Consider the following 102,298-nt stretch of genomic DNA (forward strand, 5'->3'; position numbering starts at 1 on the left):
GAATACATACTGGAAAACTGAAATGGAGAGTAATGAAGATTTAATCCAAAAGAACTGTTAGAGAGGAATTTAATTTTAGATAAGACACACCAAAAATTCGCTGTTAAATATTTAATACATCCAAATGTTTCAAATTTACTACCCAAATCTTTGTGTTCAGACTTGAATTTATTTTAGAAAACAGATCCATCAGGAATTTTGCTGAAGAGTTTTTTATCAGAATCCTCTCTTCCAAGATCATATATCAAGTTGATCTACATGCTTGATGTATTTCTTATGAAATTAGGGAACACACCGCTGTGCTGTACTCCCAATCAGGAAATGATCACCGGCACCCCATACACCACCTTTACCAGGCTCAGCACCATCAGCGGGTAGATATCCAAACACCAGGTCTGTATCACCGGGGACCAACACCCTCAAATGAAACAATGCAACACAACTTTGTTTTAATTGCAAACCAAGTGCCACACAACAAACACAATGGAACCACATAAACAATTAACCAAAATCTATGCTCCACCGCATCAGGCAAGCCTTGAAATGCCATCCTTGATAATGTCCAAATTCACAACATTCACTGTCTCATTAGTAGGGTTCCGCCAGTAAATTTAAAAGGTAAAAGAAATCATTGAATAATTAAAATTGCATGCAAGTGCTGAGAAAGCTCCCCTGGTATAAACCCATGATTAATCAAAATATATTATATAGTTTCAATAGAAGAAACCATTGTTTCTGCCAAGCAGTTGACAATTCATTGCAGTGTGGTTGTACATATGTTTTTAAAGAGTTAAATTAATATATATGGTCAAGTTGCAGTTGGTATCAATATGATATCAGACCCTTTCCAACATGACTTCATAAAGATTCAGCATAACTTCAGCAAAAATTCAGCACAAAATTACACATCACTTGGAGCCAAGTCCTTAAAGAGATCTTAAAGGGTTCCTAAAGAGAGGGGTGATGTCACTTGCACGCAAGTGCTGAGCAAACATCCGTGGTGTGTCTCCACGCAGATATTTGAAGTTTCATGTCGTGCCTCTGTCTGTTAAATGCTTTATAGACTCTGTATGAATTGGTGCCCAAATGCGGAAAGCATGTACTCAGCAAGCCCACCAAGCTAGATATGTAGATAAACAAGCAGATGCGTACAGAAAAAAGTACTTTTCCAGGTCTGTAGGGGTCCATACCCACCGAGACTGGCCATGTTGTTTGGCAGGATACGTGAGACAGATCGGGTGAAACGGGTTCAAGCGTTGCAGGATTCTCAACGATACACCAGCCTTGAAAATTGACTTGGCCAGAGATGTTGGGATAAAACTTGAGATGTGTTTTGTCTGGCCAAATGGTTTGTTGGCCGCCCAGATCAACACCCAGCCACGTCTGCTAGTTGAGCAGGAGGGCTGCACACACCTTGCCTAGCAGCCAGCTGAAGACGCCCTGGATCAAGCTTGAGGAAAATTGATGGATGTGGAGGTCTAGGTGGTGATAGACCACGTTTTCCTGGCTGCATTTCTTTGTGCCTTCTTGGCAGCTGTGGATGAAGGTTGCAAGTGCTTTCTAGTGTGTGTATGAAGTTGGAGATTGTTGTCAGCTGCGGGTGGTGCTGGTAATTGGGCAATAGTGCAATGAATATCAGTAGGTCCAGGATGTGTAACTGGTTTCTGGACCAGGATATGCACGTACTTGGTAATTTTGAAGGGAGGAGTTTGTTCAGATGAAATATTCAAGCTTAGGGTCAATGGGTGTGACCCTGTGCAACCTGTGTAAGACTCAAAAGGTGTTGTGAGACCCTTTTGCTGAATGGCGAAAGGTATGGATGAGGTGCAAAACTCTGCCTTTCTGGATATCAGAAAACAAGACCACCAAGCTAAGCTTGGCAGTTTTATTCATGGATAAGGATATGTTTGGAGATGAAGAGTATAGTTGGATTTTATGGTGGAAAGTTCTAAGTGTCTAAGAAACAGATGAGATGTCTGAAATGGGCAGAAAATACTGATGACTTGGTTGGGGCTTGAACCCAGGTCCGTGAGCAGAGGGTATATAAAGTGAGAAAGAGAAGGTCAAGGTTTGAAAGCTATTCTTCCACCAGGATTGGAACCCAGTACCTTCAGAGGCTTGTGAAAGGTTTGTGAAATCAACTATGAGTGTGAATTGCAAGTAACTGTGATACGTATGTGTAATAAATAACTGTGACAGGTGAATAGATAGATGATGGGAGCCAGATGGCATGAGGGAAGGAAACAACCAGCAGGCAGAGGCCTCCTTATATAGTAAACAAAGAGGGGGTTACATGAGTGTCATATATATGCAATGTGAAAACAGCGGCCAACTTGTGGTTGAGTATAAGAAAAGGAAGAAAATAAAAGAAACAAAGTAATTCAATATGAAATCTTCAATATCCTATGCACAGTATCCTAGAGCTGAATTGTGTGTGAAACCGGGTGTGAACTCATATGTGAAATGTCCTGGACTGGTGTGTGAAAGGTGGTTATTTATGTATCTTCTGATCCAGTAGAGATATGAGGGTGGTTTCAGTGGGTGACTAACGGTTATTTTGGCCGTAGATTCCATTTCTGACGTCTGTTTGTCTGTATCTTGAGGCTTTTAGAGGGTACTCATAAAAGTTTGAATTTTTCACCTGCAAAACACAGGAATAACGACTACACCGGGTACATAAAGCTGGATATTGTTGACTGAACCAATGGGAAGATGGTTGGGACTAGCCCTACTTAGGCCAACGGTTATATAATCTTCCCAGAGGTTATGTTGAGCTTCAAGTTTGAGGCATTGTAAGGTAAGGTATTGTAAAGTTAATTGATTGCTAGGTTATATGCAGTTTTACATACATTGTAACATGCATTGCAACATGACAGCTTGTAAAAGTACAGGTTACAGGTCACCAGGGTGTGAATTACAAGTTGTGATTTACAACCTGTTAGTTTACATTGTGTGGTTGGTGCCACATACCCCCACTTTACAATGGGGGGGCATTGTAAAACATAGTTTGTAAAATTCACCCACCCTGTAAAAAATCCTACACATACAATTTTTGAAAAATTCAAAATCCTTCTTGATGGGGATGAAGACCCCCATCTTGGGCACACCCTGCCCAACCTTCTTATTGACTGGGTATTTGGGTGTATTTTATAGGATTTTTACAAAAAAAAAGGACCTCAGAAGCCCAACTGTGACACGCAAGCATGCGCGTTTTAGACACAAGCCTCTCCCGCACTTCGTGCGGTTGACAGAGAGGCTGTACCAAGCTTAACTAAGTCTCTCCGAGGAGGCGCAAAGCGCCTCCAAAGGAGAGGCTTACCTCTAAAGTCCCACCATTGGCCCTACAGACTCGAGAATTTATGGCAAAAAAACACCTATTTCCTTTTCAAAATGTTTTTAAAAATGTAGTTTTTAGTTTAAAAAAAATCTGATTAGACAGACTTGTAGTCTGCAATCTCAGCTTCCATTTCACCATTTTTACCCAACTGGCCCCCATGATTACTAGCCCACTCCTCCTGCCCTGGAGTGGTTCTGGAGTGGTGATCCAGCCGTTTTTGGGCTCAAAATATGAAATTCCCTGAGCCCGCGCGGTCTCGAAGGGGGGGATTGGTCACATAAATCTGCCATGTAAAAAAATTTACAGGACGTTTCTTGCCAGGGGGGATGGATATGGGGGAGTTTGAAGTGGGCAAAAATAAGCCAAGAAGCTTGCCATTCCAATGGTGCAAAGGGCGCGGGATGAATCAAGAGGAAACAGGGAGGTATTGGGGAAAATGGGGGAGCGTAGGGTCCTCCCTGCCATTTGTCTCGATCCTGTAGGGCGAGACATGCGACTTTAGAGGCAAGTCCCTCCTTCGGAGGTCGCTACGCTCCCCCGAGGAGGGGACGCTTGTGTTAAGTTCGAGGCTGTACACGCTCGGTGTTGATGGTGATCGTGGATGAGGGTGAACATTCACAGGGTAGGGCCAGGCCCTTGAAACCGGTTGAGGGAATCATCCAGCCTCATCCACCTCATCATTGTCTTGCCCGGAAAGTTGAGCGAATATTCCATGAGCACCGAGACAGAGCGTAACCGGCGTGAGCTTGTCCTTGAGTCACGAGTGCTGGACGGAGCCAGCATCCAAAAGATATTTAAAGAGCCGTTTGGAAGCCCACCATAGCTCACCATCCTCCCAGATTCCAATCAACTCATATCATCCGCATCCGCCCACAAACCCCAAAACTTTCTACAAACCCACCAAAAACATGCACTGCTTCTTCCTCGCCGCTTTCTTCCTTGCCCTCATCCAGAGCGCCCTTGCGATCCCCAGCCTTGCTACACGAGCCGAGGTCCAAACAACCCAGAACAAAGGCCAGTCGAAATCCGAGTGCTTCGGCTTGTACTCCATCGGGTGCGGGATGTCGCCCTTTTACAACCCTCTCTGGAATTACGGTCTTGGCTATGGTGCAAATATCTTTGGAAGTGGCTGGCTCAATGGCGGCTACGGTGTCGGATACCCAGGACTCCTGATGGGCGGCGGATTGGGAGGCGGATTGGGAGTTGGTGTGGGACTGGGAGCCGGGCTCTTCAAGAAGGATGTTTCAGATTCTATTAACACTCAGAACAACTCGGTTCGTTGAAGTGTCAACCCTTCCTGCACTCTCCATGAACACCAGAAAATAACAACTGACGCAAGTACTTCTTGTCATTCCTATCCAGGCATGAGAATTGCAAGGCAGTCGTAAATAGGCCAGCCCAATCAGATAAACACGTCGTAATATCCCCGGTCACCGAGCTCCTTGGCTTTTCCTTAATGTTCTTGTTCTATTTTATAATCTTGGTAATCTTTTGTCCAAGTCCAAACACCTTGGATTTTTCCTCACTCAAGAATTGAAACCAAACTGTAATATGTGTAGTATATTTTGTGATCAGTTTCATCTAATTCTCTTCTAGGGGCCGTCGATTTACCTATGCTTATATGCCACTTATGTTATGTATGAATCCTTGAGGAGTCGAAGTACATATTTACCTGTTGTTTGAGCGAAGATGCGACCGTTCTTGTGCCAGCTAGGTCTCGGCTTTTCTACATAGTGTTTAGAACCGAGAAAAGCTGTTGGAAGTGATCAAATGATTCGGTGGCTCTAGGATGTCCTCAGCGCTACTTTGGATGGGCACATCCAAGAATTAATGAAAGCAAATTGCCCCATCCAATCTATAATCGCTATTGTACTTAACATTAGGAGATAGGCGATCGATTCTGAAGATTGCCAGACAAGATAAGGAAGCCTTCATCTTTCACTTGCCTCAACAAGAACGCATGGCAAGTTCCTCCGAAGTACAGCGCTTTGCACATCTTGAGCCTGTTTCTTGTGTGCGCTCCACTCTCTCACGACATTGTCATGTTTGCTCGAAAGTTGCCTGTCGGCACATTGGCAGCCCTATGACTTGATCCTGATCCATCGATCATAGGTCTCCCTGCGTGTAAGTCATTGCTTTTTCGAGGGGGTATATATAAGGACACAGCAAGACTGACCCCATCGCCCACTTGGTTCTGCCTCTTCTTGACTTTTTTCAAGCGTCGGATCTACACCGAAATGAACCGGAGCACTCCAAAGAACGCCGGCCTCTTCCCTCTGTTTCTCGCCGCCCAGCTCGTTGCCGGTCACAATGGTCATTCCTCAGAGCCACCAACCCCACCGGGAAGTCTGCCGATAGTAAGCGGTTCGATCATTCGAGAAGCCACAACAGGGAAGCTAATTGGGGAACTTTCATTTTCAACAGAGGCCCCCAGCGCTAGTGGTCGTCCACATCTTTCTTCAGCTGCTCACATGGGGGTTTCTCCTGCCCATCGGCGTCATCCTCGGCCTTGCACGCTCCCGGCTCCATGCGCCCGTCCAGGCTATTGCAGGCCTGCTCCTCTCCCTCCCCGCAACGACGCTCCCTCATCTGGCCGCACGCCATCCTTACCCACCCACCCTACACGCCACCCTCGGTTCCGCCCTCTTCTTGCTCTTGCTCGCTCAGATCATTCAAGGCTTGTTCCTCAAATCTCATCGACTCGAACCTTCCACTTTCAGATCCACTATCCAACTCACTCATTCGATCATCGGTAAATCTTTCTTTCTTCTCTCTTGGATACAGATCTTACTCGGTGTTGTGGGCCTCCTTTTCCTTGTCACCATCCTCTCGCTCGTCCTCTCCAAAACAAATCCCAGACTCTGAGGCTTATTTTTATTTCCTAATCTTTTTGGGTATTGCGTTAGGTGGCTAGCTTAAGCTTTTGCTACGGCGATCATCTGGGACAATGTATAGCACATATGATTGTAAGTGTCTGGATCTTCTTGTCAAGTATGTCTTATGTTTTTGTTTGGAGACCGCTCATCTTTCTTGCGTGCATGAATATATTATTGGTAGATGGGATCAGCTTTTGTCGGCTATGGCGTCGTAATGCTCAGCATGTTGGAGTTTGGAAGACCCTGGTTACGGTTCCGTAAGATCAGTCAAGAGTATTTGGATTGCTGTGTGATTACGGCTTGGGGAGTCGTGAATACGTTCACGTAAGAGCAATCTTCATGCTATTGCGATTTTTGCGAAACAATTGTTTGCTAACTGACAAGGAAAGAAACAATCCATAGGGAACATGGTGTATTCTTTTCGGCGGGGCCACATTGGTCACACAAAGACCTGCAGCATACATTTCTGGGAGTGATTTGGGCAAGTGCGGGCGGGCTAGGGATCTATCTATCACGGGGCGGCCGACGCTCGGTGATCTCTGGGCTAGTGATCATCATCACCGGCTGGGCGTTCCAGTCGCACCAGCAATCGCTGGAGCTCTCCACCCGGGTCCATGGCGCCTTCGGGGTCACCCTAATGGCTGCCGGACTCGTTAAGATCATCACCGTCGTCCGGCACTCTTCATCCGTCCCCAATGCCCAGCCTGAGCCCGGACTAGACGCGCTTGATCATCTCACGCCGCTCCTCCTGACCATCAGCGGGTACGTCCACTCTGCGAAAAAAACATGGTCTTTTCAAAACATGATCAGTTGACGTTTGATTTGGCTTTTCAAGGGTCATGTTCATGTCAGCCACAGAGGAACAACTGATTTTGATCTCTCGGATTGGCGTCGACCATGCGACCTATGTTCTCGGCCAAGTGTCGATCGGTTGTCTACTTTATCTGTACATCAACCTGCTCATCCACTTCTACCGACGATTTACCAGCGCCAAGTCGTCCATCTTGGACCCAGCCCACGCCCAGCTCGTTGGTGGTCCGGTCAGTCATAAACAGGCTTCTCTCGACGGTCAGTATGAGCGTCTGTCAATGGAAAACTTGCTCTCTCGTCAGCTAGAACGCCCCCATCGGGAATCATCATCTTCTTCCTTCGACGATAATGATGATCACATGTAATATCACTGTTACTGTTAGTCAATCATATTTTCCACCCCATCATGCTCAACGCATCCTTGCCATAGACACTGCCATCCTTCTTGTCTTAGATTATTTGCTTTGTTGTCCTTTGATTATGCACTGCACACTTGTCTGCTTTGATTGCGGCAAGACTAGATATCTTCCTCATTTTTGTTTGTCCATCTTCCTGTTTTGGTTTTCAAAGGGGGCAGGTGGCTCTGAATAAAATATTACCAAGCCTTAGGATTCCTAAAAGTATTGTGGGAAAGCTTGTGAAAGACTTTCTCTTTACACCCTCACCTTGAATACATGAAAAAACCTGTCATCATCCATACCCCCCTTTGTTGAACCTCTTGTGCAGAAGATGCTTTGTATTTGAGAGTTACAGATATTTTTTCTTGAGTTATTATGTTAAAATTTGTGAAGAACCTCTCCATCTTTTTCACAACCATCTCAATGATCAAGATAAAAGAAGCCAACTTGATAATTATGGTGTTCAAAATTGCACATGTCACGGTTTACATAAAATCATAAAGCCAATTTTGGCTGGGAGATGTGAGCATGCATAAAACTTAAAGTGTCATCTCCCAGCCAAAATTGCAGTTTATGATTTTATGTAAAAAAATCTTATGCAATTTTGAACACCATAAATGACTTACAGTTGGGACACAAGCATAACGTAAGAAAAGAAAAATTAAAGTAAACATTGTCAAACTTCCCAGACAGGAGATAAGAGCTTGAAAGGGATGCTTTATATGCTGTAAGCTAAGAGGAAAAGGTGCTAATGCTTCCCTTCTATTTAATTAAGCACAGGGAGACAATTTGATTAAGGTATAATGAAGAAAAACAGGATTGATTACTGATACTAGAACCAGAACTAATGTGAACAAGAGTTAGATACTATTTGTAGATAACAAGGTTGATGATAAGAAAAGAAAAGAAAAGAAAAAGCATACCAAAATAAGATGAAGATTTGGGTGGAAAGAGAACAGACAAACTAAAGAGTATCAGATCAAATAAGGAGAAGTAGTAGACACTGTGAGCGGAGAAAAAAAATGTTGATAAACAGTATTGTCGAGGAAGTGATTGAAGTTGGTGACATTTGAGTTTGATTGCCCCCCCCATAAAATTGGGAAAACACAATTGATGTATTTAGTGAGAGGATGGGAGCAACAAACATGATTACATATGTGGTTGATGAAGTGGCAATCTGATGTTGCTGAGGAGTGATGCAAGGAAGAAAAAGAGAAGGGGGTGTCAAATGGATATCTTGAGGAAGGGAATGATTGAATATTTTTGAAGATAGAGATCAAGTGGAGCAAAGGCCAAGAAGCAGAGGCTAAAGGGTGTTATGGGCTGTGGTGTGGGCTCTGCAGCACAGGCTTCCATGTACATAGCTTACACGTACATATCACAGATGGCACTCTCAAGGTTCAAGAGCCTGGAGATCAAATGGGATGTCTGAAATCAAAGAATTCAGCTTGCTGAATGGCTATACATTCAAAGAGCATTGAGTACCTTTGAAAATTGCAAGTTAGAAGCCCTTTTTTGGTGACCTGCATTTGGGAATGATGCAGGGAAATGTTGGATTGTTGCAAGCTGCACTTGGATACATGGCCAAATGTGGAATAGTTGGTCAGGTTGTGCAATGGCATTTGCCTGTCTCCAGGGGCAAAGGTTGTGGCACCTCCAATGTAAAAGGGAGCCAATGTTGGGGTAATAATCCAGCAAGGCCGCTGGGAGGTATTGATTGGATATGCCATGATTTTTGTTCTCCCAGACCGTGTCCATTAAAAATCCTTGAATTCTGTTCATAACGGTTTTTTGCACAGCATTTCCATTCCCTACAGTGGGGAAATGCTGCGTGAAAAAAGTTTTTTTCAGCATAATTAAGGATCTTTAATTATGATACTTACGTAAATTGCAGTTGCCCGCCATCCAACTGCACCCATAGTGTAGTGAGTAGTAGTGCATGTTGTGGTATTTATTCCTGTGTTTCTATGCAGAAAAATGTAAGAAAAATCTTTTTCTTATTTTCACATGAAAGATATTTCAAAATTAACCCCAGAAATGGAATTTCCACACAAAATCACCTGTAGTCACCCACTGGAATGACCCCTCTATCTCCACCGGTTTAGGAGTTACATGGATTTCAACCTGTCACTGGGAATTTTTCTCTTGCTTATTGTTCTTCAAGCTGAATTTGAATTACATATGCATAATGAATATGCATACTTTTGCTTTTATTTATAATACTCTGCATGGACCCATGGTTGTACCCTTTCTGTTGTAGGTAGCACCCTGTTTCTTTAGGGTAGGTCCCTTTGAGGCTGTGCTCCTGTCAAACTATATATTGTAGGGATGTGCCCCATTAGCTATTTAGCCCACCAAATCCTGTTCCCCTGGAGCTCAAATCCCTCACCCATGGGTACAAAAGGAAGCCTCTCTCCAGGCATTTGTTCTCCATACTGGCAATTTCACCCACATCACACCATATCACTCAACATCACACCAAACTATATAATACCTACAATTTTATATTATTACCCTCACAAGTGCAATACAAATTCTAACACATTTTTCTTGTCATCAATATAACAAGTGACTAGTGCCAGTACCCTGTCCTTGGTTCCAATACTGGCTGAAGCATAGTGCTCCCACACCCTTCACACCTCACCTGACGGGTTCCATCCCCACTCTTTTCATTGATAACAATACCTCACCCAACCTCAGTTCAATTCCCCCTCTTCACATCTTCATCACCAACACTGATTAATCCTCTATACATCACACATATTGATTGGACAACTTCATCCTGAACCAACCAATCCTATCACGTGATTGAAACTTGCCAAGCTTACCTTGGTGGGTCTTGTTAACTGGTAGTTAGAAAGGCAGAGCTTGCAACTCCACCATCCCCTTCTCCATTCAGCAAAAGGGTTTCACAACCACTTTTGAGTCTTACAACATGGTAATTATTGGTAGTGCATAAATATTCTAGGTATTCACAGAGTTTCATGAGGTTACAACTTATTAGATTGGTTTGAACACAAACCACAAGAATCTACAAGAAAAATCTGTTAGCACTATTTCCCTCTTCACCTGCCTTCACCCAGTTGTTCCACAAACACTTAACAAATTTTCCGTAATGGCGCTGATTTCACAGTCTCTTCTTTAGTGCTATCAAATGTTCCATATGTGGGACATATTCAAATTTCAACTTTTCTTCCCTGGAAAAAAATGATACTGATGGAATATGTATCTAAATCTGGGTTCAGCTGAAAAAGAATTGATTTCTGCAGGCATCCAAAACCCATATTTCCCTAGATTTACATATGGAGTCTTAGTTGGGGATCTCCAGGGTCCCAACCTCTTCAACTACAAGACATCCACTTTGACCCGGAGGGATTCCACTCTGTTGAGAATTCTGCAACTTTTCAAACAAATTAAGTAGATTTCAATTGAAACATTTGAGACTGGCCAGACCAAAATGAGCAGCGGTGAGGATAAAACCCTTCAAGTGCAGTGTATAGCTGCCTTGAAATCTAGTAGTCATAAATTCAGCACATAACCACCAAGCTCAAGAATATGAATTCGTTCCACAGTGATAGTGGAAAAAACTGATGGATTCTAAACTGTTTTCAATGTGTGCATGATTTCATTGTACTCTGTAACCACAATAACATGACTATATCCTTGCAAGTCTTGGCATTGCTCAGAGTCCCTCCTGCTGGGAGCTTGCTTCACTAGTTCACAGAGTAGATCTTGGGCAATTTAGCCTCCAATAGGGTTTTCCCTGCTGCTTCATCACATTTATCTCAGTTGCAACGGAAATGACATCATCAGCTCTTGCGATGGTACAATAGGATCTCCAACACCTGGGATAAATGTCCCAGACAATACATGTTGCAAGGATATAAATGGACAGTCAGGGTTAGGTATTCACACACAAATTAGTTAGTGAGATGAGAAACTCCATTCGTGTTTGGCTGGGCTTGCGCGTCGATGTTCAAGGGAAAAAACCAAGCAGGGCCTCTTGGGGGATAAATTTCACATATACTTGATGTCAACCTAAATAGACCTTTAAATAACTACAGCCCAATCACTGGGAATTTCGCCGGTTTGTCGCCCTAAGATTTCACGTTGAATAACATTCGCAAAGAGCCCCAACCCGGCAGGTCCAACTGGAACGTGTATATCTTTCCCCTTGTAACTATCCATAGGCCAAGTCACAAAAATCATGAAAAGCATTAATTTATTATGTGTGAGTGCACAATAAATCCCTAAAAACTACGCACCCGATTCGTTCAACGGATGAAACTATAGCAGCAGTCCCTGTGCCAAAAACTTCTTTGAGACGGCCCGATTGCGATCTTTCAAGCATCTCGATCATGGTGATAGGTCGCTCAGATAGTTTGAACTTCGTTGGTAGACCATCTAGACGCTGGGAACCGTCCAAGTGATTTCTGAGTAGTTCCAACACTGAACAGCGGGTCACTCCTGGCAGAATTTTATCGTCCAACGGTGGGGTTACTAGCTCTGTCACTGTGGATTACAAATATTTATGAAGCATATCAGACGACATTGATTCAAATGAGTATGTCAGCTTCATGGCGATTGGATGTAAAACCCTCTCCTGCCGCCTGCCTTTTTGTTTTATCAGTGGTAGGTCAAAGTAAAACTCAAACGGGTACTAACTTCCAGATTGATCTTCAAGAGCAACAAATAAGTTCATCGTTCCTACTTCAGTGAGGTGATCATGGTCTCCGAAAAGCCAAAGGATTTGCTCAAAGCCATCGCTGTTAGCCTCCATTTGAGGCAAAAATCCAGTTGGATAATTAGCCCCCAACTTGAAAGCACCAGAACCACCAGGCCACGCCCGACAGTACTTGGAGCTAGCGAGCAAGGAAATTGGTTTGAATCCAGTACGGTAGTATGGCCCGACGGGCGAGCAAATCACGAATAAAGTTAGTTCTGTCGGCGGCCCCACTCCTAAGCCCGCGCCTGTTCCGATTATTGTTGGGCGGATATATAATGAATGACCGGCTTCGGTCGGAACCCAATCCCCATCCAATTTGACTAATTTTTTGATCAATTCTAGCAGATGTTCTCCTTCAAAACTCTAAAAATCGAAAACAAAAAAATAACCCGACTGATTAGTGAATGGAGACCTAGGCGAATGTGAGGCAACTGGTACAGAAACTTTATATGGTGATCAAAAAAAGTTGTCCTGCAGAAAAAAGTTACAAAACTGGAAATGCCAAACGTCGAGCACTCTGATTCATTCGCTTCATGTTCATTTCAGGGCGGAAGAGACGAATCCTCCCATCACTGGACTTGTAAGCCTTCATGCCCTCGAACAAACAGGTAGCATATTGAAGTACCGATGCGGAAGGATCGATCTCTAAATTTCCATATGGCTTGATTTCGGGTGCTTTCCATCCATTCTGTCGTGTCCACTTGACTATCAACATGTGATCGGTGAACGTTTGCCCAAACTTTAGTTCTGATGCCGGTACTTTCGCTCTTGGTGTGTCAGTAGTCCTGATAGCCAGTTTAGAAACCTGATTTTTACGATAAGGGAACAAAAATAGAAATTAGCGGAGCGTATTGGAAAATGGGAATCTCGAAGAAGCAGCTCGCCTCGATATCAGTTGCACTGGCTGCTTGGGATAATTTCCGATGACAACTTGAGAGGGCATTGTTGAGCGTTGCAATGAAGATGCTGGTATCCAATGACGCACGTGAATTCCCCCTGAATAGTGATCGACTGAGACGACATATCGGCCTGGATGCTGATGAGAACATGTTGATGGTATCGAGACAAATGTTGGGACAAGAAACTCCAGTCGGGCCGAGCAGGCTTTGACCCTGCATCGGTAGCCCCCCACCCGCCCTGAAGTAGAAGTACAATATGCTTGTAAGCGGTGTGCTTCCCACCTCCAGGCTCCGGGAGCACTCGACAACACCACCACTATCATCCACAGCCAGCCCAGTACATCGATCAAGCTCAGCCTGAAACCTATCATCACAGAAACTGACTGCCACTGTCACCGTTAGAATTCAGGATGGCCCGGAGAGATATCAGGGTAGTTGTTTGTGGAGACGATGGGGTTGGAAAGAGGTGCGCTAATTGGATCTGACGCGCTTGCTTGATGTTCATGTTTTGACCCTTTGAACCCTGTTTGATTATGTAGTACGATTATTACCTCATTGATTAAAGAACGATTTTACGACTTGCCTCCGGGACTGGTCTTGCCGGAAGTCTCGATTCCACCCGAGGTGACTCCGGATATTACAACCCATCTAATCGATACATCCTGTAAATAATTCTACTTCAAAAAGATATTCCCTTATCTGAAAGCACAATTCCAACAACGAGTTTTTTCTTCCAACGCCCTCCGAACCGTTACAGCCCGGCCAGAAGACCGTTACCATTTAGAATCTGAGATCAGGAAGGCACATGTCGTGGTCATCATCTACTCCGTCGAGGCGCCTGTATCGTTTGACAGGATCACGACTTACTGGCTTCCAACTATACGATCGTTGGGTGTGAATGTGTAGGTACATGGCCAATTTCAATTCTTACGCTCCTTCACAGAGAGATTCGATTTTCTGAGGAGGCTCTTCCTGATCAACCAAACACCACCTTTTCTATATGTTTTTGGCATCGGAATTCTAGACCCGTCATACTCGTTGGTAATAAACTGGACTTGAGAGGCGGCAATGATGTCTCAAATGAGGCTTTCCAATCCGGTCAGTGCGCCCTTAACTCCCCAACAGATGGTCTCTAGCGAGCTCAACTTCGTGCTTTTCCAGAGCTGGCCCCACTGATGAGGGAATTCAAAGAAGTCGAAACATGTATAGAATGCAGTGCGCTGGCCTCAGTTGTAAGTTATTAGTTTCTGCGCATCTTTTTTTTATCTCCTTCAAATGCACTAAACAGATCATAACTCCTACTTCAAACTAGAACATCAGCGAAACCTTCTATCTTGCTCAGAATGCCGTCCTTCATCCCACCGCACCCCTTTACGACTCTCGAGAACATGTACTCGCCTCTTTCAAACTCTTCGACTTCTGGAATCCACAGTTTCCGCTGACATTTAGTTGCCTGTTTCTCCATTGAACGACTTTTCAAGATCATGAAACCTGCCTGTGTCGATGCTCTCACTCGGATATTCAAGCTGAGCGACATAAACAAAGATCAAGTATTGGACGATGAAGAATTACATGAGTTTCAGGTAAGCAGTTGGCCCAACGATCATCTAGCTCCAATTCTTGCGACTGCGATATCTGATTTACCTTTCCTTGAACAAATCATGCCCACGTGAAACAAATCAAAACCACGTGAATTACGATTTCAGAGGAAATGTTTTGGAGTGCCGCTTCAATCAAAAGAACTTACCACTATCAAAACTGATGTGCTCAAGAGAAACCCTCTATTTGTAACAGGTGAAGGTCATATCACTGAGGAAGGCTTTTTATTCCTGCATACATGTTTCATTCAAAGAGGGAGAATGGAAACCGTATGGGGCGTACTCAGAGCGTTCGGCTATGGTGATGATTTGAGTCTTCGTGAAGCATTTCTCTCTCCCAGGTTTGTATGCTGAAATACACCATCTTCTATCGAGCTCCCTTTTTGATTACTGACTCCATCGGCTTGAATTCAGATTTGATGTGCCGGCAGACTGCTCAGCCGAACTCAGCCCATCTGGCTACACTTTTTTCACAGATTTATTCGAAGCATTTGACAAGGTTGGCCGAGGTTACTTTCTCTGTTCATGTAGATTGTTTCCTATGGATTCGTACCCTTACCCCTATATTTATCATGGCAGGACTTGGATGGGGCACTCAACCTTGAAGAATTGACAAATCTTTTCAGTACATCCCCTGGTAATCCGTGGCTCAATCATGGTTTTCCCGATACCACAGTGACCAACGACGCAGGTGCTGTCACCCTGCAGGGATGGCTGGCCCAATGGAGGTAAAAGACTTTAGTTTCTCGACCATATTTTTTCTATTGATCTGAAACTTCGACACCTCAGCATGACCACTTTACTAGATCCGCGGGTGACCCTTGCTTACCTAGCCTACTTGGGGTACCCATCACCAACCACAACTGCATTGACCGTCACCAAGCCCCGCAAGGCTGAGCGGAAAAAGAAAAATAAGGTCAATCGTACGACCTATCTCATTTACGTCTTTGGAGCTGTAGGTTCCGGGAAAAGCTCTATTTGTCGCAATCTAGCAGGAAAACGTTACATGGAGGAAACTACCCATTCCGGTAGTCTTACCGTCGTCAACAGTGTTGAATACAAAGGAGCAGAAAAATATCTGGTTGTAAGTTGAGTATCATGTCTGATTGGATTCAATCACCTCGGTAAAGTAACGCTGACTGAATATCATCGTCTTACTTGGGTTGGGTTTGGAATAGGTTCAAGAATTCGCAGCCTGGGAATCTAGTCAAATTCTGAGGAATTCTAAGAAACTGGGGATGGCAGACGTTCTGGTGTTTGTCTATGACAGCTCAGATACCAATTCATTTTCCTATATCAGTAACTTAAGAGTCAGTTCAATTTTATCGAGTTGTGATGAAATGTTGATTCAAGTCCAAACCAATCAGTACCGTTGATGTGCTGTGTGTGTCAAGAAACTGATTTTTGCGTATCTCACTTTTACATAGCAACAATTCAAAGTCGACCATGTGCCCACTCTTTTTGTGGCAAGCAAGGCTGACCTGGACCTTGCCCAACAAGTTGAGTGTGATCTGGATCACCCAACAATCCACTTTCGACTCATCGTTCAGTATTGCGCTGTTTTTCTTTTAGAGACATGAAGTCCAGCCAGACGTTTATTGTCGGAAGTTGAGTTTGCGCGTCCCAGTCGCTGTCAGCATGAAGACCGATCAAAATGCCGATCTGTGGCCCATCATATGCGACATCGCGACGAACCCGTTGGTCATTTTTTGTTTCTCACTCCATCGAAAACCGCCTATGGGGCATAGGGTTGCATATTATCCAGATTTTCTCTAACTTTGAATCTACCCTATATTCAGGAACTCGTCGATACCCGGAGGGGCCGAGAAGCCGACCGATCGATTAACGCTCTATCTGTCCATCGGTGGTCTGATCGGCGCCGGCTCCGCATTGGTCTATGTGGCGTACAAACAATGGCAGAAACCTTCGGGCGGTTGGCTCTCTTGGCTGACTATTACCACCGCTACCGTCGCCGACTTACCCCGAAGAGACTTGTAAATAACTAAATAAATACAAATGCAAAGTAATTTTGCTCATTCTGCCATTTTCTTTCATTCTTTGTTTTCCCCTGCTGTATTTATTTTGAGATGCTTTTGGGAAAACAGCCGAGCACAAATTTCTCAATCTCTTTTCTCTCCGAGTTCGTGGCATGATTCCCAGTGTTCTCAGCTACACAACTTGAAATTTCGCTCGGAACATCATCGCCTGCCTTAATAGCTCAGTGGTAGAGCGTTCCACTCGTACATCTGTTGCACGTCGTCAGTACTGTTGATCATGGAAAGGTCTGGTGTTCAATCCACCATTGAGGCATCACTTTTTGGTGTGGCCGCGTCGAGCATGGCGCAGCCTGTATGCAGCAATTTTGTCTTCGGCTGTTTGTGAAGTGAGGACTTGGCTGATAACCAAAAGAACGAAGTGAGGCGTCGTACGCATGCTGTCATCAAACCCTTTTTTGTGTTCATGGAATGACGGGCATACTTTGGGAGAAAGACGAATACTTCAAATTCTCATGATTACCTATCTGGAAATTGAACTGCACGCACTTATACCACCCGTCTGCCATTGATTTTTTCCTGATTGGGAAATCCTGAGTCTCCAATTGATACTGATCAGCCGTTTTGGGGGCCCTCTGATTCTCTCTGGCTTTGCATCAACTTTAAAGATCAGCAGTGTATGTTTCTATGGATCAGTGTTCTATTGATTGCTGTTGAGGAAGGGGCCCGCCGCCCAGCTCATGTAGTGAATTGGTGTGTGCGAGCTCCAAGGGATTAAGTGGATAGGCAAACATGGGAACACAAAATGTATCTTGGATTCACAGAGAAAATGAAAAGAAAATGTTCCCAGTGACATGCTAAATAGGGATGCGTAGCAGAAGAAAAGACGACAAAAGGACAGCAGTTCAAGTTGCCGATTAATCACTTGAAGGGGTGGTGAGCTGCAACCAGGATTGTTTGTCGACAGCAAAGCCCGAAAGAAATTCGATCTCGACCGGATTCAAGTTTTTCCTCGAAGGACCGTCTCCCAGGATGATTAATGAATGCAAGGGTCCTCCGAATTGTTCGGGCTCCAACTTCGCGAGTTCCGACATAGTACCGACCAAGAATTTTTCTGTTTTGGAGGTGACTCTGCATGCTGCTATACATAAGATCTGGTCAGGATCGGTCAATCTGTTTATGTATTTCTCTTCTGTCTGCTCCTCTTCCTCTTCTCCGGTCAGGCTTTCATCTGCTTGCTTCAACTCTTCCATGATCGATAATATTTGTTCGATTGCCGTGGTGATGGTCATGTACCGGGGTTTTTCATAAATCTTGCGACCCCTGGGATTTTGATAATGAAGAGAAAGCAAGAATCAGTTTTAGAGCTCTAACTCAGAATTATTTGAAGAAGCTTTGGTTGAAAAGATGAGTTGTTGGTCGAGAAAAATAAGTCACTAACCTAGCCAAATTTTCATCGGATTGCTCTTTGACCTTGATATCGAGAAGACACAATGTATGTAGACCTATGCTGAAGTTTTGGTTGATTTTCTTGAACCAGCTTTGAGGTCTCCAATTCGCATTAAAGAAGGGGATCGAAACCGTTTGGCCGAAGTGGTATAGGTTGATTCCGATCGATCCGATCGCATTCAGAATAGATACGTTATGTATGACTCGGTATTTGATTCCCTTTTTCGTGCATCTCAATAGTAAATCTGCATGCGTGGTTGCTCTTTTTTTGCGTGGAACGAGTATATTTCGTGCAACGAGTATAGTTGGAAAACAAAGCAGCTGGATGTTAACTCTGTCGGCTGATCGCAAGCCGTCCCCGGTCGAGGCCATGCATTTTTCGGTTTTGAAGGAATGTTTGAAAAGCGATGGCCTGTAATTCGGCGAAGAAACCCTCACCCGAATGGATCACCCACAACCAAGAGAGAAACATCTTCCGCGGCGGCCTCGTCCAAAATTTCGTCTGATCGAGTTTCGATGAAGTCCCGATCGGCTAAGATGATATCCGTACCATAAAGGGCTTGCTACACCGAAGATGAAAAATTTAACCCCCCGCCCGATCCACATAAACAAGAGCGGAAGAAGAAGAAAAATATATGCAAATCAAAAGAAGGAGTGTACAGAAGACTAGCTCACCAAATCTTCTACTTGTGAATCAATCAATACGCTGGTATAACCTTCCAAGTAAACCTTCTTACTATCTTTGATCGTTTTTAGTCCGCTGAGAGTGATATCCTCAGGTGAGGACATCCCGATGCCAATGAGATAGAACATTTTTTTTTCTCTGTAGGGATATCGGAATGTGGGTGTTGCAAACGTAAAACACTATACCCATGGGCCATGACCCCTTTTGTGGTTACATCTGATTCCTCGAACTACACAGGTTCCCTCTTCCGGGTCTGCCTGTCTCCGCCAGGACCAGGGCGCCTATGTAAATACAATTCAGAATTGTCCTTTGGCAGCACATTTCTAATATCACCATCGCTTCTGCCAGTGACTGGTCTTCCGATAGCTTCCGATCTGCCTGCTTGACGAATATCCAATTTATTTGGTCCCTAACCATCAGACTTCAACCAATCACCATTCACCATTCACACCACCAGAATCTCTCTGACCTGATATCCAGTAAACAAAGGGAGTATCGATTGAGTTGATATCGTCGGAGGCCGCCAGTTGATCAAAGAAGGAGGGGATCATGTTGATCTGATTCTGACTCTGGGGTACTTAAAGACCCGGGCCATCGACCAGTCCCTTCATTCCAACCTGTCTTGATCATCCATCATGGATGACACTGATACTCACCCCAGCTCGGCTGGTGTCGGTGCTGATGACAACGAATCGCTAAAGATACCGAGGCTTTACCAAGCAGAGCTGTTAGAGGAAGCCAAGAAGCGGAACATCATCATCCGCGCCGATACCGGTACCGGGAAGACGCTTGTGGCCCTCAATCTCATTGTGTGGACGGCCGCCCAGACAAAGCTGAGCCTTGACGAACATCGGATCCAGGCCTTCCTCGTCCCTACTCGTCGGCTCGTCCAGCAGCAGGCAGAGTACATCCAGAGACAATCCACCCTCCGCGTCCAAACCTATAATGGCGTCTCGTCAGACCTTCGGAACGTTGATAAATGGCGCTCGGCACTGAACGAGGTCGACGTGATCGTTTCAACTGCTCAGGTATGTAGCCATCACCCACCATCCGACCCAGATCCATCCATCGTACAAGCTTCTGACCTAACTTACCTCGTCATGATATCTAGAGCTTCTATGACTTGATTTCAAAGGGATGTTGGAAATTCGAGGATGTGTGTTTTTCTCATCATTTTAATTCAATACCTTCCGTGGATAAAATCGCGCCTGGAGTACTAACGAGAACTGTTGTAAATAGATATCCTTGCTGGTTTTCGATGAGGCTCATCATTGTCGTAAAAATCACCTGTACAATCAAATAATGTAAGTCTTTGGGATGCATCATATGCTGGATGATGCTGACGCGAACTCAACCTTTCCGCTCGAACCCATCAGGCAGAGTTATTACCATCGTCTGGCCAAAGATTCCACACAGCGCCTACCCAAGATTTTGGGATTGACAGCATCGCCAATCTGGAACTATACGAACTTGGAAAAGGCGGAAAAAGATATAAAGTTTGTGTCCTCTTGCTTTTGTGACTGTCATTCAGCTTTGTGTTTTGAACTGAAATCCTCTCGCTTAAAATCGAACAGGACCCTTCAGAGCTCTCTTGCAGCCCAAATTTATGAGGTCAAGAGGCACATCGAAGATGTTTCACAGCATACCTTTAAGCCCAACGAAATGGCCGCATATTTCGAGCCTTCTCCTGCTTTTCAAAATCTTTCTCATCCTCCCTGGAAGCAGATTAACGAGCTGCTTGTGGTGCATGCCAGTCCCAAGCTAATTGCCGCCTTTGAATCTTTGTACTTGGTACCGTCTTTTCTTTTCTATCTCTTCCGCATCTAACTCTTCCAGGCGTCAAGACGCGTCAGCTCATCACGCGCCTACCACACCTTCTTTGTCGACAGGAGTTAGGCATTTACGCGTACTCGTCATCCATCCTTGACTGGCTTAAATCCCTCTCGGCCATCGGCGGCTCAAACCAACTGATATCCGAGGGCATGCTGGATCCAAGTCTCCAACAAAAGGTCCAAGAAGTTATTGAGCAACTCGAGGAGATGCTGAACATTGATGATATTCCTGAAGATCAACTCTCATCCAAGGTCATCGCTTTGAGCAAAATCCTGGTCGAATACAAGGAAAAGGACGATCACAAAGACTTTCTATGCATTGTATTTGTCGAACGTCGGCAACACGTCCAACTGCTCTTCACTCTGTTGGAGCGTAATGCCCAGCTGAAAGATTTTATCCGCCCCGGGGCCTTGACAGGCCTCAGCGGTGGTAACGAGACCGACTCGCTTGGCATCAAGATGGACGCAAAAACGGTTGGTAGTTCTCCTATCCTCTGGTTCCCCCCAGAGTAACCAACTTTTCCACATCTTCACTCACCCAATCTCCATAAATTCCAATCCCATAGCAAAACAAGAATGTTGCAAAGTTCAGGACGGGTGAACACAATTTGACGATCGCAACGAATGTGGCCGAGTAAGTATCAGCTTCAAGAAACACTATGTTGGCCTAACCCACTTGCTCTAGAGCTGATGTAACTTGATATATAATCCATAGGGAGGGTCTGGACTTCCCCTCATGTAGGGTAGTCATTCGATTTGATGAGATTACAACATCGAAAGGGTATGTATCTTGAATATTGCGTTCTGCCTACTGGCCTGGCAAAGGTACATATTCGTCATGACCACGCGATGCTCACGTGAAGTTGTCCCTCATATCTTTCTTGGAAGTTACATTCAATCTCGTGGTCGAGCTCGAGCGCCCAATTCTGACTTCATTGTCATGCTTCCGACTGGTTCCGCGCCTAAATATTTGGCGTACAGTGGGAAAGAGTAACAGCTTCAAATTTTATCAAACCTGAGGCTTTAATCATAAACAGTTTCTTATGAGCTATCACTCTTGATCTGCATTTTCTTTATAGAGAGGAGCTCAAAGCCACACTCTACGACCGTCCAAATGATGAGCTCATAGAAGACGGCGCAGTCGAAGCGACACCTCGATTGACTTGCCGACTTACCAATGGAAATGATTCGATCTTAACCTACAGTGCTTCTCCAGCTCTTTTGAATGGCGTTTGTCAACTGATCCCGAAAGATGAATTTCTTCCAGTCCTTGTGCCGGAATATGAGGTCACGTGTTTGGGGGCTAGTTTCAAATCTCGAGTCACGCTTCCCCCTATGGCTGCTCTCCGACCTTCTCAGCGCACATTTACAGGAATCAAGATGCCGACGAAAAAAGAAGCCAAGCGTTCGGCCGCCTTTGAAGCCTGCAAAGTCTTACGAGAGATGGGTGTATTGAACGAACATTTCCTACCCCATAGAGAAGATAACACCGGTCAGGCTCGAGACGCGGACGGTAGAGAAATCGAAACTACTGCACTATCAGACCATGTCGAAGCCATCGTCCCGAACGTATTCGGCGATTTCCGCACCTCACCAGAAGTCTGGCTCCACAAACTATCTTTCCCGGACGATAGCCCCGCGGGATTCTCGACAATAGGTTTCCTTTGTGCTGAACGCATATGTATCCCGGAGGGTTTGCACTTGTATGATCATTACCAGGCTAGCAGAGCTCTGTCGGTCAAAGTTGAACAGAGTCACAGGATGACATGGAGCAGGGAAAATTTACCTATCAACCTGCAAAGATTGGAGACCTTCACTCGATTGGTGATACAAGTCGCCGTAAATCGCAAGGCATACGAAGGAAGACTGTTCTTCCTGGTCGCACCTCTCCTAAAGGATGCATGCAAGATAGATTGGGATCTGGTGGACACTCCACTGATTCCACTCTCCAGTTGGAAGGACAGCTTACGTTACCAAAGTATCATAGTCCCCATGCCGCATCTCCATTCCAGAATATTCGACACCTGCGAAGCGTCTGACGACCTATCTCATGCCTCCGAGCCTCATCTCATTCCTGCTAGCCACGACATGCAGGACTTTCGTAAGAAACTCTCGAAGTTTCGCAACCTCGGTCACTTTTACGCAGTTGTTTACGATCAGAAGCAAGAACAATTTAAAGGCAAACTGGTCTATCTCCAAAGTACCTTCCAGGTCTTGGATAATCTGTCAAAGTTCGAATCAACATCGGCACTGTCTTACCGGCTCTTGTTGCCGTTGAAACTTTGTAAAGGAACGCCTATCCCTCGGTCGCTTTGGAAAGTGTTGAGCTACCTGCCCTCCTTGACGCGTCTTTTGCATGATGCACTTCAGGCGACAGCTCTATTCAAGCGATTGGATTTTCCTGCAGTCTCGCTTCCACTTGGAATCAAAGCACTTACACCGCCTGGTGTCGGGGTTCCTTGGGACTACCAAACCCTTGAGACGTTTGGAGATGCGTTCCTTAAGCTGGCCACCACGGTTCACGTATATCTTAAACACCTCAAGAAAGACGAAGGTGACATGAGTCATGTGCGCGCCAATTCTATCGGCAACGCCTACTTACGCCGGAAAGCTATTCAGGCCGGTTTGCCCGGCTCTATCCTCAGTCAACGCTTCCGCACAGATAAATTCAGAGATGCTCAAACAGAAGAAGGCAAAGAGCTCGCCAACGGGAGTTTCTCCAGGAAGATCCCTAAACGGGTCTTGTCCGATGTCGTTGAGGCACTCCTGGGTGCTGGGTTCCTTGCTGGCGGGGTTGAACTTGGGCTGAAAATCGGAACAGCCTTCGACCTTTGCTTCGGGGGCACTTCCCCTTGGAGCCAGCGAGCGTGTGATAATAGTTTTGAAGAGGGTGCCCACGAGAAGCTCCATCCATCCCTCCTCCTCCACTTCGAACGACTCGAGCGGAAGATCAACTACGTCTTCAAAGAAAAATTATTGCTAGTTCAAGCCTTGACTCACCGTAGCGCGAACTCATTCTTGACAAACTGCTACGAGAGGGAGGAGTGGCTTGGAGATGCGGTAATCGATATGTGGATAGTCGAGCATGCCTACAAGCGTTTCGATAACGCCACCGCGGACGAATTGAGTCAAGCCCGAGCCAAGTTGTGTTGTAATGGTAGCCTGGGTTTCTTGGCAATAAAAAAGCTAGGTCTACACGAGTTCATCATGCACAAGTCCGATAGTTTCCGTGACGCGTGCGCGGAGGCCATCAAAGCCGTTGAGCCATTCACGAAGATCTCGGAGTTCTTTTCAGATATCAACAACCTTTTCGTGGTCTTTGAACCGCCTAAGATCTTGAATGACGCATTGGAAGCTGTCGTTGGCGCGGTGTTCATCGATAGCGGCTTTAACCTCCAAACGGCCTATCGAACCCTGACTGTTATATTTGAAGATGTCACCCCAGGATTGTCTCGACTCGATGCTAGAGATCCCGTATCCAGGCTGGTGAGACTGCGTGACCAGTATCAATGCACTGAACTCCACAAAACAACGTAAGTATCTTTGGTGGATATCATTTGCGAGCAGTTGATGAACGATTTCGAACTGATGGTGTTTTACATGGGTTTATATGTCTTGTCTTTGTTCCCAAAGAACTGAAATAAGCGAGCCTAATCCCAAAGGAGAGGGCAAAGACCCGGTTTCAGTCAAAGTCTGCCGGATCCGCTTCCATGGCCGAGATATTGCAAGTGGCCGACACCAGTTTTCGACAAGTTTGGCCGAGCAGAGAGCTTCACTTGAAGCAATCAAAGTCTTAGAGCAAGGTCTTCAATCGTCTGATGGCGCAACTCCAGATCATCTTTGGTCCAAATGTCAATGCATGGCGCTAGTCACTGCCTCAGCAGCAAATACAACCAGCTCGAATAAAGAAAAGGTGGGGACCTTACCACCTTCAGCGTTGTAGAGATCTGTATGGTGGTTCATGAACTGAGTTACTGACAATCCTAGTAATAATTACAATTTCACACTTCGTCAGAAAAAAACCAACGAGAAAGAGAGTACAGTTTTTGAGGCCCAAAATGACAAGCAAAATCGTTTGTCTGACTACGAGACAGAAGAGGAACCGATGGAAATGGAATGTGGGACCGGAGGCTGTCAAGAACCCATCTTAAGGCCTTTGTGCAAAAGGAGAAAAATGCACCTATGACCAGAAGACCAGTGTCGAGAGAATACACATTTTTGCGCTCAAAGTTGAAAGAGAAGACCAGCTCATGCGCCAGTATCACTCAAGTCACTCCTCTTCACATCCCCCTGCTTTTCACCAGGTCTCTCACCTCACATCTTCCCGCACGGAAATTGCTTCCTTCCTTCAGCCTCAGTTTGTATTGCTAGCCAAATGTATGTTGAAATTTCAATCATCTGTCAACCCTTGTATTCCCCTTTCGTCTCTCAGCCTTGTGTATTTTACCTGTACCACATACCAGCCCCTAGTTTATAAGAAGCGCGTAAAATAGTTTGCTTGCAGAGAAAAACAGACATTTGTTCTTCCATGTCCAATCCCTGAAAGACTATCCACCAGGAAAAAACAATCATCACTTGTCTGCAAGTGACATAGCAAAGTACAAAGGGGCCTTTTTACTTTCTCATGTCACTTGTAGGCAAGTGATCATTGTTTTTTCCTGGTGATCCACCCACCTTTTAGTGAGAGTGCTTTTCCACCTCACAGGCTAGCATGCATTAATTTTCTGTATTTGTCAAAAATCTTGGGCCTCTTTTGCCTCAACTTGGTTTTGACATAAGGCATATGGTTATTCTTTTTTGCTGGCTTTTAGGGGCAGGCTAAATCCACTCCAAAAAGGTACTAAATCCACTACAAAAATGGAGTGAAGAATAGCCCACTCCAACTTTCATTGGAGTGAACCATAGTCCACTACGTTGTGGTCTGGGGTATAGTGGCTACAGTGACCCCGCCATGTAAGCATACACGTTGTAAGCATAATTTGCTGTAAGCATAGGATTTCCATCCACCATTTTTGGTTACCACAAATTTGATGCTTTTTATGCATAATGCATAATGCATAAAAAATTGGGGGGAGAAAACAAAAAAATGCTTATATAGGACTGGGAAAAGAGGCCAAGGGGCCATAGATACTGCTGTTCTCCATCTCTGAAACCATGAGAATCTCCAAACTACAGCTCTTCAACCTCAAAAATGTTCTTTCTTGAAATGTCTGTGTGCAAGATAGTAATGGAAATACATACATATGAATATAAGCATACATGCGTGAATTGGCTATGGCAACCCACTCCTGGTGGTTGCCAATGTAAGCATAAACTGCCCTGGAAATTCACAATGCTTATATAGGCCAGTCCTATATAAGCATACATTGATTTATGCTTACTTGGCTAAGAAGCATACCTCTATGTAAGCATAGGATTTGTGTCCACCATCCTTATGCTTACATGGCGGGGTCACTGTAGTCTATTTGATTGGTGACATCGTGTCCTACCTCGGGGGAAAAGAACTCCTCCTCAACCGTTGTAACAGATTTTTTGCCTACATTGGGGGCTTTGGAATTGGTGGGCTTTGACATCCCTGGGAGCAAGGATCCTGCCACCAACACATTGTCTCTATGCGCGGTTGTCTTGGTCCTCTTAGCAGACACTGCTCGAGTCAAATTACGCTCCTTTCAAACATTTCACTATCACAAGATACATGAGCAAAATGTTCTGACCGATGGAGGTCTGCTTGATGTCTAAAGTCTGACACGACATGTGACATGGAGTGCGTGTTTTGAATTTATCTTTGGGTCTTAGGACTGAAGCACCTGACTGGGAGCGTTATAGCGCTTAAAGTTCAATGCAGCTTTCTGAGGGTTGTACGGTCTGTCTATTGGCAAAGTGGTAAGGTGGAAGTGAAAGTTTTATGTATACATGTACTGCCAATTTTATAGAAGCTCCGGTTGATGCATTTAAGGAGAGGGGGCAAGTCTTGGGATGGTTGAACAATTATTGGCTATTGGCCTATGAAGTGATTCCTGCAAGCCTCATTAATAACAACCTATAACTTCTTCAAAGGATGTTCAAATCTTAGTGACCAAAACGCAAGAGTAGCGCAATCAAACCTTGTCTAATAACTCTTATGTTTCCTGTCTTTGGGTCAAACAGCCTAGGGACTTTCCGACACAATTTCTTTGGAGTGAACCATAGTCCACTCCAGATTTTTTTTGAGTGAAAGAAGTTATACCCATGATGCACTCCAACAGTTTTGGAGTAAACCCAATTTCACTCCAAAAATGTGCTTTCCAGATAAAAAAAAATCACTATTTGAAGTTGACAGATTTTCACTTCAGATTTATTGGAGTGGATTAAGGTTTTTCAATTTTGGAAAAATGTGATTTTAAATCTGTGCAATTGAAACTTGTAACTTATAAAAACCGTATAGACCAAGTTCTTGGGGCAGAACACCAAAGTTTTAAGGGAGTAGCAGGAAGATGACAAGAAGCAACTGAATCAAATCCCCCTGAAATTTGTTCTGGTGCAGGCTTTAGTCATTGGAGACATACATACTTCTCTTTATGACCAGTTTGTTCTGGTCATCAATGGAGTACGCACTCCTCCCAATTACAACCTGTCATCAAGGGAAGTGATTACTCCTCATGTGGTTATCAAGATGAGTAATCACTTCCCTGGATGACCTTTTCGTTCCAGCCATCTAGAGGAGTACATTACTCCTCTCAATGACCAAAAGGAGGGACCATCAAGGGGAGCTTGTGATGACCAAACGGACCTGCCATCAAGGGGAATACATTGGGGACCATAGTGTGGGCTGTACTCATCCTTCCTTATAGTCAATATGTGTTCACAGATTTGCCAAAATATTACTTTCATTGCCTTTATACTATATGTCAAAGTATCAAAATAGGGGGTATCAAATATGAGAAATCCACAATTAGAAACCAGTCAATTATCTAAAAATGAAATTGTTCACCAGTGGATCCAAAAATGGGGTAGAAGGACCGGCATGTTTTAAAAATGGTGGGTTTTTTCAAACCAGTCAATTCCATAATGGTGGATTTGGACATATTTAATACCCCCTAATGATCTGTTTATGTGCCATATATATGTAATTTTACTTCTTCCTGGTTAGGTTTCTCAAATTTGGGTGACATGAGATCCTGGAATATCTACTCTTTGAATAATTGTCAAAGATTTGATAAGGAGTTTTGCGTAATTTAGGCCCCGTTTGGAGCCGATATAATTGTGTGATATAATCTGGAATTTTGTGACATCTGATCAAGTTTTGGCGGACCTGATCAGATGTCACATAGGATGTCATGCAAAAAAACTCATATATCACCCGGATTATATTGGCTCCAAACGGGGCCTTAACCTACTATCATCCCTCTACCCCTGCAAATTGGTCCATATTGGTTTTTCAACAGTGAAAATGCACTCATAAGGCTCAACACTTGTTTTTCATCTTGAAGGACCCTGAGTGCTGACTGTATTCCCATTGATGCCAGAATCAGTTGAGGATCAGATGATTCTCCAAAACTTGTTGTTTGTGGCCAACTTAGTGTCTCTAGCCTGGTTGATACCCTTTACAGGTTAGCTCAGTCAAGAAAGTTTCCACTTATAAACCACAATGGTTGTTGTTGGGATCATCCATCTTTGACTTTCCTCTCCTCAGTCGCTGGTTCAATCCTGGCTCAAAGGGCCAAATGGGGGACTCCTTCCATGCTAGGCAGATGCAGTTTGATAAGGGGATTATTTGCTGTTGAGGCTGTCATTGGTTGTGGTCTGGACGTTGAGCTCAAAAAGGATAAAAAAATAGCTGTTGGGAAGAGATTTTGAGAAGTGCCAAGTTTGGATACTCAACAAAAATTTGGTTTTGTTGGTTGAGTATGTGCGTGAAGATTTTGAATTGGAACATACTTGGAGCAGACTCAGAATATCAATGATCAAATAAAATCAGACATTTCCCTAAATCAGAAACATGTTGACCCATCTTCCAAGTTTGGACTCAAAGTTTGACTCCTGGAACAACATATCACAGGGGAATCCTCACGCATGAAATGCACGCAGACCAACAGGCAAAAACAACAGAAAAACAACAGAAAGAAATCAACAAACAAAAGAAAGAGAAACAAGCCGGTGGATAGCTCAGAGGGGTGTTGAACCTTGAAGAGTCCACTACTTGTAGATCTTGATCAGGACTGGCGCATGTGTTGAATCTTTAGGAAGAACCTTGAATATAATGGTCCACCTTCCTAAGACCATCTGCAACCGGCGCTAAGTTAGCCGGCACTTAGTTCGACCCCGCACCCGCATTGTCTTGGATCAAACGGGGATCAACTTAGCCCGGAGCTCCGTTTGGAGCTAGTGGGGTCTAAATGTAGACCCCACTAATCCTGGGACTAATCTCAAAATGAATATGCATCATGCTTGTTAGCATGAACTTTATGTGTTTAGGTGCCAAACACATAACATATAGGCACCTAAACACATAACCTCCAACAGCCTTGGACCCGCTAATCCCCACCCATGCGGATGGCCGATCGGATTATCCTATTCCAATTGTAATCCGAGCTAGTTAGGCCCCAATTATAAACAATATTTGAAACTTTATTCAAATATATTTACAATTGTTTTGAAGCCCAGTTATAACTCATTCATAGCTAAATACAGGGTTTCAAAAGTGACTCAAAACCTGGCCAATTATAAACCCAGGCGCACAAACAGCCAATTTTGGCATTGGTGAGCAAGAATGCTGGCCAACTGGACTGTTCTACTTCACTAGGGGTCGACCAGTTGGCATGGGAACTCTCCTGGGGCTCGCAACCCAGTCGGCGGGCTTGTGTCGAACGGAGCCTATCTCAATCTGCAGACCTTGCCCGGTGGCTTTGGCCCAGGCCCCTTCAGCAACCCCAAGCCTCTCGAACGGAGGGGCCGAGGGACCCCGTCCGGAGGGCTTTCCGTACACCCGGGGACTCCTTTGACGAGGATCCCAAGGAATCCTCACAGGATTCCGCGTAGTGCCCCTGCGTGAAGTCAGGCCAGCAGCTGTTGGTCCACACGTTCTCATGGGGAGGGGATGGAACAAGTGGGTTTGGGGGTTGGGTGGTGGATACTGGCATCCCAATTCAGCCAGCCAGATGTGTACATGGTTGATTGAAAGACACATCAACCTCAAGATTTATGGTACAGGAGCTCATACGGTGTATTGAGACCTGTAATCATGTACATTAGCAAATTTTGGCAAATTTCAATTTCAAAAGTCCTCGATGAGGACTTTTGAGCTCAAAAACACTTTGAAACCCTGTATTTAACTATGAACGAGTGATAACTGACCTTCAAAACAAACGGAAATATATTTGAATAAAGTTTCAAATATCGTTTATAATTGGGGCCTTAGCCCAGGCTAATCTAGCCACGGATGCGGATGCTCTAACATCATGATGAACTTAATACAGCAAAAGCGAAAAAGCTTGCGGTCCGGCAGGCCCAATTTTGGAATCTCAGCCACTGCCCTTCAAGCCTGTATAGGTCCTGTATTTCAAGCTGCATACAGGAATATCATTGGAAGAAAAATGCTATTTCCTTCATTATTGACATTGGGGTATTGAGGGTTGCACCATTGGAATCCTGGTGCAATTTTACCCCCACCGGCGCCTTTGCCAGGCCCAAGCACCACACCCAACAGTCGGCCCAACACGCAACTCAAGCTCAACCAGTCGCCCGGAGGCAATGTGACATCCTGTACAGTGGAGCTGTACAGTGCCCAGAAGAAAGTTTTCATTAAATTTCTTTTGACAAGAACACATACAAACCATGCCTGTTAATTTATTATTTATTAGGAGGATGGACAGAAAGGTTCCAAAAGAATGAATATAAGTAATGTTTTTGGAAAAAATAAGTGCATGCTAGCTGAAAATATTTTTTTCATTAAATGATAATTTTGGAAAATCTTTAATACTATTCCAAAAAAATTGTGAATAAGCAGAATCAATAGACTGACATGTGACATGAATGATAATAAATGAAAAAAATGAATCCCAAAATCCATCCTAAATTTTAGTTGGCAGTGAAAACACCTCAGACACTGTTTTTTTGTTACCTGCAGTGCAAATTTGCAATTTTTGAGGTACTTTCCCTGCCCACAAAAATTTAGGATGGATTTTGGGATTCATTTTTTTCATTTATTATCATTCATGTCACATGTCAGTCTATTGATTCTGCTTATTCACAATTTTTTTGGAATAGTATTAAAGATTTTCCAAAATTATCATTTAATGAAAAAAATATTTTCAGCTAGCATGCACTTATTTTTTCCAAAAACATTACTTATATTCATTATTTTGGAACCTTTCTGTCCATCCTCCTAATAAATAATAAATTAACAGGCATGGTTTGTATGTGTTCTTGTCAAAAGAAATTTAATGAAAACTTTCTTCCGGGCACTGTACAGGTGTGTGGCTGAAATGCAGCAGGCAATTTTCAACCTCCCGCACCCGCAAGCTTTTTCGCTTTTGCTGTATTCTTGATCCTGAATTGTGCACCAGTGTAAGCATCACACCACGCAACAAGGTCAAAGTCCCCCTGGCACCCACCGAAAGTAGGTGGTGCCAGGTGTTTGTTTTTGGTCAAAAACAGACAGGTCAGGGTATAGTGCTTGCGCCTAAACGAAGCGGCTACAAGGAGGAGAAAGTTGAAATGGGTGGTTTTCAAACCAAATCGAAAAACTCATCACGCAGGACTTTCAACATAACACATGGGCCTCCATTAGCGTGGACAGCTCCGCTGCTCGCTGCTCCCCGGCCGTGCAGGCCTAGTTAAACTCGGGGTCTTGAGGGCGCCGATTAGCTCGCACTTTCTCAGAAGTTCAACCCTACTTCAAGTTCTCAAGGACATGATTTCACGGCATTGTTGTAACAGGATTTGGCCGGATCAGCTGTGAGGGCTTATGTGCTCGCATTCATGTCTCACTCCAAAACAAAGCGCAATCAAACCGGTGGAGCGTGTTTTTTCGGAATGCATTGCATAAGGAAACATCCGAAATAGCTCGAAGGGTTTCACAACCATAGATTGAGGAAGAGGACTTTCATAAGGAATGACCGAGAGTTGCAGTTTTTCTCACCAACCAAACTCAGACCAAGTGGACAAAAATGAGCATGCATTAATCGTCCGAGGTTACTGAGAGGGTACAATTGAGAGGTGAGGAGAGGGATTGGGTAGACAATCAAGGGGCTTGGAGGGTGGACAGGAATTTCTCGCCTGCGGGGACCATCTTCTTGGTGCCCTTCTTGGATTCGGCGGCAGCCTTGACCTTCAAGTTCTTGGCCTGCTTGAGAGTCTCGTTTCGGATCAGCACCTTGGCGTATGGGTTGAGTCGGAAGAGGAGGGCTCGGTTCTTCAATGGGTTCTTCTTCTGGGTGAATGGTCGTTTGACTCGAGAAGGGCCGGCGGGTCTGAGGACCGATTGGATTTCATCCTGGTAGAAGATAAAATTATATTCAGTTGAGGGGCAGAAGAGAGTATAGCATGTGGGAGTAGAATCGTTGGCTTACGCTGTTGATTACTCGGCTGATATCGGCGTTGCTGACCTTGGAGATGGGCAACCTGGAGGAAGACAGCTGCAGGTGAGTATCAACTTACTCATGAGTTGCTTTGGAGGAGACTTACGAGAAGTCTTTCTTCAAAGTGGCGGGCTTGTCGTAAGTGCCGTAAAGCTCGTCCAACTGGGAAAAGGCACCTTGAGTCCAGATGCAGAATCGACCAATGTGACCTCCAGGGGCAAGTTGAAGGAGGTTCATTCGGTGGACACAGACGAGTTCGACACCGGGGATGTTTCGGAAAGCACGGACGATACCCTTGTCCTCGTTGTAAATGACGAGGGGACCACGACGCTGACGGTAGCGGCGGCCACGCATCTTTCCTTTACCGGCACGGGCCTTGCGAGAGTTGGAGACCTTCATGACATCGGCATGGGCATTGAGCGACTTCAAGACGGCGACGGCCTCCTTGGTTTTGGAGATCGACTCGACCTCGTCAGCGATGACGAGAGGGACCTCGGCGATCTTCTCAATTCGGTGACCGCGGGCAAGGACCAATGAAGGAACTGCGGTGGCGGCGATCGCCGAAACAATAGCGTAACGGCGCTGCTTCAAGTTGGTCTTGACGTGCCACTTTCTCCAGATCTTTGTTGGGGCGAACATGCGACCACCTCGACACATGTTACCGAAAGCAGCCTGGGAAAGGACGGGACTGGATTAATGTTGGGTTGTGGGGGGCTGGAATCTTGTCTACATGACCTACTTGACCAGAACGGTGAGTACCGCCACCTCCGACACGAGGAATACGGGCAACTGCACGACCAGTTCCCCACGATTCGGCAGAGGTTTGTTCACCGGCCTTGGACGAAACGGCGTATGCTTGACGCTTGTTCTTGGCTAAGTTCTTGTGGATGTCCTGGACGACATCGTTTCTGATCGGGGCAGTGAAGACTGCGGGGAGGGGGATGGTGCTCGAGGATTGACCGGATGTTGAGCGGACGTTGACGACCTGCAAGTTATTGCCAGTCTGGTCAGATATGCATTTCCTCAGGTCATGGGCCTGGCTACTTACTGGGCGTGCCATTGCTTCGGATCTTGAGGAAATCGGTCGTTCGGTGGTGACGGTGGGTGGTTTGTCTTCCGGCTGCCGGTGACTTCCTCTGCTGCGCCCCACCGGTACACCAGCTGAGGCTGCGCGGTGCCCGCAGCCAGCTGCAAACTCACCAGTTGAAACCTAGAGACCCGGACCGACACCCGGGTGTAATCACCCGTGAGAGCACCCGGGGTACGGGGTTCAGTTAACTTACAGCTTTACCAAACTATCTGGCCAGTTCCGAAATCCAGACCCAGCACCTTGCCGAGCTTGTCGGGCAAAGGGCTACTGCTCGGACTGCACGTTTCTGCAGCGTTGGGGAGACCCTGGAATTGAGCTTAAACATCTCTGGAGGAGAGCCTAGAGCATTCACATTCGTCGCGTTAGCTTGACGATGCTGAGGAACTTAACCCGGCCGGCAATCGCATTGGTCCGGGCTAACCCCGGGTCAACATACCTCAGGCTTGTTTTCAGATTTGGGCTCGCTAAATTTAGCTAGCCTAAACCTGAAATTTAGCCTCAGTCCAAGGCATATCTGATGTCAGTTAGCCTGAAGCTGACCCAACACATGGGTCTGCATGAATGGCTTTGGTCAGCTAATGCAATGTATTGTATCTGTTGCACCATTGTCTGTGTATCATTGGTTTGCTACTACTGCATAAGTGCATAATAAGCACTGGAAATATGCATAATCCATACCCTGAAGGCCACGATGTGACTCCCCTGGGTGTATTCCAAACCTTGGGGGATTCAGCTTTTTTTGTTACTGGGCTTACCAGCTTGTAGTTGATGAAATTTTGAAATCAGACCTCACAAACCCAAAGCAAGAGAAGAGCCAAGAGGATGAATAAAGGGGACAGGGAGGGTGCTGTGAGAGGTTCACCGGATGTTGCTCAAAGGTGATGTGAATTAGAAATCAAGGAGAACCAATGTTTTGATTCTCATGTAACTAGTATGGTTTGTTAAGAATCAAACTGAAGGTTTTTTTATTAATCAAAAAGAAACAAAAACAAAATGAACAAAAGAAAAAGAAATACCTGAAGGCAAGCACAACAAAGGAAAAGCACGACAAAGAGGATGACAAAAGAGGAAGAAAAAGAAGAGCAGACTAAAGAAACAAATGTCAATTCGGGCACAAGCAAAAAAGAAGAAAGAGAGAAAATGCCAGGACATACGACCGAGAGGTTTCGAAGAAATCGGAGTTGTTCAGCTTTGAGTGTTTGGGTTTTGAAGACGAGAAAGATGGTCTTCAGGAGGAACAGATAATCAGGAGTTTATCAGAAGAGATTGAGATTATCGCGAAATGAGTCAGAAGAGTTCCCCAAGGAAAGAGTCGAAGATGGCTGAGGGACAGGTTTATATGTGCCGAAGATTTCGAGTTTTGCCGATGAGAAAGCGATGATTGAAATGAGAAGCGTTTTGAGGAGTTGGAGGTGTGGATGAGCAAAGGAGCCGAATGCGGATGAATAGAGGAGCCGAATGCGGAGATGAGCTTTGACAAGGGTGAGCAAGGAGAGTTTAAGACTAGAGGAAGAGAGTTTGAGATGGAGCTGATGGACGTGTGACATCCATGGAACATGGGAGGAAGTCAGAGGTGAGGGGCTTAGGAGGAGACGAGGGCTTGAGTCGTAACATGGTTTAAATAGATTAGGGGGGTTCAAATCATGTTGGCCAAAATTGACTGCTTAAGCAGTCTGCTCATGCACCTTTCAGTAAGATTGATGCAATGTAAATCACTTCCAAAGGGCAGCATATCCCACCAAAACCTTGCTGCTTTCTCAGGATAAGCAAAAGGTGCAGGTGATGGTTTTGGAAAAAATATTTGCATGAGCAGTACGTGAACCCCCCTATTATGTAAAATTCAGTAGACAATTGTATACACCACACCATTTTTGAACCGGGGTTACAGAACCTCTTTGACCGGAAGGAAGGCCTTCCCAGTCCTTCCGGTTGTCATGGCAGCCGCCACCTGCCCAAACAAGAGCGGGTACCCACTTGATTTCTCCTAGAAATCCAGCATCCGCACCTGAACACGCACACGCTGGCGGGTACCCGCAACAGGTTTGTTGGTGCCATCTCTAGAGTGAGTCATTCATCAGCACACCTGACATTCTGGCACTGTAGTGTAATGTACCCATTTTGACTGCAGATTGTCCACCCGTCAAGCTAAAACTTTTTTGGGTCACATTTTTTTCATTTATTATCATTATTTTCATGTTCAATAGCCTGGTTCATTTTGAGCTTTGACTAGCAAGATTTTAATTACAATCACATGCGTTTAATGTCAGCCTTTGCTGAAAGTTGGACTCCCACAGCCATTTTTAAGCTTCTTAAGCTTACTTTTTTATTGATCAGCAACACTAATTTTAGTCAAAGGCATAAAATTCCAAATGTGAACTAGGCTGATTCTTTAATCTTTCTGTCTATTTACCTTTCTCTGAATTTTTTTTTTTGCATTTTTTGAATTTTTTGAAAAAAGTTAGAGCTTTGTTTTTATTTTTATTTTCTCATATTCACCTTTGGAAGCCTATTTTAAACTGTCTCATCAACAAGAATGACTTGAAGTTGGTGGGTTTAGATTCTATAGTCCAAAATAGTGTGGCATATACAATTGTCTGTTAGAATATTAGCCTGTCTTTCTGTTTGCTCACGTCCTGTCACCTGTCTCCTGTCACCTGTCCCCTATTTTTCTGTCCTATCTCCTATCTCCTGTCCTTTCCCCTGTTCTGTCACATGTCCCCTGTCCCCTGTTCCCTGTTCCCTGTCCCCAGTAACTGTTCCCTGTTTGTTCCATGTCACCTGTCCCCAGTTCCCTGTTACTGTCACAGTTTTATGTAGTTCTGCTTTCTTTTCATTTGTGTAGAGGCCCCCTTTGGATCTTGTTGACCTAGTTGACACACATTAGTCTGCTCCTCCTGATTTTGTAATCAATCATCAAGTCAGAGCTTAACAAAACTAGACCCATCAGTGCCCCCAATCCAAGTCCAGCTCCTTGGTCAATCCTAGGGCTGGATCCCGCGGGGTACCCGGCCACTTTGAGCTAGCCCGGTTCCCGTCCCGCGGGTATACCCGTCACTTGGGTACCAAAATTGAGCAGCCCAAGCCTTACCCGCGGGTATCGGGAACGGGAAAAGGGTACCCACGGGGCGGCCGGGCTACGGGTATACCCGCCAGCCCGCGGGAAACGGTGGGTAGTTACGGCACGGTTATCGGTAACGTACCAATATTGTAACGGTTTTTCTCTTGTTACCGTTACCGTTAACCGTAACGGAAGTGGGTTACCATATCGCACACCCAGGATGTTTGGCATTTAAGAGCTGTTACAATATCTGCCCGCACGGAGGGGCAGATATTGGACTGCATATGATCCAGAGGGGGCCATTTGCCCCTCTTTATCTTGTTAACCGGTGGTTAACGCGTTACGCTACTAGTAATGCAAGTAACGCATCAAAAAAATTAGGCCTGTTACAATACGGGCCCGGGGTTACAACTAGTTGTTACTAGTAGCGATAACAAACAAGCGCAGTAACAGCAAGTGTTACGTTATGCAGATAACGGCGGTTATTGTAGTGTATTGTAACTACCCACCGCTGCCGCGGGTATACCCGCAACCCTTTCCCGATTCCTGCGGGTAAGGCCCGTAAGTGCCCAGAGCTACTGCACCCACTTTGCGCCCATGAGCCATGAGGGCCCCAGTCCGGGCTGAAGCAACAATGGGAAGTTACGTTATCCGTAACAAAAAGTAACGGATAACGTAAACGAATTGGTGCCGTTATTGTTGCGCTAACGGCAGTGTTGTTTTAGTTACATTATTTTTTGATTTTTTTTCTGTTTTATTAGACCCGTTACGTTATCCCCTGCAATCTGAGGAGGATAACATGCGGATAATGCGGGTTTTTTGCCAATTTTATGGCGCTTTTACGCCAGATAACGCGGTTAGCGCGTTATTGGCGTTATTTTTTGCGGCATCAAGGCCGAAAGTCCCCTCCCTTACGTTATCCAAACTAGCACAGGAACATTTCACCAGATAACAATAACGCGTTATCTGGTAACGGTGGGAAGTTACTTTACAAAAATCCCGCTGGATAACGTAACATAAGTAACTTCCCATTGTTGGCTGAAAGACCTTTGCACTTTTGATATGTGCATTTTTTTTGCTCACTTCCTCCACGCGGGTGCAGATTGGTAGCCTCAGCACACCTGAACATGACCTTCCTCATACCCAATATACCCGCGGGTATTTCTGAGGCTGCCCATGGACTGTACCCGCCGGGTAGGCCGGGTACGGTCCAGGAAAAGAGGCATCCCGGAGACCTATACCCGCAGGGCAGACCACGGGTATACTCGGAGAGGCAGGGAACGGGGGCCAGCCCTAGTCAATCCCCACTCCTCACACCAGGAAAATAAATAGTCAGTTGATGACAAGTGACATCACAGCAGCTCCAGCCAGCTACCCACCATCTATCCAATATCTATCCACTATCTACCCCAATCTCCCAACAATCTCCTCACCTTCCAAAATCTACCAAGGAGGTCCTGTTCAGTTTTTGATGAGCTCAAATGATCCTCAGTTCTATCCAGCTGATACTCAGCTTTGGTACCCAGCTCATATTCAGCTTTTTTGCCCACCTCATACTCAGCGTTTTTCCCAGCTCATACTCAGCTTTTTTTCCCAGCTCATACTCAGCTTTTTCACGCAGATCTCTCTCAGAATTGGAATAAAGCCTTTTGCCCAGTCCTTGCCCAGGTGATGCTCAGCTTTGTACTAGTAATTGCGCAGCTGATGCTCAGCTTTGTACTAGTAATTGCGCAGCTGATGCTCAGCTTTTTACCAGTCCTTGCTCAGCCTTTTCCTAGTCCTGTCCCAGCTGATGCTCAGCTTTGACCATTCCTGGGCCAGCTGGCCAGCTGATGCCCAGCTTGCTGAGTATCAGCTGAGAAAGACCAGGGAAAAAGACGGGAACCGGCTTGGACAGGACCAGAGCTGAAAATCAGCTAGGCTAGGGCCAAAGCTGAGCATCAGCTGAGCCATGGCCAAGGCTGACCATCAGCTGTGCCAGGGCCAAAGATGAGCATCAGGTGGCTGGTGCCAAAGCTAAGCATCAGCTGGGCCAGGGAAAAAACTGAGCATCAGCTGGGCCAGGGAAAAAACTGAGCATCAGCTGGGCCAGGGCAAAAACTGAGCATCAGCTGAGCCAGGGTAAAATCTGAGCATCAGCTAGGCCAGGGCCAAAGCTGAGCATCATCTGGTTTTGTCACATTGAGTGCTTTGATCCTGACACCTGTCATGTGAGCCCTAGATGTGCTGGTGGAGAGGAGCAGCATTGGAGTAGTGTTGGAGCCGAAAACAAAGCTGTGTCATGTCACTTGCCATCAAGTGACTACTTTTTTTTCCTGGTGTCAACTCTCAGCCTTTCCATAGTGAAATTGTGCAAAATTCTCACTAATGAGGATGAGAGAGAAAAGAGGATGGGATTTTTTGAATGGACTCAATGATCACTATGGAGGGACTCAAGGTGGTCAAGACTCAGTATGGAGGAGAACCAATGACTTTATTTCTTGTATGGATAAAGTCTTATACACATGTTTTTGATAATCATGGTGTTCAAAGTTGGTTTGCATGTTTTATGCATGCATAAATCATAAAATCATAAAAATGTTTTGGTGCGGAAATTTTGTATTACATAATCAGACAGTCATATCCCCTGCAAAAAAGATTTTATGATTTTATGAGTTGTGCATGCATAAAATTATGCAAACCAACTTTGAACAGCATAAATGAATAAAGTTTAAAGTTGATAATGAATAAAGATAACTTAGAGACATAAGTTGAATAAGATTATAATACAGGAGGCTATTCCTCAGAGCTCTGATGACATAAAAGGCTGCCATAGTGATTTAATCAGATCAAAAATAAGCTACTTGTTATGGTAAGACATTAACAAAGGATAACATTCAGTGGAATTTGGTATACATAAAAGAAGAGGTAGTCAGAATTTCAACAGAAATCCTAATATTAGGATGGTTCACAGAGGTATTTTTTAACCCTGCTGATGTTATCAATTAGCCAGCCTTCCCAGCCAAATTGGCTGTGACTGTGGGATAAACTTTATTTTGGTCTTGCTGATTTTGGCCGTACGTGAACCGTCCTATTTTCCACCCACTATACATGAGGTCAAAATGTGGTTTGAGATAAAACTGAATATTCAAGATGAGAAAGAACCAACAAGTGATATAACACAAAAAAAGACAGGACATGCTAGAGAGTTGATAAGTCAGAGATGTCAGGGTTCTTTTGACTACAAGACACATGATCAGACATCCACAACTAGACATGTACAAGCTATGATGCTGAGACAAACTCAGCGGTGTCAAAATAGAAGTGTGTTGCCTGATAAGATAAGGCACTCCACCTCTTTTCTAGATAACTCTGGGTTTGAATGGTTACTGGCACTGGGCTTCCGCAACATATGTATCTCTTCAGCTCTCCGCACTGAACCTGATATGATCCACCTAGTCTACGTAAGGTCCAAGCGCTCCAATTTACCACAGTAAACTCTGCAAGCAAGTAAGGATTTGAGTTGTAAAAACTTTCCCCAATGTAGTAATGTAAAATAGTTGAGTAAGAATAGGAGTAAACAGTAACTACAGTTATACTTTAAAGTGAGTAGTATGTAGAATGATAGAATAATACAAGATAAGTGAGAGAAAAGCCGCCTCAAAGTCCCTTTTCCTCTACTCCCTCCACCTGCATAACTCTGCTCCCAGCCAATGTTGCCTGTGTCCTTCCTTTCCTGCACTCTCCATAGCTCCGCATGCATTGCTTCCCAGCCTAGTATCTCTCCAACACCTGTTCTCTGCACCCTCTGACTAGCCTCCAACCCCAGTCTCTACCTGGTGATTTCACCCCAACTTCATCTGTGTGATGCCGTCCACTTCCGCTGCCCCAGTTCACCTGTTTGGGGTCCGCAATATTCAGTCCGTCCAGATTTCCTGCCGTAGTCGTACTCCAACCAATCCGCTAAGTCCGTAGGTTGGGGGCATGGCTCAAACCCCGGTTCCCTTGCACCTGTGTCAAGTCCCCTGTCCCGCATCTTGCCCTGTTTGCCAACTTTCTGCATGCTTTGAGTCATGCATTTAGGGATGGCCTTGGGTACCCAGTATCCGTTGGCGGGCACCCGCGGCTTGCGCAGGTACCCGCCAACGGATACCGGGTGCGGGTGTTTAGTTTTGCTAGAAAAAGGGCAGGTACCCGGGTACCCAGCGCAGCTACCTGCCTTTCTGACTGGTCTTGGGACCCAATCAACGGTTCTTCAGACCCAACTGATGGGTCTCAGGACCCTATCAATGGGTCCGAAGACCCATCAATTGGGCCCAAAGACCCATCAATCGGGTCCAAAGACCCAATTTGATTGGGTCCAAAGACCCAATTTGATTGGGTCCAAAGACCCAATTTGTCAGCCTTAGAGATATTACAGGTATCCAAAAGGCTGCAATAACTCTATAAATAATTGTAAATACTTAGGCCCCGTTTGGCTGCCACGTTATACGTCATAAATGGTCGAATTTATGACGCGCGACCCCCGGGGGTTTCAAAGTTTTGGTGGCACCGGGGGGCAAACTTTGGGTCGCGGCGTCATAAATTCAACAATTTATGACGTATAACGCGGCAGCCAAACGGGGCCTTAAATATTATTGCAGAAATGAATTCCCTGCCTTATTTTAAGGGGGGTCACCTACTCAAAGTGACCCTCTGTTCCTACTCCTTCATATACATATTGTATAATTAAGAATTGGCCATAAAATGTGCCCAAAAAAGGATTACATACAAAAATTAGTAAAATAAAGAAAGTACATAAAAATAAACTACAGTACATAAAAGAGTAATGTTACTTGTGTAAAATTACCTTGTGAAAACATTATGTAGTCTTCTACTGAAGCTCTTTCACATGACAATTGATTATAAACATGTCATGTGACAGAGTCAGGGAAATTAGACTATAGTAATACAAATAAATTGCCCACAGCCAATAATTAATCTTTCCTCTGTTACAGAGTGTTTAAACCCTTGTAGTGGCCATATTTGCCATGTAACAAGCTTGGTAATTTAAATTACCAGTGTTTACATCAGCACAGTTATAGTGCTAGGGCCCAAAACCCGTATTTTGACGGGTTTTTTGCCCTAAACTTCATAAACAGAGCTGTCACAATTCAATTGGGTCCAAAGACCCAATTCAATTGGGTCTGAAGACCCATTGATTGGGTCTAAAGTGAATGGGGTCTTCAGACCTAATCAATGGGTCTTCGGACCCAATCAAATTGGGTCTTTGGACCCAATCAGGTCTTGGGACCCAATTGTACCTGTGGGCCGCGGGTATTTGCCTCTTGCACCCGGGTATTTGCCTCTTGCACCCGGGTACCCGCCATTTGCACCCGGGTACCCGCTCCGCGGGTGTGGGTGTCTGATTTTAGTGAAATTCTGTCCAGGTACCTGCACCCGTGTGGGTACCCGGGTACAAAGTGCCATCCCTAGATGCATTCAAGGTTTCCCTCAGTCTACATATGGGACACATAAGCACAAATGCTTATCATCTGTTTGGATATGTAGACTGAGCATTTGCTTGGCCGCTGTGGTAGACACTTTTGTTCCGGATGGAAACATTCAAAAAATTCTAGCTTACATATGTAGTGTTACATTACACCCTCTTTTTGATACACACACTCCCTTCATTCTACATACACAGTTCTACACAACTGTATGCATATAGCTTACATACTACCCTTTTACATATATCTGTGTGTATATATGTGGCTGCTTAGCAACCAGCTAGCCTCAGATGCGGCTGTGTAGCAACCACAAACCACTTGTTACAGTAACATAGCAACCACAAGCCACATTAATAAAGCAGCATAGTAACCATGGGGCTGTGCAAGTCACTCAAGCAGACTACACAGCAATACAGACAGCTGTGCAGGTCACTTGAGAAGACTCCATAGCAACCAGAGGGTTGTGTAAGCTACACTTGTAACTAGATCACCTGCTAAATTTGCTCATGTCTACACTGCCACACTGTCATAGCTGTATTCTGCACAGCAGAACAGCCAAAATATCTCATTTGTAAAAGGCACACCAGCCAAAACCCCTCATGTACATAGACCACCAGCACAAATGCCTCACATTTTCCTATATAAGGAGGGGCTCTCTCTTCCTTTCTCCACCATGGAATGCAATCCAGGAGATTCCTTCCCCCCCCCCCCCCCAAGATTCAAATAAATTGTCACCCTCACACTCTCCGCCACTTAATAAAATACTAGCTTTATAGTTTGCAATACACAGTCCATTGTGAGCCACTTGTGAGAAAAGTATTCAACTACACTAGACCACTGTCTTCTTGCTTCCAGCCTAGCTGGGGGTGTTGTCAGTCTTTGTCTTTCAGAGAGGCAGGGCTTTCCCCACACATACTTCTCTAAATTCAGCTATAAGAGGTGCAAACTGCTTTTGGAGTCTCACACCGCCCCACTGCATTTCCGCCTGTGCTGCAGTGAGCCGAAATTCTATGCCGCTTGCCTATATAAATCACCACAGCAGTGAAGAAAATAATGGATCAGGGAGTTTGGGCTAAGTAAGAGAAAAAAGGATCAAAGTTCAACAGTAGTTGATCTCTTTTGGTTCTACATCCTACTTCTTTAGACAATAAAAATGTACATTTACATGAGCAGGGTCATGTTAAGCAACAGTGGTCCATTACAGTTACATGTAAGTGTAACATATCATAAAGTATCAAAGAATAAGTTATGACAACACAAATTTAACTATAACCTTTAAGGGTCCAAAAATACCCTTGATAACAGCCGATACAGGCTGTTTTTTGTTGATACAGCCTAAAAAATATGGTAAAGTATTTTAAAGGATGATAATAATGCCACATTTTTCTCAAAGATAATAGCCGATGTGTTACACGTTTGGGCCCAAATGAAACACATCGGCCCACCGTTGTATTAAGCTAACCATTTGAGCAGTCAAAGTTACATAAAAGGTATTTTGCGGGTGTGGCCCTGGTCAGAGGGTTGACTTGAGCCTTGAGGCACTGCAAATTAGATATTTGTTTCCCGCAATGCATATCATTTCTTTTTTTTGAGAAACCAAACTCTGGAGTCATAAACTACATCAACCAAACCGAATACCAGAATTTGGACCGATTCGCAAGCCATTTATACCGCGTGGTCAAGCCGGCGCGCTAGAATGAAGAGAGCCCTGGACGGTGTCAGCGAAAGCCGAAACAAGAAGGAGTGGGTGCACTGATAAATTGAAGTGTTAAGTACTCACCGATCAAAATACTCTCAATTCACTTCATTGATGAGATAAATTCATCTCTTCGGACCCATGGGCGCGGGTTGGACCATCCAGTTGTCTGACCCGAGGAGGCGACATCTCTCCTTGGACTCCGGGGCATTGGTTGGCTCGTTCGTGTTTCGGTGTGAAGATCACGAGGAGCTTTGTGGACCAAGCTTCGGGCGGTCTTGACCCATGGCCGTGGGGCGGATGCGTGGGGGCGGATCGAGTGGAATCTTCTTCCTAATCCTTTGATGGGCCCGTCTGTGACGAAAAATCAAAACATGCGCGAAAGAAAAATGGATGAGCATTTGAATCTTTTAACGCTCCGTTCCGATCCACTCGTTGCAGGCTGTCAAGTCCAGAATGTAAATAAAGCTACAGACCCACCTTGGAGCAGAGCACTCTGGATAGGGTATCCACCCACGGTCAAGGCCAGAACCAAAGTCACAGAAAACAGAGTTCGGATGAAGTGGAGCATATCGCTTGAGGTATTTTTATGTAGTGAGACGAATCAGGGAGGATTGACACAAGAAAGTCTATCTGGGCAAAGGAGAATCGGGGACCTGAGGAGCTGTTGATGGTGATTTCTGTTGGACAGATAATGATATGCTGCGATTGCGAATCAAGTGATCAACAAGCTGACAAGAGCTCAGCCTGGAATGCCACTCAGAAAATTGCTTCTCGAGGTAAATATGTAAATAAGTATTTAAATTGCGTTGCAATCTACGTTCGTGGAATTGGCGAGGCAGATCGTCAAGCTTGAATTTCTCCCTCCAAAATCTTGTTGAGATAGGTTGCAGAGATGAAGTAATGCAGCAGCGCAAAAAAGCAAACTGAGCACAGTGTGGTGAAGAAAGCTGAAGAAGCCGGCCCCAGCTGACGGATGAACAGACAGCTTTGTACAGGCAGTATTCAAGCTCCTAATCCTGAAGCTCCTGCTGAGTGCTCTCCTCTCCCCAACCCAACCCTTCGGATCTGGAGTGATACACGCATACTCAAACATCGATTCACATACACAGGGGATCCCAACGCCCTTATGTGTGTTATCTGCAATGAGCACCACGGGCGTGATCTGCGAATTTGCATTGATATACGCTTCGGCTAAGGTCTGCCCGACCAAGATGATCCTATCCTTCCCAAAGATTGCAATTTATATGATCAAAGGTATCTAAGTGGGATTAGTGGAGAACCAGATTTTCGTCCAAAATAGCTAACCAGAATGTGAAGTTTATGCATATACAATAGAAGAGAGAGCAACAAATAACGACTACCAAAGTAAAGGAGAGGACTGAAATCAGAAGAGGGGAAGAGGGAAAAGGATCAAAGGTCAATCTCAACAGTCTCGCCTACATCGACGACGCCGAAGCCGAAGGGATGGTCGAAGGGAGGGACATTGTAGAGGTCTTTAGCCCGGTCGAGTTCGACCAAGGCCTCGAGGGACTCGAGGTCGTTGCCGATGAAGCACGAATGGTGGATGCCGATCGAGTGCTTCGAGCGCACATCTTGGTGGATCCGCACCGCATCCTCCGGACTCGCATGGTGAACCACCAGGAAATTCGGATCCGATATCTGGCATGCAAGAGCGCTTCAGTTTGGTTGCTACAGCACTGTGAATCGGCAAGTGGTTTACCCGTAGGCCGGCCCATGAAACAAACGACAATGTGCCCCCTCTCCAAATCGGAATCATCGAGAAATCGATCGGGCCGAACCGTTCGCCGATTTCTACCAGTCCAGTCCGGAAAAGGCAAGTGAGCTCCAGATGCTCCCTTTTTCCGATGGATGCATAAGATGAGAAGTTGAGCAACCTTTGAAAGCGGGACAGGTCAGTTCTCGGTCATGTTGGCTTCGGTAGCCGGTGTCTCTATTCGATGTCCATGGGCCAGAAAGCGTTTTCTTGTCAGCAGATGAAAACACGCATCACTAGTGATAGCAAGGAAAGCAGACCCGTACCCGGCGAAATACACACAGCATTTCCGGCGATCACGGTGATCGCCGAAAGCCTGTTGGTTCGAGGATGTTGATGTTGTTGATGTGGTGTTGGTGTTGGTGGTGTTGGTGGTGGTGGTGACGGACAAGGGCGGCCGGGGGCCCTGCGTGGGCGAGGAAGAAGGGGGCGGATCCGAGGGTGGGGGAGGGGAGTCGGGGCCGATCTGCTCGACGATCCATCCGCACCACAGCGAGGTATTCTGATCCAACAGAGAGCGGCCTAATAATACATGTGTAGACGTGAGTGAGCTGGGAGCAGGAGATGGATGTGGGGGAGGCATGACGGACCGCTGGAGTGTTGGGCAGGGACACAGGTGAGGCGGATCGAGGCGCTCGCGTCGTCCGTCGAGCTGCCCGCGCTCGCCCGGTCGACCGGGGTGGCTTGTTGTGAGCTCCGCACCGCCGGGTCCCAGTCTCGTGACTGCCACCAATCCAGCTCGACGACTTGATCCGATGGCACCGACACACAATCAAACCACGCTTTCAGACCTGAAAATGTGAACATAGTCAGAGACTGGGTCTTTCTTTCTCTCTCTCTCTCTTGGTGCCTGGTTATGCCTGCTTCACCTAGTGGGACGAAGTACTTCAGGTGTGGTTGTCGTTGGGAGAGTTCTTGGATGGTGTCGTAATCCAAGTGGTCGTAACTTGATGATGATCAAAGCGCATGTCAGTCAGGGAAGTCTTGTAGAGCGGAGAGAAGAAAGACCGACTGTGAATGGGAGATGAAGCAGATATCGACGGTGGGGATTTGCTTGATGTGGCAGGGACTCGGCTTTAGTCTCTTGGGCCCGGTCCATTGGGTAGGTCCTGCCCGGACGGAGAACATCGGGTCAAAGAGGATCCTGAACGGCCGGGGTTTCTGCTGGCTGGACGCGGCTCTGGAGAGCATTGGAAACTGGACGAGATAGCCCTGTGTTTGATTAAGGAGCAGGATGGGCATGAGCACGGGCAAAAAATGGGGAGGGTTGGGGGGGGGGACACTGACTGCATGGCCGAGCCAGGTGGAGACTAGCGTGTTGGAGGGCGGGGCTGGGTGGGCATGGCTGGCGTAGAGCTTGAGGTCGGCGGGCAGGGTGCGGACAGGTTTGAGGTCGGTTGAGGGTTTCTTGGCGAGCTGGAGGGGGATGCCGTTGTTGATGAGGTGGGCGAGGTGGCTGGCCTGGCTGGAGGAGGCGGATGGCCACGGGTTCCTGAAGCCGCTGCCGCCCGGCAGATGGTGGGTGGGCGGGCTGGCGCCGGGGGAGAGGGAGGCTGGGGCGGAGTCGGCTGAGGATGCGGCGGAGGGGCAGCGGGGCGTGGGGGTGGCTGGCTCGTGGTGGGGATTAGTGGGGCTGCTGGTGGAGATAGTCGCTCTGAGTTTGCGGAGTGAGCTCACCGGAGAATTCATCGTGGGCCTACAGCGCCAGAGGAATGAGAACACCCCTTTATACGGCCACAACCATCTGGACACAGTCTGTAACCTCAGCTTGTGCATGTCACAGAGCAAGCCTCGCTGAATCGGATCAGGGAGAGCCCAAAGGGCAGTCGTCGTGTCCGCAGCCACATTCTCTACTGGATTCCATGAAAAGATACATTTCTAAAGATCAGAAGGTAAAGGGAAAACTCAAGTGAAGACCAGCTTCAGGGAGAAGAGAAGAGCTAGGAGTAGGATGAAAACTACAAGCATGGATAGCAATGCTTCTATCACAACACACAGGGTGGTGCCTTGGTGACACTGAAACCGTTACATTAGTTCTGTCCCAACAAGAAACAAAAGCTTTGGAGCAGAGAAGCCTCGTGAGCTGGTCTTCTCTCACAGTTTTTCCTTCTACTTAGGACTAGGAAATCAGAAAAATTCTTCCTTCCCATTGGCTTCAATAAGCTTTCATCTCTTGGCTCTTGTCAAGCGTAATCTGAATGGCGAGTGAGAGTGGGGAATATGTTATAAGTATTCAAAAAAATAGCAAAGAAAAATTGAGGCTGAATGATATCTTCATGAATGGAAGTATGATATGTATCCTGAAGGGCTTTGGGATTCAGCCACAAGTCATTGTAAGTACGCGGTTTATTAGACTATGAGGGAAACTCCGAGTACTCTAATGATATTCCGAGTGAGATTATGCGCTTGGTTTTGATGCCTGATACGTCTGAGATGATCTTTTTCAGAACAATATTTTCATGAACTTGAATAATTCCCCTGAACGGACAGATTCGTAAATCTTGGAAACATCCACTGAGACTGAGTCTGGACAATAACCAAAAAAACATCAGTTAACATAATCTGTAGCGAAGAGTAATGATGTAACGTCCGGACCAACCTTCGTGTCTTCCCAAGCGGACATCTCCCCTTCTGGGGCCAATACCAAGTTCCCTCCTCACAAATCGGTAGAGGTGTTTATTCTTTTTACCCAACCATTCCTCGGCGAGCAAACCTTCGGTATGTTCAAAATACTGATCACGGGTGCGTTTGTACAGTAGAGTCGACTGCGACGCGGCGAAGGAAGGCCAACTCCGAGCTTCCTCCAAATCGACCGGAAAGTCAAGAAGGATGTGCGAAGTTTGCTTGAAAGCATTCAAGAACCGAGCGTCAGAGTCAAGAGAAGCAGTAGCTTCCAGTCTCGGAGTCAAGGCACCGATCAACGAATCGGAGGCTTGTGTTGGTTTAGATTTGAAGTGAGAGTCGAGCAAGGCTGGGAGAAGACCCTCGAGTTCCTTCTTGAACATTTGATCAATGACCCGGAGGTCGATGGCCATACACACCACATAGAGATGTGCACTAAAAATCGGTTACATCAGTCTCCAAGTTCACCGCGCAGGCAACTACTTGAACAAAATAGCTGCTTACCTCAACAACATTGACAAGACCTCTACGGCTTGGATAGTGTAGCGAGCCGAAACAAGTGCCAAAGAGTTAACCTGGAACATAGCTGGTGATCAGACTCACTGCTAAGAGCCTGCACCATAAATACCTGGAAAAGGTTGGACGAACCGATTGGTTGTGCTGCTCAGCGCTCTGAACATGCGTGGAAACAGGCGAGGCTAGGAATCCAAGCTCAGCCGTGTACGCGGCCATATTGATGTCCAATCCTTTGGTGCTAAAATAATCAATACATAGATAGATTAGCCGGGACTCAACGAACACATCCCGACGAGCCTCTGAAATCTTACTGGTAATTAGTTGAAGGTTCATCGCCCGCTAGACATGAGGGGAGGCCCTTGCTCATGGTACAGTTCATCAGCTCGATTGCTTGAGCAAAACTCAACTTCCCAACGGATTCTAAAGAGGATCTTGTCCTCTCCATCGAATTTGTGACGGACATTGCTTGGAAATTGCCACCGTTGAGGATTTTCTTGTTTTTTATATCAATCAAAGGGTTGTCTAATAAAATCATAGTCAAAATAATCTTAATAAAGACTGGAGAACACATCACATGTACAGAACATTGTTGGAACTCACCAGTGGTAGCATTGATTTCACAGCACAGTGTTCTATTGACAGACAGCAATTCTTCAAGTTGAGGACCTAGCCACTTTTCATACGCGAAGATTTGTCTTGTAAAATTCAGTCGATTGAACTTGGTACTAATTTCGATGCAAAGAAAACAGTTGACAAACCTGTGGGGCGGTGCGTAACGCATATCTGTCCTGACGCAAAATGCCTTGGTCTCTTTCTTGGTTGACACTTCTTTCCTCATCCATATGAATAACCAAACGGCTTCCCTCAAACTAGTTCAATTCCATGCGGGTCTTTGCGAATCAGTAAATTGTTCAGAGATATTCATTTAGTGCTCCACATACCATAGATCTTATGTTTTCGGCCACCTCTACTTGCCCAGGATGTGGTCGGCAAGTCTCGTGGATAAACCTATGCACGAGAACGTTTCTTTAAAATTGCGGGGTAATACAATCAAGAGCATAACGCAACTTACGGGTCATAACTTTGAGCTTGGCCCATCATGGCCTCCACAGTCATTGAAGTCAACCCTTGAGCAAGCATTAGCAGCATATGGGAATCGTGGGCTACTAGACAAGCTGCACTTGCACTGAAAGCAGTTCCATTGCTTATCGCCAAACTAAATCGCAAGCTGATGTTAGTCTAACCAGAAAATACGGCTCCTTCATCAAAACAATCAAAATACCCTTCTTTGGGACCGAGTACAATCGGTTTGATTCCGTGCTTGGCGAGAGCATCGGCAGCTGGGAGTATCTCTGCCTGGCCATCGGCAGAGGACCTATCAATAATCCTGATAGCAGGATGCCCACAGATCGCAGCAGCCACATAGCTGAGCTGTTGCCAAGTTGGGGTTTTTTTTTTTCAGCCAAAATAATATTAAAACGTCCCACCAAAGCTCACCGGCATCAAATCTCCGGAAGCGGAGATGGATCCGCGGAGGGGTACCATTGGAGTCAATTTTTTCTTCAACAGGGTCATCAATGTCTCCAAAACGCTATATCGAAGAGCAGAATGACCTCTTGAAAACGAAGAGGGTATCAGATTGAAATTTTCTCATTGATAGGTTTATAGCAAGGAAAATTACATACCTGACAAGTGAATTTATCCGTATGAGAATAGCACCACGAGTCATAGCCTCAGGCATGACATTGTTCATCGGGTCTGAAAGATAAAACCCAGCGGATGAAGGATTCGAGGAAAGGGGAAGGATACCTGATAATTGGTGCTCGAGAAAGGCCATTTGCAGATCTGCGGTTGAATCGCTACGGGTATCCGCTGACCCCTAAGAAAAAGCATCGCGTATTGGTTGGCCTTGATTACAGTGGTTCTGTTCTAACAATTCCAGAGAATCATATAGATCTTAAACACGCACTCCAAATCCGCTAAGGCACAATCGTTGAAGGCATGCACCACATGAATTCAAAACAAAAGTGAGTTGGACCCCAATTTCTGTAGTTGACTTGCCCAGAAAAAATACTTACGTGGTGACTCCATATATGGCGGTATCGAGCTTTGAAGCCAGGAACTCAACGCTTTCCTCTATTCCCCTCAGCAAAGCTGGATCATTACTGATCTTCGCTGGTATGTCGTACCTGGGAAGCATTTGTTTTAAGAAAAATCTGGATTTGGAGATTTCTAATGGATAAAGGCTTACCTGGATGCACCCACTACTCCGGTGGGAGAAAGGTTATAGCCATCAAGAACAATTTCCTTCTTGTTTGAAATGTGTTCCTCAAGTTCGCTGGAAATGGTGGAACACAAATGAGCATGGGCCATTTTCTCAAGCTTTGGGTTTTGGGAGTGAAATTGGAATCTGCACAGAGATGGAACAAAGATGAACTCTGAAAAGGAGCGCTGGAAGAAACCACAGAGGTCGCGGTTTATATGTGGCAACTAGGGCAATGATGAAAAAGGAAAATAACAAGGAGGAATCTCGGAACACTCATGACACTTGACATGCAAAAGTGCAATCTTTTGTATATTGCTTGCCAACTCGCAGCACTTGACTACATAAACGTTTTTCATGGCGAGTCAATAATGCTAAGCTCCTCATCATGAGGCACCTCACACTTCTTACAGCGGAAAATGCCTATAGATGGTTTCTTTCCCGAATGGGCCGCTCGAAACACTTGAACAAAAGGCGATGCAATAACCTCAATCTGGTAAGTAGAAGTGATGGTTTCTAAACCTGCGGAGCTCAGCAGCAGACCAAGCCGGCGGAGATGGACAAAATCATTTCATCGGCGCTCAGATGATCGTTGGATTCTCCTAGGGAGAGTTCGAATGTATTGACTCCCCTCAACCCCCTGCCTCTGATCCTGGTTTGGATTGAGGATCACCCGTCATCGCCGTCACACATAAAAGCGGCATCAGCCCGCAGACTGTATGGTATTTTAATGCTCTGCAGTGCTGTGGGCGAGAGTACATATGCTTTATAGCACCGGCGTAGCCGAATTTGATGCAAGTGGTTTTCACAAAGTCTGGTGACGAGTATGATCGCGCAGCAACTTGGTGTAAAAATAGCCCCGTTGAAGGCAATTCCCAGCTCAAAAATGGTAAACATTGACTCCTTCGCCACTCGTTTCACATTTCGAAGCATCTTCTCAAGAAAAAAAAGGATTCTCTTATGCAGCTGCTTCTGCAAAGCTCTTCAAGCTCAAAGGAGCGTTAAGGTACATCCGACAACTAGCATCATCTGGGCCAGGTGATCTGGACACACAAACCTTGACAATACTGGTTTCCTACCGAGCGCGCTGCCGGCACTCCAAATTTCAACTTCTTCATGTTGTAGGACTTAGCAGGGATTGTCCATTGATGAAATGATATTCTTCAGACAATCATCGAAGTGTTGGAATTTCCTCCTAACTTACGTAGATCCTGGACCTTGCTACCACCCGAGAATGGACGGTAGGCATGGGGTACTAGGGTTGACAATCGGGCGGGTTCGGGCCGCCCATGGGCTAGCCCCCCTCAGCCCGCAACTTAATTGGACAGACCGGGCCAGGCCAAAACATCAGATTTTGCTGTCCGACCTAAACCCGTGTCCGCAATGAGACGGACACGGGCTGTCCAGCGGCGCCTTGTCGGGCCAGATGGCCAGCGGGCCAAAGCGGGTGGCCCGCGGGCAGCCCCCTGGGGGCCCACAGGCCAGCAGCAAGCACTCTCAAAGAAAGGTATTTTCAGAGGAGCCTAGGAGGAGAAATGGTTTTTTGAAATTCTAACACCACAGATGTTTGCTCAGCACTTGCATGCAAGTGCCTTCACCCCTCTCTTTAGGAACCATTTAAGATCTCTTTCAGAACTTGACACCAATTTATGCGTAATTTTGGATAGAATTCATGCTCAAGTGTGTCTGAATTGATGCTGAATCTTGTATGAATTCATGTTGGACATGGTTTCATATCAAGCTGATATGCACCCCAACTGGACTATTTGAGTAACTGTATCTTTTCCAGAACCTGTGTTCAACTGCATTGCAAAGCAATCTCCATTTCTTGGCAGAAACCAGATTTTTCTTGATTTAATAATACATTGATCATGTGCTTATTATGCCGTCCACACCGCTCAAAATGTGTTTTCATAGCAGATATACCTTTGTGATGAAAGTGCACAAATTCAATGAATCTTCTTTCTGTTTTTATCACTCAAGACATTTATAGACTTGTGGAAAAAAATTAACATAGTGGATACTTATATCTTTTGTATTGATTGATGCTATAAGCATCACATACTTTGAGAAAAAAGGTGATTTCCTTCTGAACTGAGCTAGCTTCACTCACTGGCTATCCCCTTGATGTTTTATTTTTGCATCAAATGATGAAAAATTGCTTACTGATCAATCTCCATAACCACCTTGTGATCTTGCAGGTGGAAGATAGGCATCTGGGCTGCAAGCATTCTCACATATTTCTTTTTAGCAAATTTTATGATTTTTTTCACAAGAGAGTTGGAAGTCTGGGCTAGGTTCATGGGGGCCCCAGATTATCCAGGGTTTCTTAATCACTTCAGAAAATCCCAACAAAAGAATGTGTGTACATATAGGTGTAAATATATATAACTCTTTTAAATATTTCATCTAATATTCTGGTGTTGCGTGGGCACTCAGCTCAACATTGCTTGGCTGTGTGGTAATATAGGTGTCACAAAAACATACGGGCGTACAGTTGTGTGACAAATCCTTCAAGGTAGCCTCTCAGAAAATGCACACCAAATTCAAACCAGATTAAAATCATGATTTAAGAAAAACTGTCATATTTTTGGCAAGGATAAGATACCTTCTCCATATTATACCTTGGCCCAAGGGGACCAAGTTCAAGCAGCATTGATAATTACTCTGTCACCTCACACACCTCCTTTTGAATTCTGTGTGCACTGAAAATTATAAAAAGAATGTTCCAGAGCAACCTGTAGGATATGAGTTTACACAGAGGTTAAAAATCATCATGGTCAAAAAATTCTTATCTTTGGTCAAAAATATAGATTGAGTACAACTGATCATAAATTTGGGCTGGGTTTCAACATAGTTATGGTGTACATTATATGGTTACATTACACAAAAAATCTGGCATGATTCCAGGTAACATCAGTATAGATTGTGCATTACATGACCTGGTCTTTGAACCAAGATCAGACCAACTTCAAACCAACTTTGAACCAGTAACTAACAAGGATCAGACAAAACCTTGGCATGAATTGTGCAAAGGCACTTGTAAACAGGTGCTGAGCAAACATCCGTGGTGTAAGTACATGTATGCCACTAGTTCAACTACAAAAGAAAATTTACAGAAGACAATGGAAAATACAGCATGAAGAAAAGAACAGACTGCTTTTTCTTGTCTTGAGCGCATAAGAGTGCTTCTGTAGTTTCTTTGCTCAGGCGGCTTTGGCAGTCGTCCAAGACACGACCCCCAGTGGAAAAGGCTGATTACAATGCCACAGAGGTCACCGGGGTCATCAAGATTACCTTGGCAAGCTTTGAAAGGGTCCAAAAGCAGGAGGAATTGACCTTCAACCAGCTGAGGATATCAAAATGTTTGTTGCTGGTTATGCCAACATTCCTCTCCTTAAGGTAGAGCTCTAATTTGGCACCCAGTGCATTGGAATGGCTTCTGTCTGTGGTGTCATTCATGTCTTGGAGGAAAGAAGCCTCATTGGTTTTTGTTTTTGGGCTCAACAGCGCCTGGACTTGTGGTTTGGATGTGGCAGAGACCGGAGATTACATTGCAGATAAATTGAGGATAGCCTCCTTGAAGAAATGTGAGATTTTCTCAGAGTTCCTGTGACCAATTCTTGTACATATTCCGGGATGGCACACTTATTTTGAGCTTCTGTCCAGACCAGATGAGCAAGGCAAAGCCCACAGGCTGCCCGACGGGCAGCCCGCGCCAACCCACGCCGCTTAGCAACTTTAACAGGCCAGGCCAAAGCTCAATATTTTCACAAAATCACTTTCCGCGCCCGGCCCAAACCCGGCCGGGTTTGGGCAGCCTGTTGGAAGCCCAGCCCAATTGTGAACCTTATGGGGTACAAAGAATCTTGTACTGACAGCATTTGATGTCCCGTGGCTTAACAAAAACAATTGAACAGAGATTCCGCAGGCAAGGGTGAAAGAAAAGGTGACTGGATGCCAAAGATGAGGCGAGAGAAGGGCTGAAGAAGACAAGAGCACAAGATGCTCAGGGACTCAGAACAAAAGATCAGAAGTCTCCAAAGGAGCAGGTCTGTCTGATATGGGCCTGGAACTGAGTGAGTGTGTATTTCGTGAGGGAACAGAAGAAATACACTGTGACAAGGGGCCTAGAGAGGGGGCCTAGTTGGCTATGGAACACTCTGGAAACAAAAAGAACAACAACAGAAATAAGCCCTCTTCTGGGCATGGGGCAGAATTCTAACAAAGGGTACACCATATGTGCAATAAAATATTTTGAAAACCAACTATATGGGTTTTGAATTTTCAGGGTCTTGAAAAATTGACTCTCAAAAATTACTTCCTGAGTACCAAAATTTGATGTCCACCCTGGGTCCACAGGACCCAATATTGGCCCAGGATTTTTTTTTTTTTTTTTTTTTTTCGGAGTCAGAATACAAATTCTGACATATTGTTTGGGAGTTGGAATTTTGATTTTATGAAAAACCACAAAAGTAAAGAGAAATTCATAACTTCTCACCTGGTGGCCCAAAGTGTACCAAAAATTTGCAGCAGGAAGAAAAGACTCTGAAGTGCACATATTGAACTGCATGACATTAGTTCCAGGGGTGTGCTACTGTGGGTCAAATTTGTCAGATTTCCTACTAAGGTAGTGCCTCCAGCGCTAACAGGACCTTAAAATTGGTGAAGGCCCTATTAACAGTGCTGGTTTGGTGTGCTGTGCCTTTTTCAATTCCAAAAGTGGAAACAACAAGCTATTGTGATTGGGCAGTTACATATATACATGTGGAATACAACATTTACATACATACACCCTTTGGTCACCACAACAGATTGGACAGAATTATACACAAAGGACATGCAGGGAGATAGGAGGAGGAAGGAAGAAGGATCAGAGATAGGCTTTGACCGCAGAATACAGGACAGAAGGAAGATTCTAGCAAGGTGCAGAGTACAAGCAATATTATGTGAGGTGGCTTGGCTAACACATGAAATCAGGCAGTGCAATATATACAGGCAGATAAGGTGTAAAATTAGTGCTCCTGAAGCATAAATCCCTCATATTGGCAGGCAGTGCAATACAGCTGGGTTCACAATATTTTTGGCACCCCATTTTGATCTTTTTGAAGGCAAAGGAGTACTCTTGGAGCTGTAATTTTTAATTGGAGGTACTCAGGGGGCTGATGTAGAAGAGTAAGTAACAATTCTCATCCAAGTATATTAAAGCATGGCAATCATAAAACAAATCAGGTTTTTCACCTGCTTTCTTCTGATCCTTCTCCTCTGAGTCCTTTCCAAACAACCACCACCAACAGGAAGCTAACCCCCATTGTCTCTCAACAAATCCCTCCCACTTCTGCTAAAAATTTTAATCCCCCAGATCTCATTTCTTGGACCACTGCAAAGGCAGCGCTAAGGCACATTTTCCCTTCCAGTAACTGCTGAAGGCCCAGCACCCGTTGGAGTTCCACAACAACCAGCCCCATTCATCAACCTGTCACACTCCTCAAGTTGCCTTTCCAGGCATACACATACCCAGCACCAGCCAAGCACATATTCATTTCCATCCCCCTTATCTACCCAGCACCAGAAAAGCACATGTTCCTTTCTATCCCCCTTATCTCCACTGTATATGCATGGGACCAACCCCATTTCTCCTGTATTTGACATTTCATCCCTTCATTTATACACCCCTTGCAGCTGTATGCAGTCTTCTGACCCCATTTCAGCACTCCTTGCACTAGTATGACATCATCTTTCATTTCTCACCAAAATATCTTCCTGTATTTAGCATCTTCTGAAACCACTTGTACACAGTCCACCAGCTGAAATCACTCATCCAGGGGCCCTCAGGGGCTGAAATCATTCACATTTTTCTACATAAGGAGCCATCTCTCCCCCCCCCCCCCCATCTGTCCTATCACCTTATTAAATCTTGCCAAGCTTAGCTTGGTGGGTCTTGTTAGCTGATAGCCAGAAGGGAAGAGTTTTGCACCTCCATCATTCCTTTCACCATTCAGCAAAAGGGTATCACAGTCCCTTTTGATTCTTAAAATGGAACAGTTTTTGGAGTTTTTTGCTAATGGAATTGGTCACCAAGCCAGATTCCAACCCATTTTGTTCCAAAAACCACAATGAAACCAAAAAGGTTTTCCAAACCACCTTGAAAACCTAGTGCACCTGTGGTGTAAGTTTAAAAAAGCCTGCAGCACCACCAAGCTGTAGGTTTGGGAGAGATTGCAGTCCTATAGAGTGTACATATGTCACATTTTTACAGTCCAAGGTGCCCCCGCCGTAGCAGGGTGACTTTGGAAAGTTTGGTTGTGGGATGCGTGCGGTCCCCTGGCACTGCAGGGAGGGGACTTTTGTTGAGTTGGTGATGTCCCTAGCTGAATTCAATTCATCAACTAAGAGTCCATTCTATATGGTATTGGTGTCTGCTGCTCCCATTCTATCTCATCATCAACAATCCATTAATATCTTCAGGCTCAATGCAATTGGTCATGAGGCATGAAAATTAGACAGTTGATCCAGTTTTTGATTTCCAAAAACTTGGAAGTATAAGAAGACTAACATTTATAACCAATCTTTGAAGCCAATTTGATGAGAGATGATGAGATAATGCCGCTGTGACGGTTCATAATACAAATAGATATAATTGGAAAACCAAAACTAAAAGATGTGGTCGTGCAGATCACGGAAGACCTGTTTTTTGAGTTGATTTTCATAAATTTATTAGAAATAAATCATACATACAACCTTATAAGATAACGATAAGATGGTGATTCGTGCTTTGATAATTTTAAAGATTGAAGGAGGATCTTCTGACAAATGCGTACGCCTTAACGTTTACGAATGCGCTGAGGGTTAACACAAGCACAAGGGACATTCGATAACTTCAGTTAGTTTTACTTTGAAGATAATGAATTTAATGCGTTACTTTACTCCACTGAACTGATTGCTTCGTTGAGCAAAGCTAAGAGTCGATTTGTTTATTTAAAAAATCTGAACAAATAACAAAGATCGTCTCGATGAGATTCCCATCCATCTTTTTTATTTGAATGATGGTTTTTTACTCACCGCTTGATAATAATGGTGGGTATGATTGGTCCATTACACTAAATACCGGCATGTTCGTTTTTGAAGAGCTAAACAATTGCAGATAAAGAAAAACATTATTTTTTCTGTTTACTACTGTATTGATTCAGAATGATCGATACTTACGAAGAATTCGACATCACGTAATCAGCAGTGGGTTGGCTGTGGGGAGAATGAAGTCCTGCGTTAGCGAACTTCATCACCAGATGATCCGGATAAGAAAAACTCACGGTGGTCTCAAGGATCCTCGATCACTATGAGTTGGATCAATGATGTGATTGACGCCATCATCTGTTTCGCAATTGTGTGTAGGTCTAGTCATGTTTGTGAATTAGTTTAACGCGGAAATAATTTGAATGCAAAAGAGGTGAAGAATTTCTCTTACTCGGTGATACTTTGAGGGTGAACAAAGACATTTTGAGGGTCATAAAGCCCTTTGATTTGAGTGAGGCGTTTGTAGCTAAATTTTTGATGGAGTGTTGCAAGGTCATGACTGAGTTAGAGTGTTCAGCAAACAGGTGACTAAGAAGGACAATTCACTGGTTTTTGTAATACAGAGATTTCCACTGCACAGGCGAAAGGCGATCATCGACGTAGTTTGCGTATGCACTGATTATCATATTGTAGATTAAATGGTCAGTAAGTAAACCTCGAATCACAAGTTTTAACCGTCACCCCTTGACTCACCCATAGCTCCATCCTAAAGGATTGTTGTTTACAATGCTATCTACCATATTATCCAGCAAAGCAAAACCTGCAGCCGGATAGGGCGGTGCGAAGTTATAGGATGAAGCATAAAACTTGGAATGATTACGTATTACGAATCCAAAATCAGTGACAATCGACGGTGACGGATAACGCGTTTTTCGGACATGGGAAATCAGCGACTTACTTGGATGGTAAACAAGATGGCACGCTGGGCAAAGGCGGTTCCATCGGCTGGAACGGTAGTTACAGCGGAATTTTTCCCGCCATAAAGTTCCAATTGCACAAACCAAACCTGAGCGGAAGTATCAGTCTCATCTGATTGGAAGGTGCTACGCGCATCAGTGGAATTCCTTACGGTGTTGGACTGGATTCCCTGAGTGGCCAGGTACTTCGAAAATGCACGGATTGACGAGTTGGACATTGGTGCCGATTGAGGGGTGGTTATGCTTTTAGCATAAAACGTGTCGTGCTCTCGCGTGAGGTCCACACCTGAGCCGTGAGCAACGATGATCAAGACCATTTGTGAGATCATAATCGAAAAATTTCAAAGCGAATAAAATATCATTCAAGGCTTGCCTGATGTAGATAGAGCTCGGTCACCGGCCAAGCCTTGCAAGCTGGTAATCCAATCTGTTGTTTTGACCGAGTTTCCAGCAGGAGTAGGCTAGAAAGAGACGTTTAGTGATCACCTTGAATCAAGTATGCGGACGTTTTATTAACCAAGCGCTCGGCTCACCATCTGGGATAAAAACGGTTGCACGACACTGCTGAAAGCATTTTGCGCTCCATACCAAGCTCCGGTGAACGAAAACGTCACCTTGCCGCTTTGAGTGCTCTTTCGGAGATTGGCTGTGAGACCCAATTGGGCGGGCAAGTTTGACATGCAGTAGGTTTGTAGCTTGATCAAAGCACCGGCTACTTCTGCTTCACTTAGGTGCCAATCGTAAGCAAAGTTTGTGGCCTGGGTGGGGGCAGTTTGCGTTCGAAACCGCATCGAAGTCATGATCCCATAAGACGACCCTGCCCCCCTTAGAGCCTAGCGGATGAAGACTATAAATATTAGCCATATTTTTCACCAGTGGCAGAGTTGAACATGGGGTGTCACTGTGAACTTGCCCAAAATAAATCGCTATTGACTGTTTTCGAAGTGGTGATGACGGAGCCATTGCCCAACACGACCTCGTGGCCGAGGAGTTGGTCTATCGTCAAACCCCATTGTCGGCTGGTGAGGCCGTAGCTGGGGATGATATAACATTTTCTGGTTAGCAAATAGCTACAATCGCCGTTCCTTCTTCAACTTAGAATAGCTACTACTCACCCTCCGAATTAGGAGGCATGGCCGCCCAGACCGATGTAGGGACACAATCCATGCGGCAAGGCTCGTCCACCTTCCCTATTCAAACTGAGAGCGATATCTCCAAGCCTGCTTCCGGTTCCAATTGTAGCTTCCCCACCACTATCGACGGAAATCTGATTAATTCTTTGGAGATCAATAATCAGGGCACCATTTGTTCCGCCTAGGCCATGCGCGGCGTATGAATGCCCTCCAGCACGAGGAGAGACTAAGACAAAGCGACATCGGATTCTCAGCTGATCAACATATATTGGAAAAAGAAGAGTTCAAATTTATGTAATTACTAGGGAATTTTTCTGCCACCCCGACTTTGACGCAGCTGGCTACTGCGTTCGTGTTGCTCGGGAATACTATGGCTGCCGGCATGTACGAAAGTCTCTTGTTAAAAGGGGTCGAGAATTTTTCATAATTCAGGTCTCCAGGGAAGACAGCATCAATTTTCAAAGCAGTGAATTTTTGACGCAAGGATGCTGTATCGGCGAGAACAAGATGACCGCTAAGGCAAGCAAAAATGAACAGAGTCATACTATTGACCATCATCATCCTTTTGGTCTGGTCTTGAGTACGAAGATTTTTATGCCTTCAAGTTAACCAGTCCTGACACTGTTTGGGAGACCGATGGGTAGTGGTGGGGCTCGAGATTTTGTGGGTTAGATGGGGATCAAAAGCGCGGGAAGTACATCAACAGGCCACCGGCTTTAAATACATCCGGACAAGATTGACGACATGGCTGCCCGGGGGATGAGGACATGAGCACGGCACACCCGTATACGACCAACAGCCCCGCAATATTACTGCAGAATCATGAGTCGGTTTCACGCCCGATCGCTGACCTCCCGCCCGTAATGTGATCGCATCTGGTAACGGGTCGGCTCAGCTGACGCCGTATGTTCCCCAATCGCGATCTCATAACTCTAAACGTGCCAACCGACCACATAAATACGGTCAGCAGTTGATCGGGGGGACCAAGCGGTCATTTAACCGATGGGCCTCGGTGTCGGATAACTCACAAGAAATTCCTTATGAATTCACAGAGGTGTTGGGCTCACGCTTCCGGATTGGCTTTACTGCTTAGCAGGGACTCATCAGCACGCGATTCTCTTCACACTTTAAAGATATATTTTTCTTTTGAAAAACAATTGAATATTTATTAACAATTGAATGGAAGGCTACGTGTCAACTAGATTGTTCTTTCACATGATCATCAAGTAACAAACAAGCAAGGTGCTTGTGAAATAGGCAACGACGCATGTGACATCAGTGCCCCAAATGATCAAGAGCGATGATCATCCAACTTTGATCAAAACTTACCGGACTGCTTGCATTTCAAGGGACCGGTGTGTTTGCTTGGTGACCTGAGGAGTCATGATTTTGCGAACTTAACACAAGTCCCTCCCGCCAGGGAGGCGGAGACGCTTTGCGCCTCCTGGGAGAGGCTTAGTTAAGCTCGACTATTTTCCAGTCAAATGGTCATGGTTGTCCGTGATTGAGCCGAGTTTCGGACTTGTACGACCGTCCGACAAAATTGATGTTCGCAAATCACTCTCGTGGTGTGAAATTGTAGAAGGAATCGAACATCATTGGAAGACGCTACTCTAGAACACTCTTTGGCAAGGAACAGCTTGAACGCGAATGGCCCTCAGGGGTATCATGGTCAAACTGATTTCCTTCCAAGTCAAGATGAGAAAAGAAGGATATCGCGGTTGATTTGCGCGATTTGTATTTAAGAGCAATAGCTTCGGTAGCTTAACTCTGTGTCGAGTTCCCCATCTGCAAGCTGAAGCATCCGCAAGCTGAGCGAAGATACGCCCCCCGTCATGTGTCTTTTGATATATGCTCGCTCGCGGATTGAGAAACAGCTTCGCCGCACGCTCAGCTCTACCACAATAGAATAGCGTATTGAACGTTCGCAGCTTATCCAGCTGGGCATCATTGCCGTGATCAACACCGCAACCGCTGCGCTGCCACAGCGGGAAAAGTAGCGAAAGCGCAGCGGTTTTGGACCCGCTTCGCTAAAGCTTTTGGCAGCGGGTGAACCGCTGCGCTTTTCGCTAATTGATACGGGAGGAAAAAAAAACAGATTTCAGCGCGCTTTTTCAGCGGCGCGCAGCGGGTCTTCCGCTGCGCCAACCGCTGAAAAAGCGCAAAATCGCTGCGCTATGCGCTGAAAAGCGGCAAACTCGCTGGAAAGCGCGCTGAGCGCTGAAAAGCGGTGAATTTACCTGAAATTCTGATAATCCTGCCCACAAACCAGTTGAGGTTTGTTTTTGTGCATCTTTTTTCTCCGCTCTCACCGCTATTTGCAGCAAAAAGCGGCTCAGCGGGCAAAAGCGCCGCAGCGCTCTGTGCTAGAACCGCTTTCTGCAGCGAAAAGCTGCTAAAAGCAAAGAAAAGCGCTCCCAGCCGCTGTGCCGCTTTCGCTGCGCTATTTTGCAGCGAAAGCGGAATAAAATCGCTGCGCTATTTAACAATGAAAATCCGTGCAGCGGGATTTTCGTTTCGCTGACGCTGAAAACAGCGTCTAGCCGCTGACGCTTTCGCTTTTTGGCGCCAGGAAAAGCGGATGGCCGCTGCGCTTCGCTATTTTGGCGCTTTTATCAGCGAAGCGCAGCGGTTGCGGTGTTGCCGTGACACAATCATTTGCGATTGTGCCAACAAGAAAAGACAAGGCTGGATGGCCAAGAGATGGTCAAACTAAAAAGCCCACTCTGAAGCTGGAAACATCAACGGTTCATTTCGAAAAAGTGACCGCGAATCGGCCTGATACCGCGGCCGAGCACGAGCTTAGCGTGTCCGCAGCTCCCGGGGAGCTAGTGTCGACCTTCGTTTCTTTTTTTCTTTCTTCTCTTGTCTGCTCTGATTTTCTCATGTTGACGCAATGATGCCAATCCCTGCAGGATCTCAAACACTCATTCTATATGACGTCTGCTGCTCCCGGTCTATCTCATCATCAAGAATTTGTTGATTTTTTTTCAGTCTCAATGCAACTGGTTGTGAGGCATAAAAATTAAACCATAGATCGTGCTTTGAATTGCCAAAAACTTGGAAGCATCAGAAGACTAAAATTTACCATTCCTTGTAGCCAAGTTGATAAAGAGCTAAGAGATAACTATAATGCGATGCTTAAAGATATGTCAAAATATAAAAAAATAGAATATGCAAGCTAACAAGCCTAGAAGTTGTCACGCTTGAGTCGTTTTGATTGGGTCGGTCTGTTATTGGTTAAATGAAATTAATTGATGAATCAATTACACGCAACAGTGATTGGATTAGAACCAGGCGAAAGATTCTCTTACTCTGTGATACTTTGAGGGTAAACGAAAACGTTTTGAGGGTCATAAGCCCCTTTTACTTGAGTGAGGCGTTGGTAACTAATTTTTTTCCAAGGTCAAGTGTTGCGAGGTTAGCACTGAGTAGAAGTCCAGTTGAAACATGACCAAGAAGGTTACGTCACTGGTTTTTGTAATACAGGGATTTCCATTGCGAAGGAGAAAGACGATCATCGACGTAATTCGCATATGCACTGATCATTGAAAGGTAAATTAAACAGCCAGCGCCGAAAATATTCAATCGCAGGTGAAGTTACCACTAACCCATAGTTCCATCCTGAAGGGTTGTTGTTTACGATGCTATCTACCATATTATCCAACAAAGTAAAACCTGCAGTCGGATAGGGCGGTGCAAAATTACTGGATGAAGCATAAAACTTGGCAAATTACGTATGATGATTCGCAAATCAATGACAATCGACTATGGCGATATAAGGCGTTTCTCAGAGATGGGAAATCTACTTACTTGAATGGTAAACAAGATGGCACGCTGGGCAAAGGCAGTTTCGTCGGCTGAAACGGCAGTGACGGCGGAATTTTTCCCGCCATAAAGTTCCAATTGCACAAACCAAACCTGAGGGCAAGTATCAGATTCTCAGTCACGATGATCTCCGCTGATTTAAACATGCTATGCGGATCGACGGAATTTCTTACAGTGTTGGACTGGACACCCTGATTGGCGAGGTATTTAGAAAATGCACGGATAGACGAGTTAGACATTGGTGCCGATTGAGGAGTGGTTATGCTTTTGGCATAAAAAGTGTCGTGCTCCTGCGTGAGGTCCACACCTGAGCCGTTCGCAGAGATTATCCGAACCAGTTATGAGGGCAAAATCAGATAAATTCAGAGCATATAAAATACCAGACAATGCTTGCCTGATGTAGAGAGAGCTTGGTTACCGGCCAAGCCCTGCAAGCTGGTAATCCAATCTGATGTTTTGACAGATTTCCCAGCAGGAGTGGGCTAGAGCAGGAAAATTCTAATCATTAAAAAATGCGGGTGTTTCACTTAGCGCACGTTCGGCTCACCATCTGAGATAAAAACGGTTGGACAACGCCGCTGAAAGCATTTTGCGCTCCATACCAAGCTCCGGTAAACGAGAACCTCAGCTTGCCGCTTTGAGTGCTCTTTCTGAGGTTTGCAGTCATACCCAATTGGGCGGGCAAGTTGGACATGCAATAGGTTTGTAGTTTGATGAGTGCAGTGGTCAATTCTGCTTCACTCAGGTCCCAGTCGTAGACGTAGTTCGTGGCCTGGGCGGGGGCAGTTTGCGTTCGAAACCGCATCGCAGTCATGATCCCATAGGACGACCCCGCCCCCCTTAGAGCCTGTCGAATGAAGACCATAGACATCAGCCATATTTCTCACCAGTGGCAGAGTGGAACATAGTGTGTGAATATGAACTTGCCCAAAATAAATCGCTATTGACTGTTTTCGAAGTGGTGATGACGGAGCCATTGCCCAACACGACCTCGTGGCCAAGTAGTTGGTCTATCGTCAAGCCCCATTGTCGGCTGGTGAAGCCGTAGCTGCGGATGATAGAATGATCTATCGTGAGTAAATTTGTACAATCAACTGAGGATTCCTTCATGTACTGACCCTCCGAACGAGGCATGGCCGCCCAGACCGACGTAGGGACACACTCCATGTGGCAAAGCTCGACCCCCCTGTCTATTCAAACTGAGAGCGATATCTCCAAGCCTGCTTCCGGTTCCAATCGTAGCTTCCCCACCACTATCGATGGAAATCTGATTGATTCGTTGGAGATCAATAACCAGAGCACCATTGGTTCCCCCAAGGCCGTACGCGGCGTATGAGTGCCCACCAGCACGAGGAGAGACTGTGAGAAAGCGACACCAAATTCTCAGCTGATCAACATTACCCGCGTTATATAATGTTGGCAAAAGAGGAGATGAAATTTATGTACCGGGTAACTTTTCCCCCACCCCAACTTTGACGCAGTTGGCTACAGCATTCGTGTTGTTAGGGAAAACTATGGCTGCTGGCATGTACGAAAGCCTTTTGTTGAAAGGGGTGGCAAATTTTACATAATTCGGGTCTCCAGGGAAAACAGCATCAATTTTCAAAGCAGTGAATTTTTGACGCAAGGAAGCTGTATCGGCGAGAACAAGGTAGCCACTGAGGCAAGCAGAAAGGAATATAGTAATACTGTTGACCATCATCATCCTTTTGGTCTGGTCTCGAGTACGAAGATGTTGCGTCTTCGACCAGTCTTGTCTAGGAGACCGCTGAGACTCCTAATTATTTAAACGTTTCGGGGTGATACTAGTGGGGCTCGAGTTTGTGTGTTAGTTGGGGCTGATAGAAGTGTGGGACGTCTCAGCAGGCCAATACATGCCCGCTTAAGAACAATTGCAGAAATGAGCATCGGAACACTTTAGAACACTCTTTGGCAAGGCACAGCTTCAGCGCGAATGGCCCTCTGAGGCAGTACAATGGTCAAACGGATTTCCATGTGTAAGATGAGAAAAGAAGGACGAGATGGCGTTCGCTTTGCGCGATATTCAAGAGCCATCTTCACGCTGAGGCTACGGGCGGAAACGATTTCATGCCCCTCTTCTGCGGGTCCTGACATCTGTTCGCTCACGGATTGAGAAACGCTTTCGCCTCAGCTCTCCCACAAGAATGGTATGTGCATATATCGAACATTCACAGCTCACCTGGCGGCTGGGCATCGCTGCCCTGGTTCAATCGACGGAATTGTGTCCACAAGCAAAAAAACAAGCCTGGATGACCAAGAGACCATTATTTTGGAGCCGGAAACCCAAACCGAATATGCACAGCAGCCATGAAGCCTGTCACTCGGAGGAAGGTTTAGCACACGCATACACCCAAGAATCGGTGCCCGGCTCGGGCTCGCCCCCTGAGCGGTGGAGATGCTTGGTCAATGCTTCTTGTTTTTCTCGCGGCTGTGGGGGACATGGCTCGTGAAGAGGATGAGCCATATGAAGAACACCTGACCGGTGATCAGTGGACGGGTGGAATTCCATTGGTTTTCCAGGGTCATTGGTCGCGGTCTTACATCTTCATCCTTGGAGTCAAGGCGTTCTCATCCGTCACTTAAGCCGTCCAGGGAGTCGGCTAATTGACGGCCGTACCACCCTATCACCAGTTCTGCTCAAACCAGGACCGAGCGCTTCATGTTTTCTGTGAGAAACTCAATTGATTTATTTCGGAAGCAAGTGCAACATGAGTAGGTCGCTCGCTGTACATGTAAACGTGCACCGAGCAAGAAATCTGCATGTCAGATTGCATTAATTATATGCTTGCAAAAACACACTTGCGTAGTTCAAGTTTGCTTCGGGGTCACAGCAACCATTGGAAGAGGGGTTCCAATTTTGGAAATCTGGATTACAAATTCTAGGTGCGACAAAGTGCCAGTGATTTAGACCAGGGTTTTATTTCACCGCGTGCAAAAATATGCCATGCCTAAGTTACAGGTTACACAGTCCTGTCACAAGTCATGACAGACCTGCGCGTGCCATGACCTGTCAGAAATGCATGACTTCAAGTTAGCTGTCATAGGAATGACAGCTCTGTGAAACCCAGTGCACAGTCAATGTGCATGTGACAGGTCAGGCAGCTTTTGTACAGGTGCCCAGTCTGTTTGCACAGGTGCTGGATGTCATCTAACACCTGCAGGACAGGGTAACCTGATCCACATTCATGTCACACTTTTGCACCTGGTGATTGCCATCCTAAATTCTAATCCACATATAGCATAAACCCATTGGTTTGAAATGGTGTGCTGCACATTAGGGGGGGGGGGGGGGGTCCAGAATAGAATTTGAATTTTGAAGAAAACTGGAGAGCCCATTTTCAGGCCTTTATGAGTAACTTCATAAAAAGTAAGCTTTCCACACTTGGGTTTTCCTTGGCAATCAGAAAAACTCCTATATTTTTCAAATGGTTCTTCATAAAGGCCTTAGAATTGGCTCTAATTTTTTAAAAAATTCTATTGTGAACCACCCTTAAGTTATAGGTCTGTGAGAGTTAAGCTACTTGCCATTTTCTTACCAACATGTGTCAATTGAATGACTCCAGCTGGGTTCATGATTATGATTTGCAAGGAAGAAAACAAGGTCACTCAGTATGCTTGGGCACTGCTGTGGAGCATTTGTAGTCAAAATCATTTGGAGGAATTGAAGCCTTGGGCTCTGAATCTGGGTGGTATTTATGTACTCCAAGAAAAGCTTAGGATCCTCATGGGCTACAATGGGGACCTCTTTTGGGTTTTCACAAAGTGGTACTTTTGGCAGGTACCACAGGGTCAGGTACCCACTGCTCTATTTTATTTATTGTCTTTTTCAAAAACCTTGGACACTTTTTTTTGTTTCATTGTATGGGTTTATTTTCAGATTCAAGATTAACTTTTGGCTCAATTATCCCATATCTCTCTTGTCCTTGCAGCTGGTGTAACAATCCCAGGCTCTGTTGGCCCCTCCATTCAGGCTGGGTATTCTTTTGGCTCTGGTTCCAAATATGAACTCGCTTTTTACTGAAGTCAACTCCTTGACTTTCTTCTGGAGGATGAAGGCTCTGGGGTGATATTTAGCCTTGGGCCACATCTGACACCTGTCAAGAAGTATATAAGAAAAATATGGGATCTGCAAGGATCTACCAAAACAAAAAAAATTGAAATGGTCCAAGCTTCTTGAAAAAGACAATATTTATTTTTCTCTGTAAACATCAATCACACATGCCCTTACTATACATATGTACCTACCAGCCAGGGAGAATTTTTCCTTGGTAAGTGGATACAGACTGGACCCACTTGGTAAGGAGCATTCTTCCTTGCTGGGTGGGAATTTTCACCAACTTGCCCAAGTGAATCTGCACGCACAGTCTGCACCCACTCACCTGGTAAGAATCCTCTTCAGAAATCAGGTATATCCACATGTTGAGGTGTCCTTTCCGGCCAGTCAATATACGGAGACTGCTCCATGCAGGGTATCTTGGAAACTCTGTTCAATTTCCGTAGTTGGTACCTCTGGGAGGTACCTGGGTACTGCACTGCTGTAATCTTGGCAAAATCTTTTACCTTGCACTGCAGGTGAGTTCCCAGTGGGTCCAAGCAGTACCTGAAAGGCAGTGCTGGGTAATATCCAACAGATACCAATTGCCATTCTCTATTCCATATCTATATTGGCTAGGCAAGTCTTCATTTTCTTTCCTACTTCTCTTCTCATTTCTCGTCATCCTATTCCAGTTACCAAGAACAGAGATCCTGTAATTCAGCTATATATTGCCTAGATTTTTGCCCATGCAAAGCAATCCAACCTGTGAACTGGAATTGCCCCAGAAGGTATCCCCCCTTTCCCTTTTGTGTCCCCTCTAGAACAAACAGTGAAGGACTCAATGACTGCTAGAATGAATAAAGAGCTCTTCAACAATCTATTTCGTCCTGGAACAAATGTAATGCAGACCTCAGAAATTAAAACAATTTATTTATGGTATATTTAATTTTCAATGGATTCTGATCTTATGCTGATTTTATTTTTGGAGTATCATTCCAAATCCTCACTCTCTCAGTCACAAGACAGTTTGGTATTCTCAGTCCTGCAACTCCTGTTTCCCTCAATACAGTGACCCCGCCATGTAAGCATTCACAATGTAAGCATAATCACAATGTAAGCATAGCATAAATGTAGATTTCCCGCGACCATTCTCTTGGTTTTGCTGGGATTTTACCTTGATAAGAAGCATACCACGATGTAAGCATAGGATTTTTGTCCACCATCCTTATGCTTACATGGCGGGGTCACTGTAGTTGCAACTTGCTGGTGGCTAATTTAACTAGTTTGGCCATCAAACTCAACTGCACCAGGATGAGATAAGCCTCAGCTAAATTAGCAAGAAGCTATCATTTCAGCTAACCCTTGCTGCAACTAGAAACAGTTAGCTCACAAGCTAGCTATCTACCTGCACATATCACACAGCTGACACACTGATACATTCAAATCACTACTTGCTAATTTACTAAGTGATAGCTGTTATTTGAACCTTGCAACAACTTAGCTTAGCCTTGAATAGTAAATATTCTCCAAGTATAGGAGAGCTACTGGACTAAATCCTTGACAACCATTGGTATTCAGTCCTATCCGCCACTACCCTATCCCTCACCTCTTCCAGTAATTTAATCCGTTCCAAGCGCTTCTGGGCGCCTCCTCTGTTGAACTAAATTTTTCAACAACTGTAGGACTTGAATTCCTTCTTGTTGTCTAGAGAGACCCGGGAGAATTTTCTCCCCAAGTCTCTCAACACCAGGAAAATAAAATAGTCAGTTGATGGCAACTGACATCACACCAGCTCCAGCCAGCTACCCACCATCTATCCAATATCTATCCACTATCTACCCCAATCTCCCAACCATCTCCTCAACTTCCAAAATTTACCAAGGAGGTCCTGTTCAGTTTTTGATGAGCCCAACTGATCCTCAGTTCTGTCCAGCTGATACTCAGCTTTCGTACCCAGCTCATACTCAGCTTTTTTGCCCAGCTCATACTCAGCTTTTTCACGCAGCTCACTCTCAGAATTGGAATAAAGCCTTTTGACCAGTCATTGCCCAGGTGATGCTCAGCTTTGTACTAGTCCTGGCGCAGCTGATGCTCAGCTTTGTACCAGTCTTTGCTCAGCCTTTTCCTAGTCCTGTCCCAGCTGACGCTCAGCTTTGACCCAGTCCTGGGCCAGCTGGCCAGCTGATGCTCAGCTTGCTGAGTATCAGCTCAGCTAGGCCAGGGAAAAAGATGGGAATCAGCTTGGACAGGATCAGAGCTGAAAATAAGCTAGGCTAGGGCCAAAGATGAGCATCAGCTAAGCCACAGCCAAGGCTGAGCATCAGCTGTGCCAGGGCCAAAGATGATCATCAGGTGGCCGTTTCCAAAGCTGAGCATTGGCTGGGCCAGGGGAAAAACTGAGCATCAGCTGAGCCAGGGTAAAAGCTGAGCATCAGCTGTGCCAGGGCCAAAGCTGAGCATCATCTGGTTTTTTCACATTGAGTGCTTTGATCCTGACACCTATCATGTGAGCCCTAGATGTGCTGGTGGAGAGGAGCAGCATTGAAGCAGTGTTGGAGCTGGAAACAAAGCTGTTTCATGTCACTTGCCATCAAGTGACTAATTTTTTTTCCTGGTGCAAGTATGGGTTAAGGCAGAAGAGGCCTTTCTTATTTCCTCTGACCCTTTTCAGGAAAACCCTGGGAGTTAGGGGTGTGTGGCCTCTTCAATGGAGGCCACTCCTCTTCCAAAGCTCCCCACAGAATAGCCCCCAGGTCTGAGCCCAAAAAAAAATCCATTTGAGCTTTCTGGCGGCGTGTGACCTATTGGGGATGGTTCAGCTAGGCGGAACCTTGATGTTGTTGGCATTGGATTTCCCTCAGGTACCGGTTGGGAACTCCAAACTAGGCTTCCACCCTAGCGCAGCTTCCTGCCGGGGCGCTCTTGGAGGTTGGCCCGTGTCCGCGACTTCTTGGACATGGTCACATCCTGCTGCGCTCCCTGTAACGGGGTATTCCACCCAACCACCTTGGCTGCCACAAAAATCCCTAGCCTACACAGCCTGAGAACATGTGAAATGCTAATGTGGCATGCTTCCAAATCTAACATCTCTCACTGCAAGAAAATCTCCCCAGTTAACATTTAGCAATAAAAAGACATGCCTCAACTGAAACAATGGTCAATCCTTATCCATCCCAAAGCATTATCACCCTAGAGTAATTTGGGAAAAAGGGGTGAACCAATCAAACATTGGATGAAGATTCTTTTTCAAATCAAGTTCTGAGCAGAACATAAACAAGCATTAAGTTCTTGCACACCAAAATTTGACAATTTCTTGATTATTCCTTGTACTTTCTGCAGTCACTGCACATAGTGTAATGTGTTTGTTTGTAGAAGCCAAACTCCAGTATGTATCTTAGCATTTCTGATTTTAAGAGTTGAAAATTTATCAGAAATAGTACCAGTTTGTAGACAAGGAAACTTCTTTGAAGTTGGTGAGGATTGAAGGGTTGACAGGATTGTACCAGGGAACCCCCAATTCTTCTAGGAAATCTTACATAGCACCAGTGGTAGACAGATATGTTATCCATTTGGATAAATCTGCTTCTAACATGACTTTTTCAGTTACATTAATGCCCATTTACTGATAAATGTTCACTGGGTTACAGTATAAATTAATAAATCAATAACACAGTTTCAGTCACAATCATGTTCAACATAACCAGGCAAGTGACCTGTTATTGGAGGGGTCCCTACGCATGGGTTGATTTGGTACTGGACAGCTCTTAGGGTTGCATGTTCAATTCACACTGGCAGAAAGCCCCATGGAACCGAAATTGATGGTCTGGATGCCACTGAAAGTTCATCCAGGAGTATTTTTTCAGTTACAAATACTATGTATAACCCCTCAACTTGAAATTAAATGCTTGTAAATTAGGACACATTTAAATTCACATCACAAGTAAAATGATAGAAAATAATTGCACCAATTTACAGTTTGGTACTGTGAAAAAAGTATACATTATCCCAGGGCCTGCATATGGATAACTAGAAAAAGTTACAATATCCAAAATTGCCCCCGTAATGTATCTGCTCACCACTGATAGAACTGCAGTGTGCACATGAAACCACCAGGCAGGTGTGTGGTGGGTGAAGGAGGTGCCTAACAGGTAAGCAAAGGCCAGCTTTATTCATTAAAATGGCTGCTAAATTGAATAAATGTAGTGGGAGCATGTTCAATGCCCTAGAAACAGAATACCCAGATATTCTCTTAAACCAATTTCTGGAGACAGGTGAGTTTGGGAAATAAAACAAGCTAGATATATAAACTAGTTAGCTACTAGGGTACCTCAGGACTTTTGAAAAAATTGGTTAAACAAGAATACCAAGGCTCATTAACTCTTCCAATAACCGGCATCAGCTAATTAATTGGAAACTATTGGGAAAAACTGCAGACTGGTGGGACAGGCACAAAGATATAATATGGTTATGGATTCACTCAGGAAGAGTTTGGGGATCAAGGCTCTGATAGACTAAATACATGGCCAAAGATTGAATATACTATAGAAGCATATTGAAGTATACATATAAGCATATATGTAATCTAACAGTAAAGATGCTCTTATGGTGTTCAAAGCTGAAATTTATGCATATATAAATGCACAGATCATCAATTCATAAGCCTGGTAAGATCCCCTGCAAACAGAGTTTTATGAATTTATGATTTACACATTTATGTATGCATAAATTTTGACTTGGAACACCATAACTGTTTCAATACATGGGGTACATAGCACACTACTAACTAGCTCACAGCTCAACAGTAAGCCTCAGTTGATCAGACCTGTCTGCTTGGTGAAATCTAGGGAGGTTGTTGTTGGCCTGTGTAGAGCACCACAGGGCCAAGTCTACACAGACATGAAAGTACAGTTGAGCCCAATGGGTCACAGCACCTACAGATATGCTCAAGTGAAGAGTGAAATGGCACAGAAAACCTTCACATCATCAATCCTCATCAATCCCATCCAAATTACAGCACATACATAGTTAGACTCAATCTATCATTCTGATTGCGTGGACGCGTAAAATTGGTTGATCCTGATCCACAGAAAAGAAAGGACAATTTGAACAAGTTTGGACAAAACTTATTTTGATTAACATTACATTGGAGAGAGAGCTAAGATATAGGGAAGTAATGTATATGAAGATTCACACAATGTTTTTTGTATTTTTCATCTCATAGTATTCTTTTTGTTTTTAGTAAATCACAACATGAATGAAAAGGAACATGAGTCATTTGTTTTACACTCGTGTACACATACCTCAACCCCATCAGTCATGGAACGAAGGCACAAAGACAAGGGTGAGAAAGAGGAAAAAAATATTTGCAGATGGCCAAGCGGATCCGAAGAGGACAGCGCAAGTGGGAGGATAGGCCAGGTGATTGGTGTAGCTTGGTCTTTTGTGAAGGGATGGGTGTGGGAGAGGGGAGTGGATATCATTTTGGGCTTGATTGGACAGGCGGGGCTGACGATGGTAAGGGTTTTCAGTCGACTCGGATTTCATCGACTTTGACCAACTCTTGTCCCGAGAAACCATCACCCTGACCGGCTGCTTCATACGCATCGCGCCTCCAAGCCGGTAAGAAGATGTCCTGAACCCACAACCAAGTCGATACAAGAGAGGTAAATTTATGTGAAAAAAATGGCTCTCTTATAATGAATGGGGAGATGCTTCGTTGTTACTAAACGGGGTAGTGGTGACGCAGATGCTTTTCCTGAAAAGGTAGAGAGAGAGCGGAGGGAAGGGAAGAAGACAAGACATGGTGTGGAGTGAGGGTGAATACAACGAAACAACAGACCTGATCAAAGCACCATCCGTTATCCGTCTTGAGTACGATCACATCGCAGTGGTGGTTATCGAAGAGGGATTGGTCCTGCCGTCTGGGCGAGATCCGATGGTAGCTCGACTCTGAGTCATCCTCTTCATCCTCGTCATGCTCATCGTCATCGTCCTCATCGATGTCTTCCCTCAAGCAATGATAGAACATGAACTGTTGAGACGTAAGGGGTTGGGGATATGTCAGCCAAAAGACGCACGCAATGCTGGGGGCATGGGGTGTAGTCGATTTGATCGTCAATATGTTGTAAAGGGTGAAAGCGATTCGGGGGATGAAGACAGGATCAAAGGCGATATGAAGGAGGGAGGGGAGGGACAAGCTGTGCACTTCTTGGGAAGGGATTGGATGGGGATCGAGTGGAGAAGAATGAAACGATCGATCGAGACCGGATCAAGACAGTTCGACACATGAGTCATTTCTCCGCTTACCTCGATGTGATTATTGCTGATGGTGTGGCGACGCCGACGACCACAGGCAAGTGGTCTACTGGCTGACTGGTTGTTTGAGTGGATATGGGCAGTGGGTGCGACGGTGGTGTTAGTGGTGGCAGGGTCTTTGAGATCGTTGCTCCGATTCTTATCATTATTCGATTTCTCGGTGGACGTTGTTGATGGTTTTTCGATGGCAGCTGTTGAGCTGGAGGCTGTCTTTGAGGGCATGGCGTGAGGTTGAGGTTGATGTGGGTGATGGGGATGGTGATGGGGATGGTTGTCGGCTGGAGTGGGGGATGGGTTCGGAGGGAACAGAAGAGGGCGGAAGAAGGGAGTTGGAGTGGTTTACGTAAGCAGGCAGGCTGGGTTGAGAGGGTGACCAACAAAAAACGCAGAGAATGCCAAGAATACATAGCAAACTCAGAGCTGCCACTCTCAGCTCCATCTCCATTGCCTTCATGATTGCAGATAATCATCCATATGGATGGCTCATCTGGTAGAGAAAAGTCACTTCCGAATCCCAGCCTCTTGTCAATGCTTAAAAGGATCACGAAATTAAGCAGAAGGGGATAGATTCATGGGTGAACCACCACATGGAAAATCGGATTCCTTATGGGGCGATACATAAATACGTAAAATTCTTGTGCTCAAATCGGTGGGCTGCCGCCAGAACCGGAGCACAAATCATGTTGATTCTTGAGGTTTACTTGTAGAGATGAAAGATATACTCAGCCATCTGAAAAACATAAATTTCTCCATCAATTGACAGCAAGCTCTCACAAGAAGTGCTGCTCATCAAAAATGGGTGCGCCATTTTCAATTTTTAAAAAAAATGTCTGATGTCATTAACCAAAATAAGAAGAAAAAAAAAACAGTACATATGCTAAAACACTTGATGAAATCCAAAGGTGATAATTGGAAAGCACAATCTATCCTAACAACAATATATCCACACAATCTGAGTGCCATTATTTTTTGTTCTTTTGCCTTTGGCCATGTTTATCTTTTATTTTCTTATCTTCTTTTGAAAAGACACCAAACTGTAGAAAATAGTATGTCCATATTGTGTTGTTTGTTTGGAATTGTCCTATAATTGTCGTGTTCATGCTCAAGAGCCCTAAGACCAGTTCAATTCATGTATCTGTTTCTTTGGAAAGTGATCATGATCTTTAGGTTGTGTGTAAGTAGAAGTCAAAAGAATCCCTTGGTCAGTACAAAGTAACACTTTTGAGGATTTAGATAACTGCCAAATTAGACGCACTCCGCTATTCTCAACGCCTGAAGTTCTGGCATTTCCGTTAGCGGTTCTACCAGAGTTGGACGGATGGCCGGTCGAATCGTTGACATCACAGGTGGAGAAGAAACATGTTCCGCTCTGAGACGGTGCAGATTCACCGGGCAAAGTTTCATGTATTAAGATCACGACTACTCCGCTTTCTATGTGAGACTCAAAGGCAAGCTTACACTTTCAGAGTGCGATGCGTATCCAGTTGCCGATGAGCCTGCAGCGCATTGATATTGAAGTCGTTCGGCCTGGTCGGCTAAGCGGTTCCATTGGTACTATATGATTATAAACCACCAATGAGAATTGGAACCATCATCAACAACAATATAAAAGACTTACCCTTACTGCCACGTTCTGGTGACCTGGGTTTTCACTAAGAGATTACGAGAGGAATATGATCATAAACAAGATCAGGTCAAATTCACCCGTGAGAATGGATTCAAACTGTAGCTGGGTTTGCCTTACAAAACAACGGCGCATGTCCTGTATGATACATAGAGCCAATTTTCTAAATATTTTTAAGCAAAGAGAGAATAATCAAATCATTGCTTTTTGGCGCGCAGTTTGTGAGGAACAGTGAAATGTTGAATTGTCTAGAGAAAAACGCATAGATAAACTTACGAGGCTCAATGGTAATGCTACGGTGTTTCATACTTCTCATCGTGTTAATAGCCTTTTGACAGTCGTGCTAATGTGGGATGAGGCAGCCAGAAATATTGAAGTAAGCATCAAAGAAGCTCTGGCTGGAAATGTTCGAAAATATCTTATAAAAATCACCTTGTTGGGAGAATTCAATGAAGCTTTTAAATCTACATTAGTATTCCATCTTAAACTTGGCGAGCCAACCAATCAAATGAACATACCATGGGTACATCGGACATGGCAGTTGTGTGGTGTCAAATTAGCCACCATTCGTGGCGTAGTAGCGTAAGCATTAGAGGACGAAGTTGAATGGACGCCTTGGCGGCCTTGAGCGAAGGACTGAAACTGGCAGTTGACTCCATCCTGGCTTAGTGGAAAGCTTCTGAGAACCACCGCAGGTTTATTCATGACAGAAGACTGAAAGGATCTTGAGGAGGTCGTCTTGGTTGAAGTGCTGGTCTCAGTCCGACTCGAAGCTCGTGTGAAATGAACTGGCTCTGAAGCGCATAGTTTGGTTAGCTGGTCGTTTGAAAGCACCACAGAATTATAATACGAATGATCAAAGTTACCTTGAGGAAGAAAACCAGCATTCACAAGTGGTCCTATGATGCTGATTATCAGAAGCGCATTGCACAAGAAATTAAACGATGACATGTTGGCTTTCACGCGTGGGAAGAGTTGAGCTAAAGCTAGTGTGCAAGGGACTGCAAACAAGTGAGGTGTGCGGTGCTGCTTAAGGCAAGCCTGATTGGACTCGACAAAAAGATCCCGAAGTGGGATATAAGTACGCCGGAGAATAATAGAGATATGTATCGGGCTAATAAATACTCGTTATATGATGATGATGATGAACGAGCGGGTAAATAATTAATCAAAAGGAGTGGCTGGACTTCAAAAGAGTGTGCTTTATGTCAAAGAGTGTGTACTGATTGGATTGAGAGTTGGAAGGTGGGATGAGTTCCGATATCACAAAGCAAAGGCGCTCAATTTATAGACTGGGAAGGCATTGTGAGACGCTCCTACATCTACCCTTGCCCGAGTCTCATCAGACCACAACACCCCATCTGTGTTCCCCGGCCGTCTCAGCGGGATCAATTGAGCATGGGTGCGTAACCAAGTTGATCATCCTAACTCGCGGCGAGGCCGTTCACGCAGTTTCAGAAATTCTCCTAGAACTTGGTGCGCTAACGACCAAGAGGTCTTTCTCTCGTTCCTGGCGCCTACTACCAGTCTCTGTCGTTTGGACATAGGACATGATGGCTGGAAAGGGGAGTTTGAGCGATGGACGCTGTAGCACGAAACCCAACTCCGTGTGCTGGAGTCTCCTTCGCAATCTGAAGCGCAACCTCGCCAGGTCACCCCAGCACCCGAGCCTCACTACCGGCGACCTTGCCAGCCCTTCGACCTATCGACCTCAATGTGGAGGTATACATCGGGCACATATGCCATGCTTTCTACTGTCATCATTTGTTTTCTCTGGTCTGTGCAAGGCAAGCAACCCAATAGCAGTACAATAAATTGAGCAAAACGAAAAAGTGTAGAGAGAAGAAGATGATGTGGCCAGGGTAAATATAATAGCAGATAAGTAGCAGCTGACGGTTAACAAGGATTGGCTGATAAGCTACTCAACCACTTAGTGCTCCGGCTCCTGCTGACGTGGTTGTTCATATTCACCTCCCCCAACGCAATCAAGACCGTTGAGGAAATGCTCCATAGCCCGGTACCATAGATTCTTCAGAGTAAGAAGCCAAGTCTTGAAATGAGGCTCGGATGAACACCATTGTGATTGGTGGGGTAGAGGGGTAAGATGAGCCGCTAGGATGAGTGAAGTAGATTCCAGAGACTTCGAGATTCCGTTAAGAGAAGTTCGAATACCGTCTTTATTATTAATCGGTTCATTCCTCTTATGAATCATCCATAATGTGCGCACAAACTGATCCAGACGCTCGGCGATTGACACCGGGTCTTGATGCAAAAGGTTCAGGGTTTCCGAATTCAGCTCGGTATCCAGCTTGAACGGATATTCTTCGGTCGTCCTCTTCGCTAACTTGTTCAAGAATATCCTCGCTAACTTGACAAGCGGTATGGTCAGTCCGGCCACGCCAACAATCTCTGCCCCCTGGCCGTTCGTCCTATGATCAGCTGGGCCAGCAATTCCTTCCTTCTTTGAATCAATCGTGCAATTGCTTAGCATGATCAGAAATTCCAGAACGCTGTCGAGCGATTCCGCTGCTGCCAGCCACTCTTCTTGAATAATTTCAAGGTCGGATTTGCGAAATAAGGCGATTATGGCATCGATTGAATGATCAGAATGCGCCGTAATCCTGAGCACTTCCGTCTCCTTTTGGAATATCTTGGTTCGATGTTCCAAGCTCTCTGGATGACTATCAGAAAGCTCCCAGACTCGGATGAATTGGATAAAGTTTCTGAATAGTTCACAGAGATGGCCTTCTACAACAGCTTTGATTCTCCATAGAAGACGAGAGCAGCGGAACTCTTTGCAGTGCTTTAAGTGATAGTCATGGGTTTCGGCTGGCATAGGTGACTCGAGAGAAATGCGCTCAATTGAAGATATCGTTCTCTCCAAGGTCTGGTCAAGATTTGATAGAATTTCCAAAGTTAACTCGAAATCGGGCGTTGGAAGTATTTCGCAATCACGCAGGTCGAGCGAATGTAAAATAGAATTAATTTGCTGTTTGATTAAGGGTAAGAGGATCGATTCTAGCTCATCCAAGAGTTCGGTTTTCTCATCCATGTCATCGATCGTCAGATTTTTTACTTGCTCGCCGAAGATCTGGTTCAAAGAGAAATGATATTTGCGAACCAGACCATCCAATGCCTCGACGACCAAATCTGTGGAGACTCAAACACGTGAGGAATCAGTTGGCTTTTTGGTGGGCTTGTTTTGATGAGACTTGCCAGTTTTCGATCTTGAGCTGATCAACTGCGAAGCAACCATCGTGCGGGTCCTTCACTTTGTTCCCCAAGCTCATGCAGAGGCATTAGTTGTGGTCCCAATAATTGGCCATGGAATCAATATTACTGGAAGCGCCACCTGGCCCTGATGAAGAGAGTAGAGGTTCATAAAAGCACAGATCCATTCCCATTGGCATCGCGGCCATCGATGGGAAACCTGCCAAGCTTCACCAATTCATAAGTTTAGCGCCGGAATAGGCCGGAATCCCATGCGCAAACAGGTCAGCTCAACGTCTCAACCTCTCCCAGCTTAACTAAGCCTCTCCGAGGGGGCGCGAAAAAACCAATCAACAGTTCATACTCTAGTATTTGAACAATAATTAGTGAAAGATGGATGCTGCCAGAAAAACAATCAGCAAAAAACAAGATAGCAATCAAACAATCATACCAGTTTTTTTTAAATATCAGGAAATAGAGGAAGACAACAAAGCGCACCGGCAATGAGATATGACTTAATGGAGGACTTCCCGTCGATCTGGAAGGCCTTCCAGAGTCAGATCTGGATCTCCAGATTCCAGAGTTCCAAATCTCGCCAGATCTCCTTTCCCGTCGCCCGCACCCCTCAGATTTATTCTACATCCCCATATATGTATGTATCCTGCCCGGGCCGCTGGTGCATCACCAGAGGCCAACCATATCACTTCGTCATAAGATCAACTCCGGCTTTTCGACTCCGGAGACAACTCAATCAACGTGTACTTGGATTTTTGATGGACAACTCCAAATCCGACCAAAACTCCCTCCTGATATATCATCAACAGAACCAACGATGTCTGATTTGGCGTCAATTCCAGCAGTTACGGGTTCGTGAAAACCGTGAAGCAGAGGAAGCCATTCTTTTCTTCATGGCCTTGGGGTGCGGGGGCGGTCTATGGAGGCTTGGAGCCGACTTGTCGGCCAACATCTTTTGATTTTCAGAATTTTAATTCTTGGTGTAAATTTTCGAGTCCCCCCACCTGAAACTGGAATCCAGCGGTCAAATATTGATTCCACTGCCAAACTGGCCAGATTTGACAGAGTCTGTAATGATTCCCCAGTCATACTGGCCGAATAATCTGCCTGGGTGCCAAAGAAGATTCCATGATAATCACATGGCTCATGTACATACATGCTGTAACCGAGGCATACCTTAACCAACCTTTTGATGACCGGAGCAGACCGGTCATTGAGAGAGTGCGTAAACCTCTCGATGACCGGCTTAAACTATGCCAATCAGCAAGGGGAGCTCTTGATGACCAGTTTATGCCGGGCATCGAGAGGTTTAAAAGCAAAATTCTCTCCATGACCGGCGGCAATGACAGGTCTTCCATGGTCATTGAGGGAGTACATCGTTTGTACCTCAATAGCAGAGCTTTTGATGACCAGACCACTCATCAAGAGCTCCCCGCAATGACTGGCATAACAGATCATGAGAGGGATATTTACATACTCCCTCGATGGCGGGCATGACCGGTAATCAAAGGGGTTATCTACTCATTCAATGACCGGTATACATAGACTGTTCATTGAGAGGTTCATCTCCTCCCCAGTTGACCGGTATAGACCGGAAATCAAGGGGATTTTGTACTCCCTCCGGTCTTTGAGAGGAGTACTCTCAATGACTGGTAAAATCAGTCTTTGAGTGGAGTACCTTTGATGACCGGCACAACACTTTAGAGCCTTCAATGACCAATCAGTGACACATTTCTACTTCATATTAGTTCCTCCTTCTATGGTGGCTTATACAGACAATTCGTGATGGAAGGAGGAACAAAGCAGAATATGGCTATAACGGCATCTCCATGCCTGGTTTGTTGGTTTAGTTGTTCTGTCTATTTTGACAGTGGGTTGCGCTCATCATGAATGGCCAGATATGCCTGGACAGCAGGCGCCATCCTGGCCGCTTTGGCAGGTGAGTTGGCCAGTTTGAGACGAATTCACCATGATTTCAGGAATTCTGTCCAGATTGTCGCTCCAGAGCCTCCCTAACTTAACACAAGTCCCACCTGGTGGGAGGCTCGCTGTGTAGCACTGGCTGGCTGCGAAGCCGCCCCTCCCGCAGGGAGGGACTTGGGTATTATCGCAAAATTTAAGCGGGAGCAGAAAGTTGGTTTGGCTGGGAGGTTTTTAAATTTTTTATAGCTCCTCTACCAGCCTCTCCACAGGCCAAATCCACATGGGTCCTATGCTATGTTTTTGTCCCTACAATTTGGCACCCTCAGATTATCTCTATTGCCATCCGTTGGCTTTTTATAATTTTTCAAAAAAGAGCAATGTTCAAGTGTTTGAAGTGGGGATCCACCACAGATACACCAGCCTGATGCACTTGTCAATCCTGTGGATCTATGTATACATAAGCCATCAACCGTGCAGATTATCTTATCACCTGGTGTTACGCGTTGTTGGTTTTGCTTCCGGCACCGGGCAGTCAGCAGCCCCTTCTCTCTCCTGCAGGCGCACTGATATAACAACATATGACAAGATGGGAACCATGCTTGAGCATGGGTGGAAAATCCATCTCTGTATGCAACAAACAGTGCACATCCAGAGGACAATTTTCCGAACTCAAGAGATGACTGGTGGGTTTTTTGTGGTAACTCAAAGTCATTTTTGATGTCTTTTGGGACTCAAAGATGCATTTCTTTGAGTACAACACTGAGTAGTAGCTCAAATTCTTTGCAAGGGGAAAGCCTACAATACTGTCTAGTCAGATTTTTTTTATCAAGTTGTGTTTGCTTTGTACAAGTTGTTTAGTGCTTTTTGAGCTTGCAGATCCTTTCTGCTCCCGCTTAATTTGAGAGATAACATGTAAGCCTCTCCTACGAAGAGCGCTCCGCGCGGGTCCCCCGGACCTCTGTTTGAGTGGCTTTGTTAAGCTAGAGAGCCTCCATAGCGGTCCAATGCAACGCTTAAGGACATACCTCACTCGTGGTGATTTAGCGGGGACCCACTTGTGGACAGCGCGTGGGCGTGAATGTACCGCCGGCAAAACGACCGAGCTTTTATAACAACAATGGGCCTTGACGTCAGGACCTTTTGATAGATCCTGGGACCTTTCTCATTCCGCTGGACTGCGGAAACAATTCCAAGAGCGGACGTGAATCCAAAAGGTGAGCCTCAGGTTGGGTGGTGTGTGCTCGATGCTGCTGGGTGTCTAGGATTGGTTTTGCATTGGTTGAGCTTGACAATGGCGGTGTACACCCTCCAGCAAATCTTCTCCTTAACCCCGGCTGTCTGCTCTTGTTATCTCTTGTGTGGTATTCAAATTTTGCTTGAGGTACTCAAGAGTCTCCGAAATGCACGGATCACCTGGCCATCAACCTTGGATACCATCCAGCCTTTTGCAGAAGCTATCGAGAAGAAATTTCCACTTCTCAAAGGCTGTTTTGGATTTGTTGATGGCTTGAACTTGCCGGTGCTAGTGTCTGATAATGATGAGTAAGTGAGAGTTTCTGCTTCAGGCCTCTATTGATCTGATTTCTTTTTTTTTTTGGACAAAGTGTTCAGAATGCATACTACAATGGGTGGACATGTTCACACTATTGCAGTTGCATCCTGGTGTTTGCTATAGATGGAACCATAATGTACTCTATCCCCAACGCACCCGGATCGTGGCATGATTTGGCTATCACAGGCCCTCTTTATGACGAGCTTCTCCGCAATACGCCAACAGGATTTCAGATATTGAGTGATACGGTGTTCCCTCGCAAGTCCGGACGGCTCCAAAGCCGCATACTGGCTCCAGCAAAAAGAGGTGATTGCCTTCCTTTGACACCACAATCGTACGCACGACTCAAGCTTCTGAACAAACAGGTGGTTTCAGCTCGCCAGGCCGCAGAGTGGGGAATGAATTCACTCCAAGGCTCATTTGCACGACTGAAGCTCCCTTTACCGGCATCTGATCATTGGTTCCGCGCTGATGTCCTTCAAGTAGTGTGCCGTTTGCACCAGCTCCGTTGTTGGATGGTTAAGCTCAATCAAACCCAGACGGTTTACAACTCGGTGTGGGACGAACTGCATGTAGTATCAAGGGAATTCCCTAAAATGCTTTTTAAGATACTGAAAAACAATGTCACATTAGCCGTTGTACTACGGTGACTGGTTATGACTTCCAATATTTATACGGACTTACTTCGCGCACTGCAAAAAGCTCTTTGCGCACTGTGCAGTGCGCGAAGTTTGCAAACACTTTGCGCACTGCGCGTGAAGGGCGCAGCTTTTTCAAATTATTTTTTGACCAATCAATAGAAAAGCTTATTATTGTCCTCTGTGAATTTATTTGGAGTTTTTTGGAGCTTCTCTGTATGCTTAAAAATTCCACCAATAAAATGAACAAGTACAGTCACTTGGGGACCTGGAATCCATATTCCCACCAGTCAAAAAATCCAAATAATTTAGTGAATCATGATACATATGGATTAAAACTTTTTAGAATTTTTTGGCCACTTTGTGCAAGAATAAGGCTTTCAAAAATTAGGAAAGTTCACCACTTACTGGCGCATTTTGGCATATCTTGAGAAAAAGTTACTAGTTTTTAAAAGCCTTGTCCTTGTACAAAGTGGCCAAAAAGTTCTAAAACTTTTAAATACATATCTAATATGATTCACTAAATTATTTGGATTTTTTGGCCTGTGGGAATATGAATTCCAGGTCCCCAAATGGCTGTACTTGTTTTTTTTATTGGTGGGATTTTTAAGCATACAAGGAAGCTTCAAAAAACTCCAAATAAATTCACAGAGGACAATAATAAGCTTGTCTATTGATTGGTCAAGAAATAATTTGAAAAAGTTGCGCCCTTCACGCGCAGTGCGCGAAGTGTTTGCAAACTTTGCGCACTGCACAGTGCGCGAAGAGCTTTTCGCAGTGCGCAAAGTAAGTCCGTATTTATATTTTTTCAAACTTTTTTTTGTTTGTTCATGTCTTTTTGATGCATCTGAAGATCTCACTCGAAAAAAGAATTGTGCTTGAGTCAAACAAATGAATCAGAAATTGATTATTCATATTTGCCTTGACGTATTTGATCATTTTTGATCATACACTTTCATACATTGTGAGCACTTTCACAAGGACAAAATAAGACTTATTTACTCAAGAGCATCATGAGAACAAGATAGGACAAACGCAAAATTTTATTGCTTCAGGTATTTTATCAACCCTCTGAGAGCATCCTTACCGGTGACTAGTTTAGCTCGAAATTAGCTAGTTTAGCCACCAATCTCAACCACACCGGGTGTAGCTAAGCCCAAGCTAAATTAGTGGGAAGCTTGAATTTCAGCTAACCGTCACTACATTTAGTGACGGTTAGCTCGAAGCTAACTGCCATTTCCCGCGCCCACCACTCAGCTCCACCCCGCGCAAGCCGAACCAATACGGCTGAATCGCTGTCGCTAAGTTAGTTTGCAACAGCTGCGAGTCAAAACTCGCGCCAACATAGCTCGACCGGTAAGGATGCTCTGAACTTCGTTTTCAAAGATTCAACCTTTAGTCGTAATGATCGTCGGTTCGAAGATGCGTACGAGTTATATATTGATTGGACCTTTGTCCACTCATTAGCTCCCAAGGGGAAGATTTGTTGGACCGCATCCACCAGCGCGATCTGATCGGCGTTGCTATAGCCCTGAGATCCGGGAGTGCGTCCACCAGTTCGCATTTGGCCGCTTGGATTCGAGCCTCTTTGACTTTGGCTTGGGGTGGGTTAGTTGCTTGGGTTTTGTGTGGGTTCTCCTGAGATTGAGGTCTTGCTGTGCTATTTTGGGCCATCGGTGTTCGCGGTTGATGCGGAAATGGCTGGCAGGAGCTGGCAGGATATCTGAGGATATCTGGACCTTAAACCCCTTCGAGTATTTCTGGCGATCGGGTTCCCCCGTGGACCTACCGAGAATCTGGAATCTGGAGGGTCAGATCTGGATTTCCAGATCGACGGGAAGTCCTCCAATTCCGGTCGAGATCTGCGGGCCTCCCAGAAGTGATCTGATCTAGGGCCCAAAATGCTAGATTTCCCTGCGAGAATCTGGACTTTTTCAGGTCCAAAGCAACATCTGCGAGGGTCTCAGATTGCAAGGGAAGTCCTCCATTTATGTAGTCAAGGGCATTGTAAGAAAATTGACCATTGTACGTATCTATATATCTATATAAATAAAAGCTCACGCTACATATCTTTATTGACTTCCTGTCTTTACATTAAGTATCACTGCTGGTGCTCGATTGATTGTCTATTTGTAATTTCAGGGAGAATAACATCCAGGTGAAGATGGATAGCTTTCCGCCACATATCTTCCAAAACACGAGTCCAAGCAATGAATTCAGTCTCGGATTGAGAATTAGAAATTGAGGGAGTCAAGGGGATAGAAAATCTATCCAGGTCGTGTAGAAAAGAGTCGAGGTCTTTCGTGAACTCGTTGAATGCAATCCGAATAACATTTTCATAGCTGTTTACCGTATTTGGTCTGGGGTTTTCATCCAAGGCACTTTCCTCCAAGGCGCGTACAAATACACCCAAAAGCTGAGCGATCGAAGTAGGACCTAGACGTAACTGTTCGAGTCTCTTCGAATTAAGCTTTGCGTCCAAGCTGAATGGCATCTTGTTTGTTTCAGCGGTGGAAGCTCTTTTTAATAATGTTCTCGTTAGTTTGATGAGTGTGATAGTTGATCTGGCTATTACAACAGCACGCGCTCTCCTCTTTCCGACATCTGCATAATAGTAATAGTCCGGCGGCTCTAATTCAAGTTTCGACTTTGGGATCGTCAGGTTGGTCAGATTTGTTAGGATTTCTAGTACAGGGCCTAGAGCCTCTGCCTCCATTAGCCAAGTTGCTTGAAGAAAACGCAAGTCAGATTTCGGGATCAAGTCGATTATCTTATCAATTAAATGACGGGAATGAGCTGTGAGCTTGAGTACTTCGTTCTTCTCATTGATCGTATTTGCTTGATACTCAGAGTCGTCTGGATCATTGCTTGAGCACTCCCAGGCTCGAATAAACTGGATGGAAGCTCTGTAAAGTGTGCAAAGGTCTCTTTTGACCAAAGCCTTGATTCTCTGTAGCAGATAGGAACATCGAAATTGTTTACATGGGCCCAAGTTATGGTCATGGGTTTCGGCTGGTAAAGGTGACTGGAGAGCAATGTAGCCGATCACAGCGATCGCGGCATCCAAAGTTATGTTCAGGTTGAATAAGAGGTCAATTGTCGATTCGAAGTTCGGATTTGGATGTCTGGTCGAATCATGTAAGTCGAGTGAGAGTGAAAGAGAATTGGTTTGCTCTTTAATTCGAGGTAGAATGCTCGTTGTCATACCGTCCCAGTATTCAATCTTCGGGCCCAAGTCATCGAGCGTCAGATTTGTTTTGCTCTGGCCAGACTTTTGATCCAACGCGTCCTGAAGAGTTTCCATCAGGAATTCCAACGCCTCGATGGCATCCAAGCCTGTTAGACACAATCGCCATTGATCAGTAGGGTGCTCGATGTGCTTGTCTAAAGTAACTAAAGAAGAGCTGGATTGACTAGTGATTTCCCTCCTGGGCCTTCGTTTCGAACAAGCCATCGTCTATAAACGCCCTCGTAACCGTTATCGTACTCTCTTGGGTTGGAAATGGGTCGATGTAATTTTACAACTCATTTTTTGCGAGTCATATGGGTTGTAAAATTATACATATACCATGAATTATGTAACAACTCATCATCGTAAAATGTGAGTTGCAAAGTGAAGGTGCGCAAAAGTAAGGTTGTAAAAACGTAAATTAGCGGTCTGAAGACCAATTTTGCAAAACATATTTCGCAAACCATATGCGTTGCAAGATAGAAGGGTTGCAAATTTCCATTTGCAACCCTGTTATGTGGAAATTTGCAACTCTTTATTTTACAACTCATCATAGATTGTAATATGAAGGCCGTAAAATAACATCAAGGCTAACAGAAATACAATTTTGCAAACGTTTTTTCACAAACCATCCAAAAAAAAAAATTGCACAACTATATTTTCCTGTTTGATCGCCTTGTAGGTCTTTTGCTTTTGGAGGTAGCTGGGATCGCCGGCGCTGGTGGGCAGGGAGGTTTGAGCTTTATCCGAATTTGAGTTTGAGAGGACTGCTGCTCAATTTTGTTCTGAACTGTCTCATTGCCAACAAAAGACTTGTCTTCAACGGTCTCACCGGTCTGATTGGCCATGAAAGAATTGTCTGCAACCATTCCATTGGCAATGAAAGATTCATCTTCAATTGTCTGATTTCCTACAAACAATTCCTCTTTGACTGTCTGATTCGCCGCAAAAGATTTGTCTTCGAAGGTCTGATTGGCGATGAACGATTTGTCTGGGTCTAGAATCTTGGCGACGTCCGATTTGACATCACCCTCCTCCAATTCCCTTATTGTTGCCATCTTCTTGTTTTTCCTTCTGGCCCTCTTTTTTGGTTTTGATTCTTCAGGTGAAGCAGAATGTTCGGCCGGTGTTTCAGAGTGGACTGTTTGAGATTGAGAGTTGTTTGGCGCTGGTCCCTCGTGTGCAATCAACGTCAAAGAATGAGATATGTTCAAAATTGACTTCATTTCTCTGAAGGGGACATCTCCAACTGCGTCGGGATTGTCATCCACAATCCTCTGGATGGATTTGTTAACATATTCTTCCTCGGAAGGCGTCCACGCACGCGAATACAAGAGCCAGCTGGTGAACTGTTCTGCGCCGGCGATTGAACTTGGCACTTGATTGATTTGTTGAGCATAGCCGTCATTCTCGACATCATTATGCATCCAAACCACTGTTAAACTCCCCTTTTCTGCTGAGATATTTGCGCTCCGAAGGATCTTACACCAGTAGTGACAGCCATTCCAATATCCTTGAGAGATGAGGGTGTATGTTGCCCCGCCAACATTCAGCTTGAAGGGCCAGTTGGTGGTCGCCATGAAACTGTCTTGTCGAGGGATATCATTGACATCGCTGACCTCAAGGTGGAAGTTGATGTGAAGAGGGGGATCGTTATTGTCAAAGGTAAGCTTTGAATGATCGATGATGTAGTGAGCCAATTGCTGTGATACTCCAGGGTTGTGGCAAATCTCGATGGAATTGTCCCTCTCGTTTTTTGCTTTTTTCTTTGGCTTCTTTGGCTTATGTTTGGGTTTAAATGAAGGTTCAACTTCATTGCAGGCCTTGCACACAAGACCAGGATGACCGATCAAACCCGTTGATTGCCATTTTTAGAGATGGCCCCGGCGAACCCGTTGCGGGTACCTGCTATCCGCTGGCGGGTACCCGCCACGGCCGGCGGGTACCCGCCAGCGGGTGCGGATGTATGAGATTCCGGGAAAAAGTGGGCGGGTACCCGGATAATTCAACCCACACCCGCCGCACCCGCCCACCGCTTTAACCGGAAGGCCTGATCCATTCCGGTTGCCAAGGTTTTACAGCCTTGGCAGCCAGAAAAACCCACCTGGTCGCCGAGGACACACAACCTCATTGACCAGGAGGGATTCCTTCCGGTCACCGGGGCTGTATCTCGGCGACCAGAAGGAAAAAATCCTGCCGGTCGCAGAGGTTACAAAACCTCGGCGACCAGGAGGATACTATCTTGCTCACGAAGTTTGTAAAACCTCGGCGACCAAGAGGAAATGGTCCTGGTCGCAGAGGTTAAATAACCTCAGCGCGCGACCAGCAGGTAACCTCCTGGTCGCAGAGGTCTTATTGCAACCAGAACGGCTTCCTTCTGGTCGCCGAGGTCATCCCTCTTCGACCGAAAGGGGCCCCTTCCGATCGCCGAGATGAGTTTCAAGGAGCGGGTATCCACGGGTATCGGCGCGGGTACCCGCCCAGGCCGGCGGGTACCCGCCAACAAGTGCGGATGCGGGTACGGATGTCAGGCAGTCAAAACAGGCCGCGGGTACCCACACCCGCGCAGGTACCCGGGTGTGACGGAGCCATCTCTATCCATTTTTCGACGAGCTGGGCGACATCAGAGTAGGGAATCCTGTTGGAGTCAAACATCTGAGGCTTCATGGCGACAACGTGGAAGCTTCGATTGGCACAAGTTGGATGGAGCTGCAGTGTATCAGGCTTCAGTTCGCAGGTAAATGTTCGATGTTCGTGGAGATGGAAGAGTTTCTTGTATTCTGGGCTCTGGTGGAGTTTGGGATCCAAGGCGACCTCGAGAAAGTAGTCGGCCAAGCAGAAAGCGCCAGGGATGAAGCTTGCTGGATATTTTGCGTTCAAAACCTCAAACATGTGGTTTTGGCCACACGTGATAGTTGATCTGATAGAGGTGCCGCCGTTTAATTCGCCACTGGATCGACATGAGAAGTGATGGGCCAAATGGGTGAAGATATCCTTCCCCTTTCCGCTGATCCCACGAAGCCACAACGGGTTGAACAGCGCGTACATAGATTCCAAGCCGGCAGCAAGCCAGCATTGGTTTTTCTTCTGCGACTTGCCGCTTGCTCGATACGAGGGATAGGCCGCCCAGAGGTTTCTGTTGTGATTTCTTGAATTTGGAAGCCGTCCTCCTTGTGATTTCTTGTTCTTATGTCCATCGACCAGGTTGTCAGTGGTATCCGGCGGTCTTCCATCGTTGACATACTTGGAACGCTTGCGCTTCTTGCCCAAGCCCAAGGTTTGACCTATGTTCTTCCCGGTGTTCGCTTCATACCTGATTGGGATTCCTTTCATCACCCCGTTCCAGTCGCGTTCCAGCATGTCGACGAAGGTGAACAAGTCAATCATCCCTACCATAAGGCATTGCCGTCCATCGCTTGGGATTTCAAACAAATGGGGTAAGTGAAATGTGCATTTTAGAAAATTTGCAACCCATATTTTACAACCCATGCTTACCTGAGCCAATAGTACGTTCGATGCATGCTTTCCTGGGCATTGGTGGTATCAGGAAGGCCATCGGGTGTGTCCTCAAGTCGCGGAGCTCGAGAAGGGAACAAGAGCGCCTCGATATCCGATACTGTCCACCAATCGAGCCATTTGCGGACCTTGGGGTAACAACGCCGTATGTAGTCAACCTTTTGTTTGTGGGTTTGGCCATCCGGTTTGGCACGCTCCAGGAGGTCCATGCATGCCTTTTGGAAGGGTTCCTGTGGAAAAAATGACCATTGTTCGTTAGTATTATGAGTTGCAAATTTGACATATATGATTTTACAAGTCATAAAGGTTTGTAAAACTTTTTTACAAGTCATTTATGCTGATGGCTTACCTCCTGATCCACGGTTATAAGGGCTCGATTACGTTTGATGCGAGTGACCAATTGTCTGTAATGCTCCCGGCAACTCTTCAACATCGCCCTTACTTCCTTGCGAGTGCCTTGACGAAAGACTTCGATGTAAGCCGACACGAATCCTTTGACTTGAGCCAATGAGAAGTCAACGACCTCGCGGACCAGCTGGTCCCTCTCGGCCGGGGTGATTGAAGGCTTCAGAAATTGCTGGAAGAGAGTAGCGAAGTGGATCTGATAATATTCTTCACTGAGCCCTTGCATCCAGGTCAATTGAACAGGGATCCAACGTTGAAGATCTTCGCAAAACATCAAAGTCGTCAGCAGGTATACCGTCTCAAAGTATCAGTAAGTGACGTCGGATATTAGACCGCCGCTGTACACCTGATTGTTCCTATCACGAGCGAGTAAGCGATCAGCCATCCATCTCGTCTGGAAGGTGAAATGCTCGGCGTTCGGCATGAACGAGCACGAAATAATCCACATCCCCCGACTGTTTGTTGCACAACAAGACTTGTGAGCTGTAAATTTCAAATGAGTTGTAAAATTCAAAGAAAGGTTGTAAAACAATTAACTTACGCGGCCCATCCAAACATGTCCAAGATGAATTTGTTGCCAACGCCAGCGCCAAGTTTGTCTGGCGCTAATCCCAACTCAGCTAAGATGGTTTGGCGATAATAGGCAAGTCGATCTTTATTCTGGTAAGATGGGTGGATTGAAGCCACACTTTCGAAGCCGGATTGAGCATCAGTAGGCTTTCCCATCTACATAAAGGGTGAAAAAGATAAGGAAAATCAAAGAGATTAGTTCAGTTTGGAAGGAATGAGCAGGGAGGATACAATGATAAAAGTAGCTTACCTTAAGCTTGAGTGCGCCAGCTTTAGGATTATTCTTGATCTCCTCTTTCAGTTCTTTCTTTGCAAGCGGGTCCGGCTTCTTAGCTTCGGGCCAAGGATGAGGGTGTTTACCCTTGTGCCTGAGGAGCCCCCATCCTGATGGGAGATGGTGGTCAAAACGGATGGCCACGGAGTCGGGACACGTCTGATGGTAAACAGTGCCTTTGCACTTGTTTGCTAGACCGCGGCATTTGATGAGGCTGATGAAGCGCAAAAATAAGAGTTGTAAAAATTAGTAAAAGGGTTGTAAATTTGACGGTTGTAAAATGTGAGTTGCAAAATAATTTTGCAACTCATCCGACCTTACTTACCCTTTTTCAAGCTTTTCTCAACCTCCTTTTCCAGTAGGGGGAGAACCGGCCCACTCGCAGGACGGATTGTCGCAGACCAGAGCACCAAGACAGAAATACCGAGTGATTTTCCACGTCTTGTTGCTGCGATAGCTGACCGAGCTTGTCTTCACAAATCTGACTGATCCAAAATTTGTGATGTCGTCTTCAGGTAAGCGCACAAATGTTGTCCGTCCGTTGGGGTAGATTGGATAGCCTTGCTTGTCAAGCGTACATCCGTGATCAATGTACGTCTCGTAATGGTCGCCCAATTTGGGGAGAAACCATTCTTTTTCTTTTGATCTTCTTCCTTGCTGATGATCGGCATCGTCATTGTCCATTTCCTCAACATCAGCATCGGCTGGTTCATCATCGAAATCAGCCTGATTGTCATCAAAATCGGCCTGGCCGTCATCACAATCCGCCTGATCCGAATCCACCTTGTATTCGCTTTCATCTTCAAAGCCCTCGTCATCCGCATTGTCAGGAGAGGTCAATTCAGAACTTGGGTGCTCGGCCTTTGGGGAGGGACTGTGCGTCTTGTGTTGCTTGGTTGGTTTGTTTTTCTTGCTTGGCGAAATTGGTTTGGAGGGCTTCGAGGGTTTTGAAACGGGCTGCTGGGGCTTTGGCGGCATTTTTTCTGAGTTTGAGACGGGGGCTTTAGCTGAAACGGAGGAAGAGGAATCAGACAAATCGGACGAATCAACTAGGCAACCAGAGATGGGACTAAGATCTGGGATTATCGAGTTGATTTCAGGTCATGGGATGATGGAGGAGTTGGAGTCAATTCCAATGATCGAGTCGATTCAAAAAGGTGGGAGAATTGGGTTAAACCTGTCAGGTGTCGAAGGGTTGGAGGAAAACGGACTAGACTCCGGATTGAACAGCGGCGGATCCATTGTTGCAAGAGTTTTTGGCGTCAGAGTCGCCGTCGTTGTCTTCGTCAATGGCGGTTGGACAGAGTGTGGGAGGGAAGGAAGACTGATTGATCCAGCCGGGAGGTCTTGCTGATGTCATTTTTGTTCTTTTGTTTGGTTGTTGAGCTTGTTGGTGCATGCAGGATCACACAAATGATGTGTTGCAATTCAGTTCCAGATGGGTTGTAAAATTGTATCTCACGGTGTGGTGTTCAATCTTGTACACGCGGGGTCAACTTTAGAACTCGCGACGGCGCGCGGGAGACATCAAGACGCGTGGAGGATCAATTTTCCCGGATGTAACCCGTTTCAGGACTCAATCTTTCCGGATCTTTGGCGCGCTGGTTCCCTTTCTACAATTGCTTTTGGATCTTTTCTTTTGTTTCCTTGCTTTCTTTTATTTTTATTTTTTTCGCTCTCAGTTGTTGTTTCATTTCTCATATGCGCGTGTTGGATGGTTGTGCTATGTGCTGGGTTGGTTTGGTTTTGTGTTTTGTTTCCTTTTGTCTGTTTCCTCTCTTTTGTGTTTGTTGCGCGCGTGGGTGTATGATGAAGGTCCCGCTGCGTGCTGCGCCCGGAGTCTAAGTTCTGTTCGAACTTAGACAATGGGACGGCACGGGAAGACCCTGAACCATAATCTTCCTATCAAAATTTTTACGGATCACCTTATCAGCGCACTCGGAGCGCCTTCTGAGCCTTATCCATCCCAACGATCGGGATACTCTTTCATCACGCACGTGGCGTTTTTTTCTTGTCGATCCTCATTCTTCCTGACCCCGCCTTCCGGCGCACTTCGACGACCGCGACATCCCAAACTTTCATCATCCTTCCCGGTTTCCTTTTTTTTTTTTCCTTTCTCCTCTCAACTCACAACCCCGCCGAGGCGCGCTCAATCGCCGTCGTAAATCAAACACCCCCCTACCTCATCGCTTACAGATCCCCCCTTCTTCCCGCGACCAATCCCCGGAGGGCATTTCCCAACCTTTTCCCCTCCAACAACTGCCGCCGCCTGGCACGGACGGAGTTCCACATTTGGTCCCCCGAGCCGGGATCGAACCAGCGACCTCAAGATTTACAGTCTCGCCGATTTTTCACAGTCTCGAGACGCTTGGCGGTCCTCTTTCTTCTTTCTTTTCTTTCTTTCTTTCTTTTTTTTAGTGTTCAGCGGCGGAGGCATAGGAGCTTAGAAGTAAGTCCTCCCAGTTTGTGCACCTCCAGGGCGTCTGCTACACAAGTCAAAGCATTACTTTAGCCACCGCTGTGAGCCACTCGAATTTTTCGCATACTCTTTTCCAATCAGGTTTCTTTTCCTCGCTTGCGATGGCCGACCCAGTAGAAGGCGCAAGGCGCGTGAAGATCAAGCCTCAGGACAAAGGCTTGGGTTTCGACGGTACGCATGTCGAGCGGTTTCTAGCGGATTACCAGCTGGCCGCGGACTTGGACGGCGCGTCAGAGTTTGATATGGCGCAGCAAGTGCGTTTCTTTGTGCGCAAGGTTGAGGTCAAGGACGTGTTGGAGACTCTTGACGGGTACGACCCGCCGAATTGGACTTCGCTCAAGGCTGCCATGCTCGCGTACTGGGGCCAGGTCGACACGGCGCGTTTCACCTTGCCGAATTTAGAGGCCTTGGCTCAATCGTGGATTGCTAAGGGTGGGGTCTCGTCTGTGGTGGATTATCAAGACTTTCGGCGCGTCTGGGAGCCGATACAATCCTATCTTCTTCGCAAAGCCCATATTGACTCAGTGGAGGAAATTCGGACTCTCTATTATCGATCGCTGTCAAGTGGAGTTCAGGAGCGCGTTAGAGATCACCTGATCAAGGCTAACACTATGATCACTACCCTTGATAACCGATTTAAGCTTCCCGCTTTCGAGATCTTGAAGACCGCGGTCGCGGAGGTGATGAAAGGCCAAACGGCTTTGACTTTTGAAGACGCAAGGACTTCTTCACCTGTTCCCGCAGGTCCTTTTCAGCAGGCCAACGACGTCATGCGGAAGAATGAGCAAGATCGTCGCCCTAAAGCTCCCGCCGCGTCAGAGAAGCCACCCGCTACCATCGACGACATCTCCCAGATGCTGCAATCTTTTGAGCAGCGCTTGGAGAAGAAATACGGTGCTCAGCCTCCTCAGTCCTCTGGCAAGGTACCGCCGGCGGAGCGCGGTCCTTTGGTTTGCTACTACTGTCACCGTGAAGGGCACGGTACCGGACGCTGTTTCGAGCTCAAGAAAGACAAAGAAGCCAATCTGGTCGAGCAGAAGGGCAACAATTTCTTCTTGCCCAACGGGGCACTTATCCCTTTCGATTCCTCGCGGCCCATTCGTCATGTGGTCGCCTCTTTCCAACCTCCCCCTACCGCTAGCGTAGTCACGCCGGAATTCCGCGCTACGTGTGGCTCCCTCGATCCCTGGTACCCCCCGGCTGTCACTTCGCAGTCTTTTTCTGGATCCTACGAGGCGGATCCTGCGCGAAAGAAGCACGAGGCTCCAAATCCTTACAAGGCGCCTGCGGTTCCTCCTTCAGCCGTGCGGAAGCCGGTTAAAAAGTCTACGGCGCGTGCTCCCAATTCTGAAGTAGATGACTCAGATATGGAAGCTGAATTGTTTGAGAGGGTTCCTGCTTCTCCGACCGCGGGCCCTTCTTCTCCCGAGCAGTCTTCTTCCGAGCAGCCAGCCAAGCCTGCTAGCGCTGCGCCCAAGGTGCGCTTCGAGCGCGGTATCTCCAAGGATCATCCAAACGCCGTCGAAGGCGTGCTCAAGAAGATCTCCGGTCTCAAGGTTCCGGATTTGTCGGTTTCGGAGCTTTTAGCGGTGGCACCGTCTGTCGCTGAAGGCATGAAGCGATGGGTATCGCGCAAGCGCGTAGAGGTTGGAGCGGAGGAGCTGAAGGTCTCTTCGGGTACTCTGGCTGAGGGCATGGATTTCAAGGCGAACGGATTTGAGCCGCAGCTCTACTCGTGCCCGTTGGGCTATTTGCCGTGCTTGGTGGGAGACAAGGAGAGTAATGCATCTCCTTTGGTGGATTCTGGATCCCAGCTTAACCTTATCTCGGATGCGATGGCTAACAAGTTCAATATTAGCCCGCGCGTCAACTTTAGTTCAGCAGTCTACGGAATTGGCAATCAAGCCTGTGAACTGGTTGGTGTCGCTGAGGACGTTCCGCTCCGCATTGGCAAATCCATCGTGGGCACGTGTCACTTCTGGATCACTCGAATGGCCGGGCCCATGATCTTGGGGCGGCCCTTTCTCATGGATTTCGACGCCACTCTCAACTTTTCGGCAGAAGTAGGCGAGAGGATCTTGCTCCCGGACTCAAATGGGAGGAGGATAGAGGTTTCCCTCTGCGCGACGGATTCGGGACGGTGGGAGCGCAAATTCCCTAGCAATGGGAAGAAGGCGATCCTGACGCGCTCAAACACGGCGCGCGACGACCCTGTCGAAGGGCGTCATTTTTTATGAGTAAAGTTGATCTGTCAAGTGGCCGTGTTAATCTAGGATCTCGCCCACGCGCCGCTGGATCAACTCATCATCAAGAGATTAACCGGCTTTGTTCCATTTTCTCGTCCAATAATCAAAATATCAAATCGAAAAAACATGAAGAAAACACTAAACCTCTCAAAAACATATCTTCAGATCTCAGGTCACTTCTTTTTTCCGGCTCTATTGGCGTTCTTTCTCACGGTCTTTTTTCTTTCTCTGGCGCGGCTCTTGGCGCGTTTTCTTTCGGCGATGGTTTATTGGAGCAGGGTGGAATGGAGGATATGGGAAATTCGCGGAGGTTTGGGAGACAGGAAGTAAGTTCCTCCCAGTTATGCACCTCCCAGGGTTCTACTACGTCGTCATTAGCATTACATGCCACATCTGTGAGCCTCGCCGGTTGTTCGCCTCTATCTCCCGTTTTAGGCGACTTCCCATCTTCTCAAACTCGTCTCCGCGACGAGAATAAACTAGCGTCTCAATCCCGTCTCCGCGACGAGAATAAACTAGCGTCTCAATCCCCTCTCTGCGAAGAGAATAAACTAGATACGTCCTATGGCGTCCTCCGCAATGAGGGTAAAACTAGACTCCGCGATGAGTCTAAACTCCCAAGCCTCCGCAACGAGGAAAAACTAAAGATCCTCCGCAATGAGGTGAATCTACGATTTTCTTTATTTTGCGAGGGAGGTGAAGTGGAATTTGGGGCACCGTGGAGGGACTTTGGACTGAAAGTAAGTTCCAACCAAAGTGCACCTCCGGAGCGTGATGCTATACCAAGTTGTTGTACCCTACCGCGTGCCACAGTCGTGAGCAAAGGACATTCGCCTCGTTTTTCGTTTTCAGACAAGGCACCCTTCGAAGATCGCGCCGAACACCGCACGTGGACACTGATGGAGTGCGGTTTGAAGTTCCAAGAGCAACTTGCGCTGGTGGATGCGTGGTCGCGGGGCGAGTTCCTCACGTTTGCGGCGAAGTATAAGCCGGTTTCGAGGAAGGTTAAGCCGGTCAATCAGGCCATGCCTCAAGGTCTAAATCCTCCTTTGCGTCGACCTCCTCTATCACGCGATCCTTATCGGCCCCTCCCGCGTTCTCTAGCCGGCTCTTTCGTACCGCGCGGACGCGTCACTGCAGACCGGCTTGAAGTCGTGAATTTCGGACCGGACGGGTGGCTATGGCCTGATGAGTTGAATGTTATCAAGAATGTCTTAGCCGAACGTAATCTAGCCATAGCCTTTGACGAGTCAGAGCGTGGCCTCTTGAAGGATTCATACGGGTTACCCTACATCATTCCCGTTGTCGAACACGAGCCGTGGCAGAAGAAAAAGATACCAATCCCGGCCGCTATGTTAGACGAATTCATCAGCCGTGTCCGTGAGCGGGTTACTACGGGCTTGTACGAGCAGTCTACCTCAAGCTACTCATCTCCGGTCTTCTGCGTGCTTAAGAGTAACGGTAAACTGCGTATAGTTCACGACCTTCAGCCGCTAAACAAGGTGACTATTAAAGATGCCGGAGTTCCCCCTGCTACAGAAGACTTCGTCGAATCCTTCGCCGGCCGTGCTTGTTACGGTTTGGGAGACATAATGGGAGGATATGATGAGCGCGCGCTCGACCCTATCTCTCGTCCTTTAACCACTTTCGATACTCCGTTGGGGCGTTTTCAGCTCACTCGCCTCCCTCAAGGAGCCACGAATTCTGTGGCCGTGTACCAGGCTCAGATGATGTGGATCCTCCAAGAGGAGATCCCTGATCATGCTGGTATTTTCATCGACGACGGCGGCATCAAGGGGCCAGCGTCCGACTACGACAATGAAGTTCTCACTTGGCACTCTGGTATTCGGCGTTTCATTTGGGAGTACGCGACAACCCTTGAACGGATTCTTTTTCGAATCGAAGAAAGCGGACTCACGGTTTCTGCGGCTAAATTGGCAGCTTGCGTGCCGGCTCTCGAGATCGTGGGCCATGTAGTATGCAAGGAGGGCCGGAGAATGGCGAAGACTAAAGTTAATAAAATTCTCTCTTGGCCAACTCCGGCTAACGCGACGGAAATTCGAGGTTTCCTGGGGGTTGTGGTCTACGTTCGCATTTTTATTCCGGCACTTTCGGAAATATGTCTTCCGCTGCGACGCCTTACGCGGAAGGACGTGGATTGGATTTGGTCGGCGGAGTGCGACGCGGCGTTTGAAAAGCTCAAGTTGATTGTAGGCAAGGACATTGTGCTGGTCAAAATCGAATACGGCCCGGATGCAGGCAAGATCAAACTGGCGGTGGATTCCAGCTTCCACGCGGCGGGTGCGGTTCTCACCCAGCAAGATTCAAATGGCCTTGATCGCCCCGCTCTCTACGAGTCTCTTTTGTTTTCGGATGTCGAGTCGCGTTACTCTCAGCCAAAGCTCGAATTGTGTGGTGTAGCGCGGATACTCAAGAAGCTGCAGACCGTTCTTTGGGGGCAGCATTTTGAGCTCCAAGTCGACGCGATCTCTTTGATCCAGATGATTAACTCCCCCAGCTTACCCAACGCCCCGATGACGCGCTGGGTGGCTTTTATTCAGCTTTTTTCCTTCGACATCGTTCACCGTCCGGGTAAATCTTTTACCATGCCGGACGGGCTGTCTCGACGACCGATGGAGGACGATGAGTCCATCCCAGATGCTGAGTTCGATGAAGACGCACCTCTCATTCATCCTCGATACGTCGGCGCGTCTGGTGCTCAAGGAGAGTATACTGGGTTTCAGGAGGGCTATTGGCGGATGATGGAGAGTTTTCTGGCCACGTTATCTAAGCCTAAGGAGATGAATGCTAAAGACTTTCGTGCTTTGAAGCGCAGATCAGCGGAGTTCTTCTTACAGTCCGGGCGCCTCATGAAGAGAGGAAGCCCCCTGCCAAAGATTGTCGTAACCATTCCCGCAAAACAGGACGAGATCCTCAATCAGCTCCATGAAAGCCTGGGCCACCGAGGCACTACGGAAACTTATCGCCGTGTGGCGGAGCGCTTTTGGTGGCCTTCGCTCAAGCAGGCCGTAGTGAAATGGTGTCAGAGTTGTGACGCATGTCAAAAGAGGGACCTCCGTCGGCCTCAAGAAGTTCATTACCCGACTGGAGAGTCCACGGTCTTTGGTCGCGTCTCGATGGACGCAGTTCATTTGAAAGCTAGCGGCGCCAAATATCTCATTGTCGCACGGGACGACTTCTCTGGCTGGGTGGAAGCCAAAATTCTCAATAATTTGACCTCAGAGGCTGTGGCTACATTCCTACAAGAACATTGGACGATGCGTTACGGGCTAGCACAATCATATTCGACTGACGGTGGATCGGAATTCGGCGGCGCGTTGGCCGACATGTTGCGGGCACTTCCCGGGCACCATCGTGTTTCTACTCCTTACTACCCTGAAAGTCAGGGTATGGTTGAGCGCGGGCACGGGCCACTCAAAGCCGCCCTGGTGAAATTGGCTGGCGAGAGCGGCAAGAACTGCCGGAAATTTCTTCCCTTGGTGCTCTTTGCGGATAGAATCTCGACCAAACGGACCACCGGCTATTCCCCATTCGAGCTGGTTTTTGGCCAGCGGGCCGTTCTTCCCTTAGATCTAGAGATGGAATCTTTCTTAGGCGTCGATTGGGAGTCGGTGACGAATACTACCGATCTGCTGGCGGCGCGTTCCCTTCAATTGGAGCGCAGCGAGGAAACGCGTGGCAAGGCGTACCAGAAGATGATGGAATCGAGGGGCGAGTCAGTCCGGTACTGGGAGGAAAGGCGCGCGGGTCATCAGCGGGAACCTTTCAAGGCGGGCGAGCTAGTTTTGGCGTACAATCGATCTCTCGAGGTTCAGTGGGGCCAACTTTTCGCGCATAGGTGGAACGGTCCCTATTGCGTCGTGAAACAGGTCCAGGGTGGATCCTATGTCCTGGCGGAGTTGGATGGGACGGAACTTAAACGACGATTTTCGGCGGATCAGGTGAAGCGCTACTTTTCGCGTGGAGGCACTGGAGAACAAAAGTAAGTTCTCTCCAGTTGTGCACCTCCGGGCTAGATGCTCTTAAGTATTTTCGAAAACTCTACTCTATGCCACATTTGTGAGCACCGCGGCGGCCCTTGGTTTCTTTTCCTTCTCTTTCTGGACCTCTTAGGCGCGGATTTCAGTTCAATTTTCGGCGACAGGCGCGCAGCAGTCTAGGGACAGACTGCATTTGGGGAGGAGATGTGGTGTTCAATCTTGTACACGCGGGGTCAACTTTAGAACTCGCGACGGCGCGCGGGAGACATCAAGACGCGTGGAGGATCAATTTTCCCGGATGTAACCCGTTTCAGGACTCAATCTTTCCGGATCTTTGGCGCGCTGGTTCCCTTTCTACAATTGCTTTTGGATCTTTTCTTTTGTTTCCTTGCTTTCTTTTATTTTTATTTTTTTCGCTCTCAGTTGTTGTTTCATTTCTCATATGCGCGTGTTGGATGGTTGTGCTATGTGCTGGGTTGGTTTGGTTTTGTGTTTTGTTTCCTTTTGTCTGTTTCCTCTCTTTTGTGTTTGTTGCGCGCGTGGGTGTATGATGAAGGTCCCGCTGCGTGCTGCGCCCGGAGTCTAAGTTCTGTTCGAACTTAGACAATGGGACGGCACGGGAAGACCCTGAACCATAATCTTCCTATCAAAATTTTTACGGATCACCTTATCAGCGCACTCGGAGCGCCTTCTGAGCCTTATCCATCCCAACGATCGGGATACTCTTTCATCACGCACGTGGCGTTTTTTTCTTGTCGATCCTCATTCTTCCTGACCCCGCCTTCCGGCGCACTTCGACGACCGCGACATCCCAAACTTTCATCATCCTTCCCGGTTTCCTTTTTTTTTTTTCCTTTCTCCTCTCAACTCACAACCCCGCCGACGCGCGCTCAATCGCCGTCGTAAATCAAACACCCCCCTACCTCATCGCTTACAGATCCCCCCTTCTTCCCGCGACCAATCCCCGGAGGGCATTTCCCAACCTTTTCCCCTCCAACAACTGCCGCCGCCTGGCACGGACGGAGTTCCACAACGGCCCAAAAATGCTTTTTTGCATAGCTTATTTCACAACACATATGGATTGCAAATAAATGGTGTGTGAAATTCAATTTTGACAGCTTGTTATGCAGTTTCACAACTATGATTTCACAACACATAATGGATTGCAAATAAATGGTTTGTGAAATTCGATTTTGACAGCTCGTTATGCAGTTTCACAACCTTGACATGTGAGACTTGCAAAACATAGTTCGTGAATCTACTCTATGCACATGCCAGGCACAAAATTACAAACCATGTTTTGCACACTATCTATTTACAATCCTCGAAACTAGGAGCATGAGTTGTAAAATTATATTACAACCCTAGGTAAGTAGAATTTTACAACCGATCCAATTTACAACCCATATGGGTTGTAAAAAATGGTTTGCAAAATTAACTTACCCCGTTGGAAATGAATGATGGGTCAACTCCTAGCTTAACTAAGCCTCTCAAACGGGGGGTCCGGGGGACCCCGCCCGGAGGGCCTCCGCAGGAGAGGGAATTTTCAGGCTACAAGAAATGCGCATTTGACGTCAATCTGATGAAATTGGAAGTTATTTTGAAGAGAGAATGTGATGAGTAATTGTAAGGAGACAAGTTTTCCGGTGGGAGCAAACGTGAAACAATAGTCCTTGCCGAAGACTTCCCAAAAGCCTTGTACGCAGAGTCTAGATTTATATTCTTCTGCTTGATTTGAAGATTCGGGTTTGATCTTAAAAACCCAAGTACAATTTAATGGTTTGTTGGTATGAGTTTTGTCGATAACATCCCAAACATCATAGCTCTCCATGTTAGACTTCTCCTTATAAAGTGATAACATCCATTTTTCTTTGTTGGCACAACTCATGACTTGGTCATACGTTAACGTATCATCGTCGGAAGAAACAGTGTTGAAATTTTCCGGTGCCCCCCTCCAACAATGAGATAACACATTCTCAGAAGAAACATCCCCAATTATCTTGTTTGCTGGACGTAGAGGTTCATCAAGAATATGATCATTTACTTGCTCATGATTTGGATACGGTCGGAAAGACTCTTCATCTTCATTGTTGACGTTGTGGTGCTCCATTTGCGTGACAATGCCAAAAGCACATTTCAGATGTATTGGGACAGCATAGATACAGCTATCATTCAATATAAGAGGGGGAAGGTATGTATAATACAAGCAGTGTATGTGTAAATGGAAAAGATGGATTATTATAGATGGAATGGAGGACTAGGGTGGTTGAGGATAGGTGGTTTTATCACAGATGGAACAGCAGACCAGGATTACATATGATGGATGATTTCACCAGGGATTGAACGGAGGAAATGACCAGGTAAGATGGCAGGGAGGTGGAATGATTTTATTAAAAGATTTATAGTAACTTGTCTCAACAGGGAAGGAAGAAAGGAAGGAACAGGAGGCAGAGGAGGAGAGCCCCAGACCCCCATAATTCTGGACAGGCAAGGGTACTTGCATTCTAGGCAGGTGTTTGGTCATGGAACCATCTATCAGGAGGCTGTGTTGTTTGGGAGGGGGAGTTAGAAGGTATCTAACACAGGCTGCACAGCATCTTTGGCTGGAGTCTTTGTATTTGTTTGTTCAGGGAAGATTCT

At 45.9% G+C, this 102,298-nt stretch overlaps 15 protein-coding genes across 15 annotated transcripts; 3 read left to right on the forward strand and 12 right to left on the reverse strand.

Moving 5' to 3' along the window:
• Positions 1-5,574: 5,574 nt before the first annotated feature.
• On the forward strand, positions 5,575-7,388 carry PtA15_4A267 (uncharacterized protein; the record flags this gene model as incomplete). The annotated part of the gene is made up of 6 exons (XM_053168133.1): positions 5,575-5,694; positions 5,762-6,136; positions 6,244-6,303; positions 6,395-6,537; positions 6,616-6,975; positions 7,049-7,388. The coding sequence occupies 6 exons, from the start codon at positions 5,575-5,577 to the stop codon at positions 7,386-7,388; spliced, it is 1,398 nt and encodes a 465-aa protein (XP_053019373.1).
• A 4,083-nt stretch (positions 7,389-11,471) lies between these two features.
• PtA15_4A268 (uncharacterized protein) lies at positions 11,472-13,265 on the reverse strand (the record flags this gene model as incomplete). Its single annotated transcript, XM_053168134.1, has 5 exons — positions 11,472-11,601; positions 11,687-11,933; positions 12,087-12,510; positions 12,641-12,952; positions 13,032-13,265. The coding sequence occupies 5 exons, from the start codon at positions 13,263-13,265 to the stop codon at positions 11,472-11,474; spliced, it is 1,347 nt and encodes a 448-aa protein (XP_053019374.1).
• Positions 13,266-13,456: 191 nt separating this feature from the next.
• On the forward strand, positions 13,457-16,642 carry PtA15_4A269 (uncharacterized protein; the record flags this gene model as incomplete). Its single annotated transcript, XM_053168135.1, has 15 exons — positions 13,457-13,512; positions 13,586-13,710; positions 13,804-13,948; positions 14,071-14,144; positions 14,208-14,278; positions 14,359-14,436; positions 14,528-14,629; positions 14,753-14,985; positions 15,059-15,143; positions 15,224-15,372; positions 15,434-15,728; positions 15,823-15,954; positions 16,072-16,143; positions 16,217-16,341; positions 16,444-16,642. 15 exons carry the CDS (start codon positions 13,457-13,459, stop codon positions 16,640-16,642), a joined length of 1,941 nt encoding a protein of 646 aa, XP_053019375.1.
• A 913-nt stretch (positions 16,643-17,555) lies between these two features.
• On the reverse strand, positions 17,556-18,900 carry PtA15_4A270 (uncharacterized protein; the record flags this gene model as incomplete). The annotated part of the gene is made up of 4 exons (XM_053168137.1): positions 17,556-17,961; positions 18,080-18,349; positions 18,526-18,650; positions 18,763-18,900. The coding sequence occupies 4 exons, from the start codon at positions 18,898-18,900 to the stop codon at positions 17,556-17,558; spliced, it is 939 nt and encodes a 312-aa protein (XP_053019376.1).
• Positions 18,901-19,407: 507 nt separating this feature from the next.
• On the forward strand, positions 19,408-24,790 carry PtA15_4A271 (uncharacterized protein; the record flags this gene model as incomplete). Its single annotated transcript, XM_053168138.1, has 12 exons — positions 19,408-19,800; positions 19,884-19,928; positions 20,012-20,076; positions 20,149-20,268; positions 20,347-20,563; positions 20,662-21,078; positions 21,171-21,238; positions 21,320-21,385; positions 21,493-21,594; positions 21,684-24,137; positions 24,238-24,517; positions 24,620-24,790. The coding sequence occupies 12 exons, from the start codon at positions 19,408-19,410 to the stop codon at positions 24,788-24,790; spliced, it is 4,398 nt and encodes a 1,465-aa protein (XP_053019377.1).
• Positions 24,791-31,825: 7,035 nt separating this feature from the next.
• On the reverse strand, positions 31,826-33,577 carry PtA15_4A272 (uncharacterized protein; the record flags this gene model as incomplete). The annotated part of the gene is made up of 6 exons (XM_053168139.1): positions 31,826-32,077; positions 32,154-32,205; positions 32,269-32,834; positions 32,902-33,147; positions 33,211-33,372; positions 33,557-33,577. 6 exons carry the CDS (start codon positions 33,575-33,577, stop codon positions 31,826-31,828), a joined length of 1,299 nt encoding a protein of 432 aa, XP_053019378.1.
• A 10,000-nt stretch (positions 33,578-43,577) lies between these two features.
• On the reverse strand, positions 43,578-44,045 carry PtA15_4A273 (uncharacterized protein; the record flags this gene model as incomplete). Its single annotated transcript, XM_053168140.1, has 2 exons — positions 43,578-43,828; positions 43,955-44,045. 2 exons carry the CDS (start codon positions 44,043-44,045, stop codon positions 43,578-43,580), a joined length of 342 nt encoding a protein of 113 aa, XP_053019379.1.
• An 842-nt stretch (positions 44,046-44,887) lies between these two features.
• On the reverse strand, positions 44,888-47,027 carry PtA15_4A274 (uncharacterized protein; the record flags this gene model as incomplete). The annotated part of the gene is made up of 8 exons (XM_053168141.1): positions 44,888-45,136; positions 45,198-45,289; positions 45,373-45,428; positions 45,518-45,773; positions 45,842-46,042; positions 46,121-46,197; positions 46,264-46,463; positions 46,539-47,027. 8 exons carry the CDS (start codon positions 47,025-47,027, stop codon positions 44,888-44,890), a joined length of 1,620 nt encoding a protein of 539 aa, XP_053019380.1.
• A 667-nt stretch (positions 47,028-47,694) lies between these two features.
• On the reverse strand, positions 47,695-50,762 carry PtA15_4A275 (uncharacterized protein; the record flags this gene model as incomplete). Its single annotated transcript, XM_053168142.1, has 15 exons — positions 47,695-47,777; positions 47,851-48,308; positions 48,378-48,448; positions 48,522-48,627; positions 48,701-48,911; positions 48,990-49,062; positions 49,148-49,258; positions 49,331-49,397; positions 49,462-49,605; positions 49,672-49,820; positions 49,887-50,004; positions 50,075-50,268; positions 50,359-50,368; positions 50,468-50,578; positions 50,641-50,762. 15 exons carry the CDS (start codon positions 50,760-50,762, stop codon positions 47,695-47,697), a joined length of 2,028 nt encoding a protein of 675 aa, XP_053019381.1.
• A 6,848-nt stretch (positions 50,763-57,610) lies between these two features.
• On the reverse strand, positions 57,611-60,337 carry PtA15_4A276 (uncharacterized protein; the record flags this gene model as incomplete). The annotated part of the gene is made up of 14 exons (XM_053168143.1): positions 57,611-57,639; positions 57,715-57,782; positions 57,859-57,894; positions 57,963-58,046; positions 58,118-58,192; positions 58,273-58,341; positions 58,420-58,532; positions 58,625-58,732; positions 58,796-58,929; positions 59,017-59,104; positions 59,177-59,476; positions 59,557-59,677; positions 59,804-60,002; positions 60,079-60,337. The coding sequence occupies 14 exons, from the start codon at positions 60,335-60,337 to the stop codon at positions 57,611-57,613; spliced, it is 1,683 nt and encodes a 560-aa protein (XP_053019382.1).
• Positions 60,338-62,966: 2,629 nt separating this feature from the next.
• On the reverse strand, positions 62,967-65,309 carry PtA15_4A277 (uncharacterized protein; the record flags this gene model as incomplete). The annotated part of the gene is made up of 11 exons (XM_053168144.1): positions 62,967-63,006; positions 63,091-63,165; positions 63,249-63,317; positions 63,388-63,500; positions 63,590-63,697; positions 63,778-63,911; positions 63,999-64,086; positions 64,152-64,451; positions 64,532-64,652; positions 64,723-64,963; positions 65,051-65,309. 11 exons carry the CDS (start codon positions 65,307-65,309, stop codon positions 62,967-62,969), a joined length of 1,548 nt encoding a protein of 515 aa, XP_053019383.1.
• Positions 65,310-75,098: 9,789 nt separating this feature from the next.
• Positions 75,099-76,551, reverse strand: PtA15_4A278 (uncharacterized protein; the record flags this gene model as incomplete). The annotated part of the gene is made up of 9 exons (XM_053168145.1): positions 75,099-75,137; positions 75,232-75,345; positions 75,435-75,530; positions 75,595-75,628; positions 75,721-75,763; positions 75,877-75,943; positions 76,033-76,055; positions 76,119-76,394; positions 76,467-76,551. The coding sequence occupies 9 exons, from the start codon at positions 76,549-76,551 to the stop codon at positions 75,099-75,101; spliced, it is 777 nt and encodes a 258-aa protein (XP_053019384.1).
• Positions 76,552-77,530: 979 nt separating this feature from the next.
• Positions 77,531-78,856, reverse strand: PtA15_4A279 (uncharacterized protein; the record flags this gene model as incomplete). The annotated part of the gene is made up of 3 exons (XM_053168146.1): positions 77,531-77,740; positions 77,828-78,750; positions 78,817-78,856. 3 exons carry the CDS (start codon positions 78,854-78,856, stop codon positions 77,531-77,533), a joined length of 1,173 nt encoding a protein of 390 aa, XP_053019385.1.
• Positions 78,857-84,333: 5,477 nt separating this feature from the next.
• On the reverse strand, positions 84,334-84,612 carry PtA15_4A280 (uncharacterized protein; the record flags this gene model as incomplete). The annotated part of the gene is made up of 1 exon (XM_053168148.1): positions 84,334-84,612. One exon carries the CDS (start codon positions 84,610-84,612, stop codon positions 84,334-84,336), a length of 279 nt encoding a protein of 92 aa, XP_053019386.1.
• Positions 84,613-85,039: 427 nt separating this feature from the next.
• Positions 85,040-86,392, reverse strand: PtA15_4A281 (uncharacterized protein; the record flags this gene model as incomplete). The annotated part of the gene is made up of 1 exon (XM_053168149.1): positions 85,040-86,392. The coding sequence occupies one exon, from the start codon at positions 86,390-86,392 to the stop codon at positions 85,040-85,042; it is 1,353 nt and encodes a 450-aa protein (XP_053019387.1).
• Between the last annotated feature and the right edge of the window lie 15,906 nt (positions 86,393-102,298).

Source organism: Puccinia triticina, chromosome 4A (assembly GCF_026914185.1).
Source record: "Puccinia triticina chromosome 4A, complete sequence".
Taxonomy (NCBI): Eukaryota; Fungi; Basidiomycota; class Pucciniomycetes; order Pucciniales; family Pucciniaceae; genus Puccinia; species Puccinia triticina.